The 131,121-nt window shown below is 46.1% G+C and overlaps 27 non-coding genes across 27 annotated transcripts; all 27 read right to left on the reverse strand.

Moving 5' to 3' along the window:
- Positions 1-224: 224 nt before the first annotated feature.
- Positions 225-306, reverse strand: trnal-uaa (transfer RNA leucine (anticodon UAA)). Its single transcript has one exon. It is a non-coding gene; the product is annotated as a tRNA-Leu (tRNA).
- A 1,941-nt stretch (positions 307-2,247) lies between these two features.
- On the reverse strand, positions 2,248-2,329 carry trnal-aag (transfer RNA leucine (anticodon AAG)). Its single transcript has one exon. It is a non-coding gene; the product is annotated as a tRNA-Leu (tRNA).
- Positions 2,330-6,335: 4,006 nt separating this feature from the next.
- Positions 6,336-6,417, reverse strand: trnal-aag (transfer RNA leucine (anticodon AAG)). The gene has a single exon. It is a non-coding gene; the product is annotated as a tRNA-Leu (tRNA).
- Positions 6,418-7,732: 1,315 nt separating this feature from the next.
- trnal-uag (transfer RNA leucine (anticodon UAG)) lies at positions 7,733-7,814 on the reverse strand. The gene has a single exon. It is a non-coding gene; the product is annotated as a tRNA-Leu (tRNA).
- A 19,619-nt stretch (positions 7,815-27,433) lies between these two features.
- trnal-uag (transfer RNA leucine (anticodon UAG)) lies at positions 27,434-27,515 on the reverse strand. The gene has a single exon. It is a non-coding gene; the product is annotated as a tRNA-Leu (tRNA).
- Positions 27,516-33,669: 6,154 nt separating this feature from the next.
- Positions 33,670-33,751, reverse strand: trnal-uag (transfer RNA leucine (anticodon UAG)). The gene has a single exon. It is a non-coding gene; the product is annotated as a tRNA-Leu (tRNA).
- Positions 33,752-35,159: 1,408 nt separating this feature from the next.
- trnal-aag (transfer RNA leucine (anticodon AAG)) lies at positions 35,160-35,241 on the reverse strand. The gene has a single exon. It is a non-coding gene; the product is annotated as a tRNA-Leu (tRNA).
- Positions 35,242-42,533: 7,292 nt separating this feature from the next.
- On the reverse strand, positions 42,534-42,615 carry trnal-uag (transfer RNA leucine (anticodon UAG)). Its single transcript has one exon. It is a non-coding gene; the product is annotated as a tRNA-Leu (tRNA).
- A 462-nt stretch (positions 42,616-43,077) lies between these two features.
- trnal-aag (transfer RNA leucine (anticodon AAG)) lies at positions 43,078-43,159 on the reverse strand. The gene has a single exon. It is a non-coding gene; the product is annotated as a tRNA-Leu (tRNA).
- A 20,243-nt stretch (positions 43,160-63,402) lies between these two features.
- trnal-uag (transfer RNA leucine (anticodon UAG)) lies at positions 63,403-63,484 on the reverse strand. The gene has a single exon. It is a non-coding gene; the product is annotated as a tRNA-Leu (tRNA).
- Positions 63,485-64,892: 1,408 nt separating this feature from the next.
- trnal-aag (transfer RNA leucine (anticodon AAG)) lies at positions 64,893-64,974 on the reverse strand. The gene has a single exon. It is a non-coding gene; the product is annotated as a tRNA-Leu (tRNA).
- Positions 64,975-66,289: 1,315 nt separating this feature from the next.
- Positions 66,290-66,371, reverse strand: trnal-uag (transfer RNA leucine (anticodon UAG)). The gene has a single exon. It is a non-coding gene; the product is annotated as a tRNA-Leu (tRNA).
- A 1,409-nt stretch (positions 66,372-67,780) lies between these two features.
- Positions 67,781-67,862, reverse strand: trnal-aag (transfer RNA leucine (anticodon AAG)). Its single transcript has one exon. It is a non-coding gene; the product is annotated as a tRNA-Leu (tRNA).
- A 1,297-nt stretch (positions 67,863-69,159) lies between these two features.
- Positions 69,160-69,241, reverse strand: trnal-uag (transfer RNA leucine (anticodon UAG)). Its single transcript has one exon. It is a non-coding gene; the product is annotated as a tRNA-Leu (tRNA).
- A 1,409-nt stretch (positions 69,242-70,650) lies between these two features.
- On the reverse strand, positions 70,651-70,732 carry trnal-aag (transfer RNA leucine (anticodon AAG)). Its single transcript has one exon. It is a non-coding gene; the product is annotated as a tRNA-Leu (tRNA).
- Positions 70,733-72,047: 1,315 nt separating this feature from the next.
- On the reverse strand, positions 72,048-72,129 carry trnal-uag (transfer RNA leucine (anticodon UAG)). Its single transcript has one exon. It is a non-coding gene; the product is annotated as a tRNA-Leu (tRNA).
- Positions 72,130-73,538: 1,409 nt separating this feature from the next.
- On the reverse strand, positions 73,539-73,620 carry trnal-aag (transfer RNA leucine (anticodon AAG)). The gene has a single exon. It is a non-coding gene; the product is annotated as a tRNA-Leu (tRNA).
- A 1,315-nt stretch (positions 73,621-74,935) lies between these two features.
- On the reverse strand, positions 74,936-75,017 carry trnal-uag (transfer RNA leucine (anticodon UAG)). The gene has a single exon. It is a non-coding gene; the product is annotated as a tRNA-Leu (tRNA).
- A 1,398-nt stretch (positions 75,018-76,415) lies between these two features.
- trnal-aag (transfer RNA leucine (anticodon AAG)) lies at positions 76,416-76,497 on the reverse strand. Its single transcript has one exon. It is a non-coding gene; the product is annotated as a tRNA-Leu (tRNA).
- Positions 76,498-77,812: 1,315 nt separating this feature from the next.
- On the reverse strand, positions 77,813-77,894 carry trnal-uag (transfer RNA leucine (anticodon UAG)). Its single transcript has one exon. It is a non-coding gene; the product is annotated as a tRNA-Leu (tRNA).
- Positions 77,895-79,303: 1,409 nt separating this feature from the next.
- On the reverse strand, positions 79,304-79,385 carry trnal-aag (transfer RNA leucine (anticodon AAG)). The gene has a single exon. It is a non-coding gene; the product is annotated as a tRNA-Leu (tRNA).
- Positions 79,386-80,700: 1,315 nt separating this feature from the next.
- Positions 80,701-80,782, reverse strand: trnal-uag (transfer RNA leucine (anticodon UAG)). The gene has a single exon. It is a non-coding gene; the product is annotated as a tRNA-Leu (tRNA).
- A 1,409-nt stretch (positions 80,783-82,191) lies between these two features.
- Positions 82,192-82,273, reverse strand: trnal-aag (transfer RNA leucine (anticodon AAG)). Its single transcript has one exon. It is a non-coding gene; the product is annotated as a tRNA-Leu (tRNA).
- A 1,315-nt stretch (positions 82,274-83,588) lies between these two features.
- On the reverse strand, positions 83,589-83,670 carry trnal-uag (transfer RNA leucine (anticodon UAG)). The gene has a single exon. It is a non-coding gene; the product is annotated as a tRNA-Leu (tRNA).
- A 1,409-nt stretch (positions 83,671-85,079) lies between these two features.
- trnal-aag (transfer RNA leucine (anticodon AAG)) lies at positions 85,080-85,161 on the reverse strand. Its single transcript has one exon. It is a non-coding gene; the product is annotated as a tRNA-Leu (tRNA).
- Positions 85,162-86,476: 1,315 nt separating this feature from the next.
- trnal-uag (transfer RNA leucine (anticodon UAG)) lies at positions 86,477-86,558 on the reverse strand. The gene has a single exon. It is a non-coding gene; the product is annotated as a tRNA-Leu (tRNA).
- A 1,395-nt stretch (positions 86,559-87,953) lies between these two features.
- trnal-aag (transfer RNA leucine (anticodon AAG)) lies at positions 87,954-88,035 on the reverse strand. Its single transcript has one exon. It is a non-coding gene; the product is annotated as a tRNA-Leu (tRNA).
- Between the last annotated feature and the right edge of the window lie 43,086 nt (positions 88,036-131,121).

Below are 131,121 nucleotides of genomic sequence, written 5' to 3' on the forward strand. Positions count from 1 at the left end.
CCGAGTTCTCGAGTAACAATCCAGTCGTGGTTCTGAAATTAGTGGTGTTGTCTGTCATTCATCGTTTTGATCCAGTGCCAGATCTGTGAAAGAGCCTCAAGCCCCCACACACTTCATCCCGAAAGAACAGATCGCGATTGCATTGTCTCTTTCTTCTTTTTCAGTCAGATCTCTGGACAATCTCTGTATTCAATCTAATCTATGGCCATAACTAAAAACATTCCTGGCAGCGGTGGGATTCGAACCCACGCCCCCGCAGAGACTGGAGCTTAAATCCAGCGCCTTAGACCGCTCGGCCACGCTACCCCGTTCAACACAAAGAACGTCATGCCATTCACTGGCACTCATCCTGAAAGAGATCAGAACCAAATTAGTTGGGATGAGCCCTTGGCAACGTCGAGCACATTCCTTCTGCTGATTAGATCATCATGAACTGTGTAACAAACGGAAATCATCTCCAGTTGTAAATATTAAAAACAGGATATTGTAAACATCAAAGGGGTAGCCTCGATTAAAGAAAAACCTTCGGCACAAAGGCATCTGAAAAGATATTATTATCTTTGTACTTTACAGACTATTTACACCCCTCTTTTCACCACTTTGTTTGTCTATCGTTTCTTTGTGTAGAGGCAGGGACGAGTTAACCTTGGGGATTGGGTGGTTTAAGAATTAGTTGACGTCTAACCTGTTATATTTGTGGCATATTTAATTATAATTATTGTTATTAATAACATTTATTTTATTTACGTTTGCAAACCTGTCGATTATAGATAGTGAGTAGGTAAGGAACAAATACTTCGGGTGTTTTTCGAAGAAATATTCATAATTTCAATTGTTTTTCGACTCCGCTTCAAGTGAGGCTGGAATTAACTGCGTAAAGTGTTCAGAATGTGATGTCTGGCAGTCGCTTTCGATGATGAAAATATGTCGTGTGCTGTCTTGTACGTTTCACATGAGCCGCAGTGTTTGGTGGGTGGATTTTGGAAATTGCAGCTTGTAGGCCAATTTCACCTCACTGTCGATTTAATGTTCCAGCTCACAGCAATCGGCGGTGTTCTTGACTGAAGCAGTCACTACTGCTGCAAGGAAACATGTCACTTTGTCGGAGAAACTTAACGCTGATGAAGAAAGTCTGAAATGAAAATAAAACCTGTAGGTTTCATGTGTAAACCAGGTTAATTCTCCGGCCACCGCGTTAGAGTCAGGAATGATGAGAAGCCTACGTTTTTCCGTTACAAAACCCCAATTCCACCATCTTAATTCTGGGACACAAACACAAGCTCTGCGATTGCATTGAAATAATTATACTGTGGCTACCGGACATCTGAAATGAAAATAGAAAATACAGCATCTGTGATGAGAGAAATAGAGTAAGAAGTCTTACAACACCAGATTAAAGTGCGTAAACTGCGTAAAGTGTTCAGAATGTGATGTCTGGCAGTCGCTTTCACTGATGAAAATATGTCGTGTGCTGTCTTGTACGTTTCACATGAGTCGCAGTGTTTGGTGGGTGGATTTTGGAAATTGCAGCTTGTAGGCCAATTTCACCTCACTGTCGTTTTAATGTTCCAGCTCAAAGCAATCGGTGGTGTTCTTGACTGAAGCAGTCACTAGTGCTGCAAGGAAACATGTCACTTTGTCGGAGAAACTTCACGCTGATGAAGAAAGTCTGAATTGAAAATAAAACCTGTAGGGTTCATGGGTAAACCAGGTTAATTCTCCAGCCACCGCGTTAGAATCAGGAATGATGAGAAGCCTACGTTTTTCCGTTACAAAACCCCAATTCCACCATCTTAATTCTGGGACACAAACACAAGCTCTGCAATTGCATTGAAATAATTATACTGTGGCTACCGGACACCTGAAATGAAAATAGAAAATACACCATCTGTGATGAGAGAAATAGAGCAAGAATTCTTACTCTCTTAAAGTCCAACAGGTTTGAATCAAATCACGAGCTTTCGGAGCACTGCTCTTTCCTCAGATGAATGAAGAGAGAAATCGAGTTCTCATTTCAAGTCGGCATGTCCCTTCTGCAGAGTTCTCTATTTAGAATCCAGTTGCTGATTGAACCCAATGTTGTCATCTGTCATTCAGCATTTGATCCAGTGGCATTTCTGGGCATGAGCCCCACACACATTCCCTTCTGCAAGAATTTGCCTTGCCGATCCAGCATTTTTTTCAGTCAGCCTGAGCGCACAACCTCTGTGTTCAACGTAATGTCCATGGCAAAACAGGAAATACAACTGGCAGCGGTGGGATTCGAACCCACGCCTCCGCAGAGACTGGAGCCTTAATCCAGCGCCTTAGACCGCTCGGCCACGCTACCACATAAAATGCAGACCGAATCGTGCACTTCCTTGATACTGAGATAGATCAGTTTGACAAAGAGTAATTGGACTCGAAACGTTACATCTTTTCTCTCCCTACAGATGCTGCCAGACCTGCTGGGATTTTCCACCATTTTCTCGTTGGATCAGAAGCAAAGGTATTGTGAAGACCCCTTGGCAATCTCGAGCCAGTTCCGTCAGCTTATCAAAACTGTGTAACAAACAGGTCATCTCCAGTCAGAACCACAATGGGTTGCTCCGATGGCTATCACGTGTGTGAGTTCGAAGCTGGGGGGGAACGAGTTTAAGTTGTTTGGGGAGGGGGGGCGGGTAAAAAGTAGCTAACAGCTAACCTGTTGCTTTTGTGGTACATATAATTATCATTATTGTCAATAATAAAATTAATTGTGTTTACATTTCAAAACCAGGTGACTGTAGATATTGAACAGCTAAGGACAAAATACCTCAGGTGTATTGAGAAGAAATATTTCTTAATTTCAATTCTGAAAAGACCCCGTGTAATGTGGGTTCGGCATTACCTGCGCACTAGTAAGGTCACCTAACACGACCTGCAAGAGTTCAGAATGTGATGGACGACAGATGGTTTCATTCATAAATATCTGTCGTGTGCTGTCTTGTCCGTTTCACAGGAGCAGCAGTGTTTGTTGGCAGGGTTTTGTGAATTTCAGCATGTGCGACTATTTCACTGTCAATTGAATGTTCAAACTCACAGCAATCGAAGCTGTTCTTGACTGACTTGTCACTTGTCCTACAAGGAAACACGTCACTTTATCGCAGAAACTTAACGCTGATGAAGAAAGTCTGAAATGAAAATAAAACTTACAGGTTTCGTGGGTAAACCAGGTTAATTCTGTCGATATCTGGTTCGAGTGGGGACTAATGAGAAGCGCATGTGAATTCCGTTAGAAAATCACCATCTTAATCCTGCATTGCGAACATAGGCTCTACGTTTGCATTAAAACAATTGTCCTGTTGACACTGGAAGTCAGAAGGAAACAGAGGAAATGCAGCACCTGTGAAGAGAGAAAGAGTGTTCTAATTTCGAGTCAGTTTGACTCTTCTGCCGAGTTCTCGAGTAACAATCCAGTCGTGGTTCTGAAATTAGTGGTGTTGTCTGTCATTCATCGTTTTGATCCAGTGCCAGATCTGTGAAAGAGCCTCAAGCCCCCACAGACTTCATCCCCAAAGAACAGATCGCGATTGCATTGTCTCTTTCTTCTTTTTCAGTCAGATCTCTGGACAATCTCTGTGTTCAATCTAATCTATGGCCATAACTAAAAACATTCTTGGCAGCTGTGGGATTCCAACCCATGCCCCCGCAGAGACTGGAGCCTAAATCCAGCGCCTTAGACCGCTCGGCCACGCTACCACGTTCAACACAAAGAACGTCATGCCATTCACTGGCACTCATCCTGAAAGAGATCAGAACCAAATTAGTTGGGATGAGCCCTTGGCAACGTCGAGCACATTCCTTCTGCTGATTAGATCATCATGAACTGTGTAACAAACGGAAATCATCTCCAGTTGTAAATATTAAAAACAGGATATTGTAAACATCAAAGGGGTAGCCTCGATTAAAGAAAAACCTTCGGCACAAAGGCATCTGAAAAGATATTATTATCTTTGTACTTTACAGACTATTTACACCCTCTTTTCACCACTTTGTTTGTCTATCCTTTCTTTGTGTAGAGGCAGGGACGAGTTAACCTTGGGGATTGGGTGGTTTAAGAATTAGTTGACGTCTAACCTGTTATATTTGTGGCATATTTAATTATAATTATTGTTATTAATAACATTCATTTTATTTACGTTTGCAAACCTGTCGATTATAGATAGTGAGTAGGTAAGGAACAAATACTTCGGGTGTTTTTCGAAGAAATATTCATAATTTCAATTGTTTTTCGACTCCGGTTCAAGTGAGGCTGGAATTAACTGCGTAAAGTGTTCAGAATGTGATGTCTGGCAGTCGCTTTCACTGATGAAAATATGTTGTGTGCTGTCTTGTACGTTTCACATGAGCCGCAGTGTTTGGTGGGTGGATTTTGGAAATTGCAGCTTGTAGGCCAATTTCACCTCACTGTCGATTTAATGTTCCAGCTCACAGGAATCAAAGAACAAAGAACAAAGAAATGTACAGCACAGGAACAGGCCCTTCGGCCCTCCAAGCCCGTGCCGACCATACTGCCCGACTAAACTACAATCTTCTACACTTCCTGGGTCCGTATCCTTCTATTCCCATCCTATTCATATATTTGTCAAGATGCCCCTTAAATGTCCCTATCGTCCCTGCCTCCACTACCTCCTCCGGTAGTGAGTTCCAGGCACCCACTACCCTCTGCGTAAAAAACTTGCCTCGTACATCTACTCTAAACTTTGCCCCTCTCACCTTAAACCTATGCCCCCTAGTAATTGACCCCTCTACCCTGGGGAAAAGCCTCTGACTATCCACTCTGTCTATGCCCCTCATAATTTTGTATACCTCTATCAGGTCGCCCCTCAACCTCCTTCGTTCCAGTGAGAACAAACCGAGTTTATTCAATCGCTCCTCATAGCTTATGCCCTCCATACCAGGCAACATTCTGGTAAATCTCTTCTGCACCCTCTCTAAAGCCTCCACATCCTTCTGGTAGTGTGGCGACCAGAATTGAACACTAGACTCCAAGTGTGGCCTAACTAAGGTTCTATACAGCTGCAACATGACTTGCCAATTCTTATACTCAATGCCCCGACCAATGAAGGCAAGCATGCCGTATGCCTTCTTGACTACCTTCTCCACCTGTGTAGCCCCTTTCAGTGATCTGTGGACCTGTACTCCTAGATCTCTTTGACTTTCAATACTCTTGAGGGTTCTACCATTCACTGTATATTCCCTACCTGCATTAGCCCTTCCCAAATGCATTACCTCACATTTGTCCAGGTTAAACTCCATCTGCCATCTCTCCGCCCAAGTCTCCAGACAATCTAAATCCTGCTGTATCCTCAGACAGTCCTCATCGCTATCCGCAATTCCACCAACCTTTGTGTCGTCTGCAAACTTACTAATCAGACCAGTTACATTTTCCTCCAAATCATTTATATATACTACAAAGAGCAAAGGTCCCAGCACTGATCCCTGTGGAACACCACTGGTCACAGCCCTCCAGTTAGAAAAGCATCCCTCCATTGCTACCCTCTGCCTTCTCTGGCCTAGCCAGTTCTGTATCCACCTTGCCAGTTCACCCCTGATCCCGTGTGACTTCACCTTTTGTACTAGTCTACCATGAGGGACCTTGTCAAAGGCCTTACTGAAGTCCATATAGACAACATCTACTTGGTGTTCTTGGTGGTGTTCTTGACTGAAGCAGTCACTAGTGCTGCAAGGAAACATGTCACTTTGTCGGAGAAACTTAACGCTGATGAAGAAAGTCTGAAATGAAAATAAAACCTGGAGGTTTCATGGGTAAACCAGGTTAATTCTCCGGCCACCGCGTTAGAATCAGGAATGATGAGAAGCCTACGTTTTTCCGTTACAAAACCCCAATTCCACCATCTTAATTCTGGGACACAAACACAAGCTCTGCGATTGCATTGAAATAATTATACTGTGGCTACCGGACACCTGAAATGAAAATAGAAAATACAGCATCTGTGATGAGAGAAATAGAGTAAGAATTCTTACTCTCTTAAAGTCCAACAGGTTTGAATCAAATCACTAGCTTTCGGAGCACTGCTCTTTCCTCAGATGAATGAAGAGAGAAATCGAGTTCTCATTTCAAGTCGGCATGTCCCTTCTGCAGAGTTCTCTATTTAGAATCCAGTTGCTGATTGAAACCAATGTTGTCATCTGTCATTCAGCATTTGATCCAGTGGCATTTCTGGGCATGAGCCCCACACACATTCCCTTCTGCAAGAATTTGCCTTGCCGATCCAGTTTTTTTTCCAGTCAGCCTGAGCGCACAACCTCTGTGTTCAACGTAATGTCGATGGCAAAACAGGAAATACAACTGGCAGCGGTGGGATTCGAACCCACGCCTCCGCAGAGACTGGAGGCTTAATCCAGCGCCTTCGACCGCTCGGCCACGGTACCACATCCAATACGGACCGAATCATGCCCTTCCTTGATACTGAGATAGATCAGTTTGACAAAGAGTAATTGGACTCGAAACGTTACATCTTTTCTCTCCCTACAGATGCTGCCAGACCTGCTGAGATTTTCCACCATTTTCTCGTTGGATCAGAAGCAAAGGCATTGTGAAGACGCCTTGGCAATCTCGAGCCAGTTCCGTCAGCTTATCAGAACTGTGTAACAAACAAGTAATCTCCAGTCAGAAGCACAATCGGTTGCTCCGATGGCTATCACTTGTGTGAGTTCGAAGCTGGGGGGGAACGAGTTTAAGTTGTTTGGGGAGGGGGGCGCGGGTAAAAAGTAGCTATCAGCTAACCTGTTGCTTTTGTGGTACATATAATTATCATTATTGTCAATAATAAAATTAGTTGTGTTTACATTTCAAAACCTGGTGACTGTAGATATTGAACAGCGAAGGACAAAATACCTCAGGTGTATTGAGAAGAAATATTTCTTAATTTCAATTCTGAAAAGACCCCGTGTAATGTGGGTTCGGCATTACCTGCGCACGAGTAAGGTCACCTAACACGACCTGCAAGAGTTCAGAATGTGATGGACGACAGATGGTTTCATTCATAAATATCTGTCGTGTGCTGTCTTGTCCGTTTCACAGGAGCCGCAGTGTTTGGTGGCAGGGTTTTGTGAATTTCAGCATGTGCGACTATTTCACCTCACTGTCATTGAATGTTCAAACTCACAGCAATCGAAGCTGTTCTTGACTGACTTGTCACTTGTGCTACAAGGAAACATGTCACTTTATCGCAGAAACTTAACGCTGATGAAGAAAGTCTGAAATGAAAATAAAACTTACAGGTTTCGTGGATAAACCAGGTTAATTCTGTCGATATCTGCTTCGAGTGAGGACTAATGAGAAGCGCATGTGAATTCCGTTAGAAAATCACCATCCTCATCCTGCATTGCGAACATAGGCTCTACGTTTGCATTAAAACAATTGTCCTGTTGACACTGGAAGTCAGAAGGAAAAAGAGGAAATGCAGCACCTGCGAAGAGAGAAAGAGTGTTCTAATTTCGAGTCAGTTTGACTCTTCTGCCGAGTTCTCGAGTAACAATCCAGTCGTGGTTCTGAAATTAGTGGTGTTTGCTGTCATTCAGCGCTTTGATCCAGTGCCTGATCTGTGGGAAAGCCTCAAGTCCCCGATATACTCCATTTTCCAAGAACAGATCACGTTTGCATTGTCTCTTTCTTCTTTTTCAGTCAGATCTCTGGACAATCTCTGTATTCAATCTCATCTATGGCCAAAACTAAAAACATTCCTGGCAGCGGTAGGATTCGAACCCACGCCCCCGCAGAGACTGGAGCCTAAATCCAGCGCCTTAGACCGCTCGGCCACGCTACAACGTTCAGCACAAACCACGTCATGCCATTCACTGGCACTCATCCTGAAAGAGATCAGAACCAAATTAGTTGGGATGAGCCCTTGGCAACGTCGAGCACATTCCTTCTGCTGATTAAATCATCATGAACTGTGTAACAAACGGAAATCATCTCCAGTTGTAAATATTAAAAACAGGATATTGTAAACATCAAAGGGGTAGCCTCGATTCAAGAAAAACCTTCGGCACAAAGGCATCTGAAAAGATATTATTATCTTTGTACTTTACAGACTATTTACATCCCTCTTTTCACCACTTTGTTTGTCTATCGTTTCTTTGTGTAGAGGCAGGGACGAGTTAACCTTGGGGATAGGGTGGTTTAAGAATTAGTTGACGTCTAACCTGTTATATTTGTGGCATATTTAATTATAATTATTGTTATTAATAACATTCATTTTATTTACGTTTGCAAACCTGTCGATTATACATAGTGAGTAGGTAAGGAACAAATACTTCGGGTGTTTTTCGAAGAAATATTCATAATTTCAATTGTTTTTCGACTCCGGTTCAAGTGAGGCTGGAATTAACTGCGTAGTGTTCAGAATGTGATGTCTGGCAGTCGCTTTCACTGATGAAAATATGTCGTGTGCTGTCTTGTACGTTTCACATGAGCCGCAGTGTTTGGTGGGTGGATTTTGGAAATTGCAGCTTGTAGGCCAATTTCACCTCACTGTCGATTTAATGTTCCAGCTCACAGCAATCGGTGGTGTTCTTGACTGAAGCAGTCACTAGTGCTGCAAGGAAACATGTCACTTTGTCGGAGAAACTTAACGCTGATGAAGAAAGTCTGAAATGAAAATAAAACCTGTAGGTTTCATGGGTAAACCAGGTTGATTTGTGGGAAAGCCTCAAGTCCCCGATATACTCCATTTTCCAAGAACAGATCACGTTTGCATTGTCTCTTTCTTCTTTTTCAGTCAGATTTCTGTACAATCTCTGTATTCAATCTAATCTATGGCCAAAACTAAAAACATTCCTGGCAGACGTGGGATTCGAACCATTGCCCCCGCCGAGACAGGAGCCTTAATTCAGCGCCTTAGACCGCTCGGCCACGCTACCACGTTCAACACGGAGCCCGTCATGCCCTTCACTGGCACTCATCCTGAAAGAGATCAGAACCAAATTAGTTGGGATGAGCCCTTGGCAACGTCGAGCACATTCCTTCTGCTGATTAGATCATCATGAACTGTGTAACAAACGGAAATCATCCCCAGTTATAAATATTAAAACAGGATATTGTAAACTTCGAAGGGATAGCCTCGATTAAAGAAAAACCTTCGGCACAAAGGCATCTGAAAAGATATTATTATCTTTGTACTTTACAGACTATTTACACCCCTCTTTTCACCACTTTGTTTGTCTATCCTTTCTTTGTGTAGAGGCAGGGACGAGTTAACCTTGGGGATTGGGTGGTTTAAGAATTAGTTGACGTCTAACCTGTTATATTTGTGGCATATTTAATTATAATTATTGTTATTAATAACATTCATTGTATTTACGTTTGCAAACCTGTCGATTATAGATAGTGAGTAGGTAAGGAACAAATACTTCGGGTGTTTTTCGAAGAAATATTCATAATTTCAATTGTTTTTCGACTCCGGTTCAAGTGAGGCTGGAATTAACTGCGTAAAGTGTTCAGAATGTGGTGTCTGGCAGTCGCTTTCACTGAGGAAAATATGTCGTGTGCTGTCTTGTACGTTTCACATGAGCCGCAGTATTTGGTGGGTGGATTTTGTAAATTGCAGCTTGTGGGCCAATTTCACCTCACTGTCGATTTAATGTTCCAGCTCACAGCAATCGGTGGTGTTCTTGACTGAAGCAGTCACTGGTGCTGCAAGGAAACATGTCACTTTGTCGGAGAAACTTAACGCCGATGAAGAAAGTCTGAAATGAAAATAATACCTGTAGGTTTAATCGGTAAACCAGGTTAATTCTGTCGCCACCTCGTTAGAATCAGGACTGATGAGAAGCCTACGTGTTTCCGTCACAAAACCCCGATTCTACCATCTTAATTCTGGGACACAAACACAAGCTCTGCGATTGCATTGAAATAATTAAACTGAGGCCACCGGACATCTGAAATGTAATTAGAAAATACAGCATCTGTGATGAGAGAAATAGTAAGAAGTCTTACAACACCAGGTTAACGTCGAACAGGTTTCAATCAAATCACTATCTTTCGGAGTATTGCACCTTCCTCAGGTGAATGAAGAGAGAAATCGAGCTCTAATTTCAAGTCGGCATGTTCCTTCTGCACAGTTCTCTATTTAGAATCCAGTTGTTGATTGAAACCAATGTTGTCGTCTGTCATTCAGCATTTGATCCAGTGCCATATCAGGGGAGAAGCCTCACGCCCCACTCTCACTCAAATCCGCAAGAAAACTAAACATTTGCCTTGTCTCTCCTTTTTGTTCTTTTGACGTCAAACTGAGCGCACAAATTGTGTGTTCAACGTAATGTAGATGCCAAAACTGTAAACACAACTGGCAGCGGTGGGATTTCAACCCACGCCTCTGCAGAAACCGAAGCATTAATCTAGCGCCTCAGACCGCTCGGCCACGCAACATCAAAGGCAGACTTAATTGTGCCCTGCCTTGATCTAGAGATAGATCAGTTTGACAAAGAGTCATTGGACTCGAAACGTTACCTCTTTTCTCTCCCGGATGTCTCGGATCGTGTTTTCGGGGTCCTTAAGGGGGAGGAGGATCAGCCCCAAGTCGTGGTACACATAGGTCCCAACGACATATGTAGGAACACGGATAGGGATGCAAGGCAGGAATTCAGGGAGCTAGGGTGGAAAGTTAGATCTAGGACAAACAGAGTTATTATCTTTGGGTTGTTACCCATGCCACGTACTGGCGAGACGAGGAATAGGGAGAGAGAGGAGTTGAACACGTGGCTTCCGGGGTGGTGCAGGAGGGAGGGTTTCAGATTTCTGAATAATTGGGGCTCATTCTGGGGACGGTGGGACCTCTACAAACGGGATGGTCTACTCCTGGACCAGAGGAGTACCAATATCCTGGGGGGGAAATTTGCTAATGCTCTTCGGGAGGGTTTAAACTAGTTCAGCAGGGGATTGGAACCTGAATTGTAGCTCCAGGAGGTTGAGAGTAGTGAGGTCATGAGTAAAGTTTCAAAGTTGCAGGAGTGTCCCGGCAGGCAGGAAGGTGGTTTAAAGTGTGTCTTCTTCAATGCCTGGAGCATCTGGAATAAGGTGGGATAACTTGCGGCAGGGGTTGGTACCGTGGGACTTCGATGTTGTGGCCATTTCAGAGACATGGAGAGAGCGGGCACAGGAATGGTGGTTGCAGGTGCCGGGGTTTAGATATTTCATGAAGCTCAGGGAAGGAGGTAAAAGAGGGGAAGGGGTGACATTGTTAGTCAAGGACAGTATTACGGTGGCAGAAAAGACGTTTGATGAGGACTCGTCGACTGAGGTAGTATGGGCTGAGGTTAGAAACGCTATAGTTCGAGTACTTTAGATGGGTCCGTTTTTGTCCAATGTGTGCAGGAGGGATTCCTGACACAGCATTTGGATAGGCCTACGACAGGGCGAGCTCATATTGGATTTGGTACTGGATAATGAACCAGGAGAGGTGTTGGATTTGGAGGTGGGTGAGCACTTTGGTGATAGTGACCACAATTCGATTACGTTTACTTTAGTGATGGAAAGGGATAGGTATATACCGCAGGGCAAGAGTTATATCTGGGCGAAAGGCAATTATGATGCGATGAGACAAGACATAGAATCCATCGGATGGAGACGAAAACTGCAGGGGATGGGCACAATGGAAATGTGGAGCTTGTTCAAGGAACAGTTACTGCGTGTCCTTGATAAGTATGTACCTGTCAGGCAGGGAGTAAGTGATCGAGCGAGGGAGCCGTGGTTTACTCGAGCAGTCGAAATACTTGTCAAGAGGAAGAAGGAGGCTTATGTAAAGATGAGACATGAAGGTTCAGTTAGGGGACTCGAGACTTACAAGTTAGCTATGAAGGACCTAAAGAGAGAGCTAAGAAGAGCCAGGAGGGAACATGAGAGGTCTTTGGCAGGTGGGATCAAGGATAACCCTAAAGCTTTCTACAGATATGTCAGGAATAAAAGAATGACTAGGGTAAGAGTAGGGCCAGTCAAGGACAGTAGTGGGAAGTGGTGCGTGGAGTCCGAGGAGATAGGAGAGGTGCTAAGTGAATATTTTACGTCAGTGTTCACACAGGAAAAAGACAATGTTGTCGAGGAGAATACTGAGATTCAGGCTACTAGACTAGAAGGGCTTGAGGTTCATAAGGAGGAGGTGTTAGCAATTCTGGAAAGTGTGAAAATAGATAAGTCCCCTGGGCCGGATGGGATTTATCCTAGGATTCTCTGGGAAGCTAGGGAGGAGATTGCTGAGCCTTTGGCATTGATCTTTAAGTCATCATTGTCTACAGGATTAGTGCCAGAAGACTGGAGGATCGCAAATGTTGTCCCCTTGTTCAAGAAGGGGAGTAGAGAGAACCCCGGTAACTATAGACCAGTGAGCCTTACTTCTGTTGTGGGCAAAGTCTTGGAAAGGTTTATAAGAGATAGGATGTATAATCATCTGGAAAGGAATAAATTGATTAGAGATAGTCAAAACGGTTTTGTGAAGGGTAGGTCATGCCTCACAAACCTTATTGTGTTCTTTGAGAAGGTGACCAAACAGGTGGATGAGGGTAAAGCAGTTGATGTGGTGTGTATGGATTTCAGTAAAACATTTGATAAGGTTCCCCACGGTAGGCTACTGCAGAAAATACAGAGGCGTGGGATTCAGGGTGATTTAGCAGTTTGGATCAGAAATTGGCTAGCTGGAAGAAGACAAGGTGAGGTCGTTGATGGAAAATGTTCAGACTGGAGTCCCGTTACTAGTGGTGTACCACAAGGATCTCTTTTGGGGCCACTGCACGTTGTCATTTTTATGAATGACCTGGAGGAGGGCGTAGAAGGATGGGTGAGTAAATTTGCAGATTACTCTAAAGTCGGTGGAGTTGTGGACAGTTCAGAAGAATGTTACAAGTTACAGAGAGACATAAATAAGCTGCAGCGCTGGGCTGAGAGGTGGCAAATGGAGATTAATGCAGACAAGTGTGAGGTGATTAATTTTGGAAGGAATAACAGGAATACAGAGTACTGGGCAAATGGTAAGATTCTTGGTAGTGTGGATGAGCAGAGGTATCTCGGTGTCCATGTACATAGGTCCCTGAAAGATGCCACCCAGGTTGACAGGGTTGTTAAGAAGGCGTACGGTGTGTTAGCTTTTATTGGTAGGGGGATTGAGTTTCGAAGCCATGAGGTCATGTTGCAGCTGTACAAAACTCTGGTGCGGCCGCATTTGGAGTATTGCGTGCAATTCTGGTCGCCGCATTATAGGAAGGATGTGGAAGCATTGGAAAGTGTGCAGAAGAGATTTACCAGAATGTTGCCTGGTATGGAGGGAAGATCTTATGGGGGAAGGCTGAGGGACTTCAGGCTGCTTTTGTTAGAGAGAAGAAGTTTAAGAGTTGACTTATTTGAGGCATACAAGATTATCAGAGGATTCGATAGGGTGGTCAGTGAGAGCCTTTTTCCTCGGATGGTGATGTGTAGCACAAGTGGACATAGCTTTAAATTGAGAGGAGATAGATATAAGACAGATGTCAGAGGTAGGTTCTTTACTCAGAGAGTAGGAAGGGAGTGGAATGCCCTGCCTGCAACAGGAGTGAACTCGCCAACACTAAGGGCATTCAAATGGTCATTGGATAGACATATGGACGATAAGGGAATAGTGTAGATGGCCTTTAGAGTGGTTTCACAGGTCGGCGCAACATCGAGGGCCGAAGGGCCTGTACTGCGCTGTAATGTTCTATGTTCTACAGATGCTGCCACACCTGATCAGATTTTCCAGCATTTTCTCTTTAGATCAGAAGCAAAGGCATTGTGAACAGCCTTTGGCAATCTCGAGCCTGCATCGTCAGCTGATCAGAACTGTGTAACAAACAAGTCATCTCCAGTCAGAAACACAACGGGTTGGAACGATGGCTATCACGTGTGTGAGTTCGAAGCTGGGACGAGTGTAGGTGTGTTGGGGGCGCGGTTCAGAATTAGCTAACATCTAACCTGTTGCTTTTGTGGTATATATAATTATCATTATTGTCAATAATAAAATTACTTGTGTTTACATTTCAAAACCTGGTGAATGTAGATATTGAACAGCTAAGGACAAAATACTTCAGGTGTTTTTCGAATAAATATTTATTAATTTCAATTCTGAAAAGACTCCGTGTATTGTTGGTTTGGCATTAGCTGCGCGCAAGTCAGGTCACCGTAACACGACCTGAAAGAGTTCAGAATGTGATGGCCGGCAGGTTCTTTCACTAATAAATATCTGTCGTGTGCTGTCTTGTCCGTTTCACAGGAGCCGCACTGTTTGGTGGGCGGGTTTTGTGAATTTCAGCTTGTGCGACTATTTCACCTCAATGTCAATTGAATGTTCCAAATTACAGCAATCGCTGCTGTCCTTGACTGATTATGTCTCTTGTGCTGCAAGGAAACATGTCACTTTATCGCAGAAACTTAACGCTGATGAAGAAAGTCTGAAATGAAAATAAATCTGACAGGCTTCGTGGGTAAACCAGGTTAATTCTGCAGATATCTGGTTGAAGTGCGGAATAATGAGAAGCGTACGTGAATTCCGTTCGAAATTCGCAAGCCCACCATCTTAATTGTGCATTGCGAACCCAGGCTCTACGTTTGCATTAAAACAATTATCCTGTTGACACTGGAAATCAGAAGGGAAACGAGAAAATGCGGCATTTTGTAAAGAGAGAAAGTGAGTTCCACCTTCGAGTCAGTTTGACTCTTCTGCCGAGTTCTCGCGTCACAATCCAGTCCTTGATCTGAAATTAGTGGTGTAATCTGTCATTCAGCGTTTTGATCCAGTCCCAGACCTGTGAAAGAGCCTCAAGACCCCCACACACTCCATTCCCCAAGAGCAGATCACGTTTCCATTGTCTCCCCACTTTCTTCTTTTTCAGTCAGACGCAGCGCACACCCTCTGTATTCAATCTAATCTATGGCCAAAACTTAAAACATTTCTGGCAACAGTGTGATTCGAAACAACGCCCCCGGAAAGACGGGGGCCGAAATCCAACGCCATACACCGCTCGACCACGCTACCACATGTAGCGCAGCGCTCACTATGCCCTTCACTGGCACTGATTCTGAAATAGATCAGAAGCAAAGTAGTTGGGATGAGCCCATGCCACGTCGAGCCTCCTCCGGCAGCTGATTTGATCATCATGAACTGTGGCACAAACAGAAATTATCTCCAGTCAGAAACACAATTGCTTGCAATGAAGACTCGGCACCATTTCAAATGTCCTTCACCTCGCCTCTTTCTGAATCTCCTGTTCCGAATAGACAACAAAACTTTCTGTTGATTTTTATCAGAATGCGACACAATGTGCCAATGAGATGTATGTGTTCTACCATGAAATATATGACTTTCAACTCACCCTTGGGGCAAGAACAACACATCTTCATTTCAGGGCCCGCAATCAAAACAGCAGTGACAGAAATGTCAAACACTGGCCACCACAGATGTTACAGATTTACACAACGTTCACAAACAGGGCGCCGAGGACCCTGGTTCGATGTCGGCCCCGGGTCCCTGTCCGTATGCAGTTTGTACATTCTCCCATGTCTGCGTGGGCCTCACGCCCACAAACCAAGAATGCACAGAATAGTGCAGTAAATAGAACAGTAAAGTTCACAGACAGGGAATGGGGAACACATTTTATCGGGAGGGAAATTTTGTATCCTGCATCTGGACAGCCAACCGTTCCCCGTCGTCACCAGCGCCACCTCGGGTTGCGGGGTTAAGGTGGAGGCATGGGCTTAAATAGGGTGCTCTGAGGGCTCTGGGGGGCGGGGGGGGGGGAGACGTGCACGGGGCACCTCTCGCTACAGAAAGTTTTTTTTTCTCATTTTCCGCTTGGTTTTTTTGCTTGTTTTGTCCGAGGGGTTTTAATCCTTGTGGGTTATCACTTCTGTGCAAATTTTTATTTTTCTTAAACGGAGAGGGGAGAACAGAAAGGGGGAAAAGGAAAAATAAAGAAAGGACCCACGCGGCGCTCACCTGGAGGTAAGAGCAGTGGAAAAAGTGGCAGTGGCCCGTGGGAGGAAAAGGTGTGCGAGAGCAGCCGCAGACTTGGAGGCGGCCGTGGAGAGTCGCCCCCCCCCCCCCCCCCCTCCCCGATGTGAGCGAGCGCGTCGGAGCGTGGACCTGCGAACCGGCCCGACCGAGACCCCCCCCCCCCCCCCGGACTGAAGAACGTGGACGGCAGAGGAGAAGCGGCACGGAGCCAGCAGGAACTACCTGGGAACACCCCCCGCCCTCCCCCCGCGCAGTAGCAGCGCACGGGGCAACAAAACGCGGGGCAGCAGTACCAGTTGCGGCTCGAACCAAAGCGGGGACCGAGCCAGCAGCAAGGACCCCGCCCCCCCCCCCCCCCCGCGGCAATCACCACGAGGCAGGTGGCGGAATAAAGAGGGACACCCAACCCGACCAGAAGCCTCTCTCTCTCCGACCCTGGTGATGGAGGAGGGCAAAATGAAAAGAAGAACTTCCCCACTTTTTCCAAATAAAACCCCAAAACTTTGGAAAGAAAACCTTTAAAGGGAGGAAAAAGTTTCTTCATTTTTCTTTCTCTCCCACTTTTCAAAAAAAAAACTTTACTGAAGAAAAATACCAGAAGGGAGCCAAAGCAGAGGGAAGAAGGAGCACGAAAAGCAAACGGGATGACATTATGCGAGCCCGTTCAGGCGGGCCAACCGTCACACGAAGCGGGGGAAGCAAAGCCTCGCTGCAACAAAAAGAACGGTCAGACAGGAGTATTTCCCCCTGGGCCAGAGGCTAACTGGAAGACAGCCTTTGCCGGGGCGCTGAGGGAACATCAGCAGGGCAACAAGGCAGAGACCAGAGCAGACATGGAGGCTGCAGTACAGGCGGCAATGGCCAAGGCCCTGGCGGAGGTGCAGCTCGCCCTGGGCAGAGCAGGGAAGAAACTGGAAGCCCAAGAGGAGAAACTGGAAGCCCAAGAGGTGACCACTAAGGTGCTGGAAAAGTCCGCAACTGACATGAGCGACCAGATCACGGCCCTGGAGAAAGGGGCGCCGAGACTGGGCACTACGCAGGAGAGCCTGAAGGGCAGGGTGGACGACCAGGATGTCAGGATAGTGGGCCTACCAGAGGGGATCGAGGGTAGAAACCCCACGGCCTACGTGACCGAGGTGTTGGGCAACTTAGTGGGAGGGAAACTTTCCCCGGCCCACCAGAAATGACAGAGCACACTGGTCACTGTGCCCAAAGCACAAGGTGGGGGACCACCCAAGAGCAGGTATAGCTAAACTACACCGGTACCAAGACAGGGAAATAATCCTGCGCTGGGCCAGGAAGAACAGAACTTGCAAATGGGAAGAACACTTCATTAGAATTTACGAGGACATTGGGGCAGACCTCGCCAGGTGATGGGCCAAATTCAATAGAGCGAAAGCAGCTCTTCACAAGTGCAATCTACATTTTGGTGTGCTGCACCCAGCGAAGCTCTGGGTCACATACCAAAAAAAAGAGTATTTCTTCACAGCCCACGCCGAAACAAACAAGTTTATCGAGGAACACGGGCTGGAAAATCAACAGCGAGGGTAGAAATTCAGGGCCCCTGGCTAGAGTAAACAGCACGCCGATAGAGGAGGGGAGATGGGTGAGGCAACGCCAGGCACCCACCCCCCCCCCACCACCCCTATAGGGCGAGTGCAGCCTGAACAAAGAGCAAACCACTACCTGAGGGATCGCCACTGGTGGGAGACCAGGCCCCAGCACAAGGGAACGAGAGTAGCGGAGAACGGTAAGCAAGCAAGGCGAGCGCAGGGTAGGATGGGAGATGAGTGGGCAGAAAAACGCAAAGGCTGGGCAAAGGAGAAGCGAGACAGTAACTCCCGAGAGGGTGGTCACCGCACAAGCAAGAAGGCTAGCGCTGGGGACATGCAAGAAAAGCAGGACCGCAGTGCGCCACCAACAGGGGGGAAGGTTCCAGGCAGGGGGGGCACTCAACAGAGGCGGGCGGGGAAAACGGGAAAAGGTGCAGGGGAAAGAGGGACAGAGGAGGGATATACGGGAGAGGGGGAGAAAAGGGGAGGAAAGGGAGCGACCGGGGGGGAGGGGGCACAGGAAGGGAGGGACCAGGGGGTGGGGAACACAGGGATGGAGGGACAAACAAGGCTAGAAAAGGAATAACAAAAGGGCTACAAAGTGCTACAACCGAGGGCTCGGAACAAAGAATTGCTGCAAGCATCCACCAAGTACGGTCTATGGGCGAAGGAGGCCCCAGAGTGCAGGGGGCTACTCGCGTGGCGGTCACACAGCAGGCGGGCATGTCGGGTGCCCCCTGGACGAAGGGAGACCCCGGAGCGCAGGGGCCCAACCGCATGGAGAGAGCAGCGACAGTGGCCATCTTGGAAAGCCCCCTAACCAAGGGGAACCCCGGAGGGCACGCCCACCAGGTAAATGTGGTTAATCCCACAGGTGCGAGGGGACAGAGCACCCCACCAGGATAGCCACCTGGAACGTAAGGGGACTCAACAGCCCAGTGAAAAGATCCAGAGTCCTCATCCACTTAAGAAATATGAAGGCCGACATAATCTTCCTCAAGAGATGCGCTTGGGAGAGCGGGACCGACTGTGGGTAAGAAAGGACTGGGTGGGACAGACCTACCATTCCTGCTACGGGAAGCGGGCCAGGGGGGTGGCAATACTGATCAGCAAATGGACGATGTTTAAGGCGACAAAGTCGGTTACAGACCCAGGGCTACGGTACTTCACGGTCAGCATGGCCATGGATGGGGCACCAATAGTACTAGTTCACGTGTACGCGTCCAACTGGGATGACACGAGCTTCATCAAGAGGAGCATAGCAGAAATCCCGGACATAGCGATGCACTGACGAATCATGGGGTGGGGGGGTGGCGGGGGAAGGTGGGGGGGGGGCTTCAACTGTGTACTGGATCCAACGACTGACAGATCAAAACCCAAAATGAGGAAAACCTCGAGCATGGCACGGGAACCCGTTCACTTTGTGGAACAGATGGGAGTGGTGGACCCCTGAAGGTTCACCCACCCAGGGGAGAAGGAGTTCTCTTTCTTCTCCCCAGTACACAACGTATTCACCAGAATTGACTTCTTTGTGGTGGGGAAAAAGGTGCTTCAGGGGTTAGACAACGTGGGATACTCCATAATGGTGATATCATACCATGCTCCACACTACATGGATGTGAGGCTGGAGACGGGCAGGGCCAAACGCCCCACATGGAGGTTGGACATTGCCCTACTAGCAGACAAGGCCTTCAACGAAAAGATATTGTGGGCCATAGCAGAGTAAACGGAGAACAACCAGAACGGGGAGGTTTCACCCTCCACGTTGTACACCTCAGAGCCCCCAAGGGGCGAGTCTGGGATGAAACGGTTCCTTGATGGACTGGACATAACAGTCATGGGGGAGGCCAGAGGACGGGACACGGAAGCACCCCTAGCATTGGGAGAGATCATGGACAGCATTAGCTCCATGCAGGCGGGGAAGGCGCCGGGACCAGACAGGTTCCCGGCAGACTTCTACAAACAATTTGCGACAGCACTGGCCCCGCACCTGTGGGAGATGTTCACAGAATCGCTGGCTAAGGGCACGCTGCCACCCACGCTAGCACAGGCCTCAATATCGCTGATATCTAAGAAGGACAAAGACCCAACGGAATGTGGGTCATACAGACCCATCTCACTGCTAAACGCGGATGCCAAAATAGTGGCCAAGATTCTGGCCAAAAGGCCAGAAGACTGCGTGCCAGAGGTGGTCGCAGAGGACCAGGCGGGCTTTGTCAAAGGTAGACAGCATACTTCGAACATTAGGCGCCTGCTGAACGTGATTATGACCCCATCCATGGAGAGAACACCAGAGGTGATGGTCTCCCTCGACTCAGAAAAGGCCTTCGAATGGAAGAGTCGAATGGAAATACCTCAGAATGGTCCTGGAGCGGTTCGGGCTTGGAAGAGGATTCACCTCCTCAGTAAAACATTTTTTCAGCGCTCCCATGGCGAGAGTACGGACAAACAACACCATCTCCCGATATTTCCAGCTGCACAGGAGTACCAGACAAGGATGCCCACTGACCCCACTGCTGTTTGCTCTCGCGATCGAGCCACTAGCAATTCAGCTCAGAGCAACAAAAAGCTGGAGGGGGGTCTAAAGGGGTGGTAGAGGGCACAGAGTCTCACTCTATGCAGATGCCCTGCTCCTCTACATTTCAGACCCACAAAGCAGCATGGACGGAATCATCGCGCTCCTGAAAGAGTGTGTAGCCTTCTCAGAATCTTCCCGGTACACCCACAAGTAGGTGGGGCAGCACTAATGGCGCTGCGGTTTAAACAAGCCCGACACAAATTCCGCTACCCGGGGATCCAAATAGCCCATGACGGGAAAGAGATCCACAAATGGAACCTCACCAGTCTGACGGAGGAATTAGAAAAGAACCTGCAAAGATGGAACATACTTCCACTCTCCCTCACGGGAAGAGTCCAGACGATCAAAATGAAGGTGTTGCCCAGGTTCCTCTTCCTATTCGGATCCATCCCGATTTACATCCCCAAGGCCTTTTCAAAGCACTAGACAAACTAATCATGGCGCCCGTATTTAGCGCGGCGGGGGCGGGGGGGGGGGGGGGGGGGGGGGAGAATGCTAGAATCCCAAAGAATGTCTTACAAAAAACAAAACCCGGGGGGGGCTAGCCTTCCCAAACCTACAACTTTACCATAGTGCGGCGACGGCCGAGAGTGCAAGGGGATGGATCAAGGAGCCAGAAGCTGAATGGGTGCACGTGGAGGAGACCTCCTGCAAGGGGACCTCTCTCCGGGCCCTAGCCACGGTGGCACTCCCATCCCCACCTAAGAAACACTCCAGCAGCCCGGTGGTAAAAGCCACCCTCCAGTCCTGAAACCAACTACAGCAGCAAAATGGCCTAACCAAAATGTCGGGCAAAGCTCCCATCTGCAACAACCGAAGTCTCACACCAGCGCTGACTGACGCCACCTTCAAAAGGTGGGGACAGGACAGAGGGACACTGACAGTCAGGGACCTAGACACGGACGGCAGGATCGCAACTCTGGGCGAACTGACAGAGAAATTCCAGCTAGCCAGGGGGAACGAGCTAAGGTACCTACAACTAAGAAACTTCCTACGAAAGGAGACAAGGACATACCCACAAACACCACGACAGACACTACTGGAAGAGTTACTGGATGCAAGCATACAAGATAAAGGAAACTGTAGCGACATCTATGACCGACTGGTAGAAAGGGCCGACACCGTACTGGACGCAACAAGAATGAAGTGGGAGGAGGACCTGGGGATCGAAATAGGGTGGGGACTCTGGAGCGAAGCACTGCATAGGGTCAACCCCACATCCACGTGCGCAAGGCTCAGCCTGACGCAACTAAACGTGGTACATAAAGCCCCTTTAACAAGAACTTGTATGCGCTGGTTCTTCCTGGAGGTGGAGGATAGATGTGAACGGTGCCAAGGAGGCACGGCCAACCACGCCCACATGGTTTGGTCTTGCCCCAGACATGTGGAGTACTGGACAGCCTTCTTCGATGCAAGCTCCAAAGTGGTGGGGGTGAGGGTAGACCAATGCCCTAAAGCGGCGGTCTTCGGGGTTTCAGACCAGCCAGATCTATTCCTGGGGAGGAGGGCAGAAGCCCTCGCCTTTGCCTCCCTGATCACCCGCCGTAGAATCCTGTTCAGCTGGTGGTCAGCAGCACCATCCAAAGCTGCAGACTGGCTGTCCGACCTCTTGGAATCGCTCCAAATGGAGAAAATCAAATTCGCCATCTGAGGGTCAGACGACGGCTTCCACAGAACGTGAGAGCCATTCACCCAATTGTTCCATACCTGATTGTGGCCAACAAACAAGCAGAAGAATAGCCAGGTAGCCAAGAAACAGGGGAAAGTAGCATGAGAGGGCGAGATAGAGGGGGGGGGGGGGGCGGGAACAGCTAAATCTAAGAGGAAGGAAAGGTGAACCACAGTGGGGGGGGGGGGGGGGATTAGAGGAAAGAGACAGGGGACAATAGAGGAGAGCCAGGGAGGTAGAGGGGGGAGGCAGGGAAACGTTAACAAACCTGCCATCCACAGGAACAAAGAAAACGGGGAAGACGGATGTGAGCACGAGACGACAACGGCAGCGAAATCTGTCGGGGAGAAGCAAGGGCCAACACCACAAACAGCTGCCTATTTATGTGTGTAAATAATTTTGCCAAGTGTACAGAGATGCTGCTGTTGGGCGGGTGCATAATACCGTTCGTCGACTTTCTCGGGGAAAATTAAATTTAGGCAGCAGCAGCAATCCATAGGAGTGAGTGGGCGGGGGTGTGTGTGAGTGTTCCATTGGGAGAGTGTGGGAAGACGGAGGCGAGTCGCGGAAGGTCTAGTTAATTGCTATTCTATATTCTCTTTCTGCACTATGTTAATATTCACTCTATTTTGTTGTGTTAGTATTTTTACTATTGCTTATTATGAAAAATGTTGCAAAACTTTAATAAAAATTTATATTTAAAATAAATAAATAGGGTGCTCTTTCCAAGGGCGGATGCAGACTCGGTGGGCCGAATGGCCTCCTTCTGAACTGTAAATTCTATGATTCTATGAACCCACTGTATCTGCAGCTCCACGGCCAGAGGATCTGGAGGTGAGTAAGCAACAGAAAGAGATGGAATGGCCATTCGTGTTGAATCACCTATTTCCCCTTCATTTTTCTTGATAAACGTTCTGGTCCATCGATGTTTCAGCGCATTAATCTTCAACTTGAACAGTAAAAGTGAGGAGTTGAAAAGTTACAACAGAGAAGACTTCTGTCGCTTCTCTCTCCCCCCTCCCCTGTAAACCCGCTATATTTCTATAACTGCAGAGCATTGAATGAATCTACAGTTAAAAATATTACAACGTGACACTGAAAACCTCGAAGTGATAGCCTCTATTAAAGAAAGGCGTTCAGCACAAAAGCATCTGAGAAGATATTATTATCTTTGTAGTTTACAGGCTATTTTACACCCCTCTTTTCACCGCTTTGTTTCTCTATCGTGTGTTTGTGTAGAGGCAGGGAGGAGTTAACCTCGCGGGGTGGGCGGTTTAAGAATTAGCTAACGCCTAACCTGTTGTATTTGTGACATAATTAATTATAATTATTGTTACTAATAACATTAATTGTATTTACATTTGCAAACCTGTCGATTATAGATATTGGGCAGATATGGAACAAATACTTCAGATGTTTTTCGAAGAAATGTTAATAATTTCAATTGTTTTTCGACTCCGGGTCACGTGGGGCTGGAATTAACTGCGCACAAGTCAGGGGGTCGTAAAGTGTTCAGAATGTGATGTCTGGCAGTCGCTTTCACTGATGAAAATATGTGGTGTGCTGTCTGGTACGTTTCACATGAGCCGCAGTGTTTGGTGAGTGGATTTTGTAAACTGCAGCTTGTGCGACTATTTCATCTCACTGTCAATTGAATGTTCCAACTCACAGCAATCGATGCTGTTCTTGACTGATTATGTCTCTTGTGCTGCAAGGAAACATGTCACCTCACTGTCGATTTAGTGTTCCAGTTCACAGCACGCTGTGGTGTTCTTGACTGAAGGAAACATGTCACTTTGTCGGAGAAACTTAATGCTGATGAAGAAAGTCTGAAATGAAAATAAAACCGACAAACAGTTCCGTGTGTAAACCAGGTTAATTCAGTAGATATCTGGTTAGAGTGAGGAATAATAACGAGGCTGGTGGAGGAGGGGTTTAAGAGGTGGGACGCGTTGCCGCTGCCCCTGGCGGGTAGGGTGGAGTCTGTCAAGATGACGGTGCACCCAAGGTTTTTGCTCCTGTTCCAGTGCCTCCCCATTCTTATCCCGAAAACCTTCTTCAGGCGGGTCAACAGGAGCATAACGGGGTTTGTGTGGGCGCGAGGGACTCCGAGGGTGAGAAGGGTGTTCCTGGAGCGCAGTAGGGACGGGGGGGGGGCTCGCGCTGCCCGACCTCTTTGGGCACTACTGGGCCGCCAATGCGGCGATGGTGCGTAAGTGGGTGATGGGGGCGGGTGGCATGGAAGAGGCTGCAGACGGCGTCTTGCGAGGGTACGAGCCTGGAGGCGCTGGCAACGGCGCTGCTGCCGCTCCCTCCAATGAGGTATACCACGAGCCCGGTGATGGCGGCTACCTTCAAAAGTTGGGGGCAATGGAGGCTGCTCAGGAGGGACATGGGGGCTTCGGTGTGGACTACAATACGGGGGAACCACCGTTTTGTCCCTGGGCGAATAGATGGAGGGTTTTTGGGGTGGCACACGGCAGGGATAAGAAGGTTGGGGGACCTGTTTGTGGATGGAAAGTTTGCGAGCCTTGGTGAGCTGGAGGAGAAGTACGGGCTCCCCCCCCCCCCCCCCCCCCCCCCGGGAAACGCCTTTAGGTATCTACAGATAAGGGCATTTGCCAGGCGGCAAGTGGTGGAATTCCCGCTGCTGCCACCATGCACGGTTTTGGGAACTATGTTACGTTGTGCGCCCAGTCATAGAACATCGCAGTACAGGCCCTTCGGCCCTCGATGTTACGCCAACCTGTGAAACCACTCTAAAGCCCGTCTACACTATTCCCTTATCATCCATATGTCGGTACAGGACAGGGTGCTCTCGGGGGCATGGGTTGGAGAAGGGAAGATCTCGGCAACATACCAGGTGATGCGGGAGGAGGAGGAGGCCTCGGTGGAGGTGCTGAAAGGTAAGTGGGAGGAGAAGTTGGGGGAGGAGATCGAGGAGGGGACATGGGCACATGCCCTAGGGAGGGTGAACTCTGCCTCTTCGTGCGTGAGGCTCAGCCTCATACAGTTTAAGGTGCTGCACAGGGCACACATGACCGGGACAAGGATGAGCCGGTTTTGGGGGGATGAGGACAGGTGTGTTAGCTGCTCAGGGAGCCCAGCAAACCACATCCATAAGTTCAGGGCATGCCCAGCACTGGAGGAATTTTGGAAGGGCGTAGCGAGGACGGTGTCGAGGGTGGTAGGATCCAGGGTTAAACCGGGCTGGGGGCTCGCAATTTTTGGGGTTGCAGAGGAGCCGGGAGTGCAGGAGGTGGAAGAGGCTGGTATTCTGCCCTTTGCATCTCTGGTAGCCTGGCGAAGGATTCTTCTTCACTGGAAGGATGCGAGGCCCCCAAGCATGGAATCCAGGATCAACGATATGGCGGGGTTTATTAAATTGGAGAGTGTGAGATTTGCCTTAAGGGGATTGGTGCAAGTGTTCTTCAGGTGGTGGCAACCGTTCTTGGGCTTCCTGGCAGAATGGTAGACAATGGTCAGCAGCAGCAGCAACCCGGGGGGAAGGGGGGGGTTATATATTATTTGTATTTGACTATACTGGGGGATCTGAGGGGGTGTATATATTTGCTCTGTTTGCTCTGTGTTTCGGCGGGTGTTAATATATTATTTATGTATAGGGGGAGGGGGGCACTGGGTTGTTTTGTTTTGTTTTGTATTTAATTCTATTGGGTTCCTTTTACATTTTGTTGTTGATATTTTGTGAAAACCTTAACAAATTTATTTATTTTTTAAAAAGTGTTTCCGTTACAAAACCCCAATTCCACCATCTTAATTCTGGGACACAAACACACGCTCTACGATTGCATTGAAATCATTATACTGTGGCCACTGGACATCTGAAATGAAAATTGAAAATACAGCACCTGTGATGAGAGAGATAGAGCAAGAAGTCTTATAACACCAGGTTAAAGTCCAACAGGTTGTATCAAATCACATGGCATTCGGAGCACTGCTCCTTCCTCAGGTGAATGAAGAGTGAAATCGAGTTCTCATTTCAAGTCGGCATGTCCCTTCTGCAGAGTTCTCTATTTAGAATCCAGTTGTTGATTGAAACTAATATTATCGTCTGTCATTCAGCATTTGATCCAGTGCCATATCTGGGGAGGAGCCTCAAGCCCCACACACACTCCATTCCGCAAGAAAACAAAACATTTACCTTGTCTCTCCTCTTTGTTCTTTTTCAGTCAGACTGAGGGCACAATCTGTGTGTTCAACGTAATGTAAATGCCAAAACTGTAAATACAAATGTCAGCGGTGAGATTCGAACCCACGCCTCCGCACAGCCGCTAGTCGTAATTCAGCACTTCAGACCGCTCAGCCGCGCTACTACTTAAAACGCAAACCTAATCGTGTCCTTCCGTGATACTGAGATAGATCAGTTTGACGAAGAGTCATTGGACTCGAAACTTTAGTTCTTTTCTCTCCCTCCAGTTCCTGCCAGACCTGCTGAGATTTTCCAGCATTTTCTCTTTCGATCAGAAGCAAGGGCAATGTGAAGAGCCCTTGGCAATCTCGAGCCTGCTCCCTCAGCTAATCAGAACTGTGTAACAAACAAGTCATCTCCAGTCAGAAATACAACGATGGCGAGCTATCACGTGTGCGAGTTAGAAGCTGGGACGAGTTAAAGTGTGTTGCGGGTCGCGGTTAAGAATTAGCTGACAGCTAAACTCTACATTTTGTGGTATATGTAATTATCATTCTTGTCAATAATAAAATTAATTGTGTTTACATTTCAAAACCTGGTGAATGTAGATATTGACCAGCTAAGGACAAAATACTTCAGGTGTTTTTCGAAGAAATATTTATTAATTTCAATTCTGAAAAGACTCCGTGTACTGTGGGTTCGGCATTAACTGCGCGCTAGTCAGGTGACCGTAACACGACGGAAGAGTTCAGAATGTGATGGGCGGCAGTTCCTTTCACTAATAAATATCTGTCGTGTTCTGTCTTGTCCGTTTCACAGGAGCCGCAGTGTTTGGGGGGAGGGTTTGGGGAATTTCAGCTTGTGCGACTATTTCATCTCACTGTCAATTGAATGTTCCAACTCACAGCAATCGATGCTGTTCTTGACTGACTTGTCTCTTATGCTGCAAGGAAACATGTCACTTTATCGCAGAAACTTAACGCTGATGAAGAAAGTCTGAAATGAAAATAAAACTTACAGGTTTCGTCGCTAAACCAGGTTAATTCTGTAGATATCTGGTCAGAATGAGGAATAATGAGAAGCGTACGTGAATTCCGTTTGAAAATCACCATCTCAATACTGCATTGCGAATATAGGCTCAACGTTTGCATTAAAACAATTATCCTGTTGACACTGGAAATCAGAAGGGAAAAGAGAAAATACAGCATCTGTGAAGAGAGAAAGAGTGTTCTAATTTCGAGTCAGTCTGACTCTTCTGCCGAGTTCTCGAGTAACAATCCAGTCGTGGTTCTGAAATTAGTGGTGTTGGCTGTTATTCAGCGCTTTGATCCAGTGCCTGATCTGTGGGAAAGCCACAAGTCGCCGATATACTCCATTCTCCGAGAACAGATCACGTTTGCATTGTCTCTTTCTTCTTTTTCAGTCAGATCTCTGTACAATCTCTGTATTCAATCTAATCTATGGCCAAAACTAAAACATTCCTAGCAGCGGTGGGATTCGAACCCACGCCCCCGCAGAGACTGGAGCCTAAATCCAGCGCCTTAGACCGCTCGGCTACGCTACCACGTTCAACACGAAGCACGTCATGCCATTCACTGGCACTCATCCTGAAAGAGATCAGAACCAAATTAGTTGGGATGAGCCCTTGGCAACGTCGAGCACATTCCTTCTGCTGATTAGATCATCATGAACTGTGTAACAAACGGAAATCATCTCCAGTTGTAAATATTAAAACAGGATATTGTAAACATCAAAGGGGTAGCCTCGATTAAAGAAAAACCTTCGGCACAAAGGCATCTGAAAAGATATTATTATCTTTGTACATTATAGACTATTTACACCCCTCTATTCACCACTTTGTTTGTCTATCGTTTCTTTGTGTAGAGGCAGGGACGAGTTAACCTTGGGGATTGGGTGGTTTAAGAATTAGTTGACGTCTAACCTGTAATATTTGTGGCATATTTAATTATAATTATTGTTATTAATAACATTCATTGTATTTACGTTTGCAAACCTGTCGATTATAGATAGTGAGTAGGTAAGGAACAAATACTTCGTTTTCTCGTTGGATCAGAAGCAAAGGCATTGTGAAGACCCCTTGGCAATCTCGTGCCAGTTCCGTCAGCTTATCAGAACTGTGTAACAAACAAGTCATCTCCAGTCAGAAGCACAACGGGTTGCTCAGATGGCTATCACGTGTGTGAGTTCGAAGCTGGGGGGAACGAGTTTAAGTTGTTTGGGGAGGGGGGCGCGGGTAAAAAGGAGCTAACAGCTAACCTGTTGCTTTTGTGGTACATATAATTATCATTATTGTCAATAATAAAATGAATTGTGTTTACATTTCAAAACCTGGTGACTGTAGATATTGAACAGCTAAGGACAAAATACCTCAGGTGTATTGAGAAGAAATATTTCTTAATTTCAATTCTGAAAAGACCCCGTGTAATGTGGGTTCGGCATTACCTGCGCACTAATAAGGTCACCTAACACGACCTGCAAGAGTTCAGAATGTGATGGACGACAGATGGTTTCATTCATAAATATCTGTCGTGTGCTGTCTTGTCCGTTTCACAGGAGCCGCAGTGTTTGGTGGCAGGGTTTTGTGAATTTCAGCATGTGCGACTATTTCACCTCACTATCAATTGAATGTTCAAACTCACAGCAATCGAAGCTGTTCTTGACTGACTTGTCACTTGTGCTACAAGGAAACATGTCACTTTATCGCAGAAACTTAACACTGATGAAGAAAGTCTGAAATGAAAATAAAACTTACAGGTTTCGTGGGTAAACCAGGTTAATTCTGTCGATATCTGGTTAGAGTGAGGACTAATGAGAAGCGCATGTGAATTCCGTTAGAAAATCACCATCTTAATCCTGCATTGCGAACATAGGCTCTACGTTTGCATTAAAACAATTGTCCTGTTGACACTGGAAGTCAGAAGGAAAAAGAGGAAATGCAGCACCTGTGAAGAGAGAAATAGAGCAAGAAGTCTTATAACACCAGGTTAAAGTCCAACAGGTTGTATCAAATCACATGGCTTTCGGAGCACTGCTCCTTCCTCAGGTGAATGAAGAGAGAAATCGAGTTCTCATTTCAAGTCGGCATGTCCCTTCTGCAGAGTTCTCTATTTAGAATCCAGTTGTTAATTGAAACTAATATTGTCGTCTGTCATTCAGCATTTGATCCAGTGCCATATCTGGGCAGGAGCCTCAAGCCCCACACACTCCATTCCGCAAGAAAACAAAACATTTACCTTGTCTCTCCTCTTTGTTCTTTTTCAGTTAGACTGAGCGCACAACCTGCGTGTTCAACGTAATGTAAATGCCAAAACTGTAAATACAACTGTCAGCGGTGGGATTCGAACCCACGCTTCCCCACAGCCTCTAGTCGTAATCCAGCACATTAGACCGCTCAGCCGCGCTACTACATAAAACTCTTACCGAATCGTGTCCTTCCGTGATACAGAGATAGATCAGTTTGACGAAGAGTCATTGTACTCGAAACGTTAGTTCTTTTCTCTCCCTTCAGTTCCTGCCAGACCTGCTGAGATTTTCCAGCATTTTCTCTTTAGATCAGAAGCAAGGGCATTGTGAAGAGCCCTTGGCAATCTCGAGCCTGCTCCCTCAGCTAATCAGAACTGTGTAACAAACAAGTCATCTCCAGTCAGAAATACAACGATGGCGAGCTATCACGTGTGCGAGTTAGAAGCTGGGACGAGTTAAAGTGTGTTGCGGGTCGCGGTTAAGAATTAGCTGACAGCTAAACTCTACATTTTGTGGTATATGTAATTATCATTCTTGTCAATAATAAAATTAATTGTGTTTACATTTCAAAACCTGGTGAATGTAGATATTGAACAGCTCAGGACAAAATACTTCAGGTGTTTTTCGAATAAATATTTATTAATTTCAATTCTGAAAAGACTCCGTGTACTGTGGGTTCGGCATTAACTGCGCGCTAGTCAGGTGACCGTAACACGACGAAAGAGTTCAGAATGTGATGGGCGGCAGTTCCTTTCACTAATAAATATCTGTCGTGTTCTGTCTTGTCCGTTTCACAGGAGCCGCAGTGTTTGGGGGGCGGGTTTGGGGAATTTCAGCTTGTGCGACTATTTCATCTCACTGTCAATTGAACGTTCCAACTCACAGCAATCGATGCTGTTCTTGACTGACTTGTCTCTTGTGCTGCAAGGAAACATGTCACTTTATCGCAGAAACTTAACGCTGATGAAGAAAGTCTGAAATGAAAATAAAACTTACAGGTTTCATGGGTAAACCAGGTTAATTCTGTAGGTATTGGTCAGAATGAGGAATAATGAGAAGCGTACGTGAATTCCGTTTGAAAATCGCAAGCCCACCATTTTAATTCTGCATTGCGAATATAGGCTCAATGTTTGCATTAAAACAATTATCCTGTTGACACTGGAAATCAGAAGGGAAAAGAGAAAATGCAGCATCTGTGAAGAGAGAACGAGAGTTCTAATTTCGAGTCAGTTTGACTCTTCTGCCGAGTTTTCGAGTAACAATCCAGTCGTGGTTCTGAAATTAGTGGTGTTGTCTGTCATTCATCGTTTTGATCCAGTGCCAGATCTGTGAAAGAGCCTCAAGCCCCCACACACTTCATCCCCAAAGAACAGATCGCGATTGCATTGTCTCTTTCTTCTTTTTCAGTCAGATACAGTGCACACCCACTGTATTCATTCTAATGTATGGCCAAAACTAAAAGCGTTCCGGTAGGAGTCGAACCAACGCCCACGCAAAGTCTGGAGTCTATATCCAGCGCGTTATATCCCTCGGCTACGCTACCACATTAAGCACAAAGCTCATCATGCCCTTCACTGGCACTCATCCTGAAATAGATCAGAAGCAATGTCGCTGGGGTGAGCCTTTGGCAACGTCGACCCTGCTCCGTCATCATGAACTGTGTCACAAACAGAAAACATCTCCAGTTATAAATATGACAACAGGACATTGTAAACCTCGAAGGGATAGCGTCAATTAAAGAAAGATGTTCGGCACAAAGGCATCTGAAAATATATTATTATCTTTGTACATTACAGACAGTTTTACACCCCTCTTTTCACCACTTTGTTTGTCTATCGTGTTTCTCAATAAACTGTTTCTTAATTTGGCTCATATTGAATCGCAAGCCAACCATCTTAATTCAGCATTGCGAACATAGGCTCTACTTTAGCATTAAAACAATTATCATGTTGACGCTAGAAATCAGAGGGGAAAAGAGAAGATGCAGCATCTGTGAAGAGGGAAATAGAATTCTAATTTCGAGTCAGTTTCACTCTTCTGCCGAGTTCTCGATTAACAATCCAGTCGTTGATCTGAAATTAGTGGTGTCGTCTGTCATTCAGCGTTTTGATCCAGTGCCAGATCTGTGGAAGGGCCTCAAGTCCCCCACACACGCCATTCCCCAAGAAGAGATCACGTTTGCATTGTCTCCCCACGTTCTTCTTTTTCAGTCAAACACAGCGCACACCCTCTGTATTCAATGAAATCTGTGGCCAAAACGGAAAACTTTTCCGGCAGCAACGGAATTCGAAGAAGCGCCCACGGAGAGACTGGAGCCTAAACCCATCGACAGAGACCGCTCGGCCACGCTACCACATTAAACGCAGCGCTCATGATGCCCTTCACGGGCACTCATCCTGAAATAGACCAGAAGCAAAGTAGTTGGGATGAGACCTTTGCAACGTCGAGCCTGTTCCGTCAGCTGATCAGATCATCATGAACTGTGTAACAAACATAAATCATCTCCAGTTATAAATATTACAACTGCACCTGTAAACCTCGAAGTGATAGTCACTATTAAAGAAAGACGTTCGGCACAAAGGCATCTGAAAAGATATTATATTTGTACTTTACAGACTATTTTACACCCCTCTTTTCACCACTTTGTTTGTCTATCGTGTGTTTGGGCAGAGGCAGGGACGAGTTAACCTTGTGGATTGGGCGATTTAAAAATTAGCTAACGTCTAACCTGTTGTATTTGTGGCATATTTAATTATAATTATTGTTATTAATAACATTAATTGCATTTACGTTTGCAAACCTTCGAATAAATATTAATAATTTCAATTGTTTTTCGACATCGGGTCAAGTGGGGTTGGAATTAACTGCGTAAAGTGTTCAGAATGTGATGTCTGGCAGTCGCTTTCACTGATGAAAATATGTGGTGTGCTGTCTTGTACGTTTCACATGAGCCGCAGTGTTTGGTGGGTGGATTTTGTAAATTGCAGCTTGTGGGCCAATTTCACCTCACTGTCGATTTAATGTTCCAGCTCACAGCGATCGGTGGTGTTCTTGACTGAAGCAGTCACTAAGCACTAAGCAAGGAAACATGTCACTTTGTCGGAGAAATTTAACGCTGATGAAGAAAGTCTGAAATGAAAATAAAACCTGTAGGTTACATGGGTAAACCAGGTTAATTCTCCGCCCACCTCGTTAGAATCAGGAATGATGAGAAGCCTACGTGTTTCCGTTACAAAACCCCAATTCCACCATCTTAATTCTGGGACACAAACACTTTCTCGTTGGATCAGAAGCAAAGGCATTGTGAAGACCCCTTGGCAATCTCGAGCCAACTCCGTCAGCTTATCAGAACTGTGTAACAAACAAGTCATCTCCAGTCAGAAGCACAATCGGTTGCTCCGATGGCTATCACGTGTGTGAGTTCGAAGCTGGGGGGAACGAGTTTAAGTTGTTTGGGGAGGGGGGCGCGGGTAAAAAGGAGCTAACAGCTAACCTGTTGCTTTTGTGGTACATATAATTATCATTATTGTCAATAATAAAATTAATTGTGTTTACATTTCAAAACCTGGTGACTGTAGATATTGAACAGCTAAGGACAAAATACCTCAGGTGTATTGAGAAGAAATATTTCTTAATTTCAATTCTGAAAAGACCCCGTGTAATGTGGGTTCGGCATTACCTGCGCACTAGTAAGGTCACCTAACACGACCTGCAAGAGTTCAGAATGTGATGGACGACAGATGGTTTCATTCATAAATATCTGTCGTGTGCTGTCTTGTCCGTTTCACAGGAGCCGCAGTGTTTGGTGGCAGGGTTTTGTGAATTTCAGCATGTGCGACTATTTCACCTCACTGTCAATTGAATGTTCAAACTCACAGCAATCGAAGCTGTTCTTGACTGACTTGTCACTTGTGCTACAAGGAAACATGACACTTTATCGCAGAAACTTAACGCTGATGAAGAAAGTCTGAAATGAAAATAAAACTTACAGGTTTCGTGGGTAAACCAGGTTAATTCTGTCGATATCTGGTTAGAGTGAGGACTAATGAGAAGCGCATGTGAATTCCGTTAGAAAATCACCATCTTAATCCTGCATTGCGAACATAGGCTCTACGTTTGCATTAAAACAATTGTCCTGTTGACACTGGAAGTCAGAAGGAAACAGAGGAAATGCAGGACCTGTGAAGAGAGAAAGAGTGTTCTAATTTCGAGTCAGTTTGACTCTTCTGCCGAGTTCTCGAGTAACAATCCAGTCGTGGTTCTGAAATTAGTGGTGTTTGCTGTCATTCAGCGCTTTGATCCAGTGCCTGATCTGTGGGAAAGCCTCAAGTCCCCGATATACTCCATTCTCCAAGAACAGATCACGTTTGCATTGTCTCTTCCTTCTTTTTCAGTCAGATCTCTGGACAATCTCTGTATTCAATCTAATCTATGGCCAAAACTAAAAACATTACTGGCAGGGGTGGGATTCGAACCCACGCCCCCGCAGAGACTGGAGCCTAAATCCAGCGCCTTAGACCGCTCGGCCACGCTACCACGTTCAACACGAAGCACGTCATGCCATTCACTGGCACTCATCCTGAAAGAGATCAGAACCAAATTAGTTGGGATGAGCCCTTGGCAACGTCGAGCACTATCCTTCTGCTGATTAGTTCATCATGAACTGTGTAACAAACGGAAATCATCTCCAATTGTAAATATTAAAACAGGATATTGTAAACATCAAAGGGGTAGCCTCGATTAAAGAAAAACCTTCGGCACAAAGGCATCAGAAAAGATATTATTATCTTTGTACTTTACAGACTATTTACACCCCTCTTTTCACCACTTTGTTTGTCTATCGTTTCTTTGTGTAGAGGCAGGGACGAGTTAACCTTGGGGATAGGGTGGTTTAAGAATTAGTTGACGTCTAACCTGTTATATTTGTGGCATATTTAATTATAATTATTGTTATTAATAACATTCATTTTATTTACGTTTGCAAACCTGTCGATTATAGATAGTGAGTACGTAAGGAACAAATACTTCGGGTGTTTTTCGAAGAAATATTCATAATTTCAATTGTTTTTCGACTCCGGTTCAAGTGAGGCTGGAATTAACTGCGTAAAGTGTTCAGAATGTGATGTCTGGCAGTCGCTTTCACTGATGAAAATATGTCGTGTGCTGTCTTGTACGTTTCACATGAGCCGCAGTGTTTGGTGGGTGGATTTTGGAAATTGCAGCTTGTCGGCCAATTTCACCTCACTGTCGATTTAATGTTCCAGCTCACAGCAATCGGTGGTGTTCTTGACTGAAGCAGTCACTAGTGCTGCAAGGAAACATGTCACTTTGTCGGAGAAACTTAACGCTGATGAAGAAAGTCTGAAATGAAAATAAAACCTGTAGGTTTCATGGGTAAACCAGGTTAATTCTCCGGCCACCGCGTTAGAATCAGGAATGATGAGAAGCCTACGTTTTTCCGTTACAAAACCCCAATTCCACCATCTTAATTCTGGGACACAAACACAAGCTCTGCGATTGCATTGAAATAATTATACTGTGGCAACCGGACATCTGAAGTGAAAATAGAAAATACAGCATCTGTGATGAGAGAAATAGAGTAAGAAGTCTGACAACACCAGATTAAAGTCCAACAGGTTTGAATCAAATCACTAGCTTTCGGAGCACTGCTCTTTCCTCAGATGAATGAAGAGAGAAATCGAGTTCTCATTTCAAGTCGGCATGTCCCTTCTGCAGAGTTCTCTATTTAGAACTGAGTTGCTGATTGAAACCAATGTTGTCATCTGTCATTCAGCATTTGATCCAGTGGCATTTCTGGGCATGAGCTCCACACACATTCCCTTCTGCAAGAATTTGCCTTGCCGATCCAGTTTTTTTTTCAGTCAGCCTGAGCGCACAACCTCGGTGTTCAACGTAATGTCGATGACAAAACAGGAAATACAACTGGCAGCGGTGGGATTCGAACCCACGCCTCCGCAGAGACTGGAGCCTTAATCCAGCGCCTTAGACCGCTCGGCCACGCTACCACATTAAATACGCACCGAATCGTGCCCTTCCTTGATACTGAGATAGATCAGTTTGACAAAGAGTAATTGGACTCGAAACGTTACAGCTTTTCTCTCCCTACAGATGCTGCCAGACCTGCTGAGATTTTCCACCATTTTCTCGTTGGATCAGAAGCAAAGGCATTGTGAAGACCCCTTGGCAATCTCGAGCCAACTCCGTCAGCTTATCAGAACTGTGGAACAAACAAGTCATCTCCAGTCAGAAGCACAATCGGTTGCTCCGATGGCTATCACGTGTGTGAGTTCGAAGCTGGGGGGAACGAGTTTAAGTTGTTTGGGGAGGGGGGCGCGGGTAAAAAGTAGCTAACAGCTAACCTGTTGCTTTTGTGGTACATATAATTATCATTATTGTCAATAATAAAATTAATTGTGTTTACATTTCAAAACCTGGTGACTGTAGATATTGAACAGCTAAGGACAAAATACCTCAGGTGTATTGAGAAGAAATATTTCTTAATTTCAATTCTGAAAAGACCCCGTGTAATGTGGGTTCGGCATTACCTGCGCACTAATAAGGTCACCTAACACGACCTGCAAGAGTTCAGAATGTGATGGACGACAGATGGTTTCATTCATAAATATCTGTCGTGTGCTGTCTTGTCCGTTTCACAGGAGCCGCAGTGTTTGGTGGCAGGGTTTTGTGAATTTCAGCATGTGCGACTATTTCACCTCACTATCAATTGAATGTTCAAACTCACAGCAATCGAAGCTGTTCTTGACTGACTTGTCACTTGTGCTACAAGGAAACATGTCACTTTATCGCAGAAACTTAACACTGATGAAGAAAGTCTGAAATGAAAATAAAACTTACAGGTTTCGTGGGTAAACCAGGTTAATTCTGTCGATATCTGGTTAGAGTGAGGACTAATGAGAAGCGCATGTGAATTCCGTCAGAAAATCACCATCTTAATCCTGCATTGCGAACATAGGCTCTACGTTTGCATTAAAACAATTGTCCTGTTGACACTGGAAGTCAGAAGGAAAAAAGAGGAAATGCAGCACCTGTGAAGAGAGAAATAGAGCAAGAAGTCTTATAACACCAGGTTAAAGTCCAACAGGTTGTATCAAATCACATGGCTTTCGGAGCACTGCTCCTTCCTCAGGTGAATGAAGAGAGAAATCGAGTTCTCATTTCAAGTCGGCATGTCCCTTCTGCAGAGTTCTCTATTTAGAATCCAGTTGTTAATTGAAACTAATATTGTCGTCTGTCATTCAGCATTTGATCCAGTGCCATATCTGGGCAGGAGCCTCAAGCCCCACACACACTCCATTCCGCAAGAAAACAAAACATTTACCTTGTCTCTCCTCTTTGTTCTTTTTCAGTTAGACTGAGCGCAAAACCTGCGTGTTCAACGTAATGTAAATGCCAAAACTGTAAATACAACTGTCAGCGGTGGGATTCGAACCCACGCTTCCCCACAGCCTCTAGTCGTAATCCAGCACATTAGACCGCTCAGCCGCGCTACTACATAAAACTCTTACCGAATCGTGTCCTTCCGTGATACAGAGATAGATCAGTTTGACGAAGAGTCATTGTACTCGAAACGTTAGTTCTTTTCTCTCCCTCCAGTTCCTGCCAGACCTGCTGAGATTTTCCAGCATTTTCTCTTTAGATCAGAAGCAAGGGCATTGTGAAGAGCCCTTGGCAATCTCGCGCCTGCTCCCTCAGCTAATCAGAACTGTGTAACAAACAAGTCATCTCCAGTCAGAAATACAACGATGGCGAGCTATCACGTGTGCGAGTTAGAAGCTGGAACGAGTTAAAGTGTGTTGAGGGTCGCGGTTAAGAATTAGCTGACAGCTAAACTCTACATTTTGTGGTATATGTAATTATCATTCTTGTCAATAATAAAATTAATTGTGTTTACATTTCAAAACCTGGTGAATGTAGATATTGAACAGCTCAGGACAAAATACTTCAGGTGTTTTCCGAAGAAATATTTATTAATTTCAATTCTGAAAAGACTCCGTGTACTGTGGGTTCGGCATTACCTGCGCGCTAGTCAGGTGACCGTAACACGACGAACGAGTTCAGAATGTGATGGGCGGCAGTTCCTTTCACTAATAAATATCTGTCGTGTTCTGTCTTGTCCGTTTCACAGGAGCCGCAGTGTTTGGGGGGCGGGTTTGGGGAATTTCAGCTTGTGCGACTATTTCATCTCACTGTCAATTGAACGTTCCAACTCACAGCAATCGATGCTGTTCTTGACTGACTTGTCTCTTGTGCTGCAAGGAAACATGTCACTTTATCGCAGAAACTTAACGCTGATGAAGAAAGTCTGAAATGAAAATAAAACTTACAGGTTTCGTGGGTAAACCAGGTTAATTCTGTAGGTATTGGTCAGAATGAGGAATAATGAGAAGCGTACGTGAATTCCGTTTGAAAATCGCAAGCCCACCATTTTAATTCTGCATTGCGAATATAGGCTCAACGTTTGCATTAAAACAATTATCCTGTTGACACTGGAAATCAGAAGGGAAAAGAGAAAATGCAGCATCTGTGAAGAGAGAAAGAGAGTTCTAATTTCGAGTCAGTTTGACTCTTCTGCCGAGTGTTCGAGTAACAATCCAGTCGTGGTTCTGAAATTAGTGGTGTTGTCTGTCATTCATCGTTTTGATCCAGTGCCAGATCTGTGAAAGAGCCTCAAGCCCCCACACACTTCATCCCCAAAGAACAGATCGCGATTGCATTGTCTCTTTCTTCTTTTTCAGTCAGATACAGTGCACACCCACTGTATTCATTCTAATGTATGGCCAAAACTAAAAGCGTTCCGGTAGGAGTCGAACCAACGCCCACGCAAAGTCTGGAGTCTATATCCAGCGCGTTATACCCCTCGGCTACGCTACCACATTAAGCACAAAGCTCATCATGCCCTTCACTGGCACTCATCCTGAAATAGATCAGAAGCAATGTCGCTGGGGTGAGCCTTTGGCAACGTCGACCCTGCTCCGTCATCATGAACTGTGTCACAAACAGAAAACATCTCCAGTTATAAATATGACAACAGGACATTGTAAACCTCGAAGGGATAGCGTCAATTAAAGAAAGATGTTCGGCACAAAGGCATCTGAAAATATATTATTATCTTTGTACATTACAGACAGTTTTACACCCCTCTTTTCACCACTTTGTTTGTCTATCGTGTTTCTCAATAAACTGTTTCTTAATTTGGCTCATATTGAATCGCAAGCCAACCATCTTAATTCAGCATTGCGAACATAGGCTCTACTTTAGCATTAAAACAATTATCATGTTGACGCTAGAAATCAGAGGGGAAAAGAGAAGATGCAGCATCTGTGAAGAGGGAAATAGAATTCTAATTTCGAGTCAGTTTCACTCTTCTGCCGAGTTCTCGATTAACAATCCAGTCGTTGATCTGAAATTAGTGGTGTCGTCTGTCATTCAGCGTTTTGATCCAGTGCCAGATCTGTGGAAGGGCCTCAAGTCCCCCACACACGCCATTCCCCAAGAAGAGATCACGTTTGCATTGTCTCCCCACGTTCTTCTTTTTCAGTCAAACACAGCGCACACCCTCTGTATTCAATGAAATCTGTGGCCAAAACGGAAAACTTTTCCGGCAGCAATGGAATTCGAAGAAGCGCCCACGGAGAGACTGGAGCCTAAACCCATCGACAGAGACCGCTCGGCCACGCTACCACATTAAACGCAGCGCTCATGATGCCCTTCACGGGCACTCATCCTGAAATAGACCAGAAGCAAAGTAGTTGGGATGAGACCTTTGCAACGTCGAGCCTGTTCCGTCAGCTGATCAGATCATCATGAACTGTGTAACAAACATAAATCATCTCCAGTTATAAATATTACAACTGCACCTGTAAACCTCGAAGTGATAGTCACTATTAAAGAAAGACGTTCGGCACAAAGGCATCTGAAAAGATATTATATTTGTACTTTACAGACTATTTTACACCCCTCTTTTCACCACTTTGTTTGTCTATCGTGTGTTTGGGCAGAGGCAGGGACGAGTTAACCTTGTGGATTGGGCGATTTAAAAATTAGCTAACGTCTAACCTGTTGTATTTGTGGCATATTTAATTATAATTATTGTTATTAATAACATTAATTGCATTTACGTTTGCAAACCTTCGAATAAATATTAATAATTTCAATTGTTTTTCGACATCGGGTCAAGTGGGGTTGGAATTAACTGCGTAAAGTGTTCAGAATGTGATGTCTGGCAGTCGCTTTCACTGATGAAAATATGTGGTGTGCTGTCTTGTACGTTTCACATGAGCCGCAGTGTTTGGTGGGTGGATTTTGTAAATTGCAGCTTGTGGGCCAATTTCACCTCACTGTCGATTTAATGTTCCAGCTCACAGCGATCGGTGGTGTTCTTGACTGAAGCAGTCACTAAGCACTAAGCAAGGAAACATGTCACTTTGTCGGAGAAATTTAACGCTGATGAAGAAAGTCTGAAATGAAAATAAAACCTGTAGGTTACATGGGTAAACCAGGTTAATTCTCCGGCCACCTCGTTAGAATCAGGAATGATGAGAAGCCTACGTGGTTCCGTTACAAAACCCCAATTCCACCATCTTAATTCTGGGACACAAACACTTTCTCGTTGGATCAGAAGCAAAGGCATTGTGAAGACCCCTTGGCAATCTCGAGCCAACTCCGTCAGCTTATCAGAACTGTGTAACAAACAAGTAATCTCCAGTCAGAAGCACAATGGGTTGCTCCGATGGCTATCACGTGTGTGAGTTCGAAGCTGGGGGGAACGAGTTTAAGTTGTTTGGGGAGGGGGCGCGGGTAAAAAGTAGCTAACAGCTAACCTGTTGCTTTTGTGGTACATATAATTATCATTATTGTCAATAATAAAATTAATTGTGTTTACATTTCAAAACCTGTTGACTGTAGATATTGAACAGCTAAGGACAAAATACCTCAGGTGTATTGAGAAGAAATATTTCTTAATTTCAATTCTGAAAAGACCCCGTGTAATGTGGGTTCGGCATTACCTGCGCACTAATAAGGTCACCTAACACGACCTGCAAGAGTTCAGAATGTGATGGACGACAGATGGTTTCATTCATAAATATCTGTCGTGTGCTGTCTTGTCCGTTTCACAGGAGCCGCAGTGTTTGGTGGCAGGGTTTTGTGAATTTCAGCATGTGCGACTATTTCACCTCACTATCAATTGAATGTTCAAACTCACAGCAATCGAAGCTGTTCTTGACTGACTTGTCACTTGTGCTACAAGGAAACATGTCACTTTATCGCAGAAACTTAACACTGATGAAGAAAGTCTGAAATGAAAATAAAACTTACAGGTTTCGTGGGTAAACCAGGTTAATTCTGTCGATATCTGGTGAGAGTGAGGACTAATGAGAAGCGCATGTGAGTTCCGTTAGAAAATCACCATCTTAATCCTGCATTGCGAACATAGGCTCTACGTTTGCATTAAAACAATTGTCCTGTTGACACTGGAAGTCAGAAGGAAAAAGAGGAAATGCAGCACCTGTGAAGAGAGAAATAGAGCAAGAAGTCTTATAACACCAGGTTAAAGTCCAACAGGTTGTATCAAATCACATGGCTTTCGGAGCACTGCTCCTTCCTCAGGTGAATGAAGAGAGAAATCGAGTTCTCATTTCAAGTCGGCATGTCCCTTCTGCAGAGTTCTCTATTTAGAATCCAGTTGTTAATTGAAACTAATATTGTCGTCTGTCATTCAGCATTTGATCCAGTGCCATATCTGGGCAGGAGCCTCAAGCCCCACACACACTCCATTCCGCAAGAAAACAAAACATTTACCTTGTCTCTCCTCTTTGTTCTTTTTCAGTTGGACTGAGCGCACAACCTGCGTGTTCAACGTAATGTAAATGCCAAAACTGTAAATACAACTGTCAGCGGTGGGATTCGAACCCACGCTTCCCCACAGCCTCTAGTCGTAATCCAGCACATTAGACCGCTCAGCCGCGCTACTACATAAAACGCAAACCGAATCGTGTCCTTCCGTGATACTGAGATAGATCAGTTTGACGAAGAGTCATTGTACTCGAAACGTTAGTTCTTTTCTCTCCCTACAGATGCTGCCAGACCTGCTGAGATTTTCCACCATTTTCTCTTTAGATCAGAAGCAAGGGCATTGTGAAGAGCCCTTGGCAATCTCGAGCATGCTCCCTCAGCTAATCAGAACTGTGTAACAAACAAGTCATCTCCAGTCAGAAATACAACGATGGCGAGCTATCACGTGTGCGAGTTAGAAGCTGGGACGAGTTAAAGTGTGTTGCGGGTCGCGGTTAAGAATTAGCTGACAGCTAAACTCTACATTTTGTGGTATATGTAATTATCATTCTTGTCAATAATAAAATTAATTGTGTTTACATTTCAAAACCTGGTGAATGTAGATATTGAACAGCTCAGGACAAAATACTTCATTTGTTTTTCGAAGAAATATTTATTAATTTCAATTCTGAAAAGACTCCGTGTACTGTGGGTTCGGCATTAACTGCGCGCTAGTCAGGTGACCGTAACACGACGAAAGAGTTCAGAATGTGATGGGCGGCAGTTCCTTTCACTAATAAATATCTGTCGTGTTCTGTCTTGTCCGTTTCACAGGAGCTGCCGTGTTTGGGGGGCGGGTTTGGGGAATTTCAGCTTGTGCGACTATTTCATCTCACTGTCAATTGAACGTTCCAACTCACAGCAATCGATGCTGTTCTTGACTGATTTGTCTCTTGTGCTGCAAGGAAACATGTCACTTTATCGCAGAAACTTAACGCTGATGAAGAAAGTCTGAAATGAAAATAAAACTTACAGGTTTCGTGGGTAAACCAGGTTAATTCTGTAGGTATTGGTCAGAATGAGGAATAATGAGAAGCGTACGTGAATTCCGTTTGAAAATCGCAAGCCCACCATTTTAATTCTGCATTGCGAATATAGGCTCAACGTTTGCAGTAAAACAATTATCCTGTTGACACAGGAAATCAGAAGGGAAAAGAGAAAATGCAGCATCTGTGAAGAGAGAAAGAGAGTTCTAATTTCGAGTCAGTTTGACTCTTCTGCCGAGTTTTCGAGTAACAATCCAGTCGTGGTTCTGAAATTAGTGGTGTTGTCTGTCATTCATCGTTTTGATCCAGTGCCAGATCTGTGAAAGAGCCTCAAGCCCCCACACACTTCATCCCCAAAGAACAGATCGCGATTGCATTGTCTCTTTCTTCTTTTTCAGTCAGATCTCTGGACAATCTCTGTATTCAATCTAATCTATGGCCATAACTAAAAACATTCCTGGCAGCGGTGGGATTCGAACCCACGCCCCCGCAGAGACTGGAGCCTAAATCCAGCGCCTTAGACCGCTCGGCCACGCTACCACGTTCAACACAAAGAACGTCATGCCATTCACTGGCACTCACCCTGAAAGAGATCAGAACCAAATTAGTTGGGATGAGCCCTTGGCAACGTCGAAATAGAGAAATAGAGTAAGAATTCTTACTCTATTAAAGTCCAACAGGTTTTATTCAAATCACGAGCTTTCGGAGCACTGCTCTTTCCTCAGATGAATGAAGAGAGAAATCGAGTTCTCATTTCAAGTCGGCATATCCCTTCTGCAGAGTTCTCTATTTAGAATCCAGTTGCTGATTGAACCCAATGTTGTCATCTGTCATTCAGCATTTGATCCAGTGGCATTTCTGGGCATGAGCCCCACACACATTCCCTTCTGCAAGAATTTGCCTTGCCGATCCAGTATTTTTTTCAGTCAGCCTGAGCGCACAACCTCTGTGTTCAACAGAAGGTTGCCAACGTAATGTCGATGGCAAAACAGGAAATACATCTAGCAGCGGTGGGATACGAACCCACGCCTCCGCTGAGACTGGAGCCTTAATCCAGCGCCTTAGACCGCTCGGCCACGCTACCACATAAACTGCATACCGAATCGTGCACTTCCTTGATACTGAGATAGATTGACAAAGAGTAATTGGACTCGAAACGTTACATCTTTTCTCTCCCTACAGATGCTGCCAGACCTGCTGAGATTTTCCACCATTTTCTCGTTGGATCAGAAGCAAAGGCATTGTGAAGACCCCTTGGCAATCTCGAGCCAGCTCCGTCAGCTTATCAAAACTGTGTAACAAACAGGTCATCTCCAGTCAGAACCACAATGGGTTGCTCCGATGGCTATCACGTGTGTGAGTTCGAAGCTGGGGGGGAACGAGTTTAAGTTGTTTGGGGAGGGGGGGCGGGTAAAAAGTAGCTAACAGCTAACCTGTTCCTTTTGTGGTCCATATAATTATCATTATTGTCAATCGTGAGGGATCGCCACAGGTGGGAGACCAGGCCCCAGCACGAGGGAACGAGAATAGCGGAGAACGTTAAGCAAGCAAGGTGAGCGCAGGGTAGGATGGGAGATGAGTGGGCAGAAAAACGCAAAGGCTGGGCAAAGGAGAAGCGAGACAGTAACTCCCGAGAGGGTGGTCACCGCACAAGCAAGAAGGCTAGCGCTGGGGACATGCAAAAAAGCAGGGCCGCAGTGCGCCACCAACAGGGGGGAAGGTGCCAGGCAGGGGGGGCACTCAACAGAGGCGGGAGGGAAAACGGGGATAGGAGCAGGGAACAGAAAGAGGGACAGAGGAGGGATATACGGGAGAGGGGGAGAAAAGGGGAGGAAAGGGTGCGACCGGGGGGGAGGGGTCACAGGAAGGGAGGGACCAGGGGGTGAGGAACACAGGGATGGAGGGACAAACAAGGCTAGAAAAGGAATAACAAAAGGGCTACAAAGTGCTACAATGGAGGGCTCGGAACAAAGAATTGCTGCAAGCATCCACCAAGTACGGTCTATGGGCGAAGGAGACCCCAGAGTGCAGGGGGCTACTCGCGTGGCGGTCGCACAGCAGGCGGGCATGTCGGGTGCCCCCTGGACGAAGGGAGACCCCGGAGCGCAGGGGCCCAACCGCATGGAGAGAGCAGCGACAGCGGCCATCCTGGAAAGCCCCCTAACCAAGTGGAACCCCGGAGGGCACGCCCACCAGGTAAATGTGGTTAATCCCACAGGAGCGAGGGGACTGAGCACCCCACCAGGATAGCCACATGGAACGTAAGGGGACTCAACAGCCCAGTGAAAAGATCCAGAGTCCTCATCCACTTAAGAAATATGAAGGCCGACATAATCTTCCTCAAGAGACGTACTTGGGAGAGCGGGACCGACTGTGGGTAAGAAAGGACTGGGTGGGACAGACCTACCATTCCTGCTACGGGAAGCGGGCCAGGGGGGAGGCAACACTGATCAGCAAATGGACGATGTTTAAGGCGACAACGTCGGTTACAGACCCAGGGGGACGGTACGTCACGGTCAGCATGGCCCTGGATGGGGCATCAATAGTACTAGTTCACGTGTGCGCATCCAACTGGGATGACACGAGCTTCATCAAGAGGAGCATAGCAGAAATCCCGGACATAGCGACGCACTGACGAATCATGGGGTGGGGGGTGGGGGGTAGCGGGGGGGAGGGGGGGGGGCTTCAACTGTGTACTGGATCCAACGGCTGACAGATCAAAACCCAAAATGAGGAAAACCTCGATCATGGCACGGGAACCCGTTCACTTTGTGGAACAGATGGGAGTGGTGGACCCCTGAAGGTTCACCCATCCAGGGGAGAAGGAGTTCTCTTTCTTCTTCCCAGTACACAACGTATACACCAGAATTGACTTCTTTGTGGTGGGGAAAAAGGTGCTTCAGGGGATAGACAAAGTGGGATACTCCATAATGGTGATATCATACCATGCTCCACACTACATGGATGTGAGGCTGGAGACGGGCAGGGCCCAACGCCCCACATGGAGGTTGGACGTTGCCCTACTAGCAGACAAGGCCTTCAACGAAAAGATATTGTGGGCCATAGCAGAGTAAACGGAGAACAACCAGAACGGGGAGGTCTCACCCTCCACGTTGTACACCTCAGAGCCCCCAAGGGGCGAGTCTGGGATGAAACGGTTCCTTGATGGACTGGACATAACAGTCGTGGGGGAGGCCAGAGGACGGGACACAGAAGCACCCCTAGCATTGGGAGAGATCATGGACAGCATTAGCTCCATGCAGGCGGGGAAGGCGCCGGGACCAGACAGGTTCCCGGCGGACTTCTACAAACAATTTGCGACAGCACTGGCCCCGCACCTGTGGGAGATGTTCACAGAATCGCTGGCTAAGGGCACGCTGCCACCCACGCTAGCACAGGCCTCAATATCGCTGATATCTAAGAAGGACAAAGACCCAATGGAATGTGGGTCATACAGACCCATCTCACTGCTAAACGCGGATGCCAAAATAGTGGCCAAGGTTCTGGCCAAAAGGCCAGAAGACTGCGTGCCAGAGGTGGTCGCAGAGGACCAGGCGGGCTTTGTCAAAGGTAGACAGCTTACTTCGAATATTAGGCGCCTGCTGAACATGATTATGACCCCATCCATGGAGTGAACACCAGAGGTGAAGGTCTCCCTCGACGCAGAAAAGGCCTTCGAATGGAAGAGTCGAATGGAAATACCTCAGAAAGGTCCTGGAGAGGTTCGGGCTTGGAACAGGATTCACCTCCTCAGTAAAACATTTTTTCAGCGCTCCCATGGCGAGAGTACGGACAAACAACACCATCTCCCGATATTCCCAGCTGCACAGGGGCACCAGACAAGGATGCCCAGTGACCCCGCTGCTGTTTGCTCTAGCGATCGAGCCACTAGCAATTCAGCTCAGAGCAACAAAAAGCTGGAGGGGGGTCTAAAGGGGTGGTAGAGAGCACAGAGTCTCACTCTATGCAGATGCCCTGCTCCTCTACATTTCAGACCCACAAAGCAGCATGGACGGAATCATCGCACTCCTGAAAGAGTGTGTAGCCTTCTCAGAATCTTCCCGGTACACCCACAAGTAGGTGGGGCAGCACTAACGGCACTGCGGTTTAAACAAGCCCGACACAAATTCCGCTACCCGGGGATCCAAATAGCCCATGACGGGAAAGAGATCCACAAATGGATCCTCACCAGTCTGACGGAGGAAGTAGAAAAGAACCTGCAAAGATGGAATATACTTCCACTCTCCCTCACGGGAAGAGTCCAGACGATCAAAATGAAGGTGTTGCCGAGGTTCCTCTTCCTATTCAGATCCATCCCGATTTACATTCCCAGGGCCTTTTCAAAGCACTAGACAAACTAATCATGGTGCTCGTATTTAGCGCGGCGGGGGCGGGGGGGGGGGGGGGTGGGGGTGGGGGGGGGGGGGCGGGGAGAATGCTAGAATCCCAAAGAAGGTCTTACAAAAAACAAAACCCAGGGGGTAGCCTTCCGAAACCTACAACGTTACCATAGGGCGACGATGGCCGAGAGTGCAAGGGGATGGATCAAGGAGCCAGAAGCTGAATGGGTGCACGTGGAGGAGACCTCCTGCAAGCGGACCTCTCTCCGGGCCCTAGCCACGGTGGCACTCCCATCCCCACCTAAGGAACACTCCAGCAGCCCGGTGGTAAAAGCCACCCTCCAGTCCTGAAACCAACTACGGCAGCAAAATGGCCTAACCAAAATGTCGGGCAAAGCTCCCATCTGCAACAACCAAAGGCTCAGACCAGCGCTGACTGACGCCACCTTCAAAAGGTGGGGGTAGGACGGAGGGACACTGACAGTCAGGGACCTAGACACGGACGGCAGGATCGCAACTCTGGGCGAACTGACAGAGAAATTCCAGCTAGCCAGGGGGAACGAGCTAAGGTACCTGCAACTAAGAAACTTCCTACGAAAGGAGACAAGGACATACCCACAAACACCACGACAGACACTACTGGAAGAGTTACTGGATGCAAGCATACAAGATAAAGGAAACTGTAGCGACATCTATGACCGACTGGTAGAAAGGGCCGACACCGTACTGGACGCAACAAGAATGAAGTGGGAGGAGGACCTGGGGATCGAAATAGGGTGGGGACTCTGGAGCGAAGCACTGCATAGGGTCAACCCCAGCTCCACGTGCGCAAGGCTCAGCCTGACGCAACTAAACGTGGTACATAAAGCCCCTTTAACAAGAACTTGTATGAGCTGGTTCTTCCTGGAGGTGGAGGATAGATGTGAACGGTGCCAAGGAGGCACGGCCAACCACGCCCACATGGTCTGGTCTTGCCCCAGACATGTGGAGTACTGGACAGCCTTCTTCGATGCAAGCTCCAAAGTGGTGGGGGTGAGGGTGGACCAATGCCCTAAAGCGGCGGTCTTCGGGGTTTCAGACCAGCCAGATCTATTCCTGGGGAGGAGGGCAGAAGCCCTCGCCTTTGCCTCCCTGATCACCCGCCATAGAATCCTGTTCAGCTGGCGGTCAGCAGCACCATCCAAAGCTGCAGACTGGCTGTCCGACCTCTTGGAATCTCTCCAAATGGAGAAAATCAAATTCGCCATCCGAGGGTCAGACGACGGCTTCCACAGAACGTGAGAGCCATTCAACCAATTGTTCCATACCTGATTGTGGCCAACAAACAAGCAGAAGAATAGCCAGGTAGCCAAGAAACAGGGGAAAGTAGCATGAGAGGGCGAGATAGGGGTGGGGGGGGGGGGGGGGGCGGGGGCGGGAACAGCTAAATCTAAGAGGAAGGAAAGGTGAATTACAGTGCGGGGGGGGGGGGGAGTAGAGGGAAGAGAGAGGGGACAATAGAGGAGAGCCAGGGAGGTAGAGGGGGGAGGCAGGGAAACGTTAACAAACCTGCCATCCACAGGAACAAAGAAAACGGGGAAGACGGATGTGAGCACGAGACGACAACGGCAGCGAAATCTGTCGGGGAGAAGCAAGGGCCAACACCACAAACAGATGCCTATTTATGTGTGTAAATAATTTTGCCAAGTGTACAGAGATGCTGCTGTTGGGCGGGTGCATAATACCGTTCGTCGACTTTCTCAGGGAAAATTAAATTTAGGCAGCAGCAGCAATCCATAGGAGTGAGTGGGCGGGGGTGTGTGTGAGTGTTCCATTGGGAGAGTGTGGGAAGACTGAGGCGAGTCGCGGAAGGTCTAGTTAATTGCTATCCTATATTCTCTTTCTGCACTATGTTAATATTCACTCTATTTTGTTGTGTTAGTATTTTTACTATTGCTTATTATGAAAAATGTTGCAAAACTTTAATAAAAATTTATATTTAAAATAAATAAATAGGGTGCTCTTTCCAAGGGCCGATGCAGACTCGGTGGGCCGAATGGCCTCCTTCTGAACTGTAAATTCTATGATTCTATGAACCCACTGTATCTGCACCTCCACGGCCAGAGGATCTGGAGGTGATTAAGCAACAGAAAGAGATGGAATGGGCATTCGTGTTGAATCACCTATTTCCCCTTCATTTTTCTTGATAAACGTTCTGGTCCATCGATGTTTCAGGGCATTAATCTTCAAGTTGAACAGTAAAAGTGAGGAGTTGAAAAGTTACAACAGAGAAGACTTCTGTCGCTTCTCTCTCCCCCTCTCCCCTGTAAAGCCGCTATATTTCTATAACTGCAGAGCATTGAATGAATCTACAGTTAAAAATATTACAACATGACACTGAAAACCTCGAAGTGATAGCCTCTATTAAAGAAAGGCGTTCAGCACAAAAGCATCTGAGAAGATATTATTATCTTTGTAGTTTACAGACTATTTTACACCCCTCTTTTCACCGCTTTGTTTCTCTATCGTGTGTTTGTGTAGAGGCAGGGAGGAGTTAACCTCGCGGGGTGGGCGGTTTAAGAATTAGCTAACGCCTAACCTGTTGTATTTGTGACATAATTAATTATAATTATTGTTACTAATAACATTAATTGTATTTACATTTGCAAACCTGTCGATTATAGATATTGGGCAGATATGGAACAAATACTTCAGATGTTTTTCGAAGAAATGTTAATAATTTCAATTGTTTTTCGACTCCGGGTCACGTGGGGCTGGAATTAACTGCGCACAAGTCAGGGGGTCGTAAAGTGTTCAGAATGTGATGTCTGGCAGTCGCTTTCACTGATGAAAATATGTGGTGTGCTGTCTGGTACGTTTCACATGAGCCGCAGTGTTTGGTGGGTGGATTTTGTAAACTGCAGCTTGTGCGACTATTTCACCTCACTGTCAACTGAATGTTCCAACTCACAGCAATCGATGCTGTTCTTGACTGATTATGTCTCTTGTGCTGCAAGGAAACATGTCACCTCACTGTCGATTTAGTGTTCCAGTTCACAGCACGCTGTGGTGTTCTTGACTGAAGGAAACATGTCACTTTGTCGGAGAAACTTAATGCTGATGAAGAAAGTCTGAAATGAAAATAAAACCTACAAGTTCCGTGTGTAAACCAGGTTAATTCAGTAGATATCTGGTTAGAGTGAGGAATAACGAGGCTGGTGGAGGAGGAATTTAAGAGGTGGGACGCGTTGCCGCTGCCCCTGGCGGGTAGGGTGGAGTCTGTCAAGATGACGGTGCACCCAAGGTTTTTGCTCATGTTCCTGTGCCTCCCCATTCTTATCCCGAAAGCCTTCTTCAGGCGGGTCAACAGGAGCATAACGGGGTTTGTGTGGGCGCGAGGGACTCCGAGGGTGAGAAGGGTGTTCCTGGAGCGGAGTAGGGACGGGGGGGGGGGTGGGGGGCTCGCGCTGCCTGACCTCTTTGGGCACTACTGGGCCGCCAATGCGGCGATGGTGCGCAAGTGGGTGATGGGGGCGGGTGGCATGGAAGAGGCTGCAGACGGCGTCTTGTGAGGGTACGAGCCTGGAGGCGCTGGCAACGGCGCTGCTGCCACTCCCTCCAATGAGGTATACCACGAGCCCGGTGATGGCGGCTGCCTTCAAAATTTGGGGGCAATGGAGGCTGCTCAGGAGGGACGTGGGGGCTTCGGTGTCGACCCCAATACGGGGGAACCACCGTTTTGTCCCTGGGCGAATAGATGGAGGGTTTTTGGTGTGGCACACGGCAGCGATAAGAAGGTTAGGGGACCTGTTTGTGGATGGAAAGTTCACGAGCCTTGGTGAGCTGGAGGAGAAGTACGGGCTCCCCCCCGGGAAGCGCCTTTAGGTATCTACAGATAAGGGCATTTGCCAGGCGGCAAGTGGTGGAATTCCCGCTGCTGCCACCATGCACGGTTTTGGGAACTATGTTACGTTGTGCGCTCAGTCATAGAACATAGAACATTGCAGTACAGGCCCTTCAGCCCTCGATGTTGCGCCAACCTGTGAAACCACTCTAAAGCCCATCTACACTATTCCCTTATCATCCATATGTCGGTACAGGACAGGGTGCTCTCGGCGGCGTGGGTTGGAGAAGGCAAGATCTCGGCAACATACCAGGTGATGCAGGATGAGGAGAAGGCCACGGTTGAGGTGGGGAGGAGCAGTTGGGGGAGGAGATCGAGGAGGGGACGTGGGCACATGCCCTAGGGAGGGTGAACTCTGACTCTTCGTGCGCGAGGCTCAGCCTCATACAGTTTAAGGTGCTGCACAGGGCACACATGACCGGGACAAGGATGAGCCGGTTTTGGGGGGATGAGGACAGGTGTGCTAGGTGCTCAGGGAGCCCAGCAAACCACATCCGTATGTTCAGGGCATGCCCAGCACTGGAGGCATTTTGGAAGGGCGTAGCGAGGACGGTGTCAAGGGTGGTAGGATCCAGGGTCAAACCGGGCTGGGGGCTCGCAATATTTGGGGTTGCAGAGGAGCCGGGAGGGCAGGAGGTGGAAGAGGCTGGTATTCTGCCCTTTGCATCTCTGGTAGCCCGGCGAAGGATTCTTCTTCAGTGGAAGGATGCGAGGCCCCCAAGCATGGAATCCAGGATCAACAAAATAGCGGGATTTATTAAATTGGAGAGGGTGAGATTTGCCTTAAGGGGATCGGTCCAAGTGTTCTTCAGGTGGTGGCAACCGTTCTTGGGCTTCCTGGCAGAATGGTAGACAATGGTCAGCAGCAGCAGCAACCCGGGGGGAAGGGGGGGGTTATATATTATTTGTATTTGACTGTACTGGGAGATCTGAGGGGGTGTATATATGTTGTCGTCTGTCATTCAGCATTTGATCCAGTGGCATTTCTGGGCATGAGCCCCACACACATTCCATTCTGCAAGAATTTGCCTTGTCTCTCCAGTTTAATTTTCTGTCAGCCTGAGCGCACAACCTCTGTCTTCAACGTAATGTCGATGGCAAAACAGGAAATACAACTGGCAGCGGTGGGATTCAAACCCACCCCTCCGCGGAGACTGGAGCCTTAATTCAGCGCATTAGACCGCTCGGCCACGTTACCACAGCAAACGCGGACCGAATCGTGAGGGATCGCCACAGGTGGGAGACCAGGCCCCAGCACGAGGGAACGAGAATAGCGGAGAACGGTAAGCAAGCAAGGTGAGCGCAGGGTAGGATGGGAGATGAGTGGGCAGAAAAACGCAAAGGCTGGGCAAAGGAGAAGCGAGACAGTAACTCCCGAGAGGGTGGTCACCGCACAAGCAAGAAGGCTAGCGCTGGGGACATGCAAAAAAGCAGGGCCGCAGTGCGCCACCAACAGGGGGGAAGGTGCCAGGCAGGGGGGGGGCACTCAACAGAGGCGGGAGGGAAAACGGGGATAGGAGCAGGGGAAAGAGGGACAGAGGAGGGATATACGGGAGAGGGGGAGAAAAGGGGAGGAAAGGGTGCGACCGGGGGGGAGGGGTCACAGGAAGGGAGGGACCAGGGGGTGAGGAACACAGGGATGGAGGGACAAACAAGGCTAGAAAAGGAATAACAAAAGGGCTACAAAGTGCTACAATGGAGGGCTCGGAACAAAGAATTGCTGCAAGCATCCACCAAGTACGGTCTATGGGCGAAGGAGACCCCAGAGTGCAGGGGGCTACTCGCGTGGCGGTCGCACAGCAGGCGGGCATGTCGGGTGCCCCCTGGACGAAGGGAGACCCCGGAGCGCAGGGGCCCAACCGCATGGAGAGAGCAGCGACAGCGGCCATCCTGGAAAGCCCCCTAACCAAGTGGAACCCCGGAGGGCACGCCCACCAGGTAAATGTGGTTAATCCCACAGGAGCGAGGGGACTGAGCACCCCACCAGGATAGCCACATGGAACGTAAGGGGACTCAACAGCCCAGTGAAAAGATCCAGAGTCCTCATCCACTTAAGAAATATGAAGGCCGACATAATCTTCCTCAAGAGACGTACTTGGGAGAGCGGGACCGACTGTGGGTAAGAAAGGACTGGGTGGGACAGACCTACCATTCCTGCTACGGGAAGCGGGCCAGGGGGGAGGCAACACTGATCAGCAAATGGACGATGTTTAAGGCGACAACGTCGGTTACAGACCCAGGGGGACGGTACGTCACGGTCAGCATGGCCCTGGATGGGGCATCAATAGTACTAGTTCACGTGTGCGCATCCAACTGGGATGACACGAGCTTCATCAAGAGGAGCATAGCAGAAATCCCGGACATAGCGACGCACTGACGAATCATGGGGTGGGGGGTGGGGGGTAGCGGGGGGGAGGGGGGGGGGCTTCAACTGTGTACTGGATCCAACGGCTGACAGATCAAAACCCAAAATGAGGAAAACCTCGATCATGGCACGGGAACCCGTTCACTTTGTGGAACAGATGGGAGTGGTGGACCCCTGAAGGTTCACCCATCCAGGGGAGAAGGAGTTCTCTTTCTTCTTCCCAGTACACAACGTATACACCAGAATTGACTTCTTTGTGGTGGGGAAAAAGGTGCTTCAGGGGATAGACAAAGTGGGATACTCCATAATGGTGATATCATACCATGCTCCACACTACATGGATGTGAGGCTGGAGACGGGCAGGGCCCAACGCCCCACATGGAGGTTGGACGTTGCCCTACTAGCAGACAAGGCCTTCAACGAAAAGATATTGTGGGCCATAGCAGAGTAAACGGAGAACAACCAGAACGGGGAGGTCTCACCCTCCACGTTGTACACCTCAGAGCCCCCAAGGGGCGAGTCTGGGATGAAACGGTTCCTTGATGGACTGGACATAACAGTCGTGGGGGAGGCCAGAGGACGGGACACGGAAGCACCCCTAGCATTGGGAGAGATCATGGACAGCATTAGCTCCATGCAGGCGGGGAAGGCGCCGGGACCAGACAGGTTCCCGGCGGACTTCTACAAACAATGTGCGACAGCACTGGCCCCGCACCTGTGGGAGATGTTCACAGAATCGCTGGCTAAGGGCACACTGCCACCCACGCTAGCACAGGCCTCAATATCGCTGATATCTAAGAAGGACAAAGACCCAACGGAATGTGGGTCATACAGACCCATCTCACTGCTAAACGCGGATGCCAAAATAGTGGCCAAGGTTCTGGCCAAAAGGCCAGAAGACTGCGTGCCAGAGGTGGTCGCAGAGGACCAGGCGGGCTTTGTCAAAGGTAGACAGCTTACTTCGAATATTAGGCGCCTGCTGAACGTGATTATGACCCCATCCATGGAGTGAACACCAGAGGTGATGGTCTCCCTCGACGCAGAAAAGGCCTTCGAATGGAAGAGTCGAATGGAAATACCTCAGAAAGGTCCTGGAGAGGTTCGGGCTTGGAACAGGATTCACCTCCTCAGTAAAACATTTTTTCAGCGCTCCCATGGCGAGCGTACGGACAAACAACACCATCTCCCGATATTTCCAGCTGCACAGGGGCACCAGACAAGGATGCCCAGTGACCCCGCTGCAGTTTGCTCTAGCGATCGAGCCACTAGCAATTCAGCTCAGAGCAACAAAAAGCTGGAGGGGGGTCTAAAGGGGTGGTAGAGAGCACAGAGTCTCACTCTATGCAGATGCCCTGCTCCTCTACATTTCAGACCCACAAAGCAGCATGGACGGAATCATCGCACTCCTGAAAGAGTGTGTAGCCTTCTCAGAATCTTCCCGGTACACCCACAAGTAGGTGGGGCAGCACTAACGGCACTGCGGTTTAAACAAGCCCGACACAAATTCCGCTACCTGGGGATCCAAATAGCCCATGACGGGAAAGAGATCCACAAATGGATCCTCACCAGTCTGACGGAGGAAGTAGAAAAGAACCTGCAAAGATGGAATATACTTCCACTCTCCCTCACGGGAAGAGTCCAGACGATCAAAATGAAGGTGTTGCCGAGGTTCCTCTTCCTATTCAGATCCATCCCGATTTACATTCCCAGGGCCTTTTCAAAGCACTAGACAAACTAATCATGGTGCTCGTATTTAGCGCAGCGGGGGCGGGGGGTGGGGTGGGGGTGGGGGGGGGGGGGCGGGGAGAATGCTAGAATCCCAAAGAAGGTCTTACAAAAAACAAAACCCAGGGGGTAGCCTTCCGAAACCTACAACGTTACCACAGGGCGGCGACGGCCGAGAGTGCAAGGGGATGGATCAAGGAGCCAGAAGCTGAATGGGTGCACGTGGAGGAGACCTCCTGCAAGCGGACCTCTCTCCGGGCCCTAGCCACGGTGGCACTCCCATCCCCACCTAAGAAACACTCCAGCAGCCCGGTGGTAAAAGCCACCCTCCAGTCCTGAAACCAACTACGGCAGCAAAATGGCCTAACCAAAATGTCGGGCAAAGCGCCCATCTGCAACAACCAAAGGCTCACACCAGCGCTGACTGACGCCACCTTCAAAAGGTGGGGACAGGACAGAGGGACACTGACAGTCAGGGACCTAGACACGGACGGCAGGATCGCAACTCTGGGCGAACTGACAGAGAAATTCCAGCTAGCCAGGGGGAACGAGCTAAGGTACCTGCAACTAAGAAACTTCCTACGAAAGGAGACAAGGACATACCCACAAACACCATGACAGACACTACTGGAAGAGTTACTGGATGCAAGCATACAAGACAAAGGAAACTGTAGCGACATCTATGACCGACTGGTAGAAAGGGCCGACACCGTACTGGACACAACAAGAATGAAGTGGGAGGAGGACCTGGGGATCGAAATAGGGTGGGGACTCTGGAGCGAAGCACTGCACAGGGTCAACCCCAGCTCCACGTGCGCAAGGCTCAGCCTGACGCAACTAAACGTGGTACATAAAGCCCCTTTAACAAGAACTTGTATGAGCTGGTTCTTCCTGGAGGTGGAGGATAGATGTGAACGGTGCCAAGGAGGCACGGCCAACCACGCCCACATGGTCTGGTCTTGCCCCAGACATGTGGAGTACTGGACAGCCTTCTTCGATGCAAGCTCCAAAGTGGTGGGGGTGAGGGTGGACCAATGCCCTAAAGCGGCGGTCTTCGGGGTTTCAGACCAGCCAGATCTATTCCTGGGGAGGAGGGCAGAAGCCCTCGCCTTTGCCTCCCTGATCACCCGCCATAGAATCCTGTTCAACTGGCGGTCAGCAGCACCATCCAAAGCTGCAGACTGGCTGTCCGACCTCTTGGAATCTCTCCAAATGGAGAAAATCAAATTCGGCATCCGAGGGTCAGACGACGGCTTCCACAGAACATGAGAGCCATTCAACCAATTGTTCCATACCTGATTGTGGCCAACAAACAAGCAGAAGAATAGCCAGGTAGCCAAGAAACAGGGGAAAGTAGCATGAGAGGGCGAGATAGGGGTGGGGGGGGGGCGGGGGCGGGAACAGCTAAATCTAAGAGGAAGGAAAGGTGAACTACAGTGCGGGGGGGGGGAGTAGAGGGAAGAGACAGGGGACAATAGAGGAGAGCCAGGGAGGTAGAGGGGGGAGGCAGGGAAACGTTAACAAACCTGCCATCCACAGGAACAAAGAAAACGGGGAAGACGGATGTGAGCACGAGACGACAACGGCAGCGAAATCTGTCGGGGAGAAGCAAGGGCCAACACCACAAACAGATGCCTATTTATGTGTGTAAATAATTTTGCCAAGTGTACAGAGATGCTGCTGTTGGGCGGGTGCATAATACCGTTCGTCGACTTTCTCAGGGAAAATTAAATTTAGGCAGCAGCAGCAATCCATAGGAGTGAGTGGGCGGGGGTGTGTGTGAGTGTTCCATTGGGAGAGTGTGGGAAGACTGAGGCGAGTCGCGGAAGGTCTAGTTAATTGCTATCCTATATTCTCTTTCTGCACTATGTTAATATTCACTCTATTTTGTTGTGTTAGTATTTTTACTATTGCTTATTATGAAAAATGTTGCAAAACTTTAATAAAAATTTATATTTAAAATAAATAAATAGGGTGCTCTTTCCAAGGGCCGATGCAGACTCGGTGGGCCGAATGGCCTCCTTCTGAACTGTAAATTCTATGATTCTATGAACCCACTGTATCTGCACCTCCACGGCCAGAGGATCTGGAGGTGATTAAGCAACAGAAAGAGATGGAATGGGCATTCGTGTTGAATCACCTATTTCCCCTTCATTTTTCTTGATAAACGTTCTGGTCCATCGATGTTTCAGGGCATTAATCTTCAAGTTGAACAGTAAAAGTGAGGAGTTGAAAAGTTACAACAGAGAAGACTTCTGTCGCTTCTCTCTCCCCCTCTCCCCTGTAAAGCCGCTATATTTCTATAACTGCAGAGCATTGAATGAATCTACAGTTAAAAATATTACAACATGACACTGAAAACCTCGAAGTGATAGCCTCTATTAAAGAAAGGCGTTCAGCACAAAAGCATCTGAGAAGATATTATTATCTTTGTAGTTTACAGACTATTTTACACCCCTCTTTTCACCGCTTTGTTTCTCTATCGTGTTTTTGTGTAGAGGCAGGGAGGAGTTAACCTCGCGGGGTGGGCGGTTTAAGAATTAGCTAACGCCTAACCTGTTGTATTTGTGACATAATTAATTATAATTATTGTTACTAATAACATTAATTGTATTTACATTTGCAAACTGTCGATTATAGATATTGGGCAGATATGGAACAAATACTTCAGATGTTTTTCGAAGAAATGTTAATAATTTCAATTGTTTTTCGACTCCGGGTCACGTGGGGCTGGAATTAACTGCGCACAAGTCAGGGGGTCGTAAAGTGTTCAGAATGTGATGTCTGGCAGTCGCTTTCACTGATGAAAATATGTGGTGTGCTGTCTTGTACGTTTCACATGAGCCGCAGTGTTTGGTGGGTGGATTTTGTAAACTGCAGCTTGTGCGACTATTTCACCTCACTGTCAACTGAATGTTCCAACTCACAGCAATCGATGCTGTTCTTGACTGATTATGTCTCTTGTGCTGCAAGGAAACATGTCACCTCACTGTCGATTTAGTGTTCCAGTTCACAGCACGCTGTGGTGTTCTTGACTGAAGGAAACATGTCACTTTGTCGGAGAAACTTAATGCTGATGAAGAAAGTCTGAAATGAAAATAAAACCTACAAGTTCCGTGTGTAAACCAGGTTAATTCAGTAGATATCTGGTTAGAGTGAGGAATAACGAGGCTGGTGGAGGAGGAATTTAAGAGGTGGGACGCGTTGCCGCTGCCCCTGGCGGGTAGGGTGGAGTCTGTCAAGATGACGGTGCACCCAAGGTTTTTGCTCATGTTCCTGTGCCTCCCCATTCTTATCCCGAAAGCCTTCTTCAGGCGGGTCAACAGGAGCATAACGGGGTTTGTGTGGGCGCGAGGGACTCCGAGGGTGAGAAGGGTGTTCCTGGAGCGGAGTAGGGACGGGGGGGGGCTCGCGCTGCCTGACCTCTTTGGGCACTACTGGGCCGCCAATGCGGCGATGGTGCGCAAGTGGGTGATGGGGGCGGGTGGCATGGAAGAGGCTGCAGACGGCGTCTTGTGAGGGTACGAGCCTGGAGGCGCTGGCAACGGCGCTGCTGCCACTCCCTCCAATGAGGTATACCACGAGCCCGGTGATGGCGGCTGCCTTCAAAATTTGGGGGCAATGGAGGCTGCTCAGGAGGGACGTGGGGGCTTCGGTGTGGACCCCAATACGGGGGAACCACCGTTTTGTCCCTGGGCGAATAGATGGAGGGTTTTTGGTGTGGCACACGGCAGCGATAAGAAGGTTAGGGGACCTGTTTGTGGATGGAAAGTTCACGAGCCTTGGTGAGCTGGAGGAGAAGTACGGGCTCCCCCCCGGGAAGTGCCTTTAGGTATCTACAGATAAGGGCATTTGCCAGGCGGCAAGTGGTGGAATTCCCGCTGCTGCCACCATGCACGGTTTTGGGAACTATGTTACGTTGTGCGCTCAGTCATAGAACATAGAACATCGCAGTACAGGCCCTTCGGCCCTCGATGTTGCGCCAACCTGTGAAACCACTCTAAAGCCCATCTACACTATTCCCTGATCATCCATATGTCGGTACAGGACAGGGTGCTCTCGGCGGCGTGGGTTGGAGAAGGCAAGATCTCGGCAACATACCAGGTGATGCAGGATGAGGAGGAGGCCTCGGTGGAGGTGGGGAGGAGATCGAGGAGGGGACGTGGGCACATGCCCTAGGGAGGGTGAACTCTGACTCTTCGTGCGCGAGGCTCAGCCTCATACAGTTTAAGGTGCTGCACAGGGCACACATGACCGGGACAAGGATGAGCCGGTTTTGGGGGGATGAGGACAGGTGTGTTAGGTGCTCAGGGAGCCCAGCAAACCACATCCGTATGGTCAGGGCATGCCCAGCACTGGAGGCATTTTGGAAGGGCGTAGCGAGGACGGTGTCAAGGGTGGTAGGATCCAGGGTCAAATCGGGCTGGGGGCTCGCAATATTTGGGGTTGCAGAGGAGCCGGGAGGGCAGGAGGTGGAAGAGGCTGGTATTCTGCCCTTTGCATCTCTGGTAGCCCGGCGAAGGATTCTTCTTCAGTGGAAGGATGCGAGGCCCCCAAGCATGGAATCCAGGATCAACAAAATAGCGGGATTTATTAAATTGGAGAGGGTGAGATTTGCCTTAAGGGGATCGGTCCAAGTGTTCTTCAGGTGGTGGCAACCGTTCTTGGGCTTCCTGGCAGAATGGTAGACAATGGTCAGCAGCAGCAGCAACCCGGGGGGAAGGGGGGGGTTATATATTATTTGTATTTGACTGTACTGGGAGATCTGAGGGGGTGTATATATTTGCTCTGTTTGCTCTGTGTTACGGAGGGTGTTAATATATTATTTATGTATAGGGGGAGGGGGGCACTGGGTTGTTTTGTTTCGTTTTGTATTTAATTCTATTGGGTTCCTTTTACATTTTGTTGTTGATATTTTGTGAAAACCTTAACAAAATTATTTATTTTTTAAAAAGTGTTTCCGTTACAAAACCCCAATTCCACCATCTTAATTCTGGGATGCAAACACACGCTCTACGATTGCATTGAAATCATTATACTGTGGCCACTGGACATCTGAAATGAAAATTGAAAATACAGCACCTGTGATGAGAGAAATAGAGCAAGAAGTCTTATAACACCAGGTTAAAGTCCAACAGGTTGTATCAAATCACATGGCTTTCGGAGCACTGCTCCTTCCTCAGGTGAATGAAGAGAGAAATCGAGTTCTCATTTCAAGTCGGCATGTCCCTTCTGCAGAGTTCTCTATTTAGAATCCAGTTGTTAATTGAAACTAATATTGTCGTCTGTCATTCAGCATTTGATCCAGTGCCATATCTGGGCAGGAGCCTCAAGCCCCACACACACTCCATTCCGCAAGAAAACAAAACCTTGTCTCTCCTCTTTGTTCTTTTTCAGTTAGACTGAGCGCACAACCTGCGTGTTCAACGTAATGTAAATGCCAAAACTGTAAATACAACTGTCAGCGGTGGGATTCGAACCCACGCTTCCCCACAGCCTCTAATCGTAATCCAGCACATTAGACCGCTCAGCCGCGCTACTACATAAAACTCTTACCGAATCGTGTCCTTCCGTGATACAGAGATAGATCAGTTTGACGAAGAGTCATTGTACTCGAAACGTTAGTTCTTTTCTCTCCCTCTAGTTCCTGCCAGACCTGCTGAGATTTTCCAGCATTTTCTCTTTCGATCAGAAGCAAGGGCATTGTGAAGAGCCCTTGGCAATCTCGAGCATGCTCCCTCAGCTAATCAGAACTGTGTAACAAACAAGTCATCTCCAGTCAGAAATACAACGATGGCGAGCTATCACGTGTGCGAGTTAGAAGCTGGGACGAGTTAAAGTGTGTTGCGGGTCGCGGTTAAGAATTAGCTGACAGCTAAACTCTACATTTTGTGGTATATGTAATTATCATTCTTGTCAATAATAAAATTAATTGTGTTTACATTTCAAAACCTGGTGAATGTAGATATTGAACAGCTAAGGACAAAATACTTCAGGTGTTTTTCGAATAAATATTTATTAATTTCAATTCTGAAAAGACTCCGTGTACTGTGGGTTCGGCATTAACTGCGCGCTAGTCAGGTGACCGTAACACGACGAAAGAGTTCAGAATGTGATGGGCGGCAGTTCCTTTCACTAATAAATATCTGTCGTGTTCTGTCTTGTCCGTTTCACAGGAGCCGCAGTGTTTGGGGGGCGGGTTTGGGGAATTTCAGCTTGTGCGACTATTTCATCTCACTGTCAATTGAACGTTCCAACTCACAGCAATCGATGCTGTTCTTGACTGACTTGTCTCTTGTGCTGCAAGGAAACATGTCACTTTATCGCAGAAACTTAACGCTGATGAAGAAAGTCTGAAATGAAAATAAAACTTACAGGTTTCGTGGGTAAACCAGGTTAATTCTGTAGGTATTGGTCAGAATGAGGAATAATGAGAAGCGTACGTGAATTCCGTTTGAAAATCGCAAGCCCACCATTTTAATTCTGCATTGCGAATATAGGCTCAACGTTTGCATTAAAACAATTATCCTGTTGACACTGGAAATCAGAAGGGAAAAGAGAAAATGCAGCATCTGTGAAGAGAGAAAGAGAGTTCTAATTTCGAGTCAGTTTGACTCTTCTGCCGAGTTTTCGAGTAACAATCCAGTCGTGGTTCTGAAATTAGTGGTGTTGTCTGTCATTCATCGTTTTGATCCAGTGCCAGATCTGTGAAAGAGCCTCAAGCCCCCACACACTTCATCCCCAAAGAACAGATCGCGATTGCATTGTCTCTTTCTTCTTTTTCAGTCAGATACAGTGCACACCCACTGTATTCATTCTAATGTATGGCCAAAACTAAAAGGGTTCCGGTAGGAGTCGAACCAACGCCCACGCAAAGTCTGGAGTCTATATTCAGCGCGTTATACCCCTCGGCTACGCTACCACATTAAGCACAAAGCTCATCATGCCCTTCACTGGCACTCATCCTGAAATAGATCAGAAGCAATGTCGCTGGGGTGAGCCTTTGGCAACGTCGACCCTGCTCCGTCTTCATGAACTGTGTCACAAACAGAAAACATCTCCAGTTATAAATATGACAACAGGACATTGTAAACCTCGAAGGGATAGCGTCAATTAAAGAAAGATGTTCGGCACAAAGGCATCTGAAAAGATATTATTATATTTGTACTTTACAGACTATTTTACACCCCTCTTTTCACCACTTTGTTTGTCTATCGTGTGTTTGGGCAGAGGCAGGGACGAGTTAACCTTGTGGATTGGGCGATTTAAAAATTAGCTAACGTCTAACCTGTTGTATTTGTGGCATATTTAATTATAATTATTGTTATTAATAACATTAATTGCATTTACGTTTGCAAACCTTCGAATAAATATTAATAATTTCAATTGTTTTTCGACATCGGGTCAAGTGGGGTTGGAATTAACTGCGTAAAGTGTTCAGAATGTGATGTCTGGCAGTCGCTTTCACTGATGAAAATATGTCGTGTGCTGTCTTGTACGTTTCACATGAGCCGCAGTGTTTGGTGGGTGGATTTTGGAAATTGCAGCTTGTGGGCCAATTTCACCTCACTGTCGATTTAATGTTCCAGCTCACAGCGATCGGTGGTGTTCTTGACTGAAGGAGTCACTAAGCACTAAGCAAGGAAACATGTCACTTTGTCGGAGAAATTTAACGCTGATAAAGAAAGTCTGAAATGAAAATAAAACCTGTAGGTTACATGGGTAAACCAGGTTAATTCTCCGGCCACCTGGTTAGAATCAGGAATGATGAGAAGCCTACGTGTTTCCGTTACAAAACCCCAATTCCACCATCTTAATTCTGGGACACAAACAATTTCTCGTTGGATCAGAAGCAAAGGCATTGTGAAGACCCCTTGGCAATCTCGAGCCAACTCCGTCAGCTTATCAGAACTGTGTAACAAACAAGTCATCTCCAGTCAGAAGCACAATGGGTTGCTCCGATGGCTATCACGTGTGTGAGTTCGAAGCTGGGGGGAACGAGTTTAAGTTGTTTGGGGAGGGGGGCGCGGGTAAAATGTAGCTAACAGCTAACCTGTTGCTTTTGTGGTACATATAATTATCATTATTGTCAATAATAAAATTAATTGTGTTTACATTTCAAAACCTGGTGACTGTAGATATTGAACAGCTAAGGACAAAATACCTCAGGTGTATTGAGAAGAAATATTTCTTAATTTCAATTCTGAAAAGACCCCGTGTAATGTGGGTTCGGCATTACCTGCGCACTAATAAGGTCACCTAACACGACCTGCAAGAGTTCAGAATGTGATGGACGACAGATGGTTTCATTCATAAATATCTGTCGTGTGCTGTCTTGTCCGTTTCACAAGAGCCGCAGTGTTTGGTGGCAGGGTTTTGTGAATTTCAGCATGTGCGACTATTTCACCTCACTGTCAATTGAATGTTCAAACTCACAGCAATCGAAGCTGTTCTTGACTGACTTGTCACTTGTGCTACAAGGAAACATGTCACTTTATCGCAGAAACTTAACGCTGATGAAGAAAGTCTGAAATGAAAATAAAACTTACAGGTTTCGTGGGTAAACCAGGTTAATTCAGTCGATATCTGGTTAGAGTGAGGACTAATGAGAAGCGCATGTGAATTCCGTTAGAAAATCACCATCTTAATCCTGCATTGCGAACATAGGCTCTACGTTTGCATTAAAACAATTGTCCTGTTGACACTGGAAGTCAGAAGGAAACAGAGGAAATGCAGCACCTGTGAAGAGAGAAAGAGTGTTCTAATTTCGAGTCAGTTTGACTCTTCTGCCGAGTTCTCGATTAACAATCCAGTCGTGGTTCTGAAATTAGTGGTGTTTGCTGTCATTCAGCGCTTTGATCCAGTGCCTGATCTGTGGGAAAGCCTCAAGTCACCGATATACTCCATTCTCCAAGAACAGATCACGTTTGCATTGTCTCTTTCTTCTTTTTCAGTCAGATCTCTGGACAATCTCTGTATTCAATCTAATCTATGGCCAAAACTAAAAACATTCCTGGCAGCGGTGGGATTCGAACCCACGCCCCCGCAGAGACTGGAGCCTAAATCCAGCGCCTTAGACCGCTGGGCCACGCTACCACGTTCAACGCGAAGCACGTCATGCCATTCACTGGCACTCATCCTGAAAGAGATCAGAACCAAATTAGTTGGGATGAGCCCTTGGCAACGTCGAGCACTATCCTTCTGCTGATTAGTTCATCATGAACTGTGTAACAAACGGAAACCATCTCCAGTTGTAAATATTAAAACAGGATATTGTAAACATCAAAGGGGTAGCCTCGATTAAAGAAAAACCTTCGGCACAAAGGCATCTGAAAAGATATTATTATCTTTGTACTTTACAGACTATTTACACCCCTCTTTTCACCACTTTGTTTGTCTATCGTTTCTTTGTGTAGAGGCAGGGACGAGTTAACCTTGGGGATAGGGTGTTTTAAGAATTAGTTGACGTCTAACCTGTTATATTTGTGGCATATTTAATTATAATTATTGTTATTAATAACATTCATTTTATTTACGTTTGCAAACCTGTCGATTATAGATAGTGAGTACGTAAGGAACAAATACTTCGGGTGTTTTTCGAAGAAATATTCATAATTTCAATTGTTTTTCGACTCCGGTTCAAGTGAGGCTGGAATTAACTGCGTAAAGTGTTCAGAATGTGATGTCTGGCAGTCGCTTTCACTGATGAAAATATGTCGTGTGCTGTCTTGTACGTTTCACATGAGCCGCAGTGTTTGGTGGGTGGATTTTGGAAATTGCAGCTTGTAGGCCAATTTCACCTCACTGTCGATTTAATGTTCCAGCTCACAGCAATCGGTGGTGTTCTTGACTGAAGCAGTCACTAGTGCTGCAAGGAAACATGTCACTTTGTCGGAGAAACTTAACGCTGATGAAGAAAGTCTGAAATGAAAATTAAACGTGTAGGTTTCATGGGTAAACCAGGTTAATTCTCCGGCCATCGCGTTAGAATCAGGAATGATGAGAAGCCTACGTTTTTCCGTTACAAAACCCCAATTCCACCATCTTAATTCTGGGACACAAACACAAGCTCTGCGATTGCATTGAAATAATTATACTGTGGCTACCGGAGATCTGAAATGAAAATAGAAAATACAGCATCTGTGATGAGAGAAATAGCGTAAGAAGTCTTACAACACCAGATTAAAGTCCAACAGGTTTGAATCAAATCACTAGCTTTCGGAGCACTGCTCTTTCCTCAGATGAATGAAGAGAGAAATCGAGTTCTCATTTCAAGTCGGCATGTCCCTTCTGCAGAGTTCTCTATTTAGAACTGAGTTGCTGATTGAAACCAATGTTGTCATCTGTCATTCAGCATTTGATCCAGTGGCATTTCTGGGCATGAGCCCCACACACATTCCCTTCTGCAAGAATTTGCCTTGCCGATCCAGTTTTTTTTTCAGTCAGCCTGAGCGCACAACCTCTGTGTTCAACGTAATGTCGATGACAAAACAGGAAATACAACTGGCAGCGGTGGGATTCGAACCCACGCCTCCGCAGAGACTGGAGCCTTAATCCAGCGCCTTAGACCGCTCGGCCACGCTACCACATCAAATTCGGACCGAATCGTGCCCTTCCTTGATACTGAGATAGATCAGTTTGACAAAGAGTAATTGGACTCGAAACGTTACAGCTTTTCTCTCCCTACAGATGCTGCCAGACCTGCTGAGATTTTCCACCATTTTCTCGTTGGATCAGAAGCAAAGGCATTGTGAAGACCCCTTGGCAATCTCGAGCCAGTTCCGTCAGTTTATCAGAACTGTGTAACAAACAAGTCATCTCCAGTCAGAAGCACAATCGGTTGCTCCGATGGCTATCACGTGTGTGAGTTCGAAGCTGGGGGGAACGAGTTTAAGTTGTTTGGGGAGGGGGGCGCGGGTAAAAAGTAGCTAACAGCTAACCTGTTGCTTTTGTGGTACATATAATTATCATTATTGTCAATAATAAAATTAATTGTGTTTACATTTCAAAACCAGGTGACTGTAGATATTGAACAGCTAAGGACAAAATACCTCAGGTGTATTGAGAAGAAATATTTCTTAATTTCAATTCTGAAAAGACCCCGTGTAATGTGGGTTCGGCATTACCTGCGCACTAATAAGGTCACCTAACACGACCTGCAAGAGTTCAGAATGTGATGGACGACAGATGGTTTCATTCATAAATATCTGTCGTGTGCTGTCTTGTCCGTTTCACAGGAGCCGCAGTGTTTGGTGGCAGGGTTTTGTGAATTTCAGCATGTGCGACTATTTCACCTCACTGTCAATTGAATGTTCAAACTCACAGCAATCGAAGCTGTTCTTGACTGACTTGTCACTTGTGCTACAAGGAAACATGTCACTTTATCGCAGAAACTTAACACTGATGAAGAAAGTCTGAAATGAAAATAAAACTTACAGGTTTCGTGGGTAAACCAGGTTAATTCTGTCGATATCTGGTTAGAGTGAGGACTAATGAGAAACGCATGTGAATTCCGTTAAAAAATCACCATCTTAATCCTGCATTGCGAACATAGGCTCTACGTTTGCATTAAAACAATTGTCCTGTTGACACTGGAAGTCAGAAGGAAAAAGAGGAAATGCAGCACCTGTGAAGAGAGAAAGAGTGTTCTAATTTCGAGTCAGTTTGACTCTTCTGCCGAGTTCTCGAGTAACAATCCAGTCGTGGTTCTGAAATTAGTGGTGTTTGCTGTCATTCAGCGCTTTGATCCAGTGCCTGATCTGTGGGAAAGCCTCAAGTCCCCGATATACTCCATTCTCCAAGAACAGATCACGTTTGCATTGTCTCTTTCTTCTTTTTCAGTCAGACCTCTGTACAATCTCTGTATTCAATCTAATCTATGGCCAAAACTAAAAACATTCCTGGCAGCGGTGGGATTCGAACCCACGCCCCCGCAGAGACTGGAGCCTAAATCCAGCGCCTTAGACCGCTCGGCCACGCTACCACGTTCAACACAAAGCACGTCATGCCATTCACTGGGACTCATCCTGAAAGAGATCAGAACCAAATTAGTTGGGATGAGCCCTTGGCAACGTCGAGCACATTCCTTCTGCTGATTAGATCATCATGAACTGTGTAACAAACGGAAATTATCTCCAGTTGTAAATATTAAAAACAGGATATTGTAAACATCAAAGGGGTAGCCTCGATTAAAGAAAAACCTTCGGCACAAAGGCATCTGAAAAGATATTATTATCTTTGTACTTTACAGACTATTTACACCCCTCTTTTCACCACTTTGTTTGTCTATCGTTTCTTTGTGTAGAGGCAGGGACGAGTTAACCTTGGGGATAGGGTGGTTTAAGAATTACTTGACGTCTAACCTGTTATATTTGTGGCATATTTAATTATAATTATTGTTATTAATAACATTCATTTTATTTACGTTTGCAAACCTGTCGATTATAGATAGTGAGTAGGTAAGGAACAAATACTTCGGGTGTTTTTCGAAGAAATATTCATAATTTCAATTGTTTTTCGACTCCGGTTCAAGTGAGGCTGGAATTAACTGCGTAAAGTGTTCAGAATGTGATGTCTGGCAGTCGCTTTCACTGATGAAAATATGTCGTGTGCTGTCTTGTACGTTTCACATGAGCCGCAGTGTTTGGTGGGTGGATTTTGGAAATTGCAGCTTGTAGGCCAATTTCACCTCACTGTCGATTTAATGTTCCAGCTCACAGCAATCGGTGGTGTTCTTGACTGAAGCAGTCATTAGTGCTGCAAGGAAACATGTCACTTTGTCGGAGAAACTTAACGCTGATGAAGAAAGTCTGAAATGAAAATAAAACCTGTAGGTTTCATGGGTAAACCAGGTTCATTCTCCGGCCACCGCGTTAGAATCAGGAATGATGAGAAGCCTACGTTTTTCCGTTACAAAACCCCAATTCCACCATCTTAATTCTGGGACACAAACACAAGCTCTGCGATTGCATTGAAATAATTATACTGTGGCAACCGGACATCTGAAATGAAAATAGAAAATACAGCATCTGTGATGAGAGAAATAGAGTAAGAAGTCTGACAACACCAGATTAAAGTCCAACAGGTTTGAATCAAATCACTAGCTTTCGGAGCACTGCTCTTTCCTCAGATGAATGAAGAGAGAAATCGAGTTCTCATTTCAAGTCGGCATGTCCCTTCTGCAGAGTTCTCTATTTAGAACTGAGTTGCTGATTGAAACCAATGTTGTCATCTGTCATTCAGCATTTGATCCAGTGGCATTTCTGGGCATGAGCTCCACACACATTCCCTTCTGCAAGAATTTGCCTTGCCGATCCAGTTTTTTTTTCAGTCAGCCTGAGCGCACAACCTCTGTGTTCAACGTAATGTCGATGGCAAAACAGGAAATACAGCTGGCAGGGGTGGGATTCGAACCCACGCCTCCGCAGAGACTGGAGCCTTAATCCAGCGCCTTAGACCGCTCGGCCACGCTACCACATCAAATACAGACCGAATCGTGCCCTTCCTTGATACTGGGATAGATCAGTTTGACAAAGAGTAATTGGACTCGAAACGTTACAGCTTTTCTCTCCCGACGGATGCTGCCAGACCTGCTGAGATTTTCCACCATTTTCTCGTTGGATCAGAAGCAAAGGCACTGTGAAGACCCCCTGGCAATCTCGAGCCAGTTCCGTCAGTTTACAAGTCATCTCCAGTCAGAAGCACAATCGGTTGCTCCGATGGCTATCACGTGTGTGAGTTCGAAGCTGGGGGGAACGAGTTTAAGTTGTTTGGGGAGGGGGGCGCTGGTAAAAAGTGGCTAACAGCGAACCTGTTGCTTTTGTGGTACATATAATTATCATTATTGTCAATAATAAAATTAATTGTGTTTACATTTCAAAACCTGGTGACTGTAGATATTGAACAGCTAAGGACAAAATACCTCAGGTGTATTGAGAAGAAATATTTCTTAATTTCAATTCTGAAAAGACCCCGTGTAATGTGGGTTCGGCATTACCTGCGCACTAATAAGGTCACCTAACACGACCTGCAAGAGTTCAGAATGTGATGGACGACAGATGGTTTCATTCATAAATATCTGTCGTGTGCTGTCTTGTCCGTTTCACAGGAGCCGCAGTGTTTGGTGGCAGGGTTTTGTGAATTTCAGCATGTGCGACTATTTCACCTCACTGTCAATTGAATGTTCAAACTCACAGCAATCGAAGCTGTTCTTGACTGACTTGTCACTTGTGCTACAAGGAAACATGTCACTTTATCGCAGAAACTTAACACTGATGAAGAAAGTCTGAAATGAAAATAAAACTTACAGGTTTCGTGGGTAAACCAGGTTAATTCTGTCGATATCTGGTTAGAGTGAGGACTAATGAGAAGCGCATGTGAATTCCGTTAGAAAATCACCATCTTAATCCTGCATTGCGAACATAGGCTCTACGTTTGCATTAAAACAATTGTCCTGTTGACACTGGAAGTCAGAAGGAAAAAGAGGAAATGCAGCACCTGTGAAGAGAGAAATAGTGTTCTAATTTCGAGTCAGTTTGACTCTTCTGCCGAGTTCTCGAGTAACAATCCAGTCGTGGTTCTGAAATTAGTGGTGTTTGCTGTCATTCAGCGCTTTGATCCAGTGCCTGATCTGTGGGAAAGCCTCAAGTCCCCGATATACTCCATTCTCCAAGAACAGATCACGTTTGCATTGTCTCTTTCTTCTTTTTCAGTCAGACCTCTGTACAATCTCTGTATTCAATCTAATCTATGGCCAAAACTAAAAACATTCCTGGCAGCGGTGGGATTCGAACCCACGCCCCCGCAGAGACTGGAGCCTAAATCCAGCGCCTTAGACCGCTCGGCCACGCTACCACGTTCAACACAAAGCACGTCATGCCATTCACTGGGACTCATCCTGAAAGAGATCAGAACCAAATTAGTTGGGATGAGCCCTTGGCAACGTCGAGCACATTCCTTCTGCTGATTAGATCATCATGAACTGTGTAACAAACGGAAATTATCTCCAGTTGTAAATATTAAAAACAGGATATTGTAAACATCAAAGGGGTAGCCTCGATTAAAGAAAAACCTTCGGCACAAAGGCATCTGAAAAGATATTATTATCTTTGTACTTTACAGACTATTTACACCCCTCTTTTCACCACTTTGTTTGTCTATCGTTTCTTTGTGTAGAGGCAGGGACGAGTTAACCTTGGGGATAGGGTGGTTTAAGAATTACTTGACGTCTAACCTGTTATATTTGTGGCATATTTAATTATAATTATTGTTATTAATAACATTCATTTTATTTACGTTTGCAAACCTGTCGATTATAGATAGTGAGTAGGTAAGGAACAAATACTTCGGGTGTTTTTCGAAGAAATATTCATAATTTCAATTGTTTTTCGACTCCGGTTCAAGTGAGGCTGGAATTAACTGCGTAAAGTGTTCAGAATGTGATGTCTGGCAGTCGCTTTCACTGATGAAAATATGTCGTGTGCTGTCTTGTACGTTTCACATGAGCCGCAGTGTTTGGTGGGTGGATTTTGGAAATTGCAGCTTGTAGGCCAATTTCACCTCACTGTCGATTTAATGTTCCAGCTCACAGCAATCGGTGGTGTTCTTGACTGAAGCAGTCATTAGTGCTGCAAGGAAACATGTCACTTTGTCGGAGAAACTTAACGCTGATGAAGAAAGTCTGAAATGAAAATAAAACCTGTAGGTTTCATGGGTAAACCAGGTTCATTCTCCGGCCACCGCGTTAGAATCAGGAATGATGAGAAGCCTACGTTTTTCCGTTACAAAACCCCAATTCCACCATCTTAATTCTGGGACACAAACACAAGCTCTGCGATTGCATTGAAATAATTATACTGTGGCAACCGGACATCTGAAATGAAAATAGAAAATACAGCATCTGTGATGAGAGAAATAGAGTAAGAAGTCTGACAACACCAGATTAAAGTCCAACAGGTTTGAATCAAATCACTAGCTTTCGGAGCACTGCTCTTTCCTCAGATGAATGAAGAGAGAAATCGAGTTCTCATTTCAAGTCGGCATGTCCCTTCTGCAGAGTTCTCTATTTAGAACTGAGTTGCTGATTGAAACCAATGTTGTCATCTGTCATTCAGCATTTGATCCAGTGGCATTTCTGGGCATGAGCTCCATACACATTCCCTTCTGCAAGAATTTGACTTGCCGATCCAGTTTTTTTTTCAGTCAGCCTGAGCGCACAACCTCTGTGTTCAACGTAATGTCGATGGCAAAACAGGAAATACAACTGGCAGCGGTGGGATTCGAACCCACGCCTCCGCAGAGACTGGAGCCTTAATCCGCCGCCTTAGACCGCTCGGCCACGCTACCACATCAAATACAGACCGAATCGTGCCCTTCCTTGATACTGAGATAGATCAGTTTGACAAAGAGTAATTGGACTCGAAACGTTACAGCTTTTCTCTCCCTACGGATGCTGCCAGACCTGCTGAGATTTTCCACCATTTTCTCGTTGGATCAGAAGCAAAGGCACTGTGAAGACCCCCTGGCAATCTCGAGCCAGTTCCGTCAGTTTATCAGAACTGTGTAACAAACAAGTCATCTCCAGTCAGAAGCACAATCGGTTGCTCCGATGGCTATCACGTGTGTGAGTTCGAAGCTGGGGGGAACGAGTTTAAGTTGTTTGGGGAGGGGGGCGCTGGTAAAAAGTGGCTAACAGCGAACCTGTTGCTTTTGTGGTACATATAATTATCATTATTGTCAATAATAAAATTAATTGTGTTTACATTTCAAAACCTGGTGACTGTAGATATTGAACAGCTAAGGACAAAAAAGCTCAGGTGTATTGAGAAGAAATATTTCTTAATTTCAATTCTGAAAAGACCCCGTGTAATGTGGGTTCGGCATTACCTGCGCACTAATAAGGTCACCTAACACGACCTGCAAGAGTTCAGAATGTGATGGACGACAGATGGTTTCATTCATAAATATCTGTCGTGTGCTGTCTTGTCCGTTTCACAGGAGCCGCAGTGTTTGGTGGCAGGGTTTTGTGAATTTCAGCATGTGCGACTATTTCACCTCACTGTCAATTGAATGTTCAAACTCACAGCAATCGAAGCTGTTCTTGACTGACTTGTCACTTGTGCTACAAGGAAACATGTCACTTTATCGCAGAAACTTAACACTGATGAAGAAAGTCTGAAATGAAAATAAAACTTACAGGTTTCGTGGGTAAACCAGGTTAATTCTGTCGATATCTGGTTAGAGTGAGGACTAATGAGAAGCGCATGTGAATTCCGTTAGAAAATCACCATCTTAATCCTGCATTGCGAACATAGGCTCTACGTTTGCATTAAAACAATTGTCCTGTTGACACTGGAAGTCAGAAGGAAAAAGAGGAAATGCAGCACCTGTGAAGAGAGAAAGAGTGTTCTAATTTCGAGTCAGTTTGACTCTTCTGCCGAGTTCTCGAGTAACAATCCAGTCGTGGTTCTGAAATTAGTGGTGTTTGCTGTCATTCAGCGCTTTGATCCAGTGCCTGATCTGTGGGAAAGCCTCAAGTCCCCGATATACTCCATTCTCCAAGAACAGATCACGTTTGCATTGTCTCTTTCTTCTTTTTCAGTCAGACCTCTGTACAATCTCTGTATTCAATCTAATCTATGGCCAAAACTAAAAACATTCCTGGCAGCGGTGGGATTCGAACCCACGCCCCCGCAGAGACTGGAGCCTAAATCCAGCGCCTTAGACCGCTCGGCCACGCTACCACGTTCAACACAAAGCACGTCATGCCATTCACTGGGACTCATCCTGAAAGAGATCAGAACCAAATTAGTTGGGATGAGCCCTTGGCAACGTCGAGCACATTCCTTCTGCTGATTAGATCATCATGAACTGTGTAACAAACGGAAATTATCTCCAGTTGTAAATATTAAAAACAGGATATTGTAAACATCAAAGGGGTAGCCTCGATTAAAGAAAAACCTTCGGCACAAAGGCATCTGAAAAGATATTATTATCTTTGTACTTTACAGACTATTTACACCCCTCTTTTCACCACTTTGTTTGTCTATCGTTTCTTTGTGTAGAGGCAGGGACGAGTTAACCTTGGGGATAGGGTGGTTTAAGAATTACTTGACGTCTAACCTGTTATATTTGTGGCATATTTAATTATAATTATTGTTATTAATAACATTCATTTTATTTACGTTTGCAAACCTGTCGATTATAGATAGTGAGTAGGTAAGGAACAAATACTTCGGGTGTTTTTCGAAGAAATATTCATAATTTCAATTGTTTTTCGACTCCGGTTCAAGTGAGGCTGGAATTAACTGCGTAAAGTGTTCAGAATGTGATGTCTGGCAGTCGCTTTCACTGATGAAAATATGTCGTGTGCTGTCTTGTACGTTTCACATGAGCCGCAGTGTTTGGTGGGTGGATTTTGGAAATTGCAGCTTGTAGGCCAATTTCACCTCACTGTCGATTTAATGTTCCAGCTCACAGCAATCGGTGGTGTTCTTGACTGAAGCAGTCATTAGTGCTGCAAGGAAACATGTCACTTTGTCGGAGAAACTTAACGCTGATGAAGAAAGTCTGAAATGAAAATAAAACCTGTAGGTTTCATGGGTAAACCAGGTTCATTCTCCGGCCACCGCGTTAGAATCAGGAATGATGAGAAGCCTACGTTTTTCCGTTACAAAACCCCAATTCCACCATCTTAATTCTGGGACACAAACACAAGCTCTGCGATTGCATTGAAATAATTATACTGTGGCAACCGGACATCTGAAATGAAAATAGAAAATACAGCATCTGTGATGAGAGAAATAGAGTAAGAAGTCTGACAACACCAGATTAAAGTCCAACAGGTTTGAATCAAATCACTAGCTTTCGGAGCACTGCTCTTTCCTCAGATGAATGAAGAGAGAAATCGAGTTCTCATTTCAAGTCGGCATGTCCCTTCTGCAGAGTTCTCTATTTAGAACTGAGTTGCTGATTGAAACCAATGTTGTCATCTGTCATTCAGCATTTGATCCAGTGGCATTTCTGGGCATGAGCTTCATACACATTCCCTTCTGCAAGAATTTGCCTTGCCGATCCAGTTTTTTTTTCAGTCAGCCTGAGCGCACAACCTCTGTGTTCAACGTAATGTCGATGGCAAAACAGGAAATACAACTGGCAGCGGTGGGATTCGAACCCACGCCTCCGCAGAGACTGGAGCCTTAATCCAGCGCCTTAGACCGCTCGGCCACGCTACCACATCAAATACAGACCGAATCGTGCCCTTCCTTGATACTGAGATAGATCAGTTTGACAAAGAGTAATTGGACTCGAAACGTTACAGCTTTTCTCTCCCTACGGATGCTGCCAGACCTGCTGAGATTTTCCACCATTTTCTCGTTGGATCAGAAGCAAAGGCACTGTGAAGACCCCCTGGCAATCTCGAGCCAGTTCCGTCAGTTTATCAGAACTGTGTAACAAACAAGTCATCTCCAGTCAGAAGCACAATCGGTTGCTCCGATGGCTATCACGTGTGTGAGTTCGAAGCTGGGGGGAACGAGTTTAAGTTGTTTGGGGAGGGGGGAGCTGGTAAAAAGTGGCTAACAGCGAACCTGTTGCTTTTGTGGTACATATAATTATCATTATTGTCAATAATAAAATTAATTGTGTTTACATTTCAAAACCTGGTGACTGTAGATATTGAACAGCTAAGGACAAAATACCTCAGGTGTATTGAGAAGAAATATTTCTTAATTTCAATTCTGAAAAGACCCCGTGTAATGTGGGTTCGGCATTACCTGCGCACTAATAAGGTCACCTAACACGACCTGCAAGAGTTCAGAATGTGATGGACGACAGATGGTTTCATTCATAAATATCTGTCGTGTGCTGTCTTGTCCGTTTCACAGGAGCCGCAGTGTTTGGTGGCAGGGTTTTGTGAATTTCAGCATGTGCGACTATTTCACCTCACTGTCAATTGAATGTTCAAACTCACAGCAATCGAAGCTGTTCTTGACTGACTTGTCACTTGTGCTACAAGGAAACATGTCACTTTATCGCAGAAACTTAACACTGATGAAGAAAGTCTGAAATGAAAATAAAACTTACAGGTTTCGTGGGTAAACCAGGTTAATTCTGTCGATATCTGGTTAGAGTGAGGACTAATGAGAAGCGCATGTGAATTCCGTTAGAAAATCACCATCTTAATCCTGCATTGCGAACATAGGCTCTACGTTTGCATTAAAACAATTGTCCTGTTGACACTGGAAGTCAGAAGGAAAAAGAGGAAATGCAGCACCTGTGAAGAGAGAAATAGTGTTCTAATTTCGAGTCAGTTTGACTCTTCTGCCGAGTTCTCGAGTAACAATCCAGTCGTGGTTCTGAAATTAGTGGTGTTTGCTGTCATTCAGCGCTTTGATCCAGTGCCTGATCTGTGGGAAAGCCTCAAGTCCCCGATATACTCCATTCTCCAAGAACAGATCACGTTTGCATTGTCTCTTTCTTCTTTTTCAGTCAGACCTCTGTACAATCTCTGTATTCAATCTAATCGATGGCCAAAACTAAAAACATTCCTGGCAGCGGTGGGATTCGAACCCACGCCCCCGCAGAGACTGGAGCCTAAATCCAGCGCCTTAGACCGCTCGGCCACGCTACCACGTTCAACACAAAGCACGTCATGCCATTCACTGGGACTCATCCTGAAAGAGATCAGAACCAAATTAGTTGGGATGAGCCCTTGGCAACGTCGAGCACATTCCTTCTGCTGATTAGATCATCATGACCTGTGTAACAAACGGAAATTATCTCCAGTTGTAAATATTAAAAACAGGATATTGTAAACATCAAAGGGGTAGCCTCGATTAAAGAAAAACCTTCGGCACAAAGGCATCTGAAAAGATATTATTATCTTTGTACTTTACAGACTATTTACACCCCTCTTTTCACCACTTTGTTTGTCTATCGTTTCTTTGTGTAGAGGCAGGGACGAGTTAACCTTGGGGATAGGGTGGTTTAAGAATTACTTGACGTCTAACCTGTTATATTTGTGGCATATTTAATTATAATTATTGTTATTAATAACATTCATTTTATTTACGTTTGCAAACCTGTCGATTATAGATAAGGAACAAATACTTCGGGTGTTTTTCGAAGAAATATTCATAATTTCAATTGTTTTTCGACTCCGGTTCAAGTGAGGCTGGAATTAACTGCGTAAAGTGTTCAGAATGTGATGTCTGGCAGTCGCTTTCACTGATGAAAATATGTCGTGTGCTGTCTTGTACGTTTCACATGAGCCGCAGTGTTTGGTGGGTGGATTTTGGAAATTGCAGCTTGTAGGCCAATTTCACCTCACTGTCGATTTAATGTTCCAGCTCACAGCAATCGGTGGTGTTCTTGACTGAAGCAGTCATTAGTGCTGCAAGGAAACATGTCACTTTGTCGGAGAAACTTAACGCTGATGAAGAAAGTCTGAAATGAAAATAAAACCTGTAGGTTTCATGGGTAAACCAGGTTCATTCTCCGGCCACCGCGTTAGAATCAGGAATGATGAGAAGCCTACGTTTTTCCGTTACAAAACCCCAATTCCACCATCTTAATTCTGGGACACAAACACAAGCTCTGCGATTGCATTGAAATAATTATACTGTGGCTACCGGAGATCTGAAATGAAAATAGAAAATACAGCATCTGTGATGAGAGAAATAGCGTAAGAAGTCTTACAACACCAGATTAAAGTCCAACAGGTTTGAATCAAATCACTAGCTTTCGGAGCACTGCTCTTTCATCAGATGAATGAAGAGAGAAATCGAGTTCTCATTTCAAGTCGGCATGTCCCTTCTGCAGAGTTCTCTATTTAGAACTGAGTTGCTGATTGAAACCAATGTTGTCATCTGTCATTCAGCATTTGATCCAGTGGCATTTCTGGGCATGAGCCCCACACACATTCCCTTCTGCAAGAATTTGCCTTGCCGATCCAGTTTTTTTTTCAGTCAGCCTGAGCGCACAACCTCTGTGTTCAACGTAATGTCGATGACAAAACAGGAAATACAACTGGCAGCGGTGGGATTCGAACCCACGCCTCCGCAGAGACTGGAGCCTTAATCCAGCGCCTTAGACCGCTCGGCCACGCTACCACATCAAATTCGGACCGAATCGTGCCCTTCCTTGATACTGAGATAGATCAGTTTGACAAAGAGTAATTGGACTCGAAACGTTACAGCTTTTCTCTCCCTACAGATGCTGCCAGACCTGCTGAGATTTTCCACCATTTTCTCGTTGGATCAGAAGCAAAGGCATTGTGAAGACCCCTTGGCAATCTCGAGCCAGTTCCGTCAGTTTATCAGAACTGTGTAACAAACAAGTCATCTCCAGTCAGAAGCACAATCGGTTGCTCCGATGGCTATCACGTGTGTGAGTTCGAAGCTGGGGGGAACGAGTTTAAGTTGTTTGGGGAGGGGGGCGCGGGTAAAAAGTAGCTAACAGCTAACCTGTTGCTTTTGTGGTACATATAATTATCATTATTGTCAATAATAAAATTAATTGTGTTTACATTTCAAAACCAGGTGACTGTAGATATTGAACAGCTAAGGACAAAATACCTCAGGTGTATTGAGAAGAAATATTTCTTAATTTCAATTCTGAAAAGACCCCGTGTAATGTGGGTTCGGCATTACCTGCGCACTAATAAGGTCACCTAACACGACCTGCAAGAGTTCAGAATGTGATGGACGACAGATGGTTTCATTCATAAATATCTGTCGTGTGCTGTCTTGTCCGTTTCACAGGAGCCGCAGTGTTTGGTGGCAGGGTTTTGTGAATTTCAGCATGTGCGACTATTTCACCTCACTGTCAATTGAATGTTCAAACTCACAGCAATCGAAGCTGTTCTTGACTGACTTGTCACTTGTGCTACAAGGAAACATGTCACTTTATCGCAGAAACTTAACACTGATGAAGAAAGTCTGAAATGAAAATAAAACTTACAGGTTTCGTGGGTAAACCAGGTTAATTCTGTCGATATCTGGTTAGAGTGAGGACTAATGAGAAACGCATGTGAATTCCGTTAGAAAATCACCATCTTAATCCTGCATTGCGAACATAGGCTCTACGTTTGCATTAAAACAATTGTCCTGTTGACACTGGAAGTCAGAAGGAAAAAGAGGAAATGCAGCACCTGTGAAGAGAGAAAGAGTGTTCTAATTTCGAGTCAGTTTGACTCTTCTGCCGAGTTCTCGAGTAACAATCCAGTCGTGGTTCTGAAATTAGTGGTGTTTGCTGTCATTCAGCGCTTTGATCCAGTGCCTGATCTGTGGGAAAGCCTCAAGTCCCCGATATACTCCATTCTCCAAGAACAGATCACGTTTGCATTGTCTCTTTCTTCTTTTTCAGTCAGACCTCTGTACAATCTCTGTATTCAATCTAATCTATGGCCAAAACTAAAAACATTCCTGGCAGCGGTGGGATTCGAACCCACGCCCCCGCAGAGACTGGAGCCTAAATCCAGCGCCTTAGACCGCTCGGCCACGCTACCACGTTCAACACAAAGCACGTCATGCCATTCACTGGGACTCATCCTGAAAGAGATCAGAACCAAATTAGTTGGGATGAGCCCTTGGCAACGTCGAGCACATTCCTTCTGCTGATTAGATCATCATGAACTGTGTAACAAACGGAAATTATCTCCAGTTGTAAATATTAAAAACAGGATATTGTAAACATCAAAGGGGTAGCCTCGATTAAAGAAAAACCTTCGGCACAAAGGCATCTGAAAAGATATTATTATCTTTGTACTTTACAGACTATTTACACCCCTCTTTTCACCACTTTGTTTGTCTATCGTTTCTTTGTGTAGAGGCAGGGACGAGTTAACCTTGGGGATAGGGTGGTTTAAGAATTACTTGACGTCTAACCTGTTATATTTGTGGCATATTTAATTATAATTATTGTTATTAATAACATTCATTTTATTTACGTTTGCAAACCTGTCGATTATAGATAGTGAGTAGGTAAGGAACAAATACTTCGGGTGTTTTTCGAAGAAATATTCATAATTTCAATTGTTTTTCGACTCCGGTTCAAGTGAGGCTGGAATTAACTGCGTAAAGTGTTCAGAATGTGATGTCTGGCAGTCGCTTTCACTGATGAAAATATGTCGTGTGCTGTCTTGTACGTTTCACATGAGCCGCAGTGTTTGGTGGGTGGATTTTGGAAATTGCAGCTTGTAGGCCAATTTCACCTCACTGTCGATTTAATGTTCCAGCTCACAGCAATCGGTGGTGTTCTTGACTGAAGCAGTCATTAGTGCTGCAAGGAAACATGTCACTTTGTCGGAGAAACTTAACGCTGATGAAGAAAGTCTGAAATGAAAATAAAACCTGTAGGTTTCATGGGTAAACCAGGTTCATTCTCCGGCCACCGCGTTAGAATCAGGAATGATGAGAAGCCTACGTTTTTCCGTTACAAAACCCCAATTCCACCATCTTAATTCTGGGACACAAACACAAGCTCTGCGATTGCATTGAAATAATTATACTGTGGCAACCGGACATCTGAAATGAAAATAGAAAATACAGCATCTGTGATGAGAGAAATAGAGTAAGAAGTCTGACAACACCAGATTAAAGTCCAACAGGTTTGAATCAAATCACTAGCTTTCGGAGCACTGCTCTTTCCTCAGATGAATGAAGAGAGAAATCGAGTTCTCATTTCAAGTCGGCATGTCCCTTCTGCAGAGTTCTCTATTTAGAACTGAGTTGCTGATTGAAACCAATGTTGTCATCTGTCATTCAGCATTTGATCCAGTGGCATTTCTGGGCATGAGCTCCATACACATTCCCTTCTGCAAGAATTTGACTTGCCGATCCAGTTTTTTTTTCAGTCAGCCTGAGCGCACAACCTCTGTGTTCAACGTAATGTCGATGGCAAAACAGGAAATACAACTGGCAGCGGTGGGATTCGAACCCACGCCTCCGCAGAGACTGGAGCCTTAATCCGCCGCCTTAGACCGCTCGGCCACGCTACCACATCAAATACAGACCGAATCGTGCCCTTCCTTGATACTGAGATAGATCAGTTTGACAAAGAGTAATTGGACTCGAAACGTTACAGCTTTTCTCTCCCTACGGATGCTGCCAGACCTGCTGAGATTTTCCACCATTTTCTCGTTGGATCAGAAGCAAAGGCACTGTGAAGACCCCCTGGCAATCTCGAGCCAGTTCCGTCAGTTTATCAGAACTGTGTAACAAACAAGTCATCTCCAGTCAGAAGCACAATCGGTTGCTCCGATGGCTATCACGTGTGTGAGTTCGAAGCTGGGGGGAACGAGTTTAAGTTGTTTGGGGAGGGGGGCGCTGGTAAAAAGTGGCTAACAGCGAACCTGTTGCTTTTGTGGTACATATAATTATCATTATTGTCAATAATAAAATTAATTGTGTTTACATTTCAAAACCTGGTGACTGTAGATATTGAACAGCTAAGGACAAAATACCTCAGGTGTATTGAGAAGAAATATTTCTTAATTTCAATTCTGAAAAGACCCCGTGTAATGTGGGTTCGGCATTACCTGCGCACTAATAAGGTCACCTAACACGACCTGCAAGAGTTCAGAATGTGATGGACGACAGATGGTTTCATTCATAAATATCTGTCGTGTGCTGTCTTGTCCGTTTCACAGGAGCCGCAGTGTTTGGTGGCAGGGTTTTGTGAATTTCAGCATGTGCGACTATTTCACCTCACTGTCAATTGAATGTTCAAACTCACAGCAATCGAAGCTGTTCTTGACTGACTTGTCACTTGTGCTACAAGGAAACATGTCACTTTATCGCAGAAACTTAACACTGATGAAGAAAGTCTGAAATGAAAATAAAACTTACAGGTTTCGTGGGTAAACCAGGTTAATTCTGTCGATATCTGGTTAGAGTGAGGACTAATGAGAAGCGCATGTGAATTCCGTTAGAAAATCACCATCTTAATCCTGCATTGCGAACATAGGCTCTACGTTTGCATTAAAACAATTGTCCTGTTGACACTGGAAGTCAGAAGGAAAAAGAGGAAATGCAGCACCTGTGAAGAGAGAAATAGTGTTCTAATTTCGAGTCAGTTTGACTCTTCTGCCGAGTTCTCGAGTAACAATCCAGTCGTGGTTCTGAAATTAGTGGTGTTTGCTGTCATTCAGCGCTTTGATCCAGTGCCTGATCTGTGGGAAAGCCTCAAGTCCCCGATATACTCCATTCTCCAAGAACAGATCACGTTTGCATTGTCTCTTTCTTCTTTTTCAGTCAGACCTCTGTACAATCTCTGTATTCAATCTAATCTATGGCCAAAACTAAAAACATTCCTGGCAGCGGTGGGATTCGAACCCACGCCCCCGCAGAGACTGGAGCCTAAATCCAGCGCCTTAGACCGCTCGGCCACGCTACCACGTTCAACACAAAGCACGTCATGCCATTCACTGGGACTCATCCTGAAAGAGATCAGAACCAAATTAGTTGGGATGAGCCCTTGGCAACGTCGAGCACATTCCTTCTGCTGATTAGATCATCATGAACTGTGTAACAAACGGAAATTATCTCCAGTTGTAAATATTAAAAACAGGATATTGTAAACATCAAAGGGGTAGCCTCGATTAAAGAAAAACCTTCGGCACAAAGGCATCTGAAAAGATATTATTATCTTTGTACTTTACAGACTATTTACACCCCTCTTTTCACCACTTTGTTTGTCTATCGTTTCTTTGTGTAGAGGCAGGGACGAGTTAACCTTGGGGATAGGGTGGTTTAAGAATTACTTGACGTCTAACCTGTTATATTTGTGGCATATTTAATTATAATTATTGTTATTAATAACATTCATTTTATTTACGTTTGCAAACCTGTCGATTATAGATAGTGAGTAGGTAAGGAACAAATACTTCGGGTGTTTTTCGAAGAAATATTCATAATTTCAATTGTTTTTCGACTCCGGTTCAAGTGAGGCTGGAATTAACTGCGTAAAGTGTTCAGAATGTGATGTCTGGCAGTCGCTTTCACTGATGAAAATATGTCGTGTGCTGTCTTGTACGTTTCACATGAGCCGCAGTGTTTGGTGGGTGGATTTTGGAAATTGCAGCTTGTAGGCCAATTTCACCTCACTGTCGATTTAATGTTCCAGCTCACAGCAATCGGTGGTGTTCTTGACTGAAGCAGTCATTAGTGCTGCAAGGAAACATGTCACTTTGTCGGAGAAACTTAACGCTGATGAAGAAAGTCTGAAATGAAAATAAAACCTGTAGGTTTCATGGGTAAACCAGGTTCATTCTCCGGCCACCGCGTTAGAATCAGGAATGATGAGAAGCCTACGTTTTTCCGTTACAAAACCCCAATTCCACCATCTTAATTCTGGGACACAAACACAAGCTCTGCGATTGCATTGAAATAATTATACTGTGGCAACCGGACATCTGAAATGAAAATAGAAAATACAGCATCTGTGATGAGAGAAATAGAGTAAGAAGTCTGACAACACCAGATTAAAGTCCAACAGGTTTGAATCAAATCACTAGCTTTCGGAGCACTGCTCTTTCCTCAGATGAATGAAGAGAGAAATCGAGTTCTCATTTCAAGTCGGCATGTCCCTTCTGCAGAGTTCTCTATTTAGAACTGAGTTGCTGATTGAAACCAATGTTGTCATCTGTCATTCAGCATTTGATCCAGTGGCATTTCTGGGCATGAGCTTCATACACATTCCCTTCTGCAAGAATTTGCCTTGCCGATCCAGTTTTTTTTTCAGTCAGCCTGAGCGCACAACCTCTGTGTTCAACGTAATGTCGATGGCAAAACAGGAAATACAACTGGCAGCGGTGGGATTCGAACCCACGCCTCCGCAGAGACTGGAGCCTTAATCCAGCGCCTTAGACCGCTCGGCCACGCTACCACATCAAATACAGACCGAATCGTGCCCTTCCTTGATACTGAGATAGATCAGTTTGACAAAGAGTAATTGGACTCGAAACGTTACAGCTTTTCTCTCCCTACGGATGCTGCCAGACCTGCTGAGATTTTCCACCATTTTCTCGTTGGATCAGAAGCAAAGGCACTGTGAAGACCCCCTGGCAATCTCGAGCCAGTTCCGTCAGTTTATCAGAACTGTGTAACAAACAAGTCATCTCCAGTCAGAAGCACAATCGGTTGCTCCGATGGCTATCACGTGTGTGAGTTCGAAGCTGGGGGGAACGAGTTTAAGTTGTTTGGGGAGGGGGGCGCTGGTAAAAAGTGGCTAACAGCGAACCTGTTGCTTTTGTGGTACATATAATTATCATTATTGTCAATAATAAAATTAATTGTGTTTACATTTCAAAACCTGGTGACTGTAGATATTGAACAGCTAAGGACAAAATACCTCAGGTGTATTGAGAAGAAATATTTCTTAATTTCAATTCTGAAAAGACCCCGTGTAATGTGGGTTCGGCATTACCTGCGCACTAATAAGGTCACCTAACACGACCTGCAAGAGTTCAGAATGTGATGGACGACAGATGGTTTCATTCATAAATATCTGTCGTGTGCTGTCTTGTCCGTTTCACAGGAGCCGCAGTGTTTGGTGGCAGGGTTTTGTGAATTTCAGCATGTGCGACTATTTCACCTCACTGTCAATTGAATGTTCAAACTCACAGCAATCGAAGCTGTTCTTGACTGACTTGTCACTTGTGCTACAAGGAAACATGTCACTTTATCGCAGAAACTTAACACTGATGAAGAAAGTCTGAAATGAAAATAAAACTTACAGGTTTCGTGGGTAAACCAGGTTAATTCTGTCGATATCTGGTTAGAGTGAGGACTAATGAGAAGCGCATGTGAATTCCGTTAGAAAATCACCATCTTAATCCTGCATTGCGAACATAGGCTCTACGTTTGCATTAAAACAATTGTCCTGTTGACACTGGAAGTCAGAAGGAAAAAGAGGAAATGCAGCACCTGTGAAGAGAGAAATAGTGTTCTAATTTCGAGTCAGTTTGACTCTTCTGCCGAGTTCTCGAGTAACAATCCAGTCGTGGTTCTGAAATTAGTGGTGTTTGCTGTCATTCAGCGCTTTGATCCAGTGCCTGATCTGTGGGAAAGCCTCAAGTCCCCGATATACTCCATTCTCCAAGAACAGATCACGTTTGCATTGTCTCTTTCTTCTTTTTCAGTCAGACCTCTGTACAATCTCTGTATTCAATCTAATCTATGGCCAAAACTAAAAACATTCCTGGCAGCGGTGGGATTCGAACCCACGCCCCCGCAGAGACTGGAGCCTAAATCCAGCGCCTTAGACCGCTCGGCCACGCTACCACGTTCAACACAAAGCACGTCATGCCATTCACTGGGACTCATCCTGAAAGAGATCAGAACCAAATTAGTTGGGATGAGCCCTTGGCAACGTCGAGCACATTCCTTCTGCTGATTAGATCATCATGAACTGTGTAACAAACGGAAATTATCTCCAGTTGTAAATATTAAAAACAGGATATTGTAAACATCAAAGGGGTAGCCTCGATTAAAGAAAAACCTTCGGCACAAAGGCATCTGAAAAGATATTATTATCTTTGTACTTTACAGACTATTTACACCCCTCTTTTCACCACTTTGTTTGTCTATCGTTTCTTTGTGTAGAGGCAGGGACGAGTTAACCTTGGGGATAGGGTGGTTTAAGAATTACTTGACGTCTAACCTGTTATATTTGTGGCATATTTAATTATAATTATTGTTATTAATAACATTCATTTTATTTACGTTTGCAAACCTGTCGATTATAGATAGTGAGTAGGTAAGGAACAAATACTTCGGGTGTTTTTCGAAGAAATATTCATAATTTCAATTGTTTTTCGACTCCGGTTCAAGTGAGGCTGGAATTAACTGCGTAAAGTGTTCAGAATGTGATGTCTGGCAGTCGCTTTCACTGATGAAAATATGTCGTGTGCTGTCTTGTACGTTTCACATGAGCCGCAGTGTTTGGTGGGTGGATTTTGGAAATTGCAGCTTGTAGGCCAATTTCACCTCACTGTCGATTTAATGTTCCAGCTCACAGCAATCGGTGGTGTTCTTGACTGAAGCAGTCATTAGTGCTGCAAGGAAACATGTCACTTTGTCGGAGAAACTTAACGCTGATGAAGAAAGTCTGAAATGAAAATAAAACCTGTAGGTTTCATGGGTAAACCAGGTTCATTCTCCGGCCACCGCGTTAGAATCAGGAATGATGAGAAGCCTACGTTTTTCCGTTACAAAACCCCAATTCCACCATCTTAATTCTGGGACACAAACACAAGCTCTGCGATTGCATTGAAATAATTATACTGTGGCAACCGGACATCTGAAATGAAAATAGAAAATACAGCATCTGTGATGAGAGAAATAGAGTAAGAAGTCTGACAACACCAGATTAAAGTCCAACAGGTTTGAATCAAATCACTAGCTTTCGGAGCACTGCTCTTTCCTCAGATGAATGAAGAGAGAAATCGAGTTCTCATTTCAAGTCGGCATGTCCCTTCTGCAGAGTTCTCTATTTAGAACTGAGTTGCTGATTGAAACCAATGTTGTCATCTGTCATTCAGCATTTGATCCAGTGGCATTTCTGGGCATGAGCTTCATACACATTCCCTTCTGCAAGAATTTGCCTTGCCGATCCAGTTTTTTTTTCAGTCAGCCTGAGCACACAACCTCTGTGTTCAACGTAATGTCGATGGCAAAACAGGAAATACAACTGGCAGCGGTGGGATTCGAACCCACGCCTCCGCAGAGACTGGAGCCTTAATCCAGCGCCTTAGACCGCTCGGCCACGCTACCACATCAAATACAGACCGAATCGTGCCCTTCCTTGATACTGAGATAGATCAGTTTGACAAAGAGTAATTGGACTCGAAACGTTACAGCTTTTCTCTCCCTACGGATGCTGCCAGACCTGCTGAGATTTTCCACCATTTTCTCGTTGGATCAGAAGCAAAGGCACTGTGAAGACCCCCTGGCAATCTCGAGCCAGTTCCGTCAGTTTATCAGAACTGTGTAACAAACAAGTCATCTCCAGTCAGAAGCACAATCGGTTGCTCCGATGGCTATCACGTGTGTGAGTTCGAAGCTGGGGGGAACGAGTTTAAGTTGTTTGGGGAGGGGGGCGCTGGTAAAAAGTGGCTAACAGCGAACCTGTTGCTTTTGTGGTACATATAATTATCATTATTGTCAATAATAAAAGTAATTGTGTTTACATTTCAAAACCTGGTGACTGTAGATATTGAACAGCTAAGGACAAAATACCTCAGGTGTATTGAGAAGAAATATTTCTTAATTTCAATTCTGAAAAGACCCCGTGTAATGTGGGTTCGGCATTACCTGCGCACTAATAAGGTCACCTAACACGACCTGCAAGAGTTCAGAATGTGATGGACGACAGATGGTTTCATTCATAAATATCTGTCGTGTGCTGTCTTGTCCGTTTCACAGGAGCCGCAGTGTTTGGTGGGAGGGTTTTGTGAATTTCAGCATGTGCGACTATTTCACCTCACTGTCAATTGAATGTTCAAACTCACAGCAATCGAAGCTGTTCTTGACTGACTTGTCACTTGTGCTACAAGGAAACATGTCACTTTATCGCAGAAACTTAACACTGATGAAGAAAGTCTGAAATGAAAATAAAACTTACAGGTTTCGTGGGTAAACCAGGTTAATTCTGTCGATATCTGGTTAGAGTGAGGACTAATGAGAAGCGCATGTGAATTCCGTTAGAAAATCACCATCTTAATCCTGCATTGCGAACATAGGCTCTACGTTTGCATTAAAACAATTGTCCTGTTGACACTGGAAGTCAGAAGGAAAAAGAGGAAATGCAGCACCTGTGAAGAGAGAAATAGTGTTCTAATTTCGAGTCAGTTTGACTCTTCTGCCGAGTTCTCGAGTAACAATCCAGTCGTGGTTCTGAAATTAGTGGTGTTTGCTGTCATTCAGCGCTTTGATCCAGTGCCTGATCTGTGGGAAAGCCTCAAGTCCCCGATATACTCCATTCTCCAAGAACAGATCACGTTTGCATTGTCTCTTTCTTCTTTTTCAGTCAGACCTCTGTACAATCTCTGTATTCAATCTAATCGATGGCCAAAACTAAAAACATTCCTGGCAGCGGTGGGATTCGAACCCACGCCCCCGCAGAGACTGGAGCCTAAATCCAGCGCCTTAGACCGCTCGGCCACGCTACCACGTTCAACACAAAGCACGTCATGCCATTCACTGGGACTCATCCTGAAAGAGATCAGAACCAAATTAGTTGGGATGAGCCCTTGGCAACGTCGAGCACATTCCTTCTGCTGATTAGATCATCATGACCTGTGTAACAAACGGAAATTATCTCCAGTTGTAAATATTAAAAACAGGATATTGTAAACATCAAAGGGGTAGCCTCGATTAAAGAAAAACCTTCGGCACAAAGGCATCTGAAAAGATATTATTATCTTTGTACTTTACAGACTATTTACACCCCTCTTTTCACCACTTTGTTTGTCTATCGTTTCTTTGTGTAGAGGCAGGGACGAGTTAACCTTGGGGATAGGGTGGTTTAAGAATTACTTGACGTCTAACCTGTTATATTTGTGGCATATTTAATTATAATTATTGTTATTAATAACATTCATTTTATTTACGTTTGCAAACCTGTCGATTATAGATAGTGAGTAGGTAAGGAACAAATACTTCGGGTGTTTTTCGAAGAAATATTCATAATTTCAATTGTTTTTCGACTCCGGTTCAAGTGAGGCTGGAATTAACTGCGTAAAGTGTTCAGAATGTGATGTCTGGCAGTCGCTTTCACTGATGAAAATATGTCGTGTGCTGTCTTGTACGTTTCACATGAGCCGCAGTGTTTGGTGGGTGGATTTTGGAAATTGCAGCTTGTAGGCCAATTTCACCTCACTGTCGATTTAATGTTCCAGCTCACAGCAATCGGTGGTGTTCTTGACTGAAGCAGTCATTAGTGCTGCAAGGAAACATGTCACTTTGTCGGAGAAACTTAACGCTGATGAAGAAAGTCTGAAATGAAAATAAAACCTGTAGGTTTCATGGGTAAACCAGGTTAATTCTCCGGCCACCGCGTTAGAATCAGGAATGATGAGAAGCCTACGTGTTTCCGTTACAAAACCCCAATTCCACCATCTTAATTCTGGGACACAAACACAAGCATTGCATTGAAATAATTATACTGTGGCTACGGGACACCTGAAATGAAAATAGAAAATACAGCATCTGTGATGAGAGAAATAGAGTAAGGATTCTTCTATTAAAGTCCAACAGGTTTGAATCAAATCACTAGCTTTCGGAGCACTGCTCTTTCCTCAGATGAATGAAGAGAGAAATCGAGTTCTCATTTCAAGTCGGCATGTCCCTTCTGCAGAGTTCTCTATTTAGAATCCAGTTGCTGATTGAAACCAATGTTGTCATCTGTCATTCAGCATTTGATCCAGTGGCATTTCTGGGCATGAGCCCCACACACATTCCCTTCTGCAAGAATTTGCCTTGCCTATCCAGTTTTTTTTTCAGTCAGCCTGAGCGCACAACCTCTGTGTTCAACGTAATGTCGATGGCAAAACAGGAAATACAACTGGCAGCGGTGGGATTCGAACCCACGCCTCCGCAGAGACTGGAGCCTTAATTCAGCGCCTTAGACCGCTCGGCCACGCTACCACATCAAAGGCGGATCGAATCGTGCCCTTCCTTGATACCGAGATAGATCAGTTTGACAAAGAGTAATTGGACTCGAAACGTTACATCTTTTCTCTCCCTACAGATGCTGCCAGACCTGCTGAGATTTTCCACCATTTTCTCGTAGGATCAGAAGCAAAGGCATTGTGAAGACCCCATCTTCACGTGTGTGAGTTAGATGCTGGGACGAGTCTAAGTGAGTTGGGGGTCGCGGTTAAGAATTAGCTAACAGGTAACCTGTTGCACTTATGGTATGTATAATTATCATTATTGTCAATAATAAAATTAATTGTGTTTACATTTCAAAACCTGGTGACGGTAGATATTGAACTTCTAAGGACAAAATACATCAGGTGTTTTTCGAAGAAATATTTATTAATTTCAATTCTGAAAAGACTCCGTGTAATGTGGTTTTGGCATTAACTGCGCACTAGTTAGGTCACCGTCACACGACCTGAAAGAGTTCAGAATGTATTGGACGCCAGTTGCTTTCACAAATAAATATGTCGTGTACTGCCTTGTCCGCTTCACAGGACCCGCAGTGTTTGGTGGGAGGGTTTTACGAATTTCAGCTTGAGCGACTATTTCTCCTCACTGTCAATTGAATGTTCAAACTCACAGCAATCGATTCTGTTCTTGACTGATTATGTCTCTTGTGCTGCAAGGAAACATGAGACTTCTTCGCAGAAACTTAACGCTGATGAAGAAGATCTGGAATGAAAATATAACCTACAGGTTTCGTGGGTAAACCAGGTTCATTCTGTAGATATTTGGTTAGACTGAGGAATAATAAGAAGCGCACGTGAATTCCGTTAGAAAATCGCAAGCCCACTATCTTAATTCTGCGTTGCGAACACAGACTTGACGTTTGCCTTAAAACAATTATCCTGTTTACACTGGTAAATCAGAAGGGAAAAGAGAAACTGCAGCATCTGTGAAGAGAGAAAGAGAGTTCTAATTTCGAGTCAGTTTGACTCTTCTGCCGAGTTCTCGATTAGCAATCCAGTCGTTGATCTGAAATTAGTGGTGTCGTCTGTCATTCAGCGTTTTGATCCAGTGCCAGATCTGTGGAAGAGCCTCAAGTCCCCCACACACTCCATTCCCCAAGAACAGATCACTTTTGCATTGTTTCTTTCTTCTTTTTCAGTCAGACACAATATTCAATCTAATCTATGGCCAAAACTAAAAGCATTTCTGACAGTGGTGGGATTTGAACCCACGCCCCGCAGAGATTGGAGCCTAAATCCAGCGCCTTAAACCGCTCGGCAACGGTACCACAGTCCGCACAGTGATCTTCATGCCCTTCATTGACACTCATCCTGAAATAGATCAGAAGCAAAGTAGTTGGGATGAGCTCTTGACAACGTCGAGCCTGCTCCGTCAGCTGATTAGATCACCATCTACTGTGAAACAAACAGAAATCATCTCCAGTTATAAATATTACAACAGGAGATTGTAAACCTCGAAGTGATAGCCTCTATTAAAGAAAGCCCTTCGGCACAAAGGCATCTGAAAAGTTATTATCTTTGAACTTTACAGACTATTTTACACCCCTCGTTTCACCACTTTGTTTGTCTATCGTTTGTTTGTGTAGAGGCAGGAACGAGTTAACTTTGGACATTGGGCGGTTTAAGAATTAGCTAACGTCTAATCTGTTGTATCTGTGGCATATTTAATTATAATTATTGTTGTTAATAACATGAATTGTATTTCCGTTTGCAAACCTGTCGATTATAGATATTGAGCAGAAAAGGAACAAATACTTCGGGTGTGTTTCGAAGAAATATTAATAATTTCAATTGTTTTTCGACACCAGGTCAAGTGGGCCTGGAATTAACTGCGTAAAGTGTTCAGAATGTGATGTCTGGCAGTCGCTTTCACTCATGAAAATATGTCGTATGCTGTCTTGTACGTTTCACATGAGCCGCAGTATTTGGTGGGTGGATTTTGTAAATTGCAGCTTTTGGGCCAATTTCACCTCACTGTCGATTTAGTGTTCCAGCTCACAGCAATCTGTGGTGTTCTTGGCTGAAGTAGTCACTCGTGCTGCAAAGAAACATGTCATTTTGTCGGAGAAACTTAACGCTGATGAGGAAAGTCTGAAATGAAAATGAAACCTACAGTTTTCATGGGTAAAGCAGGTTAGTTCTGGAGCCACCAGGTTAGAATCAGGAATGCTGAGAAGCCTACGTGTTTCCGTTACAAAACCCCAATTCCACCATCTTAATTCTGGGACACAAACACAAGCTCTACGATTGCATTGAAATAATTATACTGTGGCCACCGGACATCTGAAATGAAAATAGAAAATACAGCATCTGTGGTGAGATAAATAGAGTGAGAAGTCTTACAACACCAGATTAAAGTCCAACAGGTTTGAATCAAATCACTAGCTTTCGGAGCACTGCTCTTTCCTCAGGTGAATGATGAGAGAAATCGAGTTCCAATTTCAGGTCGGCATGCCCCTTCTGCAGAGTTCTCTAGTTGGAATCCAGTTGTTGAATGAAACCAATGTTGTCGTCTGCCATTCAGCATTTTGATCCAGTGCCATATCTGGGGAGGACCCTCAAGCCCCACACACACTCCAGTCCCCAAGGAAACTAAACGTTTGCATTGTCTCTCCTCTTTGTTCTTTTTCAGTCAAACTGAACGCACAACCTCTGTGTTCAACGTAATGTAGATCCCAAAAGTGTAAATACTACTGGCAACGGTGGGATTTGAGCCCACGTGCAGAGCCTAAATTCATCGCCTTAGACCGCTCAGCCATGCTACCACATCAAAGTAAGCACTAATCGTGCCCTTTCTTGATACTGACCTAGATCAGTTTGACAAAGAGTCATTGGTCTCGAAACGTTACCTCTTTACTCTCCCTACAGATGCTGCCAGATCTGCTGAGATTTTCCAACATTTTCTGTTTAGATCAGAAGCAAAGGCATTGTGAAGACCCCTTGGTAATCTCGAGCCAGTTCCGTCAGCTTATCAGAACTGTGTAACAAACAAGTCATCTCCAGTCAGAAACACAACGGGTTGCTCCGATGGCTATCACGTGTGTTTTAGAAGCTGGGACGAGGTGCGGATAAGAATTAGCTAACACCTAACCTGTTGCATTTGTGGTATATATAATTATCATTATTGTCAATAATAAAATTAATTGTGTTTACATTTCAAAACCTGGTGACTGTAGATATTGAACAGCTAAGGACAAAATACCTCAGGTGTATTTAGAAGAAATATTTCTTAATTTCAATTCTGAAAAGACTCCGTGTAATGTGGGTTCGGCATTACCTGCGCACTAGTAAGGTCACCTAACACGACCTGCAAGAGTTCAGAATGTGATGGACAGCAGATGGTTTCACTCATAAATATCTGTCGTGTGCTGTCTTGTCCGTTTCACACGAGCCGCAGTGTTTGGTGGGAGGGTTTTGTGAATTTCAGCATGTGCGACTATTTCACCTCACTGTCAATTGAATGTTCCAACTCACAGCAATCGATGCTGTTCTTGACTGACTTGTCTCTTGTGCTGCAAGGAAACATGTCACTTTATCGCAGAAACTTAAAGCTGTTGAAGAAAGTCTGAAATGAAAATAAAACTTACAGGTTTCGTGGGTAAACCAGGTTAATTCAGTAGATATCTGGTTAGAGTGAGGACTAATGAGAAACGTATGTGAATCCCGTTAGAAAATCACCATCTTAATTCTGCATTGCGAACATAGGCTCCACGTTTGCATTAAAACAATTGTCCTGTTGACACAGGAAATCAGATGGAAAAAGAGAAAATGCAGCATCTGTGAAGAGAAAAAGAGAGTTCTAATTTCGAGTCAGTTTGACTCTTCTGCCGAGTTCTCGATTACCAATCCAGTCGTTGATCTGAAATTAGTGGTGCCGTCTGTCATTCAGCGTTTTGACCCAGTCCCAGATCTGTGGAAGAGCCTCAAGTGCCCCACACACTGCATTCCCCAAGAACAGAGCACGTTTGCGTTGTCTGCCCTCTGCCTTCTTTTTCAGTCAGACACAGCGCACACCCTCTTTATTCAATTTAATCTGTGCCCAAAACAAAAAACACGAACTAACCAGGTTAATTATGTAGCTACTGGTTAGAATGCGGAATGATGAGAAGATTACGTGAATTCCGTTATAAAACCCCAATTCCACCATCTTAATTCAGGTCTGCAAACACAGGCTCTACGACTGGATTGAAAGAATTATACTGTGGCCACTGGAAATCTGAAATGAAAATAGAAAATACAGCATCTGTGATTAGAGAAATATAATTCACATTTCAAGTCAGCATGACCCTTCTGCAGAGATCTCTATTTAGAATCCAGTTGTTGATGGAAATCAATGTTGTCTGTCATTCAGCATTTTGACCCAGAGCCAGGTCGAGGGAGGAGCCTCAAGCGCCACACACGCCATTCCCCAAGAAAACTAAACATTTGCATTGTCTCTCTTCTTTGTTATTTTTCAGTCAGACTCAGTTCACAATCTGTGTCTTCAATTCGAAAACCGAAAGTACTACTGGCAGGATTCGGATACGAATCCTCGTTTCCGCAGCGCCTGGGGTATTAATCCACCGCCTGAGACCGCTCTGACACGCAGTGGTAATCGCCCCATTCTTTGATACTGAGGTAGATCAGAAGCAAAGGCGTTGTGAAGGGCCCTTGGCAATCTCGAGCCTGCTCCGTCAGCTAATCAGAACTGTGTAGCAAACAAGTCATCTCCAGTCAGAAACACAACTGGTTGCAACGAAGGCTGTCACGTGTGTGTGTTTAGAGGCTGGGGCGAGTTTAAGTGTGTTGTGGGGCGAGGTTTAAAATTAGCTAACATCTAACAAAGAACAAAGAAAAGTACAGCACAGGAACAGGCCCTCCGGCCGCCCAAGACTGCACCGACCATGCTGCCCGTCTAAAAGAAAATCTTCGACACTTCGGGGGTCCGTATCCCTCTATTCCTACGCTATTCACGTATTTGTCAAGATGCCCCTAAAGATCACTATCGTCCCTGCTTCCACCACCTCCTCCGTCTGCGAGTTCCAGGCACCCACTACCATCTGTGTAAAAAGACTTGCCTCGTACATCTCCTCTAAACCTTGCCCCTCGCACCGTAAACCTATGCCCCCGAGTAATTGACACCTCTACCCTGGGAAAAAGTCTCTGACTATCGACTCTGTCTCTGCCCTTCATAATTTTGTAGACTTCTATCAGGTCGCCCCTCAACCTCCTTCGTTCCAGTGAGAACAAACCATGTTTATTCAACCTCTCCTCATAGCTAATGCCCTCCATACTAGGCAACATCCTGGTAAATCTCTTCTGCACTCTGCAAAGCCTCCTCATCCATCTGGTAGTGCCGCAAACAGAATTGAACACTATACTCCAAGTGTGGCCTAACTAAGGTTCTATACAGCTGCAACATGACTTTCCAATTTTTATAATCAATGCCCCGGCTAATGAAGGCAAGCATCCCGTATGCCTTCCTTACTACCTTCTCCACCTGTGTTGCCCCTTTCAGTAACCTGTGGACCTGTACACCTAGATCTCTCTGACTGTCAATACTCTTGATGGTTCTACCATTCACTGTATATTCCCTACCTGTATTAGACCTTCCAAAATGCACATTTGTCCGGATTAATACTTCGGCTGTTTTTCGTAGAAATATTTATTAATTTCAATTCTGATGAGACTCCGTGTAGTGTGGGGTTGGCATTAACTGCGCACTAGTCAGGGCACCGTAACACGATCTGAAAGAGTTCAGAATGTGAAGAACGGCAGTTGCTTTCACGAATAAATATCTGTCATGTGTCATCTTGTACGTTTCACAGGAGCTAATCAGCTAATCAGATCGTCACGAACTGTGAAACAAACAAAAATCATCTCCAGTGAGAAACACAATGAAGGTTCGGCACAATTTCAACTGTCCTTCACCTCGCCTCTTTCTGAATATCCTGACTGAAATGACAACAAAACTTCATGGTGATTTTTATCAGAAAGGGCAAGGCAAAACTGAGATTTGTGTGTTCTGCCAGGAATTATATAACAGTCCTTTAAGAGGTAAAATGAGACTCATGTAAGGCTGAGGAAACAAGGTTCAGACAAGGCGTTGGAGGGATACAAGATAGCCAGGAGGGAACTGAAGAAAGGGATTAGGAGAGCTAAGAGAGGGCATGAACAATCTTTGGCGGGTAGGATCAAGGAAAACCCCAAGGTCTTTTACACATATGTGAGAAATATGAGAATGACTAGAGCGAGGGTAGGTCCGATCAAGGACAGTAGCGGGAGATTGTGTATTGAGTCTGAAGAGGTAGGAGAGGTCTTGAACGAGTACTTTTCTTTTGTATTTACAAATGAGAGGCCATATTGTGGGAGAGGACAGTGTGAAACAGACTGGTAAGCTCGAGGAAATACTTGTTAGGAAGGAAGATGTGTTGGGCATTTTGAAAAACTTGAGGATAGACAAGTCCCCCGGGCCTGAAGGGATATATCCAAGGATTCTATGGGAAGCAAGAGATGAAAAAATTGCAGAGCCGTTGGCAATGATCAGGGGAATAGATAGAGTAGACAGTCAGAGACCTTTTTCCCGGGTGGAAAAAACCATTACAAGGGGACATAAATTTAAGGAGAATGGTGGAAGATATAGGGGGGATGTCAGAGGTAGGTTCTTTACCCAGGGAGTAGTGGGGGCATGGAATGCACTGCCTGTGGAAGTAGTTGAATTGGAAACATTAGAGACCTTCAAGCAGCTATTGGATAGGTACATGGATTACGGTAAAATGATATAGTGTAGATTTATTTGTTCTTAAGGGCAGCATGGTGGATAGCACAATTGAGGATAGACAAGCTTCGATTCCGGCTTGGGTCACTGTTTGTGCGGAGTCTGCACATTCTCCCCATGTCTACGTGGGTTTTCTCCGGGTGCTCCGGTTTCCTCACACAGTCCAAAGATGTGCAGGTTATGTGGACTGGCCATGATAAATTGCCCTTTGTGTCCAAAATTGCCCTTAGTGTTGGGTGGAGGTGTTGACTTTGGGTAGGGTGGTCTTTCCAAGAGCCGGTGCAGACTCAATGGACCGAATGGCCTCCTTCTGCACTGTAAATTCAATGATAATCTAGGACGAAGGTTCGGCACAACATCGTGGGCCGAAGGGCCTGTTCTGTGCTGTATTTTTCTATGTTCTATTCAATTCACCATTTAGATGAAAGCAATTAATCTTCATTTCTAGTACCGGTGGGATTCGAACAAACTCCCCGCAGAAAATGAAGCCTTAATCCAGCGTCTCAGACCGCTCGGCCACGCTACCACGTGAAGATCAGTGCTAATCATGCTCTTCACTGATACGGATACTGAAATTGATCAGAACCTGAGTATTTGGGATCAGCCCTTGGCAGTCTCAAGCCTGCTCCGTCAGCTAATCAGATCATTCAGAACTCTGTGTAACAAACACAAATAATCTCCAGTCAGAAACACAATGGGTGTCAATGAAGAAAAACAAGAGGTATTTGTCTTGCTTGGGCCCTTTAAGATAGGTTGTCAGGATGGACAACTGAAATATATTTCCACTTGTGGATGGAGGAGAATACATCTAAATTACTCACCAATAAATCAATCTATAATTCAGGAGTAATCAGAGATTTAAAAGTCTTCAAATACTCGGCAGCATCCATGGCTTGAGTGGAGTTTGTAGCAGTGACTGAAGATAATGACTTCAATCTTCCTAATATTTAAATGGAAGAAATATCTGCTCAAGCAGTACTGAATGTCAGGTAGGTCAGGACAGTGTGACGAGGAGGGGAACATGAAAGTGATGATGTTTGTGCCGGTCTCACAAATTACCAGATTCATTCAGCTCAATTTCACCGCAAGCCGTTGCGTTTTTGTGGGATCTCTCTCACTCCCTTTTTTCTTTTTTAAATTAATTTCATAGGGCATTAGAGGAGGAAGATTTGCAGTCGGTAAGCTGAAACCAAATGTCACATCAGGATCTGAGGAAGCCGCCCAATTTATCACCTGAATATCATCGGATACTAACAGAAAGGGAAACGAACCGTTCACAATGGAGAGAAACCATGCACGTACTTTGTGTGTGAACGAAGATTCAGTTGATCATCTGGCCTGTCAAAACACAAGCACGGTTCCACTGGAGAGAATGTGTGGATGTGTGGGGGCTGTGGAAAGGGATTCAATGAACTGTCGAACCTAAAAAAGCATCAGCGAATTCACACAGGGCAGAGACCGTTCTTGTACTCGGAGTGTGGAAAGGTATTCACTCAGTTATCCCACCTGCTGAGACTCCAGCGAGTTCACACTGGGGAGAGACCTTTTAAATGTCCAGACTGTGGAAAGTGCTATAAAAGTCCTGGAGAACGTATGTCCCATCAATGAATCCACACTTACGAGAGATTTTTTATATGTATAGACTCAGATGCTTTCAAATTTCCAGGGAACTGATATCCCATCAACATGTTAACACGTTCAGATGGTTCAGGTGCTCTCACTGTGGGACTGGTTTCAAGCAATCAGCGAACTTCATTGTACACAGCGAGTTCACAACGGGGAGAGAGTGCTCACTCCCTCCAAGTTTGGCAAGAGTTTCTCACATTTATGCAACCTGCTGACACACCAGCGGAATCCCACTGGGGGCAGGTCATTCGCCTGCTACAAGTGTGGAAGGGGATTCACTCACTCATCCAACTTGCTGAGACACCAGAAAGTTCACACAGACGAGAGACCTTTTAAATGTCCAGTCTGTGGGAAGTGCTGTAGAAGTTCCGGGGAACTGTTGTTCCATCAATGTGGTCACACTGACGAGAAACAGTTCAGGTGCTCTCACTGTGGGACTGGTTTCAAGCAATCAGCGAACTTCATTGTACACAGTGAGTTCACAACGGGGAGAGAGTGATCACTCCCTCCAAGTGTGGCAAAAGTTTCTCACATTTATACAACCTGCTGACACACCAGCGGAATCCCACTGGGGGCAGGTCATTCGCCCGCTACAAGTGTGGAAGGGGATTCACTCACTCATCCAACTTGCTGAGACTCCAGAAAGTTCACACAGACGAGAGACCTTTCAAATGCCCAGTCTGTGGGAAGTGCTATAGAAGTTCTGGGGAACTGTTGTTCCATCAATGTGGTCACACTGATGAGAAACAGTTCAGGTGCTCTTACAGTGGTCAAGCGATCACCTGCACACTGATGTGTTCACACTGGGGAGAGACCGTTCATCTGCTCAAACTGTGGGATGGGATTAATTCAGTCGTCACACTTGATTAGACTACAGCAAGTGCATGATTAAACACGGTGAATGCATTTTTCCATTTATCACAGCCAGGACTGAACGGTGTTCATTGGGGTCCATTTCTGCTGATGGTAATAAACTCCAGCCCAGTTATAAGTGTTAATATTCTGGATACATATAAAATAAATCAGCCATGTGGTCACCACATTCTGTGACAAGTCTTTTTATTATCTCGGACCCAAGTTACCTCCTTTCGAATGGCTCTCTCTCTCCCCTGTCTTCTCCATCCTCACCTCGAACAGCCAGTACGAGAAGCTCGTGCAGCTTTTTGTCACTAAGATTGGGATAATTTGATCAGCTGCCTCTGCTGCTTCCCTCCGTTCCACCAGCCAAACTGTCTGTAAAGTTCCTCTTGTCCAAGTCCTGAACTCACATATTTCTCCAGCCCCCACACACACCAGTCAGTTCAGACTGGAGAGAAATTGGTTGAATGCTGAGACAGTGACAAGAGGTTTGAATATCCACATTCATTTCGGTACCAGTACATTCACCTGCTCTCACTGCAGGAAGAGATTTAGGCAATTGTCCATCCTACTGTAACACCAGTGTGTTCACACCGAGGAGTGGCCATTCATCTGTTCCATGTGTGGCAAGGTATTCACTCATTCATCCAACCTCTTGACTCACCTGCGACTTTACAGTGGTAGACGATCATTTAAATATCTGGATTGCGGGAAATATTAGAAAAACTCTGTGGATCTGATGTCCCATCAATATGCCTACACAGACAAGAGACCGTTCAGGGTTTCTCACTGTTGGACTGGGTTCAGCCCATGGAAACGCAGTGTCCATCAGCACATTCTCATTGGGGAGAGACCGTTCACTTGTTCCGTGTGTGAGATTCAGTCAGTAACCCCGCCTCACTACACATCACACCTGTTCACACTGATAATAAATCTTTTCGAATTTCTGACCAGGAGCAGAAATTTTAAATCAAAATGTATCTTCTGACACACAAAACTTAGGCGAGGCTGTTCACCTGCACTGTGTGGAGGAAGAGATTCACACTGTTATCTCACCGACTGAGACACCAGCGAGTTCCCAAGTGACTGCAGGGATTGGGCTATTACTGCTATTGTTAATCACATCCAGCTAGTTTCTGCTGATATTAATAATCCTGGTATTTGGGTTGACTTTTAAATATTCTGGATACATGTGAAATAAAGCAGCTTTGTTCTAAGCATAATGCTAAAGCTGTTTGTCTTTCCTATCAGCTAGCTGGAGGTCAGAATGGACAATCTGGGGGAAGGATCATACGACAGGAGCAGAACTTGAGGCTTTCAAGGTCACACTGAGAGGGGCAAATGCCACTTTGGTCTATCATTTCACTATCTCCGTGTGGGTTAATCCTTTTTTCTTTAAATTTAGAGTACCCAATTCATGGTTTCCAATTAAGGGACAATTTAGCGTGGCCAACCCACCTAGCCTGTACATCTTTGGGTTGTGGGGGGGGGGGGGGTGAAACCCACGCAAACACGGGGAGAATGTGCAGACTCCACACAGAGATGCAGAGCCAGGACCGAACCTGAGACCTCGGCGCCATGAGACTGCAGGACTAACCCACTGTACCACCGTGTTGCCCCGCATGAGGTTGAATTCTGAGGTGTGTAAGAAATGTCTCCCAGCCACTCTCGTCCCTGGTTGACAGCTCTCAGACATGGAACAGAAGCTCCTTTATAACATTGTTCAGAGTCAGGGAGAACAACAATGACATCAAAGCAAAATACGATGAATGTTGGAGATCTGAAATAAAAACAAAAATGAAGGGAAAATCCACGCACTCTGGCATTATCTATCTAGAGGGAAACAGAACTAATGTTTTGAAAGCAATATGCTTTAAGCAGGAGAAGGTGACATAAATACTGAGGGTCCATTGATACTGTCTATCTCAGAGTGTAATCAACAACAACCTGTGTTTACACAGAGGGTTGGGGGACTGGAGGAGGTCAGTGAGATACTGAGGGTTCGGTTCACACTGTCTATCTCAGAGTGTAATCAACAATGATACCCTATGTTTGCACAGGGTTGTGGGGTTAGAGGGTGTTACAGAGGTACTAAGGATCCCACTAACGTTGTCTGTCTCAGGGTGTGATCAAGAGTAACTTGTATTTACACAGAGGATTGTGAGGCTGGAGGAGCTTCAGAGATACTGAGGATTTCATTGACATTATCTATCTCAGGATGTAATCAACAACACATTGTATTTAAAAAGAGGTTTATGGGGCTGGAAGAGGTTACAGAGACACTTAGGATATAATGGACATTGTCTGTCTCAGGGTGTAATCATCAATAACTTTTATTCACACGGAGGGTTGTGGAGCTGGAGGCGGTTACAGAGATACTGAGGATCCCATTGACTGTGTTGCTAACTTTTGGTTGACTCTTAAATGTTGCTCGTTGTGTCTTTACTTAATTTGCTCAGTTTCTATAACCTTTGCTCTAGTCGCCAGGTATCTTTCTGGTACCCTCACGAGGTTCAAGTTCAAGTGCTGACCAATAACTCAAAACACCAGTTAGTAAGTTTCAAATCAAAACACATTTATTATACACAATCAATCACTACTCATGCATAAACTCTATTTACCAGACTATCTCTATCACTAAAAGGCCTATGCTTAGCTTCGGAACTGGCCCACCAGGTCAGGGGAACAAATGGCCTTTTGTTCGATTCTGAGTCTGCAGGATTCAAAGCTGGTATAGACTGGTAGCTCATTAATATGCAGATGGTGGTTAATTTCAGTGCTGTCTGGGTTTCTGCAAGTTCTAATACACAGCAAACTTTGCACCTGCTAGTTTTTCCTGGCTTGACTGAATTTCCCTGCATTCTTTGCGGATCTCCATTTTAAGTCGGGAAGTGGCCAACCCAAGAGGCTACACTGTCCAGCTCACGATGAAATCAACAACAAGTCTTTGTATTTACACAGAGGGCTGTGAGGCTGGAGGAGGTGACAAAGGCGCTGAAGATCTTATTGGCATTGTCTATCTCAGGGTGTAATCAACAACATCCCTTTGTATTGACACAGAGAACTGGAGAACGATACTGAGATACTGCGGGTGCAGTTCACATTGTCTATCCCAGTGGTATTTGACTTGCTTTCCACGGTGGTTCTGGTCTGATATCCTGGCACTGGGTGAGGTCAACGTAAAATGGAATTCGATCCAGATATACTGTATTAGTTTTCACTGACATGTTGATTTTATTTACTGCTCCTGCTGTTCCCGATACCTAACATCTATTAGCTTGAACTATCTCAACAACACTTGGGGTAAATAACTGGACTGAAGTCTGTCTTGGATAAAAACACGAGGAGCATTTGTCATCACAGAATCATAGAAATTTGCAGCACAGAGGAGGCCGCTCAGTCCATTATGACTGTGCTGGCTGAAAATTAGATTTCCGGACTGATCTCATTTCCCAGCTCTCAAAGAGCAAAGAACAAAGAAACGTACAGCACAGGATTTGTGGTAGTGACACTGATTGAGGTAAATATTGAACAGGATACTGCGGACAATGTGCTGGTCTTCGTCGAAATAGTGGCAACTGGACCTTTCACACCCATGTATGAGCTGGCATCTCAGGTAATTTCGTGAATTTCGTTTGTATGCAGGTACAAAATGTAATAAGAAAGTCAAATAGAATGTCTGCATTTATTACAAAATGAGAGGAGTATAAAAGTAGATAAGTATTGTTGCAATTGTATCGGGTGTTGGTGAGACCACATCTGGAGTACTGTGTCCAGTTTTGGTCTCCTTATTTGAGGAAGGATGTGGTGGCATTGGAAGCAGTTCAGAGGCAGTTCACCAGATTGATTCCGGGGATGAATGGGTTGACGTATGAGGAGAGCTTAAACAGTTTGGGCTTATACTCGCTGAAGTTTAGAAAGATGGGAGGGGATCTGATCGAGGTATATAAAATACTTAACGCGATTCTTAAAGAAAACATAGACCAAATTTTCCCCCTTATGGGGCAATATAGAACGAGAGATCACAGATACAGATTGAGAGACGGTAGATTTAAAACTGAAATGAGGAGGCGCTACTTCTCGCAGATGGTGTGAATTTGTGAAATTTGCTGACGTCCTATTTTCCTAAAATGATGAAGAGACTGGATTTAGTGATCCCGGATGTGCGACCGACAACTTTGCTGGATCCCATGGCTCGGAGATACGCCCAGGAAGCTGTGATGAGCTGGAACTTGTCCACCAGAGTAACGAATGGTGTAAAATCTGCACTAATCTAGGGATCTAGGGTTAGGAAGGAGAAAAGTTTTAGTCCTGGATGAGATTCTCTGCAGGAACACAATCTATGTTTTCTGATAATGAGTGACTTCGCTGGTGTCTCACCAGGTTGTCTGAACAAGTGAATCTCTTCTTACACACTGAGCTGGTAACCGGTCACACCCCAGTGTGAGTGCCCTGGTGTCTCACCAGATCGGACAAATTGGCGAATCTCTTCCCGCAATTGGAGCAGGGGAATCGTCTCTCACCAGTGTGAATGCGCTGCTGTCTCAGCAGATTGGAAGAATTTGCGAATCTTTTCCTACACTCAGAGCAGGGGAAAGATCTCTTCCCAGTTGAATTTTCTGGTGTTTCAGCAAATCATGTCTTCTTTTAAAGGTCTTCTCACATTCAGAACATTTAAAAGGTCTCCTCTCAGAGTGAACGGGCTGGTGTTCAATGCATTGTGAGGACTGACTGAACCCCTTGCCACACACAAAGCAGATGAACGGCCTCTCCCCAGTGTGGGTGCGTCGGTATTTATGGAGGTCAGATGACTGAGTGAAACATTTACCACATTCGGAGCAGGTGAATGCCTTCTCCCCAGTGTGAAGAGCCTGGTGTATCTGCAGGTGGTGTAGACAAGTAAATCCCTTCCCACACATGGGGCAAACATATGGACTCTTCCCGGTGTAAAGACGTCTGTGAGCTAAAAGATGGCACGACCGTGCTCCCTGTCTAAACTAAAATCTTCTACACTTCCGGGGTCCGTATACCTCTATTCCCATGCTATTCATGTATTTGTTAAGATGCCCCTTAAATGTCACTATCGTCCCGGCTTCCACCACCTTCCCCGGCAGCGAGCTCCAGGCACCCACTACCCTCTGTAAAAAACTTACCTCGCACATCTCTTTTAGTTTCTGTAGAACATTATTTCCCCAAAGAAGTTGGAAGTCTGGCTCTCAGGTATAAAAATGACAATGAAACAACCTATTTTAATGTTCCCTGTGATCTTTCTCCAGAGTTGCACACAGCAATGACGTGGAGATTCATCAACTCCTGGAGACTCGAGACCAATCCGGGATGCGTTGGTTAAACGCAGCCTCTGACGGGAAGAAACCCTGCCTGGGCTCAACCCCGCCCCTCGTTCACTCAGATTGGTTGGAGCACCAGCCACTCCACCTTCCTCCAGCCAGCCCCACTTCTTATTGGTTCAAACCTGCCGTCAATCACCCGTGAATTGTGAGCTGGAGCATGCGCAGTGCGAAAACCGGCTGGGGCTCAGTCGGCTTTGTGAAGATTTGGAACGGGTGAAATACCGCTTGGAGAACGGGGAGGGTGGGATGGAGCCGGCTGGTGCATTAGAGGCTTCATAAACACGCTGTGTAGCCCAGACGTCGAATACCTACCGATACCGCGTTTAAACTGGCGACAATTATTTGGTGTTTTTCCGGGTTAATCGCAGCCGTCTTGATAGCGGGCTTTGTGCGCCAGTACGGATGCGCAGCCAATGAGGCCGCCCAGTGCTCAGCAACCCCCCCCATTCAATTCTTATTGTTGTCTACCTCATACGCTGCAGGAAAGGATGTCCCGAAGCGTGGTACATTGACGAGACCATGCAGACGCTGCGACAACGAATGAACGGACATCGCGCAACAATCACCAGGCAGGAATGTTCCCTTCCAGTCGGGGAACACTTAAGCAGTCAAGGGCATTCAGCCTCTGATCTCCGGGTAAGCGTTCTCCAAGGCGGCCTTCAGGACCCGCGACAACGCAGAATCGCCGAGCAGAAACGTATAGCCAAGTTCTGCACACATGAGTGCGGCCTCAACAGGGACCTGGGATTCATGTCGCATTACATTCATCCCCCACCATCTGGCCTGCGAAATCCTACCAACTGTCCTGGCTTGATACAATTCACACCTCTTTAACCTAGGGTTACCCCATCTCTGGATCTGTAAAGATTTAATCACCTGCTAATGCTCGCATTCCTAGCATTGTTTGGCATCTTTGAATTTGTCTATATATGTGTTTCTGGAACAGACCTCTTCATTCACCTGAGGAAGGAGCAGCGCTCCGAAAGCTAGTGACATCGAAACAAACCTATTGGACTAACCTGGTGTTGTAAGACTTCGTACTATATTTCACAAAGTTTTGAAAGTATATTTTCCAATGAAGCCTTGAAATATGATTCAGTAATCAACGTTCTTAAAGCATTGTAAAACAAGTAAGTGCATGAACACTTAGCATTTCTCTGCCTTTTTGAACGGCACTTTGGGTAAATCGGAGCTTCCCAGTATCGATCTGACATATTGGAACTGGCAGATAATTATCTCTGGTTTAGAAAAAGACCAAACTGCAAAGAAGCACTCGAGCCATTCCACATTTACCAGTCAGGATAAATACGATCTTCTTTAGAAGACGTTTAAAATTAAAATAAATCTTTAACGTTAGATGGAAAGTGTGAAAATAGATAAGTCACCTGGGCCAGATGGGATTTATCCTAGGATTCTCTAGGAAGCGAGGGAGGAGATTGCTGAGCCTTTGGCCTTGATCTTTAAGTCATCTTTGTCTACAGGAATAGTGCCAGAAGACTGGAGGATAGCAAATGTTGTCCCCTTGTTCAAGAAGGGGAATAGACATAACCCCGGTAACTATAGACCAGTGAGCGTTACTTCTGTTGTGGGAAAAATCTTGGAAAGGTTTATAAGAGATAGGATGTATAATCATCTGTAAAGGGATAATTTGATTAGAGATAGTCAACACGGTTTTGTGAAGGGTAGGTCGTGCCTCACAAACCTTATATAGAGTTCTTTGAGAAGGTGACCAAACAGGTGGATGAGGGTAAAGCAGTTGATGTGGTGTATATGGATTTTAGTAAAGCGTTTGATAAGGTTCCCCATGGTAGGCTACTGCAGAAAATACGGAGGCATGGGATTCAGGGTGATTTAGCAGTTTGGATCAGAAATTGGCTAGCTGGAAGAAGATAAAGGGTGGTGGTTGATGGGAAATGTTCAGACTGGAGTCCAGTTATGAGTGGTGTACCACAAGGATCTGTTTTGGGGCCACTGCTGTTTGTCATTTTTATAAATGACCTGGAGGAGGGCGTAACAGGATGGGTGAGTAAATTTGCAGATTACACTAAAGACCATAAGACCATGAGACCATAAGACATAGGAGCGGAAGTAAGACCATTCGGCCTATCGAGTCCACTCCACCATTCAATCATGGCTGGATTTCAACTCCATTTACCCGCTCTCTCTCCATTGCCCTTAATTCCTCGAGAAATCAAGAATTTATCAACTTCTGTCTTAAAGACACTCAACATCCCGGCCTCCACAGCCCTCTGTGGCAACGAATTCCACAGCCCCACCACTCTCTGGCTGAAGAAATTTCTCCTCATCTCTGTTCTAAAGTGACTCCCTTTTATTCTAAGGCTGTGCCCCGGGTCCTAGTCTCCCCTGCTAATGGAAGCAACTTCCCTACGTCCACCCTATCTAAGCCATTCATTATCTTGTAAGTTTTTATTAGATCTCCCCTCAACCTCCTAAACTCTAATGAATATAATCCCAGGATCCTCAGACGTTCATCGTATGTTAGGCCGACCATTCCTGGGACCATCCGTGTGAATCTCCGCTGGACCCGCTCCAGTGCCAGTATGTCCTTCCTGAGGTGTGGGGCCCAAAATTGCTCACAGTATTCTAAATGGGGCCTAACTAATGCTTTATAAAGCTTCAGAAGTACATCGCTGCTTTTATATTCCAAGCCTCTTGAGATAAATGACAACATTGCATTTGCTTTCTTAATTACGGACTCAACCTGCAAGTTTACCTTGAGAGAATCCTGGACTAGGACTCCCAAGTCCCTTTGCACTTCAGCATTCTGAATCTTTCTGAAGCCTCCCCACCTCCTCCATACTACCTGCCCCTCCACCTATCTTTGTATCTTCGGCAAACTTAGCCAAAATGCCCCCAGTCCCGTCATCTAGATCGTTAATATATAAAGAGAACAGCTGTGCCCCAACACTGAACCCTGCGGGACACCACTCGTCACCGGTTGCCATTCCGAAAAAGAACCTTTTATCCCAACTCTCTGCCTTCTGCCTGACAGCCAATCGTCAATCCATGTTAGTACCTTGCCTCGAATACCATGGGCCCTTATTTTACTCAGCAGTCTCCCGTGAGGCACCTTATCAAAGGCCTTTTGGAAGTCAACATAGGTAACATCCATTGGCTCTCCTTGGTCTAATCTATTTTTTATCCCTCCAAAGAACTCTAACAGGTTTGTCAGGCACAACCTCCCCTTACTATATCCGTGCTGACTTGTCCTAATCCGACCCTGCACTTCCAAGAATTTAGAAATCTCATCCTTAACAATGGATTCTAGAATCTTGCCAACAACCGAGGTTAGGCTAATTGGCCTATAATTTTCCATCTTTTTCCTTGTTCCCTTCTTGAACAGGGGGGTTACAACAGCGATTTTCCAATCCTCTGGGACTTTCCCTGACTCCAGTGACTTTTGAAAGATCATAACTAACGCCTCCACTATTTCTTCAGCTATCTCCTTTAGGACTCTAGGATGTAGCCCATCTGGGCCCGGAGATTTATCAATTTTTAGACCTGTTAGTTTCTCTAGCACTTTCTCCTTTGTGATGGCTACCATATTCAACTCTGCCCCATGACTCTCCTGAATTGTTGGGATATTACTCATGTCTTCTACTGTGAAGACTGACGCAAAGTACTTATTTAGCTCCTCAGCTATTTCCTTGTCTCCCATCACTAGATTACCAGCGTCATTTTGGAGCGGCCCAATGTCTACTTTTGCCTCCTGTTTGTTTTTAATGTATTTAAAGAAACTTTTACTATCATTCCTAATGTTACTGGCTAGCCTACCTTCATATTTCATCCTCTCTTTCCTTACTTCTCTCTTTGTTATCCTCTGTTTGTTTTTGTAGCCTTCCCAATCTTCTGACTTCCCACTACTCTTTGCCACATTATAGGCTTTCTCTTTTGCTTTGATGCATTCCCTAACTTCCTTTGTCAGCTATGGCTGCCTAATCCCCCCTCTGATAACCGTTCTTTTCTTTGGGATGAACCTCTGTACTGTGTCCTCAATTACTCCCAGAAACTCCTGCCATTGCAGTTCTACTGACTTTCCCACGAAGCTCTGCTCCCAGTCGATTTTCGTCAGTTCCTCCCTCATGCCCCTGTAGTTACCTTTATTTAACTGTAACACCTTTACATCTGATTCTACCTTCTTTCTTTCAAATTGCAGATTGAATTCTACCATATTATGATCACTGCCTCCTAAGTGTTCCCTTACTTTATGATCTTTAATCAAGTCTGGCTCAATACATAACACTAAGTCCAGAATGGCCTGTTCCCTCGTGGGCTCCATCACAAGCTGTTCCAAAAAGCCCTCCTGTAAACATTCAATGAATTCCCTTTCCTTGGGTCCACTAGCAGCATTATTTACCCAGTCCACCTGCATATTGAAGTCCCCCATGATCACTGTGACCTTGTCTTTCTGACATGCAGTTCCTATTTCGTGTTGCATTTTGTGCCCCTGGTCCTGACCACTGTTAGGAGGCCTGTACATAACTCCCATAATGTTTTTTTTTGCCTTTGTGGTTCCTCAACTCTACCCACACAGACGCCACATCATCTGACCCTATGTCATTTAGTGCTATTGATTTAATTTCATTCCTAATTAACAAGGCAACCCCGCCCCCTCTGTCCCCCTCTCTGTCTTTTCGATAGGTTGTGAATCCCTGGATGTTTAAATGCCAGTCCTGAACCCCCTGCAACCACGTCTCTGTGATGCCTACCACATCATACCTGCCAGTCACAATCTGGGCCACAAGCACATCTACCTTGTTCCGTACATTGCGCACATTTAAATATAGCACCTTTAATTCTCTATTGACCGTCCCTTTTTGTTTTCTTAGTGTGGTGGACCTTGGTTTACTGAGCCTTTCCATACACTGTGTCATATTTTGTGGGATGGGGACTATCGCAACCTCTCCTGACTTCTGTCTTTTCATCCTTTTTTGTATTCCTAAGCAGGTACGCTTCCCACTGATTACTTCACCTCTTGGTTCCCTGACTTTCCCTTCCCCCCCAATCTCTAGTTTAAAGTCCTATTGACCACCCTATTTACTCTTTTCGCCAGAACACTGGTCCCAGCTCGGTTCAGGTGGAGACCATCCCAACGGTATCGGTCCCCCCCTGTCCCAAAACTGATGCCAGTGTCCCATGAAAAGAAACCCCTCTTTCCCACACCACTCTTTCAGCCACGTGTTAACTTCCTTTATTCTTGCCTCCCTATGCCAATTTACACATGGCTCGGGCAGTAATCCGGAGATTATGACCCTTGAGGGCCTGGTTTTTAATTTGAATCCTAGCTCTTTATAATCTCTAAACAGGTCCTCTTTCCTAGACTTGCCTGTGTTGTTGGTACCGACATGGACCACAACAACTGGATCCTCCCCCTCCCTCTCCAGTATCCTTTCAAGCCGGTCAGAGATGTCCCGCACCCTAGCACCGGGCAGGCAACATACCATGCGGGACTCTTTATCCTGCTCACAAAGGATACTATCTATCCCCCTGATAATAGAATCCCCTACAACTACAACTTGCCTATTTACTCCCTCCCCTTGAATGGCCTGCTGAACCATGGTGCCTTGGTCAGCTGACACATCCTTCCTGCAGCCCTGTTCGCCATCCACACAGGGAGCAAGTGCCTCATACCTGTTGGACAGGGTCAAGGGCTGAGGCTCCTGAGTTCCTGACTGCTGGTTCCCTTTACCTGCCCGACGTGCAGTCACACCCTGCTGTCCCTGGCCACTGGCAGGATTTAAACTACTTACTCTGACAGGTGTGACTGCCTCCTGAAACACAGTGTCCAGGTAAGTCTCCCCCTCCCGGATGTGCCTCAGTGTTTGAAGCTCAGACTCCAGCTCATCAACTGTGAGCCGGAGCTCTTCGAGCAGCCAACACTTACTGCAGATGTGGTCGCTGCAGCTTGCAATGGGATCTGCCAGCTCCCACATCAAGCAGCTCAAGCACATCACCTGACCAACCATCTCTAATTAATTAATTAGTCTAATTTAAGTTTACGAGTTTAGCTGTGTTTTTTTAAATTTGGGGCAGATTTGCTATCAACCAATCAGATCACAGCTTCCCTCTGACGTCACTTTTGAAGAAAAAAAACTGGACGACAGGAAGTTACCGTTAGGTTTTTATACTCACAGAGACTGCTCCTCCTCCTCCAAACGGCTCCCGAAATTAGGCCAGAAGAAAGAGAGAGAACAAAACAGTAGGGAAAAAGCACCTTCTCCCACTCTTCACCGAAACAGCTTACCTGTTATTCACTCCCCTTCTCAGCAAGCACTCACTCAGCAACCTCTGCGCCCTGCACGATAACACCTGAGGGAAAATTAAAGAAAAACTACTTACCGGTCACCAGCTAATCCCTTACGTGCAGGCTGTGGCATCACGGTTCAACTTCTTTCTACTTCTACCTGACCTCGATCTTTACAGCGGTTGTTTTTTGTTCTTCATGGGATCCACTTGATACCAGCTGCCTATGCATGTCATATACCTCCTTCTCCCTTTTGACCATGGCCTCAATATCCCGAGTCCTCCAGGGTTCCCTCCTTCTACCAGCCTTACCCTTCACTCTAAGAGAAATGTGCTCACCCTGAACCCAAGTTAAAAACTTGTTGAAAGACTCCCACTTGCCAGCTGTCCCCTTGCCTGCAAATAGGCACCCCCAATCCACGTTTGAAAGTTCCCACCTAATACCCTCGAAATTGGCCTTGCCACTATTTAGAATTTTAACGTTTGAGCCAGAACTAGCATTCTCCATAGCTATCTTAAAACTAATGGAATTATGGTCAATGGTCCCAAAGTGACCCCTCACTAACACTTCCGTCACCTGCCCTTCCTTATTCCCCAAGAGGAGGCCAAGTTTTGCCCCCTCTCTAGTCGGGCCATCCACATAATGAATGAGGAATTCTTCCTGAATACACTCGACAAATTTCTCTCCATCCAAACCCCTAGTGCTATGGATGTCGCAGTTAATGTTGGGAAAGTTAAAGTCTCCAGCTATTACCACCCTAGTTTTCAGGCAGCTATCTGTAATCTCTTTACATATTTGCTCCTCAATATCCCGCTCACTATTTGGGGGCCTATAGTACAGTCCTATCAAAGTGATTTCACCCTTCTTATTTTTCAATTCTATCCATATAGACTCAGTGGGCGAACCCTCGGATATATCGTCTCTCTGTACTGCCGTGATACTCTCCCTAATCAAAAATGCAACTCCGCCTCCTCTCCTATCTCCTGGTCTATATTTCCTATAGCATCTGTACCACGGAACATTGAGCTGCCAGTCCTGCCCCTCTTTTAGCCATGTATCAGTAATAGCTATAATATCCCAGTCCCAGGTGGCATGGTGTCTCAGTGGTTAGCACTGCTGACTCTTGGCGCCGGGTTCCCAGATTCAATCCCGGCTCTGGGACACTGTCCATGTGGAGTTTGCATATTCTCCCCGTGTTTGCATGGGTTTCGTCCCCACAACCCAAATATGTGCAGGGTATGTGGATTGGCCATGCTAAATTGCCCCTTAATTGGAAAAAATGAATTGGATACTCTGAATTTATAAAAAATAACATCCCAGTCCCATGTACCTATCCATGCCCTGAGTTCATCTGTCTTGCCCATTAGGCCTCTTGCATTGAAATAAATGCAGTTCAATCTGTTTCTCTGCCTTCCACTTTTCTCCTTCCTGGCTTTTATTTCTATCCTCTCTTTACTAACCTCCGACATCCTGCAGTGGTTCCCATCCCCCTGCCACATTAGTTTAAACCCTCCCCAACAGCGCTTGCAAACAACCCCCCTGGCACATTGTTTCCAGTCCTGCCCAGGTGTAGACCATTCCATTTGTAATGGTCTCGCCTCTCCCAGAACTGGTTCCAATGTCCCAAAAATCTGAATCCCTCCCTCCTGCACCATCTCTCAAGCCACGCATTCATCCTGTATATCCTATCATTCCTACTGTGACGAGCACGTGGCACTGGTAGCAATCCCGAAATTACTACCTTTGTGGTCCTACTTTTTCGTTTAGCTCCTAGCTCCCTAAATTCAGCATGTAGGACCTCATCCCGTTTTTTACCCATATCGTTGGTGCCTATATGCACCACCACAGCTGGCTGTTTATCCTCCCCCTTTAGAATATCCTGTAGACCTTTTGAGGCATCCAGGACCTTTGCACCCGGGAGGCAACATACCTTCCTGGAGTCTCGTTTGCGTCTGCAGAAACGCCTGTCTGCTCCCCTTACAATCGAATCCCCCATCACCAAAGCTCTACCACTCTTTTTCCTGCCCTCCTGCGCAGCAGAGCCTGTCACGGTGCCATGGATTTAGCTCTTGCTGCTTTCCCCTGGGGAGTCATCTCCCTCAACAGTATCCAAAACGGTGTACATGTTTTGGAGGGAGACGACCACAGGGGACCCCTGCACTGCCTTCCTACTCTTCCTCTGTCTGATGGTCACCCATTTCCTATCTTCCTCAGCCCTCTTTATCTGCAGTGAGACCAACTCGCTAAACTTGCTTCGAAGTTAGATTTCATGCTGGAGGAATGTGCATGTATTGGTTGTGTTCCAATTGGGATTCTATAGTGTTTTGAGAGATAACGTGTGAATAATAAATATATGTTTGAGCAAGCTCGACTGGCTGAATGGTCTACTCCTGTTCCTCTGCTCCTGTGTACATTCTCTGGGCATGTTTTATGGGGATAGGCTAGAGGGATACTTACTCTGCATTTACCTCTGTACTTCATCTGTCCTTGGAGTGCTTGATGGGGACAATGTAGAGAGAGCTTTGCTCTATATCGAACCCCGTGCTGTACCTGTTCAGGGAGTGTTTAATGGGGACAGTGTTGAGGGAGCTTTGCACTTAATCTAACCCCGTGCTGTACCTGCATCGCGTGTGTTTGCTGGGGACAGTATGGAGGGAGACTTACTCTGTATCTAACTCAGTACTGTGCTGGTCTGGAAGTGTTTGGGGAGCTTTTCTCTATATATAACTTTGTGATATAGCTCTCCTGGGAGTGTTCTATGGGAACCGTGTAGAGAGGGGTTTCTGAGGTGTTACCAACCAAACATTTCTTTTGATAAATGTAGAGTCTCCAATTAATTTTTTCCAATTAAGGTGGAATTTACCATGGCCAATCCACCTAGACTGCACATTTTTAGGTTGTGGGGTCGAAACCCATGCAAGCACGGGGAGAATGTGCAAACTCCAGACGGAGAGTGACCCAGAGCCGGGATCGAACTTGGGACCTCGGCGCCGTGAGGAGGCAGGGCTAACCCACTGCGTCACCGTGCTACCCCTTTACCAACAAAACTGATCATTATATTTTCAGGAGGCCTCTTACAAAATCCCCCACAGGAGATTCGTTTGGAAAATAAAGCACTCGGGATAAGAGGAAATATTCTGGCATTGATTAAGAATTCAGTAATAGACAGTAAACAGGACGTAGGAATAAACGCATCAACTTCGCGTTGGCAGGCTGTGGCTAGTGGGATATCGCAGGGACCTGTACTTGGTCCCCAGCTGTTCACAACATATTTCAATGATTTGGATATGGAGGCCAAATGTAATATTTCAAAGTTTGTAGATGGTACAGGAATGTGTGTTGTAAGGAAAAGCTAAAGAGGCTACAGGAGGAATTGACAGATTTGGTGAATGGGCAAGAACATGGCTGGTGGAACATCATATGGAAACACGCGCCGTATGCCATTTCGGTAGAAGGAACCGACGTGCAGTGTATTTCGTAAATGATCAGCAATTAGAAAGTGTAGATGTGCAAAGGGACCTGGGTATCCATGAGTCACTGCAGGTTAACATGAAGGCGCAGCAAGCTATTTGGAGGGCGAATGGCTTGTTCGCCTTCATCACAAGAGGATTTAAGTGCAAGAGAAGTGAGGTCTTGGTTCAATTGTACAGGATCTTGGTTAGACCGGACGTGAAGTATGTGTGTAGGGTCCCCTTGGCTCAGAAAGAATAGTATTGCCATCGAGGGAGTGCAACAAGCGTTCACCAGATTTGTTCCGGTGTTGGAGGGGCTGTCTTCTGAAGAGATATTTGGGAAACTGGGCCTCAATTCTCCTGAGCTTTGGAGAATGAAAGGAGATCTCATTGAAACCTACAAAATAATTAAATGAGTTGACAGCGTCGATGCAGGTGAACGTTTCCACTGTTTGGGGAATCTACAACCTGGCGACAACAACATTTCAAAATCAGGGGGAATCCACTTAGGATGGAGATGAAGAGAAATGTCTTTACTTGGAGCATTGTGATTCCATGGAAATATAGGGGCTGTGCGATAGGATTCAATTACCCATTAATACGGACACCTAGACATCTCTCAACCGTGGCTAAGATACTGAACCAGATGTCTAATCGTTTTTAAGTTGTAAAATGGAGCAGATAGATCAAAATGTACAGGAGCGATAATATAAGAAATAGGGTTTGGGTATTTTATAAACAAACTTTATGAAAACAAAACAGACGAAGACAATATATAAACTTTTACTTCAGCTCTAACGCTAACAGATTCCATGCAGTTTCTTAACCTTAACTCTCCAGTTCCAATTAAACTACACAGTACATGGACATGCAGCTATAGTACCACTTACACAAACAGACAACAGCAATAATTTATTTTCTTCTGTTGGCACATTTGTTCCGAACCCTTTTCCCAAGTCTGCCTTGGTGGCAAATTTTATGACATCCCTGGTCGATTTCCACATGCTTCACGCTGTAACTGTTCCATCAGCATTTCCTGTCTCCATATCTAAGCTCCGCACAGCTCCTCAAACAAAGGTTCTCCTCTGAGGAGGCCGAACTTGAATCTAATCTCGTTTTCTAGGCCGATTGGCCTCTTCCGTTTATACAGAAGAACAGAGATATACCATTTATATGCAACTAATCTTGCATTGACGGACAAATAGGTCATCAGACTCTATGGTGGGCTGATGGCACGTCAAACAAAATTGTCCCGAATGATAATGGATCGTGAGTGTATCATCCTGGCTGAACTGGAGCATCCTGTGTTTTCCTATTAACGCGGTTTAGTCTGAATAGGACAATGTAACTCATGCTGTAGGCATATTCCTCTGGCTCTGCTGCTAGCAGTCTTTTCCTTCATTCTGTTTAACCTCTAAGTTTCCTGCTACATTGTGGATCCCATTTCTCGACCCAAGTTCCTAATATCTCCCTATCATGGCATCATCCTTCGTAGAAAAAAAATGAAAATCAATATGCACAGTCGGCTTCATTTGCTGAACCCTTTTCAATGATTACATACAGTTTACATTCTATACGGTATAAGATCAGATCACAGTTTTAAACACACAAACATCACATGAATAATAATAATAATCTTTATTATATAGTATTGAAAAATATAGTATATTAGTCTTTCCCGATTTAACGACCATGACAGGACATCAGCAATTATCTTTTCTTCGGAATAATTTTACATTAGTTCTGCCCAAGTATTCCTGGTATTGTTAGGCCTAAAAATGGTCTCGGTGACCGTCTCCATAGTTATACACAATAAATCTTGAATTCTGGCTGTTGAGGATAGCCAAATTTAATTGGTAACAGCTGGTGCATTTGGACAGTGTCAAACATCCGTCATTCCCTGCTGTAAAGTTCCCTGACTCTTCTGGCTGTATTGTTACCCGCTCTTCTGCCACGAGATTCAGTATTCCATCATTCCATGTGGAACAGTGAGACAGCTTTATTCCGTTACCTGGTCCTCCTGACCTGAACCTAGTGTCATCACTTCCTGTGCCACCATTATGGTAAATCATGATGTGGAGATGCCGGCGTTGGACTGGGGTGAGCGCAGTAAGAAGGTTTACAGCACCAGGTTAAAGTCCAACAGGTTTGTTTTGAATCACTAGCTTTCAGAGCATTGCTCCTTCACCTGAGGAAGGAGCACTGCTCCGAAAGCCAGTGATTTGAAACAAACCTGTTGGACTTTAACCTGGTGCTGTAAGACGTCTTACCATTATGATAGGAATTTGACTGCTCTTTTTTGTCAAATATTTCTGTTGAATTTTACATTTGTACACTAGACAGAAGGTGATTGGGACGGTTATTATTGACAATTTACATGTTTTTCTTTTTGGGGTATTGGCCTCCCTCTCGCCCTTGCTCCATATATACTCCTTGTCTCTATAGCATTGGGAGGGGGGAGCCTCTGGCCCCCTCTTCGCCCTTTCCCTGTGTACCCTCCTGGCATTTCCCTTGCTTCCTCCCTTGTTGCACTCCCCAACCCTTGTTCATGTCTGCTTTGTATGGTTCTGTTGTTCACCCCGCCCCCCCCTCCCTTCCTATCCATTATTGGCTTCGAACAGATTATGGAACAGGCTGATGAGTATCCCCATGCTTTGTGAAAACCCTCCTCCGACCCTCGAATGGTATACTTGATCGTCTCCAGATCGAGCAATTCCGACAGGTCTGCCAGCCTGTCCGTAGCTGTGGGTGATGCTTCTGATCACATGTCGAGCAGGATTCTCCGGCGGGTGATTAAGGAAGCAAAAGCCAGGGCATCGACCCTCTTCCCCAAACAAAATTCTGGCTGGTCCGATACCTCTAATGCTGCCACAATCAGACATGGCTCCAGAAGAAGGCTGCTCAGAAACCAACAGGCCTGGGGCAGGCCCAGAACATGTGGGCATGGTTGACCGGGCCTCCCTGGCACTGTTTAGACCTGTCCTCCGGAGAAGGAGAGGGGGCCACAAGGAGCCGGAGGGAGGAAAGGTACACGGGAGGAGCCGGGGGCCGCAGACCAGGAAGGGCAGCACGGTAGCATTGTGGATAGCACAATTGCTTCACAGCTCCAGGGTCCCAGGTTCGATTCCGGCTTGGGTCACTGTCTGTGCGGAGTCTGCACATCCTCCCCGTGTGTGCGTGGGTTTCCTCCGGGTGCTCCGGTTTCCTCCCACAGTCCAAAGATGTGCAGGTTAGTGGATTGGCCATGATAAATTGCCCTTCGTGTCCAAAATTGCCCTTAGTGTTGGGTGGGGTTACCGGGGTATGGGGATAGGGTGGAGGTGTTGACCTTGGGTGGGGTGCTCTTTCCAAGAGCCAGTGCAGACTCGATGGGCTGAATGGCCTCCTTCTGCACTGTAAATTCTATGAAGTGACGGGAGAGAGTCGCGCCCACCGCCCCCCCCCTCCCCGAACGGAGACGGCACAGCGGAGCACGGGCCTGCAAGCCGGCCAAACCGACCAAGCCGCCGCCGCCCTCCCCCTGCCCCCCCCTCCCTGCACAGCAGAACGCGGGCGGCAGCGGGGCACGGGACAACAACGCGGGGCAGTGAAATGCGGGGCAAGAGGAGTGGCGGCCTCAGCCAAAGTGGGATCCAAGCCAGCAGCAGGCCCGACCCCCCCTCGTGATCAGCAACCATTCTGTTTTAAGTGTAAATAGCATTTAGAAGTGAGCCGAAGGGGTCTGAAAGAACAGTGGAAGAAAGAAGGTTCTAGATTTCGAGCGGAAAAGAAGATTCAAGACCTGCCCAAAGCAGCAAAGGGTGTAGTAAACCATTCCAGAGAGCATGGTGAGAAACGTGGGGTGCGAGTGGGCCGCTGCAGGAGAAGAGTGGGTGGGATCCCCGGATAGGGTGGGGATTAGCGCCGTTACTTCACTACCCGAGCATGATTGACCGGTTAATTTTGGGGCCCTCAGGTCGCGCGGGTGACAGGGATGAACAGGAAGAATTTGTAGTCATATTGTTGTGCCTTCAACTGCCATTGGTCAGTAGACCATGTCTGACAGTTGAATCATTTCCCAGAAGGGGCTCATCTCTTAAATCAGCACCTTCTCCTGGTTGCCAGACTCGTGTCTGCAGATTCCGGGCGGTAGCTGCATGGGCCTGTGGGTGGTCCGATTCGGCATGTTTACCAACCTGTAGGAATTGTCACAGTGCCAAATAGGAGCATCGGGGTTGTCGTGTGGCGGTGCGTAATCGGGAACTGGTGTACTGGAAATGGAAGCAATGTTGCTGGGAGCAGGTGTAGGAAGAGTCGTTGTGCGGGGACGGTCATACAAGGGGTCGAAAAAAATCTAAGGCGTCGTTTCGGGGGCTCAGGTAGCTGGTGCCGGGGAGGTCGCTAGCAATGGTAGTCAAATCCGGGAGGCTCTCATCAGAGTCAAGTTCGAGGTTGAAACCTGTGATTATGGCCAGAGTCGAGGGGAGAGTGTCATCCGGAGGGGGGGAGGGTTGGAGGGTTGGAGAGGGCGTCGGTCTGAGTCGTCAGTGGGCAGAGCGTCATCCTCTCCCATCAGCAAGACTAAGTGGTGGGCATGGCTACGTTGTGATCCATAGAGTTTGAGTTGGTTGATGTGGAACCAACCAGTCTTACCGTTGGGGACACTATCTTGTACACAGAGGGGCTTACTTTGTCAGAGATCGAGTAGGGGCCTGCGAATTTAGGGGCTGGAAGTAGCTGGTGTTGTACAACGAGATCATAACTTGCTGCCTGACTGCATACACTATGGGGTGAACCTTTTTGTCAAAGCTGGCTTCACTCTGCTTTTTCCTAGCGCCTAGTCGGACAGCAGCAGCTAGTTGTGCCGCTTTACTGTTTTCTTTGACCTGTTGGACTGCTTTTTTGTGCGTGAGTGTGGTTACTGTGGGATTCACCAAATTGAGCCCTAATAAATATTGAATGCCTTTCATGGGTCTCCCTGTCATAAGGGTGTGGGGGGTGAAATCTGTGGAACTGGAAACTGTGTTCCTGATAATCATGAGAGCAAAGGGTAGTACCGTGTCCCAAGTGGAATTGCTCTGCTGTACCATCTTCCGAATGGTCATTTTTAAAGTGTGGTTCATGCGCTCTAATATGCCGCTGGACTGGGGGTGGCAGGCTATGTGGAATTTCTGTTGATACCGAACATAGTCATAACGTTTTGCATTACTCTGCCAGTGAAGTGGGAACCTTGATCTGACTCAATGCTGCATGGAAGACCCCAGCGCATAAAGATCTGTTGGGTCAAAATGTTGGTGGTGGTCTTTGCCGTGTTTGAATGTGTGGGGAATGCTTCGACCCATTTTGTAAATGTATCTATGATGACTAGCACATACTTGAAACCGTTTCTGCAGGGGCGGGGGGGGGAGGGGACCAATGTAATCAATTTGCAGATTTGTCCAGGGGCCTTCTACAGGTCGGGTGTGTCTTAATTGCCCCTTCTTTGCATAATGTTCTGGATTGTTCTGGGCGCAAATGAGGCAATTCTCAACATAATGTGTCACACCGCTTTTTAATTCGGGCCACCAGCACAAGGGTCTTAATTAGGCAATGTTTGTGTCTATTCCCTGATGTCCATGTCCATCATGGAATTGGTAGATTAACTGGTTTCTGTCTTGGGTGGGGACCACATAAATTCCATCCTTTAACACTATTCCGTCCTGTATTGTGAGTGTGTCCTTCCATTTATCATAGGGGGCTGGGTAGGTGCCGTTCAGTATCTGTTTGAGGGAGTCGTCTGCTTTCTGTGTCTGAGATAAATCCTCAATATTGGTTTGGGAGACCTGGATTGAATGTATCTGTTCACACTCGGGGGCTTACCAGAAGTGACCAGTGCATGATCCAGCTTTAGCTAAGGCGTCAGCCTTGCGATTCCCGGTGGGGTCGGTGCGGTGATGGCTGTTTACTTTAATGATGCCATATGTCCGGCTGGTGGCTTTTTAAAGAATATGTTTCAAGAGAGGGGCGGAGGGTAGGGGTTTTCAGTAGGCGGATACAAAAACTCGAGATTCCCATAGGGGAAGGAATTCTGTTAGACTATTGCAAACATACAAGCTGTTGGAGTGTATGTCCGCAGGCTTTGGAAAGGACTCTGGGTGATCAATTATATAAGCTATGGCTGCCAGTTCGGCTGCCTGCGAACCCAAGTGGCCGGCTAATTTTAAAGATACCTCTTCCAGTGGGCGTCCCTGTGATTCATCCATGTAAATCCCGCATCCTGTGATTCTTACTCCATCCTCAACAGTGGAGAAGCTATCTACATAGATCTTGACTGTGTCCCCTGTGTCTTGGGAACTTTGTGTCTCACCGTTTACATGTGGTTGTAATGATTTGGGAACAAAGGGTCCTGTGGGGTGTGTGGCTGCAATTATCTGGCATTCGTGTGGGGTCCCTGCGTATTGTAAATTGTCTGCTAAGAACGTGTGGGTCTTGGTGCGTTTCATAGAAATATTCCTGCCTTGTAATAAGAGTGTCCAGCGAGCTGCTCTGATCTGGCTAACTGAACCATCCTTTAGTTTGCCGTCTAACAACAGTTGGGTGGGGGTGTGCTTGGTTAATATCGTGACTGGGTTGAGGTCTGTAATGTAGGCAATGTACTGGACTGGCCAGAAGACTGCAAGCAAGTGTCGTTCACAGGCAGAAAATCCTTGTTCTACGGGGTCTAAAACTCGAGAGGCATAGGCTACCGTTCCTAATCGGTCTGGCGTTCCTGTCGGAGCACTGCTGAGAGGGTTGGATCGGTGGTTGCTACTTCTAAGGCAAGGCAGGGTCGGGGACTTGTAAAACGGGAGCTGTACCTAGGGCGAGTTTTAAATCGTCTATGGCGTCTGTGTGGTGTGGAGCCAATCCATGGGGTGTTTTTTTTCAGAAGCTTTGAGAGCGGGCGGCCTTGGTGGCAAAACTATCTATATAATTTCTGCAGTATCCCACTAAACCTAGAAATGAGCGGAGTGCACTTACATTACGGGGCAGGGGCAAGTTCACAATGGAGTCAATTCGTTTTTGTTCACTTTCATGTGTAATAGTGGTGCCTAAATAAAGTACCTTTTCCCTCAATATCTTTGCCTTTTTAGGGTGTATCTTCCATCCAGCAGAGGGCAGTAGAGCGGAGCTGCTGATTGGCTGTTGCAAGGGAAATTTGCATACCTCCGTTGTGGTCACCCTAACTTGAAGGTGTACCTGAGCTAGAGACCCTAGCTGTTCGAGTGAAGACAAGCATCCAGCAGAGGGCAGTAGAGTGGAGAAGCAGATTGGCTGTTGCAAGGGAACTTTGCATACCTCCGTTGTGGTCACCCTAACTTGAAGGTGGTTTGTGGAGGAGCTGTTGTCAAGTGACACTTAAACCCGAAACACTTCTTCAGTGTTACCCTCCCTACCCCCTCCTCTAAGCAAAAAAAAAACCAACCGCTGTAAAGATCAGGGGGAAGGCTCGAGGTCAGGTAGAAGTAGAAAGAAGTTGAACCGTGACGCCACAGCCTGCAGGTAAGGGATTGGCTGGTGACTGGTAAGTAGTTTTTATTTTATGTTCCCTCAGGTGTTATCGTGCAGGGCACAGAGGTTGCTGAGTGGGTGCTTGCTGAGAAGGGGAGTGAATAACAGGTAAGCTCTTTCTTTCTTTTTCTTTTTTTATTTCGAGGGGATGGTAGGGAAGGTAGTGCAATGTTCCTCCTGCAGAATGTTTGAGGTGAGGCACGCCGACAGTGTCCCTGCTGATTTCATCTGTAGGAAGTGCACCCATCTCCAACTCCTCAGAAACCGCGTTAGGGAACTGGAGCTGGAGCTGGATGAACTTCGGATCATTCGGGAGGCAGAGGTTGTCATAGCTAAAAGCTTCAGGGATGTAGTTACTCCGAAGAATAAAGATAGATGGGTGACAGTGTGAGGGGCTGGGAGGAAGCAGTCAGTACAGGGATCCCCTGTGGTCGTTCCCCTTAGTAACAAGTATACCGCGTTGGATACTGTTGGGGGGGGGGGCTTACCAGGGGTAAGCCATGGGATGCAGGTCTCTGGCACAGAGTCTGTCCCTGTTGCTCAGAAGGGAAGGGGGGAGAGGAGTAGAGCATTAGTCATTGGAGACTCCATAGTTAGGGGGATAGATAGGAGACTCTGTGGGACCGAGAGAGACTCGCGGTTGGTGTGTTGCCTTCCAGGTGCCAGGGTGCATGATGTCTCGGATCGTGTTTTCGGGATCCTTAAGGGGAGGGGGAGCAGCGTGATAGCGAGACGAGGAATAGGGAAAGAGAGGAGTTGAACGTGTGGCTACAGGGATGGTGCAGGAGGGAGGGTTTCAGATTTCTGGATAATTGGGTCTCATTCTGGGGTCGGTGGGACTTCTACAAACGGGATGGTCTACAACTGGACAAGAGGAGTGCCAATATCCTGGGGGGGAAATTTGCGAATGCTCTTTAGGAGGGTTTAAACTAGGTCAGCAGGGGCTTGGGAACCTGAATTGTAGCTCCAGTATACAGGAGGTTGAGAGTAGTGAGGTCATGAGTAAGGTTTTAAAGTTGCAGGAGTGTACCGGCAGGCAGGAAGGTGGTTTAAAGTGTGTCTTCTTCAATGCCAGGAGCATCCGGAATAATTCGGAGACATGGATAGAGCAGGGACAGGAATGGTTGTTGCAGGTGCCGGGGTTTAGATATTTCAGTAAGCTCAGGGAAGGTGGTAAAAGAGGGGGAGGGGTAGCATTGTTAGTCAAGGACAGTATTACGGTGGCAGAAAGAACGTTTGATGAGGACTCGTCGATTGAGGTAGTATGGGCTGAGGTTAGAAACAGGAAAGGAGAGGTCACCCTGTTAGGGGTTCTATAGGCCTCCGAAAAGTTCCAGAGATGTAGAGGAAAGGATTGCAAAGATGATTCTGGATAGGAGCGAAAGCAACAGGGTAGTTGTTATGGGGGACTTTAACTTTCCAAATATTGACTGGAAACGCTATAGTTCGAGTACTTTAGATGGGTCTGTTTTTGTCCAATGTGTGCAGGAGGGTTTCCTGACACAGTATGTAGATAGGCCAACGAGAGGCAAGGCCGTATTGGATTTGGTACTGGGTAATGAACCAGGACAGGTGTTAGATTTGGAGGTAGGTGAGCACTTTGGTGATAGTGACCACAATTCGATTATGTTTACTTTTGTGATGGAAAGGGATAGGTATATACCGCAGGGCAAGAGTTTTATCTGGGGGAAAAGCAATTATGATGCGATGAAGCAAGACTTAGGATGCATCAGATGGAGAGGAAAACTGCAGGGGATGGGCACAGTGGAAATGTGGAGCTTGTTCAAGGAACAGCTACTGCGTGTCCTTGATAAGTATGTACCTGTCAGGCAGGGAGTAAGTGGTCGAGCAAGAGAACCGTGGTTTACTAAGGCAGTCGAAACACTTGTCAAGACGAAGAAGGAGGGTTATGTAAAGATGAGATGAAGGTTCGGTAAGGGCGCTCGAGAGTTACAAGTTAGCTAGGAAGGACCTAAAGAGAGAGCTAAGAAGAGCCAGGAGGGGACATGGGAAGTCTTTGGCAGGTAGGATCAAGGATAACCCTCAAGAGTTCTATCGATATGTCAGGAATAAAAGAATGACTAGGGTAAGAGTAGGGCCAGTCGAGGACAGTAGTGGGAAGTTGTGTTTGGAGTCCGAGGAGATAGGAGAGGTGATAAATGAATATTTTTCATCAGTATTCACACAAGAAAAAGACAATGAGAATACTGAGATTCAGGCTACTAGACTAGAAGGGCTTGAGGTTCATAAGGAGGAGGTGTTAACAATTCTGGAAAGGGTGAAAATAGATAAGTCCCCTAGGCCGGATGGGATTTATCCTAGGATTCTCTGAGAAGCTAGGGAGGAGTTTGCTGAGCCTTTGGCTTTGATCTTTAAATCATCTTTGTCAACAGGAATAGTGCCAGAAGACTGAAGGATAGCAAATGTTGTCCCCTTGTTCAAGAAGGGGAGTAGAGACAACCCCGGTATCTATAGACCAGTGAGCCTCACTTCTGTTGTGGGAAAAATCTTGGAAAGGTTTATAAGAGATAGGGTGTATAATCATCTGGAAAGGAATAATTTGATTAGACATAGTCAACACGGTTTCGTGAAGGGTAGGTCGTGCATCACAAACCTTACTGAGTTCTTTGAGAAGGTGACCAAACAGGTGGATGAGGGTAAAGCAGTTGATGTGGTGTATGTGGATTTCAGTAAAGCGTTTGATAAGGTTCCCCACGGTAGGCTACTGCAGAAAATACGGAAGCATGGGATTCAGGGTGATTAGCAGTTTGGATCAGAAATTGGCTAGCTGGAAGAAGACAAAGGGTGGTGGTTGATGGGAAGTGTTCAGACTGGAGTCCAGTTACTAGTGGTGTAGCACAAGGATCTGTTTTGGGGCCACTGCTGTTTGTCATTTTTATAAATGACCTGGAGGAAGGTGTAGAAGGATGGGTGAGTAAATTTGCTGATGAAACTAAAGTAGGTGAAGTTGTGGACAGTGCGGGAGGATGTTACAAGTTACAGAGGGACATAGATAAGCTGCAGTGCTGGGCTGAGAGGTGGCAAATGGAATTTAATGCAGAAAAGTGTGAGGTGATTCATTTTGGAAGGAATTACAGGAAGACAGAGTACTGGGCTAATGGTAAGATTCTTGGCAGTGTGAATGAGCAGAGAGATCTCGGTGTCCATGTACATAGATCCCTGAAAGTTTACACTCAGGTTGAGAGGGTTGTTAAGAAGGCGTACGGTGTGTTAGCTTTTATTGGTAGAGGGATTGAGTGTGGGAGCCATGAGGTCATGTTGCAGCTGTACAAAACTCTGGTGCGGCCGCATTTGGAGTATTGCGTGCAATTCTGGACGCCGCATTATAGGAAGGATGTGGAAGCATTGGAACGGGTGCAGAGGAGATTTACCAGAATGTTGCCTGGTATGGAAGATCTTATGAGGAAAGGCTGAGGGACTTGATTAGAGAGAAGAATGTTAAGAGGTGACTTAATTGAGGCATACAGGATGATCAGAGGATTGGATAGGGTGGACAGTGAGAGCCTTTTTCCTCGGATGGTGATGTCTAGCATGAGGGGACATAGCTTTAAATTGAGGGGTGATAGATATAAGACAGATGTCAGAGGCAGGTTCTTTACTCAGAGAGTAGTAAGGGTGTGGAATGCCCTGCCTGCAACAGTAGTGGACTCGCCAACACTAAGGGTATTCAAATGGTCATTGGATAGACATATGGACGATAAGGGAATAGTGTCGATGGGCTTTAGAGTGGTTTCACAGGTCAGCGCAACATCGAGGGCCAAAGGGCCTGTACTGCGCTGTAATGTTCTATGTTCTATCCGATGGACTGGAGCAGGTTTAGTAATTCTGCCAAGAGCCACGTGCTCTTCCCTGGTATTGGTTTGCAGGAACAGGTTGTCTACATACTGAATTAGGCATTCGGGGTGGGAGAGTTTGGAAAGACCAACAGGAAAATGGAGGGGGGATTATGGAAGCCTTGGGGGAGACACGTGCACGTGTACTGTTGTCCTTGAAAAGTGGATGCAAATTTATACCGGCATACTCGATCTAGGGGAATGGACCAAAAACCATTGCCGGGATCCAGCACAGTGAAATACATTGCTTGCACTCCCTGCTTAAGCATGGTCGCGGGACCCATGGCAACGGTGGGTGCTGTTAAACGGGTAACTTTGTTTAGTTCGTGGTAGTCAATGGTGACTCATCATGAACCATCTGGTTTCTTTACAGGCCAAATCGGGGCATTAGCAGTGGAAGCTACGGGTCGAATCACTCCTTGTTTTAACAGACTGTTAATTACCTTTAAAATTCCGCCCTCAGCCTCCTGTGGAAATCCATACTGTTTCTGTGGTTTGGGGTCAGGACCTGAGATCATAATCGTACCTGGAATGTGGCCACAGTTGTGCTTATGTTGGGCAAATGCACCTTTGTGTGTGGCTAATACCCATCTAAAATGGTTTCGTCTGCGCTAATTGCCAAAGGGTTAAACCAATAGTCCTCAACTGAACAAATCATGTTTTCGTAATCTCCTACTGAGAGCATGGCGGGGGCTCTAGCTGCCTTGGACATTCGCCAGACACACGTGTTTACGGGGTCGAAGGAGACGTTATGTGAGTTGATAAAGTCTATGCCTAGGATGTGTTCTGTAGTCGGGGGTAGGTCTACCGAAACAATGGGGTGGGTAGTGGCAACGCTTCCTATTTGAACGGATAGAGGGGCTGTGATGTATCCCTCTTGCATGTGGCCTGTGAATCCATTGAGTGTGATGGTATCTGTGGTGGGCCAGGGTGTGTTTTGGAATAGGTTTGCGGAGTTTAGTGTGTTTCGGGATCGTCCCGTGTCCCAAAGAAAACCAACCCTGCTTGTCCCCAGACTGTGCCTGTGACTACCGGTCTTCCGACATTATGCCAGCGCGTGTCACAGACTCATGTTGGAGACTCGGGACACCGTCAATCTAGGGAGTTATAAGCGAGGTTATCTGAACGGGCATTTACGTTATGCATGGGGCGAGCGTTGCCTTCTAGCTGTCGCGGCTAGCAATCGTGGTCTGGCCTATTGTTTCTGGGTGGGGGTTTGGACTGTTGAGATCATTGGTGGTGTGGGGGGTTTTGTCTGCAATCGCGGGCAAATTGTCCTACTTGTCCACAATTGTACATGAACCTCGTGGTGGGTGGGCTCCTACTTGTGCTCTGTGGTACTGTTCTCGGGGGTAATGTTCCTCTCTTCTGCCCTCATTTATCCATGTGGGTTCCTGGCTAGATCTGACTGGGTACATTGTGGCTTCTACTCCGTTCTGGTCCATCTGATACTGAAGTGACTGTTCCCATGCCCTGGCTAGGCGTCTAAGTACCCAACTCTCATTATGTGTGGTATCTACCGGGTCATAATTCGCGCAATCCCTTTTACCTGCTTCAGTGGCATGTGAAACTGAGGTACGGGACCATTTAGTGATATCTTCATCATCGAGGTGAGCGCGGTCTAAGTTTCCGTATTCTGCCTTGAAATGTATCCAAAGGCGGTCGGGTTCCCCTTTCTTTTGCCTGCATTTGTTCAAACCCTCTACCGGAACCCCTTTGTTTTATCTGATAGCGTCAAATATTGCAGCATTCATTTTCTCTCGGGTTCCTCCTCCTACGTTTTGGGGGTCTGGCAAAGCTGACCATACTGACTGGCTGAGGCTCAATACTATCAATTTAACTTCCTCCCTCTCATTTAATCCGTACATCACCTTTTGTTGGCGCACCTCCTCAAAGAAGCTGTGCGAGTCTGTGGTGCGCTGAAATGGAGTAATTTTACTGCAAATGTCCCTTAACTGAGTTACCGAAAGTGGGGTGATGTAGGTGATATCTGGACCTGCCTGATCCCTTATCCTTCTTTCCGTGGTGACCGGGTTCATGGGTATCGGGGCAGCTGTGGGGGTTGGTGCGACCTGTGCAGCTGGTGCTGCTGGTGCCTTTCTTTTTGGGATGCGTGGCGGCTGCTTTTGATGTTCCGTTCCTTTAACATACATTTGCGTGCTTTCAGTTAACTGTTCCTAATCTGGCATCTCTTTCTCATCTGTCTCGTCTGTCCCGAAGGTGCACATAAAACCATTCTGTACTGAAGTAATGACTGGAGCTTATCTATCTTCCGCTGGCATTTAATGTGGTCAACAGTGCTCTGTCTCTATTCTTTAGTGGACTGGTGGAGCGCTCTTAAAGCTGCCTGTAAATCAGCGCATTTCTTTGTTAATTGGGTGACCTGGTGTTCAGTCTCCTCTCTTATCAAGACTGCGCGCTGTGTATCTTGATAGGCATTGTCATACTGGGTCTGGAAGCTGCTAAGGTGTACTATGCAAGACTGGTGGGCACGTTTAACGTCAGCGATTTCCCCTTCTTTAGCGGCTAACTTCTCCCGGAGTTCCTCAATAATGTTCTCACTTGCTTTACTGTTTCTCTCCTTCTCTTTCTCCTTCTCTACTAACTGGCTGCAGAGCGTCTCGACGACCTCCTCGGTGCCTTGCAACTGTGCCAAGCAACACACTATTGCCGTTGGCTTTCTGAACTTAACTACATTTTTCTTATATCCCTTACATAAATCCTCCCAGCAAGTCTGTCCTATCTTTCCTGGACCTGTCTCGGTGTTTGCACAGAAATTGTCGGCTACTGCGACCCTGGATTGCTGTTGCAGATTCATCATCTTCTCTATCATCTGCACTGCCATCTCTTCTCTACTTCAAATTTGGAACAGGGGGAAATAGGGAGTCGATCGAACAATGGGTACGGCTATATTCCGGTTCACAATCCCTCTAGATTTGCATGCAAGTCTGACGAGTTTACCTTACCCTTCCCTGTTACTTACGCATGCGGTTAGTGCACACTTCCGAAATTCGGTCGATATTTGGTCTATATGAAACTTACTCTTGTGGTTAGTTCTCTTTCCTTCAATTTAATTCAAAGGTGTGGGATCTCTCGGAGTAACAAAGTCACTTTTAAAAAAAATTATTTTTATTCAAATTTTTGTCAAAAACATAATTTTTGCATAACCGTTCGCAACCATTAACATAACAAAATAAAAGTTAACCATATATACAGAGAAAAGAACAATACAACGTAACGTAACGATCCCCCCCCCCCCCCCCCCACACCCCAGGATGCTGCTGCTGCTGACCTTTGCTACTCTCCTAGAAAGTCGAGGAACGGCTGCCACCTCTGAGAGAAACCCGTCATGGACCCTCTCAAGGCAAACTTTCTTTTCTCGAGACTGAGAAACCCAGCCATGTCACTAACCCAGGTCTCTACACTCGAGGGCTTCGAGTCCCTCCACATTAAAAGGATCCGTCTCCGGGCTACCTGGGAGGCAAAGGCCAATACATCGGCCTCTTCCGCTTCCTGAACTCCCGGATCATCTGACACACCAAAGATCGCTATCTCTAGACTCGGCACCACCCCCGTGTCTAAGATCTTGGACATTGCCTCAGCAAAACTCTGCCAGAATCCCTCAAGTGCCGGGCATGCCCAGAACATAAGGACATGATCTGCAGGGCTTCCCACACACCTCGCACATTTATCCTCAACCCCAAAAAGCTTGCTCATCCTGGTTGCCGTGATGTGTGCCCGGTGGACCACCTTAAACTGGATTAAGCTAAGCCTGGCACATGATGAGGAGGAATTGACCCTGTTTAGGGCATCCACCCACAGGCACGCATCCAGCTCCCTACCTAGCTCCTCCTCCCATTTGCCCTTAAGTTCCTCCTCTGGGGCTTCCTCCGCCTCCTGATGTTCCTGGTAGATGTCCAACACCTTCCCCTCCCCTTCCCAGGTGCCGGAGACCACCATTCCCTGTATCCTGCGTGGTGGTAGCAGCGGAAATGATACCACCTGTTTTTTGAGAAAGGCGAATACCTGAAGGTATCTGAAAGCATTTCCAGGGGGCAAACTGAATTTCTCCTCCAGCGCTTTCAGGCTGGGAAAGGTCCCGTCTATGAACAGGTCCCCCATCCTTTTGATGCCTTCCCTATGCCAGCTTTGAAACCCTCCGTCTATCTTGCCCGGGACAAATCTGTGACTGTTGCATATGGGGGTCCAAACTGAGGCTCCCTCCACCCCCTTGTGCCTTCTCCACTGACCCCAGATCTTTAATGCCGCCACCACCACCGGACTGGAGGAGTGTCGGGCCGGCGAGAATGGCTGAGGTGCCGTTACCAGTGCCCCTAGGCTGGTACCTTTGATGAGGCCGCTTGTAACCGTTCCCATGTCGACCCCTCCCGCAGGACCCATTTCCTGAACATGGCTATGTTAGCCGCCCAATAATAGCTGCAAAGGTTCGAACCAACCGCTGCCAATTCTTTGAAGTCCGCAGCTCTATAGCCAGCGGCTCTCTCGCAAGGGCGAATAATAACGGGGAGAGGGGGCACCCCTGCCTCATCGCCCGGCCGAGCCTACGGTATTCCAACCTCACCCTGTTCATTCACACACTTGCCACGGGGGCCTGGTAGAGTAGCTGGACCCAACCTATGAACCCCTCACCGAACCCGAACCTTCTTAGCGCTTCCCATAGGTACTCCCATTCCACCCGTTCAAAGGCTTTCTCTGCGTCCATCGCCGCCACTACTTCTGCCTCCCCTCCATCATGATGATGTTTAGGAGCCTCCGTACATTGGTGTTCAATTGCCTGCCCTTGACGAAGCCTGTCTGATCCTCCCCTATCACCCCAGGGACACAGTCCTCAATTCTAGCAGCCAAGATCTTGGCCAGCAGTTTGGCGTCTACGTTCAGGAGCGATATTGGTCCATAAGATCCACGCTGTAGCAGGTCTTTCTCACATTTGAGGATGAGTGAAATCGAAGCCTGTGACATTGTTGGGGGGAAGGGTTCCTCTCTCGTTGGCCTCATTAAAGGTCCTTAGTAGGAGTGGGCACAGCAGTTCTGAAAATTTCTTGTAGAGTTCTACAGGGTAGCAATCCGGCCCCGGGCCTTGCCCGACTGCATGTTCCCTAGCCCCTTTACCATCTCCTCCAGCTCTGTCGCGGGCCCCAGTCCCTCCACCAGATCCTCTTCCACCTTTGGAAACCTCAGTTGGTCCATGAATTGCTTTATACCCTCCTTTCCCAGCCAGGGCTCCGACTCATACAATTTACCATAGAACGCCCTAAAAACTTTGTTCACCCCCTCTGGGTCTATGACCATGTTGCCCTCCTTATCCCGTACTTCCCCAATTTCTCTGGCCCCCTCCCTCTTGTGAAGTTAGCGCACCAGCATTCTACTCGCTTTCTCCCCGTACTCGTAGACAGCCCCTTTGGCCTTCCTCAGCTGTACTACCACCTTCCCAGTGGTCAGCAGGTCGAATTCCGCCTGCAGCCTCCGCCGCTCTTTCAGTAGCCGTGTCTCGGGGGTCTCCGCGTAGCTCCTGTCTACTCTGAGTATCTCCTCGACTAGCCTTTCTCTCTCCACTCTGTCTTTCTTCTCTCGATGGGATCTGATAGAGGTCAACTCCCCTCTGATAACTGCCTTCAGGGCTTCCCACATCGTGTACACCGCTACCTCCCCTGTATCATTAGTTTCCAGGTAAGTTTTAATGTTCCTCCTTATCCACCCACACACCTCGACATCTGCCAGCAGCCCCACATCTAGCCTCCATAGTGGGGATTGACCTCTCTCCTCCCCAAGATGCAAATCCACCCAGTGTAGAGCATGATCTGAGACTGCAATGGCCGAGTATTCTGTCCCCTCCACCCTAGGGATTAGCGCCCTGCTCATCACGAAGAAATCTATACGGGAGTAAACTTTGTGGACATGGGAAAAGAAAGAGAACTCCTTCGCCCTCAGTCGGGCGAATTTCCACGGGTCTACACCCCCCACCTGTTCCATGAATCCCCTCAGTTCTTTAGCCGCCGCTGGTCGCTTACCTGACCTGGGATTTGACCTGTCCAGTACAGGGTCTATAACTGTGTTGAAATCACCCCCCATAATCAGATTGTGTGAGTCTAAGTCCAAACGTTTATCCAGTGTGCGTCTCATAAATTCCACGTCGTCCCAGTTCGGGGCGTAAACATTCACTAGCACCGCCTGAGTCCCCTGCAGCTTCCCATTAACCATTATGTATCTGCCCCCCTAGTCAGCCACAATATTCCCTGCCTCAAAAGTCACGCGTTTGCTGACCAGGATTGCTAATCCTCTGGTCTTTGAATCCAGCCCCGAATGGAACACCTGCACCCTTTTCTCAATCTTGTTTGGTCCGCAGGTTTTAGGTGCGTCTCCTGTTGCATGGCTACGTCTGACTTTAACCACTTTAGGTGCGAGAACTCGTGAGTCCTCTTGATCGGCCCATTCAGGTTCCGCACATTCCACGTGATCAGCCTGGATGCCCCCCCTCCCCCTGCTGATTAGCCATCTCCCTTTTTCGCCCAGCCATGAGCACACATCCCCCACCCCCCACTTACTCGAGGCCTCCCATTGGGCCCCCCCCGACTCTCCCTCTGTTCCCCCATGTTGACTCATTTTCTGTCAGCAAAGCAGCATCCCATCCCCCCAAAAAAATATGACACAGTGTATGGAAAGGCTCAGTAAACCAAGGTTCACCACACTAAGAAAACAAAAAGGGACGGTCAATAGAGAATTAAAGGTGCTATATTTAAATGCGCGCAGTGCACGGAACAAGGTAGATGAGCTTGTGGCCCAGGTTGTGACTGGCAGGTATGATGTGGTAGGCATCACAGGGACGTGGTTGCAGGGGGTTCAGGACTGGCATTTAAACATCCAGGTATTCACAACCTATCGAAAAGACAGAGAGGTGGGCAGAGGGGGCGGGGTTGCCTTGTTAATTAGGAATGAAATTAAATCAATAGCACTAAACGACATAGGGTCAGATGATGTGGAGTCTGTGTGGGTAGAGTTGAGGAACCACAAAGGCAAAAAAACATAATGGGAGTTATGTACAGGCCTCCTAACAGTGGTCAGGACCGGGGGCACAAAATGCACCATGAAATCGAAAGTGCATGTCAGAAAGGCAAGGTCACAGTGATCATGGGGGACTTCAATATGCAGGTGGACTGGGTAAATAATGCTGCCAGTGGACCCAAGGAAAGGGAATTCATTGAATGTTTACAGGAGGGCTTTTTGGAACAGCTTGTGATGGAGCCCACAAGGGAACAGGCCATTCTGGACTTAGTGTTATGTAATGAGCCAGACTTGATTAAAGATCTTCAAGTAAGGGAACACTTAGGAGGCAGTGATCATAATATGGTAGAATTCAATCTCCAATTTGA

This window comes from Scyliorhinus torazame, chromosome 5 (genome assembly GCF_047496885.1).
Source record: "Scyliorhinus torazame isolate Kashiwa2021f chromosome 5, sScyTor2.1, whole genome shotgun sequence".
In the NCBI taxonomy this organism is placed as follows: Eukaryota; Metazoa; Chordata; class Chondrichthyes; order Carcharhiniformes; family Scyliorhinidae; genus Scyliorhinus; species Scyliorhinus torazame.